The following is a 144,179-nucleotide window of genomic DNA, read 5'->3' as shown; positions in this document are numbered from 1 at the left end:
TTACCAGTTGCAAACTCACTGGAAAATTACAGCGTTATGTGTAGTAAAGCTGCTCTTACTTGATAAAAGCAATTAAAGCTTATACTACATATAATTCATCAAATAAATAAAGGACAATTTATTGCATTGCCGATTATGAAAATTAACGCCAAAAAACATTGCACTTTTCAAAATTAGATAACGTTATGTAGATTTTGAATCATAATGTGTTTACACATATACACCAGTTAAATCGACTGTGTAAGTACAAAATCAATGTTAGTACTTAGAAAAACGGAATACTGGGTCTAGTGCCCGTTTATAAACAAGAACCTTGAAATCAGAGGTTCGCTGTGTTTGTATGACTATTAGTCGTATTAAGAAAACGTTTGGGATTGAGCCCAAGTGGGCATTGGCAACACATTATATAGGTAATACTACATACGCATCATACAAAGCTAATTGTTAATTCACATACTAGCAATGTCAAAACCGTGAGGATTAGAATAATCAGGGATAACCAAATTAATTCAGTGAGCATAACATATACTTCAATTAGGAAAGTGACATGTGAAATATATACATATAATTGTGTTTTAGTCTCTGTTTTCGGAGGATTGGTATGGGGACTTACTTAGATCAATTTATGTTGTACATTACTAACGGATTCATAAGTGTACACTAAGTGCTTCATCTGCATTAAGGCCATGCGGCGTCTTACTGTCCAGGAGAATGATATAACGTGACTCCAACCTCCTAAGGGCTAGCTGTCTGTTTCCCCCTCTGGCGCTATTTGACACATGGTCTACTACAAAGTATTTTATATTGTCTGCATTGCCTGCGTGTGATATGTTTATGTGCCTAGCCACGGGATACGTAGGGTCATTATTTTTTATGGCCCTAAGGTGTTGTAACACTCTTACGTGGACCGGGTGTATTGTACTGCCCACGTACAGTTTTTTGCAGCTACACTGTAATACATAGACTGCAAAGTCTGTTTTACATGAGTAGTTAGCTCGTATCTTTAGTGGGGTTTTTCTGTGTGGAACATCCACCTGAGTAGTATTGGTGCCATATTGACACGCTTTGCACTTCGTGCATTTAAAGAAACCATTTTTAGTTTTTAGCCATGGCGGTTCTTTCTTTTTCAACACTGGGGTGTTGTTGACTAGTTCTTCCCTCATACTTTTCGCTTTCCTAAACGTGAGTTGTGGGTTCCTAGTGCAGCATTTGCCTATTATCGGATCATTCCGAACTATAGGCCAATGTCTGTAAATTATACTTCTCACTTGTTTATGGTAAGCATTGTATCCTGTAATGAGACGTGGTATGTCTGTATTGGTCTCAGATTTAGATTTTGCATTTTTGACATTGAACAATAGTTCTTTTCTGTCTTTTGGGTCACACTTCTGTTCTGCCTTTTCCAGTGTTTTTTCTGGGTATCCTCTAAGTCTTAATCTGTTGAAAAGTGCAGTTTTCGATTGGTTGTATGAACTAACTGTACTGCAGTTTCTTTTCATGCGGAGACATTCTGCATACGGTATACTCTCAATGAGGTTAGGAGGGTGAAAACTGGCAGCGTGCAGGATAGTGTTACCTGCTGTCGGTTTACGGTAGGTGTTGGTTTCAATTGTGTTGTCTGTAGCCAACAGTTCCAGATCTAGGAAATTTATCCCAATGGTACTTGTATTGCAAGTAAATTTAAGGTTAAGGCTGTTTTCATTTAACCTTTCCGCAAACTCACGAGCACTCAATTCACTGCCTTTCCAAATTAGGAAGATATCATCTATATATCGACAGTAAAACATTACATTTTCTGTCATTTCCTCCAAGTATTTCACCCTGAGTACTTGCTCCTCCCACCAGCCCATATGCAAATTAGCATAGCTGGGGGCGAAGCAAGTACCCATGGCCGTCCCCTGTATCTGTTTGTACAGTAATTTATTAAAACTGAATGTATTGTTTTCCAAACACCACTCAACCATTTGCAGTAACATTTGTGTGTGTTTGTACAGATCTAGGCTACGGCCTCTTAGAAAGTGTCTGATAGCCTTAAGTCCATCTTGGTGTCTTATGCTCGTATAAAGACTTTGAACATCAAGTGTGACAAAAACAAAATCTGATTCCCATTTGATATCATAGATTTTTTTCAAAAAATCTCCACTGTCTCTCGTATATGAGGGTAGGTCCTTTACAAAGGGTTGTAGGAAGGAATCCACAAATCTACTTGTGTTTTCGAAAAGGCCTCCGATGGCGGGATTATTGGTCTTCCCGGTGGGCAAGTCGAGTCCTTATGCACTTTCGGGATTAAGTACAGATTCGGCGTGATGGGGTAATTGTTTCGTAGGAACTCAAATTCATTCTTCGAAATTGTCCCCGCAGCTTTCCAGTCATACAGACTTCTGTGATATCTTTCTTTTATGCTGATGATGTTGGTTTCACTAATCCTTTGGTAGCAATCCCTATCGGATAGTTGTGATAGTGCTTCAGCATTGTACATCTCCAGTGGCCAGAGAACTACGTTGCCACCTTTATCCGACCAGCGTACAACTACATCGCTTTTTTCTCTTATTTTAGTCATTACCTTTTCATAAGCCACTCTTTCATTTGCATGTGATTTATTGAAATCATTGCTGCTTGACCATGATAGGGTTTTGAGATCAGTGATGACTTTTTCAGAAAAAATGTCTATGCAGTCTTTTGGCATAATCGGGCAAAATGTAGATTTTGGCTTGAAATTCGTTTTAGATGAACTCCCAATACTTATACCTGCATATTCCGCTACTTCCTGGGTGTCCATGATTTCACTCGTTACATCTTTGTCCAATTCTGCCATTGCCCTGATGAAGGTTATGTCATCGACTTGCCAATTTGTGGTTCCTGATGCAGTTTTTTCCGAACTGTTCATCTCTCGAGTATTAAAGAAATGTTTTTTCAATTTTAGTTTTCTTGTGAATTGGTGCAAATCTATTCGGGTCTGAGTGTAGTTGAAGTTTGTTCGTTTACAATACGTTAGTCCTAATGATAGGGTTTCTTCTTCTTCTTTGGTGAGAGCCATGTTAGTAAGATTAATGACTGTGTTTTTGTTTTGCATATTTTCCTCTGGTTGTGTTTCCATTATCTTCTGTTGTATCGTCTGTAGTTCTGTTTCTTTGTATTGTCTTTTTGCGGGTTTGCATTTGCTCCATCTCCTGTTTTTGCGTTTCCTACTTTTCGTGAGGTTGCAGGTTTTTCTTGTGTAGAATTCCTTCGGCCCCGTGGCCTTAGGGTTCTCAGTCTTTCCTCGCGTAAAAAATCTAACTCATCTACAGGAGTGGGAATTTCTTCTTCTGCCGTTGTCGTCCCCGATGTCCCTGGTTCAGATTCGGCTCCAGAACTTACTTCCGATTCTTCTGGTGTTCTGTAATCTGCTGAGTTTGAGGTGGTTTGCTTTTTCTTTCTGTAGCTATCATACTTTTTTGCAAACGTGTAAATCCGACCTTTGGTGTAGTCTGCGCGGTCTCTTTGAAATTTCTCAGCTTTGCGGTCTTTTATTGTTTGTTCATATTTGCTTACACGCATTTTTATATCAGTCATTTGTTTGGTTATAAAATCTTGATCTTCTTGCTTGTCTAAATCTTGGGCAACATTGGATAATTGCGACAAAAGTTTTTCTCTGTCGGATGTCGCATATTTTATCAAAATTTCCAACATATTTTTTGATGACTGTGCATTGGTATTAGCCCATTCTTCCAACATTTTTGGGTCTGGATTGTCATATGTTGGGGCAAGAAGAATTCTTAGGCCTCTGGGTACCCTGCTGACCTCCAGGTACCTGCGCAAAGAAGTACACTCCCACCACTTAGAGATTTCTTGTTTGCGCAGTCTTTCATATTCTCTAAGTAGTGTTTTTACATCCGATTCTTTAGTTGACTGTTTGTTTTTGTCACTGCTACTTCCCTTACCAGTGCTGGATTTTTTGTCTACATCTTCAAAGATGTCTCGCGCTGCCTCTAAGCGCTCCCTTTCCCAATCCTCCGCCATCCTGCACTCGTTCTGAGACAAAATTTAGTCGTTCCTGACACCCACTGTCCGTTTCGGTCTATCTGAGAGTTCCGTTTCGGACTACCTCTCCCATAAGCCACCTGTGCGGAAATCCACGCGTTCGCTCGCAGCACTTGCAGGCTTACCTGGATTCCCCGATGCCCTCCGGCACACGAAGTAACCCGCTCACCCTGTTCGTGCCGGTCGCTCACGCAGGTTCCTTCCGATCGATTGGCGTGGGGGGCGCTTTCCTTTCTTCTCCTCGAAGAGATGCCAAAAAACGTTCCGCCCGTTGAGGAAAATGCTCCAGATCGAGGTGGGTCAGTATGTATATATATATGTATATATATATATGTATGTATGTATGTATGTATGTATGTATATATGTATGTATGTATGTATGTATGTATTACCTACTGGCTATCGCCAGTAGGTATATATAGTTAGGATTTATTCCCTATGGGATTTTTGAAAATTCTATGTCTAATAACTTTGGCGTTTGTGGACGGAATCGGCTGAAATTTTCAGGAAAATGGCACATTTTGTTTCTGAGCAGCCCTTGAAAATTTGGGGGGGTTTCATCAAGGGGGGGCCGAGAAAAAAGGGGGGTCCCAAAACGCGTTTTTCCCATGTTAATTTCCAAAGGGCGGTTGGACTCACTTTTAGCTCGAACGGCTGAATGGATTTGCACGAAACTTGGCAAAATTGTAGGGACTGTTAGCCCGATGTGCCTTTGCTAGGTCTCAATATATGTGCTCCAGTAGTTTTTGAGAAATTAACGTTCAAAACAAGATATATATCTGTAACAGCGCTCCAGGCTGCGCTCCGGTTCGCTTACTTTTCGCGAAACGGAACTTTGCGTGCAGAAAGCTGATTGGCTCTCCGGTGTCTGTCAACATTCTAAACAGTCCGGAGCGGCCGCCATCTTATCTCTCGGTAGGATCGAGAGAGAAGAAGAGGTGAAAAACAAAGGGGGAATTTAATGAAAGGGGGCAAGGTATACCCCTCTTGACCCCCTAGGAATGTTGTTGGGGTTTATAAAAGGGTCCCGTGGGGAAAATAAAAAAAAAATGATTTTTCACGGTAGAAGCGCTTCACGGGCCGCGAACTGGGCCGCAAACTGGTAGCGAAACGGGAATTCGCCATTTTGTGCTTCGTTAATTAAATTACTAGGTATAAGGGGGTGCGGGAGACGTATCCTAATCCCCTATGTTTCCTGAGGGTGGCTGAGGAGGCTCATATATGTTGATACATCTCTTCCAGCGGCTGCGCCATCTTGCCTTTTTTCCAATGCCACAATTTTGTCGTGCACGGCAGCCATTTTAGATGCCAGGCTGGTCCCAGGCTATCACCTACCCCTGCGGATGTAGTTTATGGCCCCAGCTGTAGAGAATCCAGACATGCCAACCCTCCCGATTCAGGCGTGAGACTACTGATTTTAGTGCTAGTCTCCCGCCTCCCGATTTCTGCAAGCAAAAACCCGGGGGCATATTACGAACAACTAGCGATAATTTTTGTCTCTAACTTGTTTAGAGACAAAAATTATCGCCGCACATCGGCGATTTTTATCGCAGATAAACCTTGCTATTATCGCAGAAAAGTCAGCGATATTCATGTATTATCGAGCAAATGCTCTTAGCCATGTTATCCACCTCCCATTGGATAACATGGCTAAGAACTGCTCAGGGCAGGTGTTAGCTTTTGGAGATATTCGCGCTTAGCGCGAATATCTCCAAAAGTTGGTAATAGGAGATAGCGATGTTAGGGACTGTTTCCAGTCGCTAACATCTTGGCACGCCCACTTTGCATGTCATTAGTGATAAGTATCACTGACATGCAAAGCGGGGTCCAAGATGGTCGCTATCTCCTTTTAGCTGTCACTAACTGGTGTTAGCGACAGCTTGGTAATAGGGAGATAATTTTATCTCCGCTTTCATGGCTTTTAAAGCCAAAAAAGCGGCGCTAAACCCCCTTGATAATATGCCCCACGATTCCTCGGGGGTTTCAGCTGACAGGGCTTGGTATTGTGTTACGTGGTAATTTTTCCAGGAAACGTCAGAGGTTCGATGCAGGGGTTCTAGAAGAGGTGATAAACCATTTAAGCCTCATGAACAAGCGCATGGTCTTTTAAAGATTTGTGAAGTACTCGGGGCGGCGGTGTGTGTGTGCTCTCTTTCAGGAGCGGGCGGGGGGGCACTGCCAGCAACTTGCCAGGTCAGGTAGTGTTCAACACGTGCATCACCCTTTCTCTGCCTGCTATTGCGCTCCATGCTTCGGAAAGGTAAGAAAAAGAACGTGCATTTGAGTTTGAAATGTCCGATCCTGCAGCAGCACACTTCCAAAGCCCACACATGACAATAACCTGATTCAAGGCCCCATTCACCCGTTTTTAAAAAAAATATATAACACTCCAACAAAGTAAGATTATAAAACTTTATTAACTTTTAAATATAATGAACGGAACAAAAACTGTAAAAACATTTAAACATTTTTCACCCAAAAAAGCAACAATGGTCAGAAGCTGTTTTTTGTGCGAATAGTCCCAAGGCAGCACAACGTGCTGAGTTCTGGATGGCACCCAGGTGATGTCGCCTGGGTGCCGCACTGGTTTTGGGATCCTACAATGCTGCTCCGAAAATTGGCGTGGGGCGTCCCGGGTGGTGCGGGGGGAGGCCTCGTCAGTAGCGGTCTGTTGTACGAATAGTCCCAAGGCAGCAGAACGCGCTGAGATGTTGATGGCACCCAGGTGATGTCCAGTAAACTGCCGCACTGGTTTTGGTATCCTACAATGCTGCTCCGAAAATTGGCGTGGGGCGGCCCAGGGGGGGGGGGGCGTGGGGGAGGCGGCGTGAACGGGCCTCCCCAGGTGGCGGCCATCCAGCTGAGTTGCGCCCGCTCTTGCGGCTACAGCGTCTCGCTCACCATGTTGTTGAGTTGCTCCCACTCTTGCAGTGCAGCGATAGGCAGCTGCCACATGACTCTTAAAATGGCGGACGGCTCTTCGGTTTTGGGCCTGGTCCACTGAAATGGCCCTGGGACACCTTGGAACTCGGACGCTTGCCTGCTAGGGCTTGGGCTCCATTCTCGAAAAGCGTCCCCTCAGCCGTGAAGATTCTACAAAAGTCTTGGGGGCCCCCGACTCCCGCAGGCTTCCGGTGGGGAGCGGCTGCCATGATTGCTCGCGGAATGACCACGACGGAGCCACGAGATGGTGGTGCTCTCATGCTGACGCCAGCTTCAGTCTGAATGATCCAGAAACAAGGTGGGGCTTTCATCGTTTGGGAAAAAAAAATGTTCTAAACCAATGAAAAGTGTTATTTTTAGGTCATATGACCAAGCCTTCCATCTTTAGGAAACCAAAAGTAAAATGAACCAATGAAAAGTTTTATAAACAAGTCACATGACCTGTTATGCGGCATAGGGCTACAAAAAGCGAAGAAAATCCGTTGGCACGTGAGGCGGCGTCAGTAGCGGACCGATGTGCGAATAGGCCGAAGGCAGCACAACGCGTCGAGATCCGGATGGCACCGAGGTGGTGTCCAGCAAATTGCCGCACTGGTGTGGCCATCCTACAATGCTGCGCCGAAAGACGGCGTGTCCAGCTGAGTTGCGGTCACTCTTGCGGTACAGTGACTCGAACGCGCCGAGATCCGGATGGCACCGAGGTGGTGTCCAGCAAGTTGCCGCACTGGTGTGGCCATCCTACAATGCTGCGCCGAAAGACGGCGTGTCCAGCTGAGTTCCGGTCACTCTTGCGGTACAGTGAGTCGAACGCGCCGAGATCCGGATGGCACCGAGGTTGTGTCCAGCAAGTTGCCGCACTGGTGTGGCCATCCTACAATGCTGCGCCGAAAGTCGGCGTGGGGTGCCCCGTTGGCTTATGAGGTGATGTCAGTAGTGGACCGATGTGTGAATAGGTCGGAACCAGCACAAGGCGCCAAGATCCGAATGGCAAGTCCTGGATGTTGAGTGCCATAGTTGAGAGTTCTGAGCAGTGCTTGTAAGACTGTCTGAAGCTTATTTGCACCTGCTGCAGCTTCACTATTGCCCTGGTGTGGCCAAAGGTCGCACATGACATAGGCGGCCGGCTCCCGAGGTCCAGCGGAACTTTTTTCCTTTTCCTTTCTGCTTCTTTTCCTACAATCCGTTTCATCTGAAGACACGACCAGGTCCCTGAATGTGTGCAGGGGGACGCTATTGATTGAATGAAAATGGCGGCTTGACACAAAGCTGACTCAAGCGTTGCTGTTGATGCTATACAGACAAAAATTGGTTTTCAGTTTGTACATTCTTCAGGATTTTTTTTCCATCCAAGTCTGATTGAGAGTTTGTAGAAAAATGGCTTCAGATTTTCCACATACTACTCTTCAACATTCTTCCTAAATGTAACAATGTGAAACTCACTAGGAGAACGGCTGTTTCTGTTTCCTTTCAAAATGCTGCCAACAATATTTTCTGAATGGAAGACACCATCTTGTAGCATAAAGGGCCGAAAGGGGTTCTGGTCTGGCCGATGGTTGGTGGAGACATTTTGACTATATCTTGGACCTGCCCGGACTCGCCCAAAATGGCGCCGGTATAAATGGGACTCGTAACTCATTGTTGTGTACTAGTTGAACAACCTTGATATCATGAGATATGAATGCAGTTTTGATGCTCATGGCGGGCAGGGACGAGATTTGATTGAATATTTCGACATCCCTATTGATATTAAGTTCTGATGTGTTATTGATTACTGTACTATTGAAAGTTCGAATTAACGTCCCCCATGGTACTTGCACGCAAATGTATATCTAGATAACTTTTTTGTAAGTGGCCCTGTCGTATTTTAATTACAAAATGTACGTCCACCGATTCCGCAACTGTTAGACACCTTAGTTCTTGCAACCTAATGGCCCGCTCATTACGTTCCTCTACAATGTAAATGTCTCCTCATCATATACGATTCCAGTTTGCTCCGTGGCCGGCCCACGTGGTTATAGGCCCGTATTTGTATACTGACATTTTCACAATAAAGGTTTTTAAAACAAAACATGGTAGTAGTATTTACATTGGTAAAGTTTTTACTTTTAGTCACTGTTTTCGAATCAGTAAAAGGCAAGTGAAATAAAGTAGTCCAATTACATGACGGATAAAAGGTATAATATGTAGGAACGCAGTAAAGATAAATGGTCAAGGGCAGTTGTGTTTTTCACTCCTGCAACATAAAGTGATCGATAAGAATCTGATATTCAGGCGTATCAGCGACTAAGACAGCAGGCCGAGCCTCTTTTGCTCAACGGCTCCGTCATGGGACGAGGAAACGCCCTTTTTCTCGAAAAAGGAATATATTTTACTTGCAGGACAGTTGTAAATTTTCCGGGAAAGTACATTAGCCTGGAATATTATAACCTATATGTTTAAAAAAAATAATGTTCGAAAACAATAAAAAGCGTAATTTTTAGGTCATATGACCAAGCTTTTCATCATTAAAATAACAAAAGTAAAATGAACCAATGAAAAGTTTTATTAACAAGTCACATGACCTGTTATGCTTACGTTGCGCGCTGCGCGCCGCGCCCCGGATCACTTCCGGGTGCGCTAACGCGGCGTGTCATATAACGCATTACGCGACAACGTACGTCAAGAATATAGTCAAAATGTCTCCACCAACCAGCGTTCGGAACACAACCCCTTTCAGCAGTCCAAAAAGTTCTGTTAAATGACAACAGAGGGGACAGGCAACAAGAACCATCAGTCAAAGAGGGGAGGGCAAGTTCTTCTCTTCTGGGTCATGTTGGGGCGCTACCGGAACTGATCGAATTGGTAGTCTACAGTGTTTCTGGATGTTTCAGACTAAAGCTGGCGTCAGCATGAGAGCACTACCATCTCGTAGCTCCGTCGTGGCCATTCCACGAGCAGACATGGCAGCCGCTCCCCACCAGAAGCCTGCGGGAGTCGGGGTCCCCCAAGACTTTTGTAGAATCTTCACGGCTGAGGGGACGCTTTCGAGAATGGGACCCAAGCCCTATCAGGGAAGCGTCCGAGTTCCAAGGTGTCCCAGGGCCATTTTAGTGGACCAGGCCCAAAACCGAAGAGCCGGCCGCCATTTTGAGGGTACTGTGGCAGCCGCCTATCGCTGCAACCGCAAGAGCGGGAGCAACTTAACTACATGGTGAGCGAGACGCTGTAGTAGCAAGAGCGGGCGGTAAACAGCTGAATGGCGGAAGATGCACAGTGTAGCAAAAGCGGGCGGAATGGCAACTAAAACGGTAAAGGGGCGCCCCACTACAGCGTGTCTTCAGGTGAAACGGATTGTGGGACAAAGTCCAGAATAGAAGAGTCATCAAAAGGCAAAAAGTTCCGCCGGACCCCGGGAGCCGGCCGCCTATGTCGGGGGCGATCTCAGGCTACACCAGTGCTATAAGACTTAGGGAGGGGGTCGGAGCCAAGCGTCTTCTCCGAGTCCGTGCCATCACACCGTCCCTCGGGGGCCTCCGTCAAGCGGTTTAGGGAGGTACCATATAACATTGTTTTCAAATGCAGTCAGGTCCACAAACGACCCTCACTTACTTTGAGAATAGTGAAGCTGCAGTAGGTGGAAATAAGCTTCAGACAGTCTTACAAGCACTGCTTTTGTAAACATTTTTTGTTTTTTTTGGTATTTTTGCACAGTTTTATATATTTTTTTTGTTTTTGATGGAGGGGAAACAACAAAGCACAGGCATTGAAAAAGGCTCAAACTCAGAACTCTGAACTATGGCACCCAACATCCAGGACTTGCCATCCGGATCTTGGCGCCTTGTGCTGCTTCCGACCTATTCACACATCGGTCCACTACTGACATCATCTTATAAACCAACGTTATGTAAATAGTTATTTAATAAAATGTTTTACCCTGTTTCTTTGCTGGTGTGTTGTCTATATTTTTAATATTTGCATAGGGTTTGTCGTTATTTTGGGCGGGATGGGTGATGGAGCCGAGCTGTCTTGCAGCCCTCATGGTGTGGAGCTCAGTTCATCTCACTATTTTCGTATTTCTCATGAAGGGTTGTTTATAATATTTCTATTTTAGCGAGGTCAAAAAAAGATCCAATTAGTGGCGTACTGATTTTGCTCGATTACTTTTATTTTTTTACACGATTTTTCCCGATCTGCAAAGACTAAACAGAGTATTGCGACTTTGTGCTTGTTTGTAAATAGAGAATGAACCAAAGAGAATCAATTGTAAAACAGTAAATGCTTGGATAATAATCAATCAAATGGAGAGACAAGCAGGCAGGACGGATTACAACGGGGGTAAAGGCCTGCGTTAACTACTCTTCAGTATCTGCAAAGAGAGAGTACTACTAAGAGAAAAGAGGGGAGGGGGCAGCGTTCAAAGCACATCAGCGTGCATAAACACGAAAAAGTTTTTATCTATCACGTACTTGACATTTTAAAGCTTTTCATATTTGCTATTAAAAAACCATTCAAATTCACTGAAAAAACCATAGGTTATAGTCGATATATAGTTAGGAATTTGCATTTACAAAACCTTGAAAATTCAATGAAAAAACCATTGGTTTTAGGCCATATATAGTTAGGGATTTGCATTTACAAAACCTTATTTTAGTCGCATAAAACCATGGAAATTCCATATATAGTTAGATGCGCTAAATATATATCGCGCACCCGCAATCCACTGCTGATGATGTCACATATTACATCATTCATGACATGGTCAGTGACATCACTGATGACATCACTGATGACAACTCAAATGACATCACTGATGACATCTCATTTGACATCACTGATCACATCACTGATGACATCAGTCATGTGATAATAAAATGAACCTCTTCAGACTCTAATATAATCTTACATACACTCAGTATAAACAGACACTCACAGACTATCACTCATCCATGGAGTTACTCACACACCTAGTCAGTCATGGAAAGAATCAATCACACCTCCATTTCCTCAACTATACAGTTATACACACCTTACTTATTCAAACATATTCTAACACATATTTACTCTCTTATACAATCCCTGATACAAGCTCACAGTGATCCATACAGCCACTCACACATTCACTGGCTCTTATCCACAGTTATTTATATATGTCAACTCTCAGATGTATTGTGTTTTACATACGTATTTACTTGCACATGTAGCACTGAGATATCCATTCACTCACCAAGACACCCATGCACAGTCAACCGCCCATATAGCTGTTTCCACATGCACTCTTGAACTCATACACCTAGTGAATCAACTGCTTACACATCTATGCACAGACTGACACACCTCCCAGCCACCCACACACATACTCAGTCTCCCATACAAATACTTGAGCAACCAATCAATAACCCATATAGTTATTCATATAGCTACTGATCAACACATGCTGTAGCTTACACAACAACAGACATACTGATGCACAAATTAAGACAGTTTAGTCACTAACCCATGCACTCAGTGAGACACATTTAATCACTCTTTCATACAGTCAGTCATGCACCTACTAAATTCTTCATCCAGACACTTATACATGCACTCATTCTTCAATATGTAAAACATATTTAAACTTTACAGAAACATAGTCACTGGATGTTGTCATCAGTGATGTCATCAGTGATGTCACTGACCATGTCATGAATGATGCAATATGTGACATCATCAGCAGTGGATTGCGGGGTGCGCGATATATAGTTAGCGCATCTAACTATATATGGAATTTCAATGGTTTTATGCGAGTAAAATAAGGTTTTGTAAATGCAAATCCCTAACTATATATGGGCTAAAACCAATGGTTTTTTCATTGAATATATATATATATATATATATATATATATATATATATATATATATATATATATATATATATATATATATATATATTGCTATTGCACAGGTAACCAATGTTCTTGTTTCTTTAACAATTGCTTGCAATTGTGAATTAATAGCATGGGGTGGTGGCTGTTTGATGCAACTTTTGTTAATCTTTTCTTAGATATTAAACCCATCGGACCGTGCGCATCAGATACCTCACTGCCCCTAAGTAAAAATCATATATCTTACCCCTTCCTTAATAGCTAGATTCTCCATCTGCTCTTCTCCTAAATGTTGGTCCTGGACCATCAAATTGGTGACATTATGCATATGCTTTTACACTGCCTTCCTACAGCTTCTTTCTGGGAAAAAGTTTGATTTCAGTTATATTTACTGTTTTATTTTAGCCCACTAACTCCCCTGATGCTCTTTTTGGGTAGTCTTTCTGAGGATATGCACTCGCCACAAAGCACCCGCCCACTTGTTGGGTAAATCATGGAGCGGGAGCATCCCATATCTAAATTGCAAAAACAACTTCTTTGCTAATGGTGGTTGTATAGAATCCAACACCAGCTCCATTTTAAATTGGGTGCTTAATATCCAAAAACCCATAAGTTAAATTAGAGGGATTAACTGTTTGTAAAATATGTTTCATTTTATGCTCTTTCAAAGTACTAGCTAACGATTTTTTTGAAGTAGCTAGACATGACTCCTCAGGTGCGGTCCATAGCTTCTCTCTTCCTATTGCACAAAATAAATCCCTAATAAAGGACAGCCATGGGATACTACCAACCCCCAAAGTAGACAATACCACCTTTAATTCCTCCCTATAATAACCTAGCTCTGGCATGCTCCACAGCCGTCATCAATAAAGCAATGGGCGTGAAGAAATTAGGTCTGCAATTGGGAGGATATCCAGGTCCACCCTTAGCGGTACTAGGGGTGTACTTTTGGGCAGGCTCATAATTTGTCTTGTAAAGTTATTTTCTGTTACAGTAAGCATTAGCTAAGCTATGTCCCCATAGTTCTGCCCCATACATGGTTGCTCCCCTTGCTTGAACCTTATAGATTTCTACCGGCGGGCTTATAACCTTTAAGGCACATCTCCTATGGACTTTTAAAATCCCCCCCAATGGCCTGAGTTAACTTTAAATTAACTTTATTGATTTGCGATCCCCAACCCATTTTATCATTTAATGTAAGGCCTAAATAGTCAAAGATAGGGACCCTTTCCAATGGTCTATCATCAATTCTTGGGTGCGCGCAATTTATAGAATTAGCATTGAAGACCATATATTTTGTCTTCTCAATATTTACCACCAAATTCCTCTTTTTGCAAAACTGGCTAAATTCCTCTAACACACGCTGCATCCCCATTGATGATTTTGAGAGGAGCATGGTGTCATCCGCAAACATTAATGCAGGAAATTTGCGGTTAGCTAGTTTTGGGGAGTCAATATCCTTAACGGCAAGAAGGTCTCAAATTAGCCCGTTAAGAAAGAGTGAGAAAAGGGTCGGCGCAAGCACACAACCCTGCCTCACCCCCTTTCCAATGGGGAAAGGAGCCATTAGTTTCCCATTCTTGCCGAACCTTACTCTAGCAAATGTTCCCTCGTGGAGGCATTTGAGCATGTGGCAAAGATATGTGGGTACTCCCATATCCAGCATAATACCCCACAACTGGTCACGGTCCACCATATCGAACGCCGATTTAAGGTCCACAAATGTAAGGTACAGGCTCCCACCCTCCAGAACTATATGCTTCCAATAGATCAATTGAAGCCTAAGTAACTGATCTATGGTAGATGTTTTACATCTGAAGACTGCTTGCAAGGGAGTTAAAATATTAAGGTCTTCCATCTATTCCTGGAGTCTTCCCAGTAACACTCGAGCAAAAAAAATGTGTTACATCAATAAGGCTATTTGGCCTGTAATTTGCAGGTTCAATGGGGGACCCTTTTTTGTAGATAGGGAAAATCTCTGCCCCAGCTGACGTGGGGAGGGGGGGGGGGGGGGGGGGGTGGGGGTGACATGCCATAAAGAACTGCATTAAATAATGTTTGAAGATATGGAGCCCAAACTACCTGTTCGTTTCTGTACAGGTCCCCGGGAATTCTATCTAGCCCAGGAGCTTTAATTGGTAGTACCTTGGCTAGGGCAGCTAATACCTCAGCCAAGGTACAGGGGGTATATCCCCAGGAGAATCAAAATTTTGGCAACAAACTGAGATCCCACTCTCACTAGATATATTATGTGGGCGTGAATATCAATCCTTAAAATAAAGACGCCAGGCTTCCTCGCCAATATTAGGCTCAATGGTAGACCTGCCCTCAATGTTTCCAGTATGGACATTCCCCCACATGCATCAATGTTAGTTTTTGCGAATTGGTATTTGCGAAAAATAGGGAATCGCAAATACCGATTCGCAAAAAGCTATGCATCAATAAATTCTCATTTTTTTTGCGATTCGGTAAAAATCTCAATTTTTACCGAATCGCAGGTAAAATGTGAATTCTTAATTGCGAATTCGCAGATTGCGATTTCGCAATTTGCGATTTTACGCACATGATGCATCTCATTCAAATCACAGCCTGCAAGCTCTGAAACCAATTAGACCCCCCTGAGGCCCAGTTTGAACTGATGGAGAGGCATTTGTCAGTTGGAACTCAGCCTGCTGGTGCAGTAAGAGGCTCTCTGTGTGTATTGTGGATTTTGAAATGGCAGAAAATCTTTCTGAGGAGCCACATGGCAGGAAAAGAAAAGTTAAATTTAGCGATCAGGAGCTGGAGATTCTGATTGAAGAGGTGACTGCATACAATGATCATCTTTTCGGAAAGCTTTCCCTGAAGGTGCCTGAAGGGGTAAAAAGGAAAATTTGGCTTGGAATACAATCCAAAGTGAATGCAGTTGGTGTAGCGCACAGGGACATCAACAACCTTCAAAAGAGATGGTATGACCTGCGTAGTAGGGCCAAGGAGAAAATTGCGACATGCACAAAGTCTGCAAAGCAAACTGGCAGAGGGACTCCCAGGGACAGGCCAAACACCCCTCTGGAGGACCTTGTTAAAGGGACCCTTTCAACTGAAGCGGTCATTGGAGTAATTGATATTGATAATTCAGATCAACTAGGACCATCTCAAGGTAAGAAATTGCCATTCTTTAATCTGTAGTTATTGTTAGTGTGGCACACATGTCCTGGTGTGTTATACTGTGCTGTAGTTGTGCTTCTTTCAGGAAGTCTGTTAATTTAATGAGTTCTGCAGTGGGAAAAGCAGTGCATCATGGGAGTTGTAGTTTCATTCACAGTAAGTTCACCAAAATGCATGTTTAAGAAACTTTAAAATCATTACCCAGACATGATTTATTGTTGGAAAATAATTAGGCTTGACACAATAGTATGTTTCTGAAAGGTTTTTATTTTAAATGACAACACATGTGCTACACTTCAGAAATCTTAAAAAAATTCAACTCTTTTAAATATTAGATGCAGAAGTGGAGACTGACTTCATTGACTACGCTGAGTCATTTACTGAGAATCTACTGAACTCTGCAGGAATGAATTCAGGATCAAGTTCACCCACAGTGCAGCCTACAACTTCACAGCGCAGAGTGCGTCATATACAACAGTCAGATAGTGATGAGGATACTAATGTCACAGTTGAAGTTCAGAACTTGTCAGAAACCCCAGTTCCGGGACAAAGTCAACTAGGCAGGCGACAGAGGATCCAGCCATTTGTGAGGCGAAGGGCACGCCCTTCAATGCGCAGTACTGCCACAGATGGAGACACAAGTGCCAGTGCAGTTGAACTGAAGTTGCTCAAAGTTCAGCGTCTGCAGGGCAAAGACCTAAGGGTGATAAAGGGTAAATTTAATCAGGTCACTAAGGACATCAGTGCCATTAGCAGTACTCTCACTAACATGACTAAAGTATTTGAAAAAGCCCAATCTGTGTCATCAGACAAACTGGACAGGATGGCACATGCCATGGAAGCTATGTGCAGCACAATGCAGAGTCAGCAAATTGCAAATACCCAAAAGTGTATTAGGTCAATATTAAGTAATCAGGCTTCTTGTAGGTCAATCAATATGATGTGCCGCACCAATGTTCAGCTCATTAAATCAATCCTGGACATGCAGAAGGATGTCTCACAGTGCTGTGGGGACATCTCCTGAGGGATGAATGCACTTGAAACCATTGCAAATGAGATGCAAAATAGTACTACAAAAACATTGTGCAAGGAAGGGTCTCTAATTGACGTAACTGCAAGTAATATTGCTGAAGGAAGTAGCAGTAAAGTTGGGGAATGCCGTAGCAAAAGAAAATGTGAATCAGCAGTTGGTGAAGACATTGGCACAGCTACTACATCAGCTAAGGCTTTAGGGGTGTGTGGTAGAAAAAAATTAAATGTCTGACCTCTCCAGTTCATTCAATTAGTTATTGAGAAGTAAATATTTTTTGACAATTTGAAAAGTAATGCTTTATAATTTAGTTTGTGGAGAAACAAATTATGTCTTAATTTTTCTAAGTACACTTGTGTTTATGAACTTAATAAACAAAACATGCTAGCACACTATAAACATTTGCTGCGTCATACCTCTGGTAAAAGTAATGTTGAGTGATCTCCGCTCTCTTCCTCCTCCTCCCATCTGCTGCGTCTGGTCCATGTGCTCTTGCTAGAGGTTGCTGAGGTTGATTGTCATTGTTTGGAAAATTCTCCTCTATATCAAGTCCCAGGCCTCTCTTGGTGGCTACATTGTGAAGCATGGAACAAGTTGCAACAATTTTACAACATACATCTGGCCTATATTTCAATGCTCCCCCTGTTTTATGCAAAATTCGAAATCTGGATTTCATGACACCAAAAGCCCTCTCTATGACATTGCAAGTGGCAATATGGGCATGGTTATACTGTTGCTCTTTGCGGGTAGCTGGATTTAGAAATGGTGTAAGTATGAATGATCTCACTCCATATGCACTGTCACCTTTGGGGTTAAGGAAAAGGAAAGAAAATGCATGAGTATGACCCTATAGTCGCATGTTTTGTTTTTGATTTACAAAAAGTTTATGTTACTTACCAAGCAAATAACCATCATGAAACTCTCCAGCTAGCAGTCGCCTATGGATGGCACTATGTCTGAAAATATAAGAGTCATGGGCACTACCAGGGTAGCTAGCGACTATATCTGTGAATATTGTTTTGGCATTACACACTGCTTGTATGTTCATGGAATGGTAGCGTTTCCTGTTGCAAAATATATACTAATTTTCTGAGATTGGGCATATGGGGATATGTGTGCCATCTAAACAGCCAATTACATGAGGGGAGTTAGCAATATTGTAGAAGTCTAACTTAGTTTGCAGTATTTCATGTTGTGTATTGGGAAAAGAGATGTAATGTCTATGTAGCATGGCATTTAAAAAGTTACTGAAAAATCTAGATAGGGCACTCTGCAACACTCCACCAGCAATAGCAATGACACCCTGAAAAGACCCTGAGACAAGAAGGTGAAGGGAACACAGCACTTGGACATGAGTGGGAATGGCTTGGGTTCTAAGGGTTTGTCTTTGGAGAAAAGGGTCCAAACCTGCAATTAGCTCTAAAATTGAATCCCCATTGAGCCTGTATTTATCATAAATTTCTGCCTCAGTCTGCCCAAACAAAGTAATGCGCTTTCTAAAAATCCTCTCATTTATCATCCTTCTTCCCCTTGCAGCAGCTCTCAACCTCCTCCGATGTGCAAATGCAATGACAGCAGCCATTGTGGAAAAGTCTAAACTGCATTATCACACACCTTTTATACACTAGAAATGAGTTTCACCTGATTTTCAAAATGTGCAAAAAATTACCACCTGGTCAGAGGGCTTCTAAATATAAGAAATGCAATTTGCGATTTCTTAAGGATTCGCAAATTGCGATTTTTGATGCATGCAGTTTTGCACCTTCAAAATGCGATTCCTTGAAAATTGCGAATATTTAAGGAATTCACAAAACATATTTGCGATTCGCAAAATTGCGAAATTACTAAAAAATGATGTATCCCAAAACATGATTTTGCATTCGCAAACGGCCGATTTTAGCGATTCGCACCGTTTGCGAATGCAAATATCGTTGATGCATGTGGCAGTTTGTTCCAGAAGCCTCTTATGTCTTTATGATCCAAGGCATTCTTAATGGCCTGCCATCTTTCCATTTCCCATTCAGATATTGCTTGTAAAAGATTTTTTTTTAAAACACCCTTGCTTCCCTTATACGCGTACTATCACCCCCCTTGAGACTTAGCAACAGGGCTCCCTTTACATCCCTGCACGACCTGTTGTACCAGGATTTTTTTTCTCTATGAGGATTGCCCTTATTGGGCTTACTACTATAAGAAAAATCCCCCAGGCTTGCAACCAAGTCCTGGTGGATTTTTCCTAGGTCTTTATCAGGTTCTAAATTGGCACTGTTTCCAGGGACGAAACTTGCCTTTTCTAACAGAGGAATAATGCAAGTATACTTATCCAACATTACTTCTGGAGATTGGATTATTGTGCTCCAGTGAATTCTTTTCCCTCCTTCAACTACTACTAAATTAGCTAATGGGGGTTATCAAGCTCTGCCCTATTTCTACTAGATGGCAATCTAGCGTTACGACCAATGGGTTATGGTTGCTTTCTTCACGAGGGTAGACAAGAAACTTTGTGACTTTGTGCCAGATTTCAACATTTAATAAGATATAATCAATTATTGTTGCCTGACCAGATCTATCAAAGGTGGGATGCCCAGGGTTGTCATCAGGGAACCGACCATTACATGCCCTCAAAGAATGAGTGAGGGTAAGAGAGGTAAATTGCAAAACTAGTGGGATGCACCCCCTTATCAGATAGGCGTTAGACGCGGGGATTGACCATATTGAATCCTCATCGCTAGTAATGGATGTTGACAAACCGTTAAGGGGTTCAAAATGGCAGTTGAAATCCCCACCAATTAAAAAATACGCTTTCCCCGAGAGTGAAGTGAGGAGGATAGCCAAACAATCTAACGTTGAAGATGTGTGCTCGTACTTTACTGGCCGAGAGTAGACATTGATAATGGCCAGCTTTGGAAGATTTCTATGGGTGAGGAGAATGCATAAAATATCTGGTGAAAAGGTTTCTATTCTCTTCACCATGCATCCTAGATGGATTCCCACCCATATACATAGACCCCCCGAAGGTCTACCCCTAGGGCCCTTCACTGCTGCTTCACAGTACGCCACGAAGCCTACTCTATATAATGATCTTAATGCCCAAGCTTCTTGGAATAAGCAGATCTCATGGGAGTTTATGAAATCCCCCCAATCGGGCAACTCTAATCTAGCCAATAGGCCCGCAATATTCCATGACAAAATCCTAGGGCCATTTGGTCTCGCTTCCAGGTCACTCTCAATGGTCACCTCCAATTCTCGACTGTCTATGGCTTCAAGGGCCTTGTAATTGTTATTAGGGGTCCCTAGTATTTGGGAATTTAATACCACCTCATAGGTTGTAAAGGTATTAGTTTTAGGAACATCTAAAGATTTCCCCACCTCCTCACAAACACTAACTATAGTAACTTTACTAATCTCCTTGGTCCCAACACATTACTTGGTGTGGGCTGTCGATTTACTACCTCAACCCCCACACCCAAAGTACTATCACACAACTGTTTAACCGAGGTAGGTAGACAGAAATCAGTTGGAGTCAGTCAGTCCACCAGGTCTAACACACTGAATCTATTACTGAGGCGGATACTAGGTGCAAAACAAATACCATCATTCCCTCCTCTGTTGCTGGCATTGCCAGGCTGGGCTCGTCCTTCCCAGTTCTTTCCTAGATATCCAAATTCCTCCATATGGGTTGGGGGGATAGAAGTAACTTAAATCAAAGGTCTGAATGCTAGTTCTCGACTTTTGGTAAGACCACTCACAAATGTGTTGAACCACCCATCTGTCTCTAAAATTAATACCTATACAATTGCCCTCTAAATCTTTCGCTCTACGGCCTACCCAACTTACTCTGCGGGCAAACAAGATTTGACTTTGCACGTTCGGTGGGAGGGGTCTATTATTGTTCAGCCAGTGAATCGATTTGTTTTTTTATTCAATATAAGATTCTGCGCTGCCTTTGTCTAATTCAGGGACCCCGGTCAAAACAACAACATAAGGTGAGGAATCAGAGGGTAAATCAATATGTGGCAGGATGTTCTTAGGTTCATTGATGTTAAGTCTTTCCTTCGAACCTCCAGGTAATTTTTGTGCCAAACCCCCTCCCAACAATTGTGCTGCTCTCTCACCCTGGGAACAGTTCATTTTTGTCTGTCTGTGCCTCTGCACTGCCATCAGTGGTAGATCCGGCTACATCATTCCCACGCGATGTACCGTCCATTAGATTAGAAACAATTGGAGTGAGCAATAGGAAGTTGGAGGCTAGAGGGGCCAGAGTTCCATTTGTCGTCAATTCCTTAGCCTGGGCACTCTTCGCCAAATTATTCTTAATACATTCAAGATTGGTTGTAGTCAGCTGTTCAAATTTTACCAATCTGACCTCTCTAGAAGGGGCTCCATAGAAGATGTAATGAGGCCTCCTACTTTTAACCAGAATCCCTCTTCCAACTGGGGCAGGGAACAGACAGAAGGGACCATGGTTGAAGTGTTTGGTGCAGAAGTAATCGCCTGGGGTACTTCAATAATTGCAGATGCCGTAGTCGCCAAATCACCAATCTTGTTTAACTTAGGCTTCTTAGAATTGTTTCCCCTCTACACGCCCCCTCCTCGCTTCCTCTTAGAAGCCACTCCTGATGCGTGCTCTGATGGATGGGGCAGGACTTTGGGTGCAGACCCTGTGGATGCACGAGGTGCTGTACCACTGTCAGTATCAGCCAGGGGTATATCTGTAGGTGGGGCAGAAGAACAAAGCTCCAGAATCAAAGATGTATTCACTGTTTCCCGGAGCGTTTGGCTGCTACTTTGTCCCAAATCCCCCAAATCAGTATCTATATGTATGTGCTGCTCCGGTGAACGTGCCAACATCAGTCCCCGCAAGGATGAGCGTTTAGTAAGTACCGGGTCCAATGTGTAGGCTGTTGACATAGTCAGGCTTGTAGATTACAAGTATGAGCATGGTTGTTGGTCTCCAAGGTATAGGAAGATGTGACACTGAGTTTTCATTAAGTAGAAGACAATTGTTGTGACATTGTTAAAACATGTATCTGGGTTAGGTATGAATCCATGGTTACCCCTAGATTTCTGACTTGTCTTTATGTTTTATGGAAGGGTCTCTAGTCCCTTGGGCCATATGGTGGTTGGCTGGTAATTTTGCCATTGTCCTCAGGTCATGATCTCTGTCTTTACATTATTGAGATTTAGATTGTTGTTCCTCATCCATGTGTTTGTGATGCAAAGGCAGTCATCAGGTTTTGAGTTGTAGAGGTCTTCCAGATCATCCATTTATACAATGATTTAGGTGTCATCTGCAAGTTGTGAAGGGCTCCGAACATGGTTTAAATAATAAAAATCTATATTTTGTACATCTATATTTTTTACATCAATATTTTTGTATTTACAATTGTATATATAGGATGTTGATATTTTTGACCGATATTTTTGCATCGATATTTGTGTATGGGGGTATTTTGGGAATCGATATTCAATAAGTGAACCAGCATTTTATTTCTAGGCCCTGGGTACATGTAGTACCACTATACTAGGGATGTGTAAATTAATTCATTGTGGCAATTGGGTTTAAGTCAATGTTGCCTTGTTTAAGGTAGTGAGTACACACACTTTAGCACTGGCCAGCAGTGGTAAAGTGCACAGAGTCCCAAGGCCAACAAACACAAGATCAGCAAAAATGGAGGAGTAAGGCAAAAGGTTTGGGGGAAGATCAATCTAAGGCTGACAGGTTCAACAGGTAAGATAAAAATGGTGAAACCCTGAAGCGTAGTTTCCTGGTTTTTTTGTATTGCTTGAAGTTAACAATTAGGTATAGTGGTTCTTTTCCTTTGGAGCTCTCTGGACAGTGCATATTGCCTTGAACATGACCCTTCTAGGTATAAGTAGCCAGTGCAATGATTGTAAGACTTAAATAACTTGCTCCCTTGGGTGAATGTAGGAAGTCTTGCAGCAGCATTTTGAATGGGTTGCAATTTACATCTGATGAATGTTTGTGTTCCAAGGTGTAGGCTGTTGACATAGTCAGGCTTGTAGATTACAAGTATGAGCATGGTTGTTTGCCTCCAAGGTATAGGAAAATGTGACACTGAGTTTTCATTGAGTAGAAGACAATTTTTGTGACATTGTTAACACATGTATCTGGGGTAGGCGTGAATCCATGGCTACCCCAAGATTTCTGACATGTCTTGATGTTTTATGGAAGGGTCTCTAGTTCCTTGGGCCATATGGTGGTTGGCTGGTGATTTTGCCATTGTCCCCAGGTCATGATCTCTGTTTTTACATTATTGGGATTTAGATGTGTTTGTGATGCAAAGGCAGTCATCAGGTTTTGAGTTGTAGAGGTCTTCCGGTCATCCATTTTTACAATGATTTAGGTGTCATCTGCAAGTTGTGAATGGCTCTGAACATGGTTCGGAACCCTTCCGACCCGAATCGGAATCGGCCCCTGAGAAGTATTAATCACATCAAGCCTGCCCTCAGTTAAATACATTGGATCTTGGTTAAACAAATATTTGAATACAAGACCATTTATTTTGTCCACAGGTCACCCCAGTCACTCCTCATGTAACAAAACAGACACTTTTGGTCTTTCAAACCTTCAATGCAAAATCTGATTCCCTGAACCTGCTGGCTAACTACTCACATAGGCTCAGTGTATGACAGATCACTCCATGTGCATTGATGGAATGTCCCTCACTTCTTTTGTTAGGGTTTCTGTTTTTGTTATATTTATGATGGGGATTCACTGGATGACACTTTGGGGCTCATTATGATTGCGGATTTTCCGCATCCTCCGGGCCGGCGGAAGCCACCGCCGGCCCGGAGAATGCGGAAAATCCGCAGCGGACGCACCAAAGACCCACCGCCACATTAGGATGGCTGGTGGGTCCTGGTTTCCGTCCGCAGCTTTTCCTCCGCGGTTGGCTTACAACCGCGGAGGAAAAGCACTAATCTGGTGACGGTGTCTCTCAGACACCGTCCGCCAGATTAGTATGTGCCTGCAAACATGCTTTTCCACGGCGGCTTTTCCGCCGTGGAAAAGCATGTGTAACTTCACTGCGGGGGCCCGTTGCGGGCCCCCTAGGTGAAGGGGGGGTGGGGGTGCACATGGGGGGTACCTATGGTACCCCCCTGCATTTGTATGCAGAAAGCGGCAGGCACCGCGCGGTGCCTGCCTCTTTCTGCATGCAAATGCAATGCGTGCATTTTTAACATTGCCGCGGGTGCAGCTTCAAGCCGCACCCGCTGCAATGTTAAAAATAAAGGATGTGACCGCCACCTTGGCGGTCACATCCTAATCGCACAGGAGGGGACTCCGCAGCCCATGCGGACGTCCCCTCCTCCTCAATGATCGCGGACGGACGCAAGTCTGTCCGCGATCATAATCGGCCCCTTAGTCTGGTGTGGGTGGGAAATGTTTGCTTGCTCAAGTTATGTCTCCTTGTTTACGGATGCCCATCTGGTATGTATTGTCCTTTTGTCTGAGACTGCTCACACACTCCTACCCTCCTACAGATACCCTCTTCTTACCTGTAAAGCGTAGGGCTGGCAGGTGTCAGCGATTACCCTCTTACCATGGAACATCCATTACTTCAACAATCCACAAAAGGGAAAGCAGGTACTCTCCTACTTGGCACACCATGGGGTAAAAATAGCCTTTTTAAAGGAGACACACCTTCTGCCATTTAAGACACACTCATTTGCATCCTCTGGGGAACACACTGCTTCTTTTCAAGGTATAGCTCTCACTCATGTGGGTTGTGCACACTAATCCATAAAGATGTACTGTTTACTCATACAACTAGCTTTCTCAACCTGAACTGCAGATATGTCCTGGAAGCTGGCACAGTGGCCCCGTGTAAAGTTCTGATGGTTAATATCCACGCCCCAAATGTAGATGACCCTGATTTTTATCAGGAGGTTTATGCATTGATAGGAGTGGTTGGTTCCAAGCTGATCCTTTTGAGAGGTGACCTGAATATTGTACTTAACACCCTGGCAGAATCCACCACTTCGCAATCCCACAGCAAACCCCAGGCTCTGCATGTACTGCACTACATTATAGACACTGTACACGATATTTGGCACCTGCGACACCCCACCTCTTCTGAATACAGTTTCTATTCTGCTACCCATGGGGTGGGGCCTTGGCTTGACTATTGTTTCACCTTCGCAAATGTGACTCAGTTGCCAAACATCCACGCACACTATCGGACAATGTACAGATCCAGTTCATCCTGGATATCCCTAAAGGGAATGGGATGGAGCGCAGTTGGCGCTTCCCTTATAACACTCTGCGTGATGAGGTCTTTTGCTCTGAATTCCGTGACTCCATTGTAGACTACTTTACCCTTAATACTGGTTTGGTTATCACATAGGCTACACTATATGAAGTATTCATGACATATATACATGGAGTCTGTATTTCGAAGCATGCCAGAGTTCTGCAAGACATTTGCAACCGCCTCACCCGGTTGAACTGTAGGCCTTAAACTTTGTAGATTCTTAATCACACTGTAGACCCCAACTTCACCACTGCACTGTCTTATTAAAAGAGTTCCAAGACTTGGACGTTAGGCAAACAGCCTATCTGAGTAAATATGTGACTGCCCGCCGCTATGGTGAGGGGGTACACCCCGGTCGCACAGTGGCATGTCTCCTTCATCCTAACAGACTAATGCCCACATGCATCAAGCATTTTTGGAATCGCAAACGGTGCGATTCCTTAAAATCGGCCGTTTGCGATTCCAAAAATGCTTTTTGGGATGCATCATTGCTTTTCCATGAAAATCGCTAATTTTGCGATTTTCAAAAATGCGATTGCATTTAAGGAATCACAATTTTGCGATTCCTTAAATGCAATGCATCATTCTTTGAATAAATTGCGATCTTGAAGATTGCAAGTGCAAATTACCACGAGGGTGAACCTCGTGGTAATTTGCGAAAAATGTTTAAAATGCTCAAATTAGCATTTTAAACACTTTCATGTTACAGACACACATGTCCTTAGGACATGTGTGTGTGAAACATCCTTTTTAAAAAACATTTCAGGGGTGCAAGGGGGGGTCCTTTGGACCCCCCCTGCACCCATGAAATGCATCAACATTTTGCGAATTCCAATTTGCGAATTTGCAATTCCCATTGATTCCTATGGGCCTTTTGGCCCATAGGAATCAATGGGAATTGCGAAATCGCACATTTGAATTCGCATAATATTTGCGATTCGGTAAAAATTGCGATTTTTACCGAATCGCAAATATTATCCACTTTCAATGATGCATCCCGTTTTGCGATTCCATATTTGCGATTCGGTAAAAATCGCAAATTTGGCATCGCAAAACGGGAGTTTGATGCATGTGGGCATAAGTGCATATTTTCCTACTCTACAGACAACTAAGAGCGGACAGATATTTGATAAGGAAAGTATGATGTGTGAGCTACTGCGCTATTATGAACATCTCTACTCATCTTGCATAACAGGTGATACTGCAGTGATAGCGGATTACCTTGCCGAAATCATGATGGTGTGGCTTAGTGATGTCCACACACAGTTCTTAAGTAAACCTATATCCTGTGTGAAAATAGTACAGGCCATAGATGCTCTCAATGGCTCAAAGGCCCCCGGCCTTGATGGACTCTGGTGCATTTCATAAAGTGTATAAACACCTGCTTACACTGCATCTGCATGAGATACATGCTGTAGCCCTTGAGAGGGGTGTTCTCCCCCCACGTTATCGTAACGAGAAACGGTCAACACATTATTATTAAAACCAGGTAAGGATCACCATCTATGCACCTCTTTTTTTTAAGTAAACTTTTTTTCTGGATAACAAAGAGACATGATATCTCATAATATAATGACAGATAATATAAAAAAGCAAATAAGAGGATACAGGAAATATTTTGCACAGCAGTGTCCCTCGCAGTTCGCCCCATCCATCAGCTCTTAGCTATGTCTAGTATCGTTTGTTTGTAGAAGGCTTTATTTCGATAAAATTTTAGCTTAAAAAGCATCACAGTAAAAGCAATCACACATTACAAATTTCCACAAGATAAAACAAGAAGGGAGTGGTCATACACAGTATACCATCCAATAGTAAAAAGTTAGATATTACAATGAAGTTTAAGAACAGATTAAGCATTATAATCATTTGTCTTTAAGCCTTCTTGCTCTAATAGTCCATGCCCAGCTAAGGAACTTAGAGACAGCACAAACATTTACTAGCCGAGTATCTGACGTGAGGATTCGCAAGGCCATCAGATGAGACCTAGTACCCATATTCCTGCACACTGGTTTTAGCCACCTAGATCTCGGGAGTTTGTAAGCAGTGCACTCAAATAAGATGTGGGGCACTGTTTCCAAGATCAGCGGACAGAATGGACATGAGTTAAGGGTGCTTGGGGGCACGCTCCAGCGTGCTGTAAACTCACCAAGAGGAAGGGTGCCAATCCTAAATTCAAAATACAGGATGCGATCACGCGGTTTTGTAATAAAATCAAAATAGGGCTCTAACGAGGGTACATCCTTTAGAAGAAGATAGTTAGAAACAATCCTACCATTTTTAGGGTTTGAATATTTTTTATTAAACACCCAGCTCCAGTAAATCTGCTTCAATTGGGATTTTGGTACAGCAGATCTGGTTGACCATGCCTCCCCCAACCCAAGCTCAACAAGTAAAGGTTTTACATTCCGCAACCAACTAATTTTTGTCCAATCAGATATAGACAGAATTTCTGTTAGCCCTTCCGCATAATGAGCAAGTTTCGGGACTCACCATAAGCGTGACCACGATAACAAAGGGTGGAACTGGGCCTGGTCCTTTATTGGGCGATTCCCCAAATCATACAGTATTGGAATCATAGGTGTGCTTTGGGGAAGAGACAGCAATGACCTAAAAAATTTATTCTCTGAGTCGGTAAGCTGGTCAGTGTTGCAGGCACCCCATAGTTCAGCCCCATACAGAGACCCACTAACTGCTCTTGCGTTATAGATCTCTACAATGGGGGAAATAGGTTTTGTTGTAGAACTACAGTGTTCTTTAATAAGTGTGCCTGTTACCCTTTTGAGGGAGAGGACCATTTTGTTAATGTGAGGGCCCCAATGCATTCGATCGGCGAGTCTGATGCCCAAATAATCGAATTCTGCCACCGTATCCAACTGCACCCCATTCAAATTTGGCGGAACTCCCATTTTTTTAGCCGGATTTAATACTAAATATTTAGTTTTACGGGTAATAATTACCAGACCCCTGAGTGTGCAGAACACATAGAAGCTATCAAGTAGCTTCTGCAAGCCCACTGAGGACTTCGAGATGAGGAGGGTGTCATCCGCAAATAGCAGGGTCGGGATGCGTTTGCCCGCCAGGGAGGGAGCGTCTGCAGGTGTTTTTAGCAGATGCTCCACCACTCCATTTACATAAAGAGAAAATCGAGTGGGGGCTAGCACACAACCCTGGCGGACGCCCCCACTCACAGCTATTCTAGATGTTTTTTGGCCCTGACTGCCCCACCTCACCTGAGCGAAGTTTCCCTCATGAAGCTTGATTAGAATATTCAAAATGTATGGAGGCATACCCAGGTCCTGCAAGACCCCCCACAGACTCTGCCTCAGCACTAGATAGAAGGCAGTCTTCAGGTCTATAAAGGCCAGGTAAAGATTGCCTCCGCCCAGAACAACTGTCTTCCAGTACAACAGATGTAATTGGAAGGCTTGCTCAATTGTTCCCGTTCCAGAGCAGAACCCTGCCTGTAGGTCAGACAAGATTTTGTTGTCTTCGACCCACTGGAGGATTCTGCCTAATACTGCCTTCCCTATAACCTTTTGCGTGGAATCTATTAAGCTAATAGGGCGGTAGTTGGCGGGGTCGTCCCTAGAGCCCATCTTAAAAATAGGGACCACCTCCGCCCCTCTCCAAGACTCCGGGATTGGCGCACCCTTCATGATGGCATCCAAGGAGACCTGCCAAAATCCTCCCCCACTCTGAATAATTTGAACGCAACAGGTCTCCTGGAACCCCATCGGGGCCTGCTGCTTTGCGCGGGACCAAGGAGCGAATAATCGCTTCAACCTCTTTAGCCGTGAATTCAATGGCCTCCTCCTTGGGCAGCTCAAGGCTATCCAAAGACTGGGCTTGTTCACCGAGGGATTCAACTGTATACAGGGAAGAAAAGTGGGTAAACCAACTGTCACCAGTGATATTACAGGTGATCAGGAGGCTATCCGGTCTATTCCTTGATCTTATAAGATCCCAGAAACCTTGTGCGTCCTTCCCCGCACTGGCCATCTTGAGGTCGTGCCAAAACTTATCGTCCCAGTCCCTCTTAGCTTTCTTTTTTTTTTTTTTCTTTTTTTTTTGAAAACCTTTATTGAGCCTTCACAGTTATTACACAGCTTGTCGCCTACAACCCAACCGGGCCGGCTGCTATGGAGGCGTTAGGCAAATTAAATATTCACTATCACAATACAATTGCACCTGCGGTCGTGAGGACGTGAAGGTAATGATCCAGAAAGAAATTGTGAAGAAAAAATTGCGCATGGTCCATGCTGAATTAAGAGGTTTTCGTTTTCTGTTTTTCACCTAAAAAAGACCAGTCAAAACTTCGGGAAATCACATTGCCATCGATACAGGAAACTTAATGCCAGTTAGGTGGAAGCGTACTTCTGAGTCCGAGCCATCAGCACTTTGCACGTCTTGTTAGGTACAGTGTGAGCCTTCCCCTCCGGTATCCCGCCCCCTCCCGGTGTTGCCCCCCTCCATCACTAAGCCCTTCCCGCACATTCATTCTTCTTCGTCTGACTCTAGTGTGTCACCTTCAGGAAGTGGCTCGCAAATCTCACCTCGGTAAACGTTCCATGGGGACCAAACTTTGTTCCACTTGGCCGGACACCCCCTGTTCAAATACACTGCCCCTTCTGTGACCATGGCCCTGTCCATATTGACACACCATTGTAAGGCCTTCGGTAGGTCCGCCACCCCCCAGCGCTGCGCGATATCCCTCTTGGCCATCATCATTCCTAGCGTCACCCAGAGGCGGCCATGCCGGGACAAGTCAGTTGGCTCCCACACATTAAGAAGGCAGCGACGAGGGTCTGGGAGCACTGAGACCTCCAGCACCTGTGATATGGTGCGCATGACCTGTCGCCAATAGGTTTGTATAAGGGAGCAGTCCCAGAGTGTGTGGAAGAGTGTGCCCTCCTCCCCGCAGCCCCGTAAGCAGAAGGGGTCAGGGGCTCGCTGTATGCGGTGAAGCAATGTCCTGGTGTAATATGTTCTGTGCAGAACCTTGAGTTGGATGAGTCTCATTCTAGAGGATATGCCCGCTTCCTTAGGGGATGCCAGTGCCTCATTCCATTCATGTTCATCCAACTCCCCCACGTCTTTCTCCCATTTACCCTTAAGAGGCACTAGCGGGTCTGGGGAATTGTTAAGGAGTTTTCGGTAGGTGAGGGAGGTGGCCTTTTCCACCATGTAGTCGGTCAAAAGGCGATCCTCTAGCGGGGACGACTCGGGGAGAGTTGACCCCACCGGAATAACCGCCAGCAGAGCATGGCGAACTTGGACATATCGGTAGGTTTCACGTGGCCCCATGTCGTAGAGTTCCTTCAGGCGGTCAAACGTAATGACAGCCCCACGGTCCCACATGTCCCCCACCGTTGAAATGCCAATGTCGTCCCAGCGGGAGAACCCCTTGCTGGTCCGAAGGTTGCCCAGGGCACGCGAGTCCCAGAGTGGGGTGAGCTTGGTGATAGTATCTTTCCATCCCAGCGCAGCGGTGGCTGCATGCCAGGTGGCCACCGTGATCTTAGTGGGCCCCTTCAGTGACCTGAGTTTTCGTTTATCGTAAAGCGGGGCCAGCAGGGTACCAGCCCCCAACTGGGCCCGATCCGCCTGGAATGCTGGGTCCGATTGCGATGCGTGCAACCATTGATTGATCGGCCTAAGCTGGGCCGCCCAATAGTAAAGGTGGAGGTTAGGAAGTGCGATGCCACCCTCGTACCAGCCCTTACAAAGCTTGGCGTGAGCAATCCGCACCGGGCGGTTACTCCATAGCAGACCGGAGACCACCGCCGCTACCCTCTTGAAGTACCTAGGGGGCACAGCAAAGGGGGTATTGTCCAGAATATATAGAAAGCGGGGCAGGGATTTCATCTTGAAGAGGGCTGCCTTCCCCAGCATCGTCAGCGGTAATCCTGCCCAGAAGCTCGCATCTCGCCTGAGGCGGTCCAGTGGTGGCGCTAGGTTCAGTCTTTCGTATTCCGCTGGGTCACCCGTGACGTGAATACCGAGATATTTAAATGATGAACCGGCCAGTCGCAGAGGGCAGCTGGAACCAACCGTTGGTGGGCTGCCCGTCAGGGCATATAATTCGGATTTATTCCAATTGATGGTGTAGCCAGACACCTCTCCGTGGGCATTGCAAATGTGCAAGAGAGCCGGAATGCCGTGTTCAGGATCCGTCAGGTAGACCAGCATATCATCCGCATAGAGCGATATGCGGTCCTCCCAGCCCTCTCTCCATTGAATCCCTTGAAGCAAGGGGGTGGTCCTAATGCGGATCGCCAAGGGCTCTAGCGACAGCGCAAACAGCAGGGGGGAAAGAGGGCAACCTTGTCGGGTGCCGCGCCTGAGCGGAAAGGAGTGCGAAATGTGGCCATTCGCCACCACATGTGCTACCGGCATGGTGTATAGCAGTTTGATCCATGAGATGAAGACAGGCCCAAAACCCATGTATTGGAGAACCTCAAAGAGATACGCCCACTCCACCATGTCAAAGGCCATCTTTGCATCAAGGGCCAAGATGGCCGCGGGTTCGCCGATTTCATCCGTTTTAGCCAATACCCCATGCACCCGTCGTAGATTGAGTGAGGTGTTCCTGTGGGGCATGAACCCCGACTGGTCCGGGTGTATAAGGTCAGATAGGTGGGGCATGAGACGATTTGCCAGAAGGTTCGCTAGTATTTTGCTTTCCGCGTTAAGTAAGGATATAGGGCGGTATGAGGAGCATTCCTCCGGGGGCTTACCAGGCTTAGGAATAGCCACGATCGTGGCCGTTCGTTGGTCCAGCGGGAGCACCCCCGTAGCACGACATTCCTCGTACATTCGGAGCAAGTATGGGCTAAGAACAGCAGTGCGGTCTTGAAACCATTCAATTGGGATACCGTTCGGTCCAAGCGCTTTGCCCGTATGGAGGGCCCCAATGGCGATCCGTAGTTCGTCAGCAGTAAAGGGCGCCTCAAGCTCAGCTGCCGCCTCCGGCAACAGTGCCGGGATGGTCAAATCATACAGTGCGCTTTGGGCCGCAATCGCAGTGACGTCCCGTTCCGGGGTGTAGACTTTCTCAAAGTGGGCAGCCAATGCCTCCACTATCCGAGCTGGGTCAGTTTGGATAATTCCCTTTTCGTCCTTAACCTGTTGGATCCCCTTGACGCTACCCCCTCTCTTGTCGAGCCAAGCCAACATTCTTCCTGTCTTGTCCCCCATATCATATATTCGGTTTTGTGTGTCAGTGATGTGACCTTGTGTAATGTGCCGAGCGTGGTCTGTATATAGGCGCTGGGCCAGCATGAGCGCATGCAATGTGTCATCAGTGGGGTCTGCTTCGTGAGCGGCAGTTGCTTCGCGCAGTCGGAGCTCGAGCGCCGAGTGTTCAGCCGCCTGTTCTCGTCTATGTGATGTTATGGAGCTTATGGCTTGCCCCCTCAGGACGGTCTTATAGGCCTCCCATAGCACCTCAGTCGAGGCTGCGGTAGGCTCATTCTCCATGAAGTAATGTGTCGTGGCAGTCTGTAGTGCCTTCCTGACCTTAGGGACCTTAAGATAAGAGGCGTGCATCGAAAAGACGCGGTGGCGTGTGCGTGTTTGTGAAGTAATGGTGAGAGTTAGTGGGGAGTGATCCGAGATGCCCCTAGGGTGTATGAGCACCTCTTCGACGCGTTGTAACCCATCCCCCAACGCCAGGAAGTGGTCAATGCGGGACAGGCTATTATGGACGGTGGAGTGGAAGGTGTACTGTCGCAATGTTGGGTGGACGTGTCGCCATATGTCTATCAGCCCCAGTGCCTCAAGGAAGCGCTGAAATCTGGAGGGACCCCTAGGGAGAGTGGTCGCTGGGAACCTGTCGAGTTGTGGGTCAGCAGGGGCATTAAAGTCCCCGCCTAGCAGGGTGTCTCCCTCAGGGAGGGATAGCAAGAATTCGCCCAGGGCAGGCAGCATCACTGAGTGCAATGACGGCGGGATGTATACTGATACTATAGTCAGGGGGCGCCCTTCCCATTGACCAATCACTGCCGCAAAACAGCCCTGCGTATCAGTTTTTGTGCCAAGGGTGATAAAAGTGGAGGATTTTCTGAGCAGGATACCCGTGCCCCGGGACCCAGCTGAGAATTCTGAGTGGGTCAACATTGTATACCCTCGTCTGTCCAGGGCCTTAGTGGCATTACCCATTAGATGGGTCTCTTGAAGGAGTATGAGGTCAGGTTTATGACGCTTAACCTCTGACAGAACAAGGCCGCGCTTCACTCTATCACCCAGACCGCGCACATTCCATGCCAGAAGCCTGAGGGAGGAGCCGCCCAATCGCGTCTCTCCCGCCTGCATCACGTTAGGTTGTGCATCCACCACCATCGAAACTTAGAGACAGAAACCATCAGTACAGGCCCCACCCCCCCAGCATTGTTCCAGTGAACAGCACAGTACATTCTACGTTTTGTGATCGATATCATGAATCTCCCGTAAAACCAAACAATTCCCCCCCCCCAACTCCCCCCACCCTGCCTCCCTGCCAAACGGACTCAAAACTGCCCGCCACCCCAACTTAGCAGAGCGCTTATCCCACGTCAGAAACAGAGTACTTGCGCGTCAGGGGAGAGTGTCCCCCAAAGCAGGCGGTCCCTTTGCAGTCCTCGGGTCATCCGGGTCAGCGTCCATGAACGACTCGGTGAAGAATCAGAAGGGGAGTAAAGTTCAGGCATAACTCGTTAGTCCCCCGTGGTCATATCATTTGCCTCCAGCAGCTCCCAAGTGGTCCTGTGACGGTGATCCATTCTCGCTGTTCCTGGTCGGAGAACGTGAGCCCCGCCGGCTCTCCCCTCCCGACCTGTTGCGTCGACGGTTGCAGGTGCGGTCCACAGTGCGCCAGCCATCCAGCCATTCCCTGGCATTCTCCGCCGAGTCAAAAAAACAGACCTTCTTGTCCGCCACCACTCTCAGCCGGGCCGGAAATAACATGGAGTACGGCAGGTCTTGGTCGCGAAGTGACTTCTTAACTTCGAGGAATGTTCTCCTCTTACGGGTGACTTCCGCCGTGTAGTCGGGAAAGAACGAAATCCGTGAATTCTGGATTTGGATGGGCGGTGCCACCCTGGCTGCTTGGAGGACTGCATCACGGTCTCTGAAGTTGAAGAGTCTCGCCAGGATGGGGCGCGGGGCGGCCCCCGGAGTAGGCGTCCCTCCCGGGACCCGGTGGGCCTGCTCCACTGTAAAAAAGTTGGACAGTCCCTTCGGGGCCAGCTTAGACTTTATAAGGTCTTCAACGTATAGGTCCATGGCCCCCTTTGTTTCAGACTCCGGAACCCCCAAGATACGGACGTTGTTGCGTCTGGAACGCCCCTCCTGGTCATCCAGCTTACTTTTCAGAAGTTTATTGTCCGCCTGCAGCCTCTCCATTGCCACTTGTAGGTCGGAGACGTCTTCTATTAAAGATTTAGTCACCACCTCCACCTGCTTCACTCTTTCGCTCATTTTCTGGAGGTCAGCTCTGATAAGGGTAACCTCCGCCGCGGTCGAGCCCACCGTGGCCTGTACCTGCTCCAGCGCTCGTAGTACATCGTCCAGCGTGGCTTTTTTAGCTCCGTCGTTGTCAGCGCCCTTCCCCAGTGATCTGCGCTGCTCAGGCTGGGTGGACGACTGGTTGTCGTAGGCATATTTCCCTAGCTTCGCCTGAGCAGCGGTCTGCCGCTGTCCCTTCCCCGCCATTTCTGTCCAGTGAGACAAGGTTTATAATGGAGCGGGCCGGAGGTCCGTAGCTTTCCGCGGGGGGAGGGGTATGCAGGGGGGCCCAGAATGGGTGCGGGCCAGAGGTCGCTGACGCTGGTAGAGTGCCGCCGATTGCCGCGGGGCTGTGGCGGCTTCGGCTAGGTCAAGCAAAATGGCGACTGGTGCTGCACAGGTCCTCCGGCTTGTGTCGAGCGCAGCCAAGGGGCACAGCTGCCTAGCGACACTGGGTACACAGCGTGAAGGATGGAGCGTGCGGCGGGGAGGATCGCCAGCCAGGAATGTCGGGCAGTGGCGTCGTCGGCTACTTCCGGATAGCTGCGCCGGGGAGGGTGAACTTCCGCCCGGCCTCAGGATTCACTCGACACCGATGCTCACCTCGTGTCACCAGGCCTGTCTTCCACGAGGGACGTAGATGAAGTTTCGCCCCGATACCGGGGTCCAAGCGCTCCCAAATTTTCTGTGCCGGCGCCGTTCGGTCACCGCACCCAGGACACCCTCTTCGGACTGAGCAGTGAGCGGATAGGCATGCGGATTGATGCGGGAAGCCGCCTCGCTACGGGAGCCTCTCTAGGTTGCTGCCGCCATCATCGGCTGCTAGCCACGCCCCCCCTCTTAGCTTTCTTAATGGCCAGATTATAGTTGTATCTTGCTACTTTAATCAGAGACGTCTGCTTACCCTTTATTGCCTGGATAAGTAACGATTTATTTACTCTGCAATTCTTGGAATACCAGCCTGGTTTGTCACTGCGTTTCTGGCGCCCCTTAGAATTATTACCTTTAGTCAAAAATAAGTCTCCTAAGGCTTTGATTGTACCACAAAATATAGATGAAATGATGGTCGGGGTTGAGCCACCAAGTTCTATTTTGTTTTGGTAGGAAGCCAAAATGGAGCCAATAAGCTGGAACTTACCCTCATTGAGCAGAACTCTGGGCCAATTGAGGCGTCTGCCACAATTTGAAGGGCACACCTCTGCCAAGGAGAGACATTCGAGGGGGGCCATAGACAATAGGGAGCTCATCCATAAGGGATGCAGGGTCAGGGAAAGCGGGTTATGGTCACTTAGGATCGTGGATTCAACCACCATATCCTCCCCACACCTTTCCATAACTGGAAGTCTAGCAGAATATAGTCTATACGCGACGAGTGGCCAACTCTGTTGTAAGTATCCGCCCCCAAGATGTCCGAAGCTGTCCTTCCATTAACTGCTCTTAAATCAAATTCCAGTGTCAGAGCATTGAGTTGGACTACTCTTGGAGACCACCTTTTGACAGAGGGAATTGACAGCTGCGGAATACCCCTCCTACCATCCTCTTCCATAATATTAAGAAAATCTTCAGACGCAAGGGGTTCAAAAGTACAGTTGAAATCACCCGCCACCATGACTAGTGAACCTTGCGTCTGATTTCTAAGCTCCTCCTCGAGCTTGGTGACAGTGGGCGATGGGGAACTGCCCTTTGACCCCCTGGCATAGATATTAAAAATAGTTAATGAGTCCCCTCTCCTAGGTCCATACAGAATCACTTTTTGTAGGTCAGGGGAATTAGTTTCAATTTGGGCAACACGGAGCCCTAGGGCAATATCCACCCAGATGAGTAATTCTCCGGCTGAGCGGCCCCGCCCTGAGCAAGAAGGAACTGCTGGGACATGATAAGTCAAGTAACCTACTTTATGGCAGGGGACAAGACTCCATGTTTCTTGAAAAATACATATGTTATATGACCCAATAGTTGAGTTCCAATCTGGGAGATCGAGCTTCCTACCAATCCCGGCCAAATTCCAGCTTATGATTTTAAGGTTCGGCCTGACAGGTGGGGAAACCGGAGGAGCCAACTCGGGGAGGTCACATCCAATAACAGGACTCGGGGTGTAGGAGGGAGAGCAGGTGGCACATTCGCAGAGTCAGTACTTGATGGATGCGAAGACAGTTCTCCTAAGACAGGGATGCGTGGTGTTCTATCGCAATTTGGTGTAGCTGACGCATGTTTTCCCAGGGATAGCCCCAGAACCGCATATATCAATAGCCACTAGGCCAACCTGGAACACGCCTACCTCTAGATGGAAAAAAGCAAGTGCTATTAGGAAAAATAGCTGGACGGTAAGGCGCTCCAAGCTCAATTCCCCTACAATCATAGCCCACAAAGCAGGGTGGCAAGGTTTGCTGATGGAAGTAGCTTAGGTCAAAAGTGCCAATCCCCGTGCTTCCATGTTTGGGTTGCTGGTTGCATATGTGGCTAACTGCCCTAGGGTCGCCAAAATTCACAAAAATACAATCGCCACTTATATCCTTCCTACGGTCGCCCACCCAACTTGCTCTTCGTACATTTAAGATTTTCCCATCATGATGTTTTAAAATAGGCCTATTTGTATTTAGCCAGAACGTGGTTTTGTTTTTCAATTCCTGGTAAGATTCATATTTACCCTCCTTAAGTTTAGGGACCCCTGTTAGGACCACAACATAGGGGAGACATGCTGGGGGCAAGCTAAGATGGGCTGTATCCGGGGTTGCCTCAGCAATGGGATCTTCAGGGGCAACTAGAGGAGGACAATTAGAGGCCAAGGGCCTACTGCTTATGTCATTAAAGTTGGAACCCACATTCGATATAGGTGTTGTGTCTGTACCCAGGGCCTGGGGGTTACTCCCTCCTACTTGGGATGTTGAATTTTTAGGGCATCTGCTTTTAGCCAGAACATTAGGAGTTTTAGATAAGGCTTTCCCTACCGAGGGCCCCTCGCCTACACTCCCCCAATCTTGGGTTGCTGGCTCAAGTGCTCCCCTCGAGTTGTTGTCGGATAAATTTACCAACTCCCTGCTTTTTGCCTGGATTTTTATTAGGGTTTTTAAGGAGTGGAAATTATCTAGGGAGGTTTGTTCGAGCCTGTCAACCCTTACGTTTAAGTATTCCAAGCTCTCAATAATGGGTGTTAACAGAGATTTCATGAGTTTCTCTAAATAAATCAAGTTGGGCTCAAGAGTAGGGGGGCCAAGGGAGATAGCGTCACTTGGAATTTCAGTGGCCAGAGAGGCAGGCATATGATGTGTTTGGATATTATCTACACTGACTGCCACATCCTTCACCCCACCCCTCACTCTATAACTTTCCCTCAATTTTTTGGGCTTCTTAGTGGATTTTATACTCCCACCCCCTACACCACTAACAACTCTTTTCCTTTTAATGGACAGCCCTCGTACTCTTAGTTTTGCTACTGCCGCTGGTTGCACTTGTAAGTTCTCTGTATTTACAGCCAGGGTTATGGGGGCACAAGCTCGAACAGAAGCGGAACTCCCAGCAGATGCAGTTGCTGGGCCAGAGATCTTATCTACCACAACAGATGCACTGCCATCTTGGGCCCCTACTAAAATAGCTGTAGGTTTACAAGTAGCAGATGGTGTCACCACAGAGGATACCAGCGGTGGGGCGATAGAGGTAGTAGAGAGAGAGGGAGAGATAGGAAAATCTATTACCACAGGACTATCTCTTCCTAGTGAGACTCTCCGCTCGTTATTTATTTTGTTAACTATTTTTACCAGGTAATTGTCCATAGTCAGCCCCCTAGATGAAATTTTGTCAGCCTTCAATTTCGACAGGGACAAGATGTTTATCCAGGATTGAATGACAAACAATACGTTGCCTATCCTCAAGCAAGATCTTTAGCAATGGCGAAACGCACAACAGACTTAACTTGCATGGAGGGGAAACAATAACCTGATTAATTGGCCAGGGTTCGTGGCCCAGCCCAGACTCCTCAGGCCTCTGAGGGCCGCAGAGGGCCCGCCCTTTGCCCGGGCTTAGCCCCGGGCACTCCCGCGCGTTCCCGCGCAGCGCGGTCTGTTCTATTAAGTAGCCACGCAGGTGCGTGAGGGCGGGGCCGGGCGATAGAGTCAGCCCAGGTGTGTCTGTGTGCGGGGGCTCCTGGGACACTGAGTCCTTTGCAGTTCACTCCGCCTACGCACGCTCTCCCTCGATGAACACAGTAGCTCCTCAAGCCCACACAAACGATGCAGCACCCGCGCAGCGGGTGCGGCAAGGAGTCTGCCCTGGTCAAGTCGAAAATCAGGAAACAACAACGGTGGCACCGCAAGTAGCAGACTCCTCAAGGGTAGGTTCCCACAAGACAAATGTTCGGCAGAACCTTTCAATGGTGCAGGTGCGGGAGGGTGGGGCCGGGCGATAGACTCCAGTATCAACAAACACCTCCTGTTACAGTGATATTTTGATGGTGGCAATTTCCCTGCATGAAGTGTCATCATCCCAATACAGAATGTCACGAAAGCCCTCATTGTTCGCGGACTGAGCCCTTACCAGTATTTTAAATTCCTGACCCCCCTCTATGTGTCCAGTGACTGAGTAAGATCTCCTCCCCTCACTACTCCCCATATGACTTCTACAGTAGCATCAGGACCTGTGGTCGCACTGTCTTTAGTAATTTGGTATGTCTAGTATAGTCCCCAAAAGTTTTTAGGATGACAGCGCGGCAGGAGTAGTTCTCTATAGTTCTCAGTTTGCATACTACAGTAGATCATTTCCCTGGCCCGCTCCGAAACAGTAGGTGTCGGGCCTCTCATCCAGCACATTGCCACTCTGCGCACAGCAATCAGCATACTCATGTCTACTCTTCTGTGAGCCGCATTTGGCAATTGCTTGGAATAGCCCAATAGTGCAAATAGAGGATCTAGCGTAAGCGGCATATCAATATTTTCACCTACCTCTAGAAACACAAGCACCCAGAGGCCTGCAATTCCAAGAAAATTCCAGGCTAAGTGCAAGAAGTCCGCCAGGGGTTCTCCACAGCAGTCACATACCGATGTAGCGCGCAGCCCATATCTACATAATCTTTTGGGGTGTAATATACCCTGTTCAAGAATTTAAAATGGATTTGCCTGTGTTTCCCATTTAGTGAAATCGGCTTTGTATTTGCACAGCAATATCGCCAGGTTTCAACATCTAATTATCTATCTAAATCAGTTTGCCATGCTAGTCGCGCCTTGGTATAAAGGTTTTCCCAGTATCCCTGAGTTAATTTGTACATTTTTGACACAATGTGGTCAGTTTTTATCATGTATGCGAGTGCAGCAATGTCCGGCGGTTCCTCCGTATCACCACCCAGAATATCTGCAGCGACATGTCTAGTTCTGTGGAATTGGAGCCTGTGCAGGAATGTATTGCGTACACCTGGAGCCTCAGGTTCTTCCCATGTCTTAACCTTACCATCCCTGAACATATCCCCAACCTTCACTATCTCTAGAGCTTCAAGTGCACTCATCACTCTCCTATCTCTGCACAGAGGAAGCCAACGACACCACTCCAGAGGAGCAAGAGGGGAATAAAGTATCGCCCCAGCTTGTAGCTTGAGCAGATGCTGAAATGCATGTCTAGGTGCATTTTTTGAGTCAAAAATTCCCATCTGACAATCCGTGGGGGTAAACAGAACAGCAGGTAATGGTAATGTCGCCACCCTATCTGGATATGGTGTGTACCCGGTGGACTATGCATCCAACCATGCTCATGTAAATGTAAATGTATATGTATTTATATAGCGCAAATCACTGACCGAGGTCGGTATCTAAGCGCTTGCTTAGGGAACCCGTCCTGGTATTCCCCTGTGAGATAACCCCAGCAGGGTATCCACAAGGTGAAAGCCAGGCATCCCGCCAGGAGGGGCCGTTGTGGAGATTGAGCAAGCTATTGCGCAGAGTGTGAACCCGTGAGTCGAGAAGGCACCGGAGCGAGAATTATCGAGTCCGTGGAATTTTCGAGCCCAAGACCCGCCGAGGCAGGGAATTGAACCCTGGTGCATGGCCGATCTCAGCTTCCGGGTCTGCCGCCTCTAACCCCTGAGCCACACTTCTCCAACCATGTGCAGCCTGTGTCACTCTATAATATGATATGATATGAAGAGTATTTCTATAGCGCCTAACTACCCAGAGCCCTCGTAGCGCTTAAGACAAGGAGGCAGAATAACATCAGTCTACACCGCTAAGGGAGCATTCTAAACAGGTGTGTTTTTAAGAGCTTGTGAAAGGTCAGCAAGTTGTTGTTCCCCCGCATAGCTTGGGGAAGGGAGTTTCACAATTTAGGAGCAGTGAATGAGAAAGAGCGTCCTCCCCATCTCACCTTCCTTATTTTCTTAGTGGTGGCCAGATATAGAGAGCTAGATCGTACAGTCCTAGGCGGCAAGTAGGGAGTTAATAGAGGGTGTAAGATGGATGGGCCGGTTTTCCACATGGCTTTATGTGCCAGGCACATAGCCTTGAATTGTATCCTGGCAGCAATAGGTAGTCAGTGTAACTGTTGCAATGCTGGCCTTGCTGAAGGAACCTGCAGGAGCATCCGTGCTGCACAGTTCTGGACTACCTGTAATTTATTTATTTATTGTGGCTTGAGGGGCTCCTAGGTACAGAATGTTTCCATAGTCCAACCATAGTCCAACCGGGACAGTATGAGGACTTGGACCATTATCCTTCTAGCCTCAAATGGAAGGAGGGGAATAATTTTACGGAGCATCCTCAACAATCCATGGCAGGTAGATGAAAGCATGGTGGCCTGGTGTCCAAAGTTAAGGGAGTTGTCAAGCCAAATGCCTAAGCTCTTTATTCGTGGCTTTGAAGATGTACGGGACCTAGACATGCCGGACACATGGGAACAGAGATAGTGGGTGATGGATTCCCCAACAACATGATCTCTGTCTTGTCCCCATTAAGGCGGAGGTAGGAGCGCTCCTTCCATCTGGTCACTGCCTCAAGGCAAGGAGCCAGGGTGCTAGACGAACCCTTGTTGTGGTGAAGTGATACCACTAACTGGGTATCGTCTGCATAGCTGATGATCTTAATGCCAAATGGATGGATAATCCCTGCTAGCCGCCTCATGTAAATATTAAAGAGCGTCGGAATTAGGGCCGATCCCTGTGGGACCCCACATCCCAGAGGTAGACTGGAAGAGGCCACATCTCCCTCAAAGACCTGGAAGTTGCGGTCACGGAGGAAGGATGAGAACCATGCCAGTGCAGCGCCTGCTACCCCGACACTCTTGAGTCGGTCCCCCAAGATGGTATGGTAGAATAGAGACCTAAATTTGGGGCCCCTAGACCTCCAAAACGGTAGAGGAGAGTCAAGACGTCCCATTTGACCCTTGCCTGTTTTCCGGCTCAAGCTATTTTGATTAGGAGTGACGTGAGGGTGCGGAAAAAAGATCCAGGGAGGACCATAGGCATGTTAGAGAATAGAAACAGAAAACGGGGGAGTATCACCGTTTTCATGATCGAGATACGGCCTAGCAGTGAGAGGGGGAGGCAAATCCAACTTTCAATCTCATCTTCCAGTTTATTGACAGCAACCCCAATGTTCTCGCAGAACATCGCCTCCGAGTCCGTTTGTAATTTGATTCCTAAGTATCTCACTGGCTCCGAAGACCACTGCAGAGGGTAATCAGGCTCAATCTGCACAGTAGCAGAAGTGAGGGGAAACATTATTGACTTTGTCCAGTTAACCCTAAGACCTGAATGCGTACCAAACTGCATGACTTCCCTGAGTATGGGAGACAGGTTAATATCCGGGTCCCTGACATATAGCAGCGTATCATCTGCATATGCTGAAACAATCAGGTCGTACTCTGGGAATCGTATACCTCTGTGGCAATGGTATTCTCGTGGTGCGCAAGCCAGCTGTTCTGCCGCTAACTTATATAATATCAGGGATAGGGGGAATCCTTGTTGCGTGCCTCTAGAAATACATGTGGGGTCAGTGACAAAATCTCAGATTTTGACTCTTGCAGTAGGAGTGTTGTATAAAACCGCAAGCATTTGTAGGAATACACAACCCAGCCCCATCCGTGTCAACACTTGTTTCATAAAAGGCCATTCAACAGAGTCAAAAGCCTTTTCCATATCTAAAAACACCGCTATGGCTTGCACAGCTGGGCGGGTATGCTGCATTGCACGGAATACTGTTCTCAGATTATATGCCAAATTCCTACCAGGAACGAATCCAGCTTGCTCCGGAGCTACGAGTAGAGGGACCAAGGGCGCAAGCCGAGTCGCTGGAATCTTGGCGTAGATTTTCATATCCACATTTAGTAGCGACAATGGCCGGTAAGAGGAGCAATCAGAAGGTGGTTTATCCAGTTTCAAAATAGCGACAATGATCGCCTCTCTCATGGAAGGGGGCATAATGCCATCTGCATACATCTCCTTGAACAGAGTTGCAAGGTGAGGGACTAACAGCTCTTTGAATTCTTTATAAAAACTAACCGTTACACAGTCTACGCCCAGGGCGCTGCCAGATTTCATCCCTGCTAGCGCTGAGGAGATTTACTCAAGCTCCAGTGGTCGCATTAAGTATTCACGGTGTTCGTTGGTTAGCCAGGGCAACTTTATATGTGACAAATAGTCTAAAATCTCAGCCTCCCCGCATACATGTTGTGTCGAAAAGTATTGCCGGAACCAAGCAGCTATCTCAGTCTCATCGGGTATAGCCTCCCCCTCCGCACCCTTGATCTCAGACATTAGAGTGGCTTCCCTACGTTTCTTCAGTAACAAGGCCAGGACCGCTCCCGGGCGCTCTCCCTCCTCATACATACGCGCTGTTGCATATTTGCCCAAATGTTTGATTTCCGCATCCGCAGCTTCATGGAGCTCCTCTAATAATGACTTAATCGTTGCTGTGTCTGTTTCTGTTGAACCATCCACTACTAGGCGTTTGAGTGTTTTAAGCAACCCCTCCAAGTCAGATAACCTCTTGCGGATTGCCCGGAGCACACCTGAATGTTTAGAAATTGCTATCCCACGAATATAGACTTTAAATGTTTCCCAGACAGTCCCTAAAGAATCTACTGATCCAACAGTACAAGTGAAGAAGGCATCTATTGCCTCAGCCATTTCTGATTTAAAAACTGTCTGCAATAATGGGTATGGAGGAAGCGCCATGTGTAGGGTGGGATATGTTTCTGTGGAGTATCTACAACAAGAAGTATAGGGATTGATCCGAATAGGTATTTGGAAGTACACAGCAGTCTTGAACCTTGGGATAGATACTCCGAGAGGCCAGCCAATAGTAAATCCTGGTATGCAAATTATGTAACGCATAGTAGCGTGTATACCCGCTGCCGTTTGGGTTTCGCTGCCGCCAAACATCAGTAAGTTCTAACTGTGTCAATGTATCTGTAATGGCGCAGGCCACAGCGGTGACTCGCCGCTCTGGTCAGCCGGACCAATCCAGCCGCGGGTTCAACACAATTGAAATCGGCACCCCACAGTTGGGTACGTCCCTCATATCTCCGCATCTTTTCTGTTAATGAAGAGTAGAATTTTGATTGTCATAGTTAGGGCCATAGATATTGACCACTATAGGATTAAAACCATTCCCCAAGCATCTAGAAATGGCATATCTACCCTTTGGGTCAGAGTCTAGTGGCTCGAGCTTGGGAGCTGATTTAGGATTCACCCTGATGATCACTCCGCAAGCGTGTGTAGTGAAACCTGAGACATGAGTGTGCCCATGTAAGCATCTAGTACGAAGCATATCCCTATTCAAGGGTTGGTGTGTCTCCTGTAGGAGCACAATGTCTATCTTATGTCTCAGCAAGTAGGCCATAACTTTCAGCAGTTTGCGATGGTCATTGAGGCCCCGGATATTCCAGGTAAGGGCCCTAATCCTGCCATGGGCTTCCGCGTCTGTTGTATTAGTGGTCAGTGACGCTGAGTGTGCGGGTTAATGTGGGAGCCAAGCTGCGAGGGTAAGTCAATTTTAGATCTGTTCTTGTCCTGTCTAAGCATAATATCAAGAAAAACTGCACATCGCGTCAGTCTCAACCCCCCTCCTCCCCCCTCCCACGCCAAGCATCCCCCTACTGTGCAATGGCAAAATTTCCCCGCACACCCCCAAAATAACATTAGAAAGTCACATCTAACTGTGATGCTCTCGCACTAACTGAATAGGTAGTGGTGCACACACATGGGCGGATGTTGCCAACCTATACTATAGCTTCTCTTACTAGGCTACATACACATTACCGTCTGCCATCAAGCCTATCAGTGCATTAGGAAACTATTCAGAATCTTGTCACCCATCCCAGATATGCCTCTGACCAGGTCCACCCATCCCTGTGCAAATGAGATAGGCTGTCAATATTCTTAACACTTTGATATTTAATTAAGTCTACTTTTACATTATCACAATAGTAACTGTGGAGATCACAACCGTGCACCTGAAATATTCTACAGTCCCAACATTCCCCCCCAAGACTTCTCCTTATCTGACAGTACGTAGGCAAGTGCACTAATCCTGTTCATCCAGTCTGCCCCCAACTGCGCCCTCCGAACAGTTCTGCTCCGGGCTTTTCTGCCGCTCCCTTGCCCATTCCTTAAGAGCTTTCTGCAGCAGTTTGGGGTCCGTAAAGATCTTGGATTCTCCCTGTCTGTTTACTCGCAGCCTTGCTGGGTACAGCATTTCATAGTCAATGTTCTGATCCTGGAGTTGACGCTTGAGTGGTGCAAACTGCCTACGTGCTTCATGTACACGAAGTGTAAAATCCGGATACAGGGAAATAGCTCACCCCTCAAAACTGCAGCGTCTGCTTCTCTTGTGCTACTCTCAGTGCTGAGTCTCGGTCCCTATAGTTTAGAAGCTTACAGCTAGATTAATGAAGCATTTTTGCGGGCGCAAACGGTGCGAATCGCAGAATTCGGCCGTTGGCGCCCCAAAAATGGCATTTGAAATTCATCACTGGGTCTTGTACTCGCAATTTGAGAAATCGCAAAAAAATGCGATTTTTCAAATTGCGATCGCATTTATGGAATCTCAATTTGAGATTCCTTAAATGCCATTCATGACTCAATTTAAAATTGCGAATTCTCTATTTTTTGCCGCTATTTACCGCGAAGTCAGACTTCGTGGTAAATAGCAAAAACTGAGAAAAATGCACTTTTGTGCATTTTTCTCAGTTGTATGTTACACACACACATGTCCTTTGGACATGTGTGTGCGCAACATGACTCTACATTTTCATTTCAGGGGTACTACAGGGTGTCCTTTGGACACCCCTAGCACCCTTGAAATCGCATCCTAATTTGCGGTTAGCAAATGGCTAATCGCAAATAAGGAATAACTCCCCATTCATTCCTATGGGCCTTTAGCCTATGGGAATGAATGGGGAGTTATTCCTTATTTGCGATTAGCAATTTGCTAATCCCAAATAAGGAATGTGTAGGAATCGCAATTTATTTTGCGATTCCTACATGAATCCCGTTTTGCGAGTCTGTAATAGCGATTCCTTATTATTCGCTATTACAGACTCGCAAAACATGCAGATGATGAATCGGGCTGTTAGTGATTATGGGCCTTAGAGGAGCTCCCTGTGTAGGCCTCTGAACCAGTGATCGATGGGCCCTCTCCACCACAAACATGTTTGAAAAGGTGTCTTCCCCAGGAAGGTGACCAGCATCTTTTCCACAAACAACTTCATATTACTGACCTGGTTGGACTCTGGTAAGCCCGTAATTCGTATGTTGCATCTTCTAGAATGGGCCTCAAGGTCCTCTACCTTGTCCTGCAGGGTCTGCAATGCTTTGATCATCTGCTTCTGTGTAGCGTCCAATTCTGTCTGAGCCTCCTCCAACTTCAGTCACCTGGCATTCAGTCATGTCCTGCCTTTTTGCTTGCTTGTCCATACGTTGCAACACTCTATCCATTCTGTATGCCAGGGAATCTAGCTTTGTATCTATGGCTGTTAGGCTATCTTGAAGACTCTTCTGCATAGCTGCTAACTTACTTTGAATATCCCCCTCCACCTGCTTTGGCTTTTCATCGTGTTGGCTGCGACCCCACTCCAGGGTATTGTCCCTTGTCCTCGTCTTCCGCTGCTCGAAAGATTATCTTCGGCTGAGCCTTGTCCGCTTTGCCCATTTTGGGTGAGTGGGATGAATAGCAGCACTGTCCCCTGCTTCCGCTCCCAGACTGGCAGACAGGCCACCACCTCCCCCGCAGTATACTCTGGACTTCTCAGGCAACCAGCATCCACTGAGAAGCAGCACAGCTCAATAACCACCCGAGGCAAAGCAACACAAAACTCGGGAAATTTAGCTGTGGAGTGGGAGCATACGTAGCAGAGAGACCGACATGGGTGTACTCAAAGAGGCCACCCCTGAACTTACCATGCTTTGCCCTCCAGCTTCAATAGGGGAGTATACTGACCACAGGCTCTAACATAGAAACAAGTTCTCAGCCACAAAGAATGTAATCTGCCACCCAGATGCAGTCCCTGGCCACCAAAGACCCAGTCCACAGAGCAGGGGAAGGGAATCTGCTCAGCTGCTCTCTCGTGACTCCTCAGCCAACCCAGCTCTTACAGCAGCGTGCAACATATCCTAGTGGGCTCCTTCAGACAAATAAAGGATCACAGGGTAACACACAGCACAATGCAGCTAGGTACAATACCGCTCACCGGAGGCGCAGATGATCTCCGTCGCCGCTCCCGATGTTATCAGCCTGCTAGCCAGGGAGGCCATCCAACCACACAAGCCTCCGTGGGGCGACGGAGGTGAGTCACGTCAACCCGTAGTGTACGGATTCCTCCAACGCCGCAGGTTAGATGAATCTCAAGGCCAGCAGGTGCGGTCAGCGATGCATTACACAGCTGAGGCAGCTCGCCTCACCGGGCCGAATCAACGTGGACCGCTGGAGTGCTTCTCAGTCCATGTTGCCGGCTGCACCCGGCGAGGAGGGTCGGATCGAGGCGGGGCTTTCAGTCGCTCCTCTAACCAGCCGATCCCACAGTGGGATAATCAGAGCAAGTGCTCCACAAGCACGCCACTGCTCTGTGGGCCTGGCCCTCAACGATCTCACTTCAGCACAAGATTAGGTTCTCCACAGGTCCAGAGCAGCGCTCTCATCCGGAGCTTCACGCCTCACGCTTCGCTCAGGCCTGTGGCGCACCACCCAGCCTCTAAGCAAACGCTGCTGTTCTCGGGCCCCAGCTCATCCTGGTCATTCAAAATACCACCAGCGGTGCGGGCTAAACTTCTGATACGTATTGTGTCGCGGTTATCTCTCCAACGATTGTCATGATGCAAGATAACTGGTGAATTTATGTATGGCTCAACGGAGCTCTCGTTTCAGGCGGCCATTTTAGGCAAGCTCCGCCCCTCCATCTCTGCACCTCTTACCACCCGCTCTCTTTACTAAACTTGGATAATAAGATCCTATCCAAAGTAATTGCAACTAGACTATCCCTCTGTAGTAAACTACTTCTCTATGGTGCTCTGCTTATTGGAATGTTGATGACATCATAGAATGCCTGGGGTGACTCTCTGGCTCTTAGCGTCAGTTGATCTACTCAGGCTGAGCTGATGAGAGCTAGCTCCTGGTGGGGTCCTTCTCCTGTTCTACTTATCTACATCTGTACTTTGTATCTTAGAAGGAACTTACAATAAAGGAACCTATATCTACAGTGGACTCTTGTACTTCCTTTACCACAGTTTGGCGACGTTTTAAAAGAGGATGAACCTGCGTGTGCATTAAGGATAAAGGTCAACTAAGGATCTAAGAGACTACAAGTTGAGGAACCTAAGAAACTAAGTACTTAAAGAGACTTCAAATTCAGACTACTAAAGGTAATGCCCAGCTGACCCCACCATTGTCCTCTTCCACCTGGACAGCCTGCACTCTGGGCATGTGTTTATTTTCGTTATCTTTATTTGATGTCTCCTGGCAATCTTTCGTTATCTTTATTTGATGTCTCCTGGCAATCTGCGTGGATTTGTGCTGCTGCTTCAGCAACTTGTTTGGATTCACTGTCTGCAAGTTTGATCGGAAGAAACAGTTTGCCAGCGTCAAGTGAGAGCTGTGTTCGAGTGGTTGGAGGCAGAAACAAGCGTTTTCAAAGTTGTCACTTTGGCATGTTAATGCGCATTCAAACGGGCGCTTATCGTGAGAGGACTCGCCACAACATTGGTCAATATAGCGCATTCAAATCCGCGCTTATCGTGAGGGGACGTGGCTCTACACTGAACATTAATCTTGGAGGAGTAGGCGTCATTTAAGGTGAGCCGTTGTGCGTGTTTGAGGAGGCTGGGCGCACACGCTGTTTTGCCGGTGAATGGGGAGGCACTTTGTAAACTGAAGGTATTTGTGCTTAATGACAGTTCAACCGCTGCTCTTCTCACGCGCACAGTCTTACCTGTCTCGTGCTGTCTCCATCGTCGACCGTTGGTCACAGGCGATCTTCTCTGCTTCCTGCCTGCTGCCCATCTGATGACGTCTCTAGAATGCTTTGGGGTATTGGCGAAGCTGCATTCTCTGCTCCTGTGACGCCTTCCTTGGAGTGACGTTCCTCACGCTCCTTACGTCTCTATGACTGACGTGGCGGCCATTTTGTGTATGTTTGGTTGCCAGGACAACAGCTTGCTCCGTTTCCCGTGTCTGAGGTCCGCTGTTTGTTCCCTTCTTGACGCGTTGAACTCCCTCCAATCCCCGCGCTCCTGTGATGTTTTTGTTTTTTTTTCTTGCATACCGCTCCACAGAGTGACCCACGTCAGCACGTCCTTTGACCATAAGCGGAGCTTACTTACAAGCAACAGTGTCAGTCAAGCGGAGCATATTTACAAGCAACAGTGTCAGTCAAGCGGGGCATGCTTACGAGCAACAGTGTTTTTGGATCGTCTCAAGCCTACAGTCGTGCTTTTGGATTGTCTCAAGCCTTCACCAGTCCCGTGATGGTTCCAGTGAAAAGCCGCACTTGCAGAACTTATTTCTTCTGTGCATGGTCAGGAATTTTTCACTTGTGTGACTTTGTTCAGCGTTTGCCTCGCATCTTCTGCGCTTTCGAGGTCTGCCAGTTTCAGTTGGAGCTGCTTGCAGGAACTCGGGTGAGAGATCGCTCACCGGAGCAATGTGTTATTTATTTATTTATTTGTTTCTTGCAGCTATTTTACCATTGCAAATTTTTCAATGTAGCTTTATTTTGTGGTGGTCTGGTATGGTGTGTCGCAGACTGCTCTTGCTCTAATTTAAATTCTGTATGGTGTGTTTGGTCATGTCCTGGTTGGATGTTGTTGCGCAGTCAATTCTCATCCACATTTTTAAGGTTTGTTTTCTCAAATGTGTGCTTAGTGGTGTGTGTGTGGGTAGTCATGCCCCTTTTGGGTTTCTTGAGTTTGCGTCATATGTTTGATGGTAGTCCATGCCCCATTTGTTCCCAGGAATTTACTCCTGCGGTGTACCCTACTTAGGGGAGGTTGTGTGTTTGAGTGGGTAGTCAATGCCATTTCTATGTGTTTTCTGTGGTAGTGGTCTGTGTGGGTAGTCCATGCCCCATTTTGGTTCCAGGTTTTGTCCTGTGGTGTACCCTACATAGGGGAAGTGGTCTGTGTGGGTAGTCCATGCCCCATTTTGTTCCCAGGTGTTGTCCTGCGGTGTACCCTACATAGGGGAGGTTGTGTCTGTGGGTAGTCAAAGCCCATTTCTTTTAGTTTTTTTTGTGGTAGTGGTGTGTGCGTTTAGCTCATGCCCCATGTCCCAGGTTCGCTACCTGCGGTGTACCCTTTTGAGGGGAGGTTGTTGATTTGTGGGTAGTCAATGCCCTATTTCCAGGTTGTCTTTCCTGTGGTGTACCCTACTTTGGGGAGGTTGTGATTTTTAAGTATTAGTACCCTGTCTTCCCTATTTTTGGTGGAGATTGTTTAACATCCTTTCTTTTTGACACTCTGCTTCTGTCAAAGTCTACCTGCCTGAGATTCGTGGCCAAGGGTTTCATGTTGGTGGGACTTTGGGTGAGGAGTTTTTATTTTTCTCTGCCAGATTGTTTCGTTAGGGGAGCTTGTAAAGGGTCTGTGTCTACGCTTGCCTTTGTTTTTTTTTCAGGGGGTGTTTTCTCTGGTGTACCCAGTTGGCAGCGTGACCATTTGTCGTTGCTACTCTGCTTTTTATTCATCCATGCCATGTTTTTACTCTAAGGGAAGGGGATGTGGCATATAGTAGCTTTTAGTAGTTTCTTTCTATATAGAATTTAGCATGTTGTTCTACTTCTGCTCATACTTATGATTATAGTATTTCTGTTCATGCTAATCATACCTCATGCAGTACTTGTTGTACTTTATTTATTTGCATACTTCACTTTTGTACTTTTATGCAAATGTCACACTTGAGGTATCTTTGTCTGTGTTTTCTTCTTTCTTTCCTCATTCACTAAGGAGAGAGGATGTGTAGTAAACTACTTCTCTATGGTGCTCTGCTTATTGGAATGTTGATGACATCATAGAATGCCTGGGGTGACTCTCTGGCTCTTAGCGTCAGTTGATCTACTCAGGCTGAGCTGATGAGAGCTAGCTCCTGGTGGGGTCCTTCTCCTGTTCTACTTATCTACATCTGTACTTTGTATCTTAGAAGAAACTTACAATAAAGGAACCTATATCTACAGTGGACTCTTGTACTTCCTTTACCACACCCTCCTCATGGAACAGACCATCTCGCCTTTACAAACTGACGTTACTCCCCATAGATCCTCCTTCTTAAACCTACGGAGAACAGAAAGATCTCCGGAGGTCCCCGCAGTCATTCACCTTTTGGACACTGAAATGGCCTTTCGTTCTCTAGAATGACCATTCCCTAAGGTGACACTTGATAAATTAGGCCTCCCCGTGGCCTTTCTACCTTAATTAAGCTCCTTTATTAGTACCCAGTTACTCGCATTTGGCTCAATGGCTCGATTACTGGCCCTTACCTTGAGTCCAGGGAGACCAGCCAAGGATGCCTTCTTTCACTTTTTCTTTTTATTATGGCAATTAACCCATTAGTGCACCACCTGTTGGAGCATCACCTTCATCAGAGTCTGCAGTTCCATCCTGGCTCATTTTTACTGTTGCTGTATGTGGACGATAGCTTGCTTTTTGTTTGGTACCCAACAGTTAATCTCCTACCACTTATATGAGAGGTCATCAACTTCGACAGCTTCTCTGGCCTTAATATAAGCTGGGCCAGATCAGAACTTTTTATCTTCACAGCTGTCATGAAGCCGGAGCTTCCTTAATACCCCCATGTCCTGGTTTGTGGACTCCACCAGATAATTGGGCATTATCCTCCACAGGGACAAAGAGACGATAATCCACCTCAATTATGGCCTGCTATCGATCAGCTGTCCACACTGATCGATTGGTGGATAAAGCTCCTGCTATCGCTGGTGAGTCGCGTGGTGATTAGAAACATGGTAGTTCTTCCCTGTTCCAATATCTCTTCCTTAATCTTTCTATTCTGTTGGCTAATCAATTCTTTCACACCCTCTGCAGCCTTTTATTTGGCCTAATATGGGCGGGGTGCAAACCATGCATTAAATGGGATACCCTTGTGCTCCCTTATGAGCAAGAAGGGTTTGGTTTGCCAGATCTGCAACTCTACCACCTAGCGGCTCAATGCCAGTTTGTTTATCACTGGTGCCACCCAGATGCACGTATACCCTGAGAAAGACGAGGCCGGACAGGTACGACCCTCATCCCTGTTGCCCGAGGATGTTCCAATGGACCCAAATAACATCCAAGCACTCTCCACCATGAGCTGGGAATAGAGGAAGCTTTGTCACCTCCCGGGGGAAGGACTTCTCCTGCTATAAACCTGGCTAACATTCCCTGGCTTCCTCTTACACAGAAAAAACTGGTCCAACGTACCTTAGCTAGATGCAGTCTACATACTATTGGTGACCTTTTGCCAGATGGCCATGCGTTTACCCACGCTGATGATGCCCGGTTACACAATTTTATCCTTATAGACCACTTAGCGCCGAGATGCCTACATAATGCGCTATGCTACCACATACCCTCTTATCCCCTTGCTCTGGAAGATTTTCTCCCTCAACACTCATCATTGCTGAACGTGACAGAGAGCGACTGGTCTCCAAACTGTAACAAACCTGTGTAGCATTGAAACCTGACCTGGACAGATGGACATGTGACACCTGGATGCATGACCTTGGACAACCTCTCCCTGACTAAATCTGGTATTAGTGATGCACATAAACTATGTTTATCTCCATAGACCACCAACACAAGATTTTGCATTATAATTTTTTACCATGGGCATATGTCACTCAATGAGAAGTGGCACGCTTTGACCCTACTCGCTCTGTCTAATGCCTCAAATGCGGAGTCCCCAATGCAGACTTTGTCTAACTGACCTGGACGTGCATTGTGGTGGGCGTCTACCGGTGCAAAATATTCCATCTGCTATCTATGATGATTGGCATCAAACTGACCCTTCTCCACTCATTGCACTCCTGAGGTATGTTGATGATGTCCCTAAGGAGGTGCACTGCTTTACTGCCATTGCCCTGTTGCTTGCTAAATGTGGGATTGCCCTACACTGGAGTAGCAAAACATGTCCCTCTGAATCTGCATGGCTGAAGAGTATGATTTATTGTGATAAAACCAGTGAAGACTATGCCACTTTACAGACAATTACCTTGAGACCGAAATATATATTGCAACCATTCTAAGGCGACTCGTTAATGTTGGACACTGTCGACCTGGACTGAATTGACATCATCATGCCCCCCTCAAACTTACTTGTGGCTTTGGTATGCATGCTATGTGACCATGTACTGCCCCTTCCCATTGCTTGCTATTCTTGACATCTTTCTTCTTTAGTGTATGTCTTTGTACACAGACGATATACCTGAGAGCAATCGTATCCGTCACTGTTTATTTTACATCTCATGTTTATGGGCATCATGATGACTGTTGTGTTCATATGAAAATGATAAATATTTTTTTTAAAAGAAGGCAGTATGGAATGAAATACTCAAAATAGCTAATGACTCACTGACTGGGGGGGCGTGGTCACGGAGCGGATGAGGGAAGACGTGTGAGCTCGGAGCTCCGCGCCGAGCCTGCTAATTATCCTTGATTGAGGCCCCTGAGAAGAGCCCCTAAGAGCCTGAAACGCTGCCAGCTGGGTGCTGGGGACAAACGCAGGATCAGTGGCGAGACTAGACAGCTGCTGGCTGATAAACAGATGAGGAGGCTCGATCGATGGTGGAGAGCCCAAGATGGTGGCACTAGCAAGAAAAGGGATCTGAGGAGGAGCTGAGAGTCACGGCGGGGAGCATCTGAGCCTGGCGGTTCGATGCATTGGAACCGCTGGTGGTGCCACAGCTGTAACCAAGGTGGAAGGGGGCTGGAGATTCGAAGCCCCTCACAGCAGGCTCTGGCAGAGGGAGCTTATCAGGGCAATCGCCGGAGACCGTAGCGGCGGAGCAGGTGTGAGCGAGGCAAGGTACTAGGGCTGCAGGAGAATGTGCACAGAAGAGACCGGAGCAATGTCCTACAGCACTGGGAGAGGTACGGGAGATCCCGGAGCGGCAGACATGCTGGGGACCTGGGAGGGGCGCAATCTTGGGTGCCTGGAGAGGGTGGGAGCACGGATTGCAAGACGGCGCTCCACATCGCAGTGTACGCCCATGAAGCGGGGCCTATGGACCTATTAACATCAGACGGACCACGCAGTGGAGCGGGTCCCGGGAGCAACTGAGGGCGCTGATGAGCAGGAGCCAGGATTGTGATTGGGGGCCGACGTGTAGCAGAATTAGCAGGACATGAGAAGATGGGGATGGAACTTCACTGATTGCAGGCAGACTTAAGAAGGGCGCAGATGTGACTGGGGCGCAAGGCGACCGAGTGGTTCTTTGAGCAGGGGCCTGCACTGGTGAACTGCCAGTGGGGGTGCGAGGCAGAGGAAAAGAGCGCTGTGTGATGGTGTGGGGCAGCCGAGTGGAATGACTAGACACAACCACACAAAGAGTGATGGACCACCAAAGGGCTCCAGAAAGGCGGACTGGGGAAACAGCCACTAAGGCTGGAGGAAATACCTTTGGCAGGGGAATATCACGTAAGAGCAGACACTGGACAGGGGAAGACTTATTCGCTGGCTGTGCTGATGAGGAGAGGCTGCAGGAAAGTGGTTGGGAACATTGCACACCTGAAGAAGTGAGTGGAAATCTGGGGAACGGGAACCCGACTCATGGGGGGATTGCTGCACAGCTAAACAAAACAAAAAGAACCAGGATGGAGGTGCGGGAACAGTAGGAGAGGATGCATCTTCCGTGCCCCTAAGGGCGGCTGCACGGTGAAAAGGAGAGGCCTGGTATCTTAATGGTACGTTGCTTTGTATTGGACCGGTGACAGAGGGAGACCATCGGGTGGAGAGTTGCTGAACTAGGAGGACTGCAATTGGGGGTGGTTGCGGGATGAGCAGGCAGAGCAGAAGGTTGCAAGGCCAGAAGGGAGCGCTGAGTTGGAGACTGCAGTTTTGATTGCTGGAGGCACAAGTTCCCGACAGGTGAGGCTCGAGAGTCCGGTGGGGAGCTGGTAGGGAGAACGTCTGAGCACCAGAACATACACCAGATTTATGGATGGGGAAGCCAAGAGGAAAGCAGGCAAGAGCTCCCCCCTGATCAGGAAGATGAGGCGGGCACACAAGATAAACCAGAAGGGCCCACACAGCATGCAGAGGGGATGCTGCAACAACAGGTGGATCAAATACTTAATCCATAACAGATACCAAGGAAGCTATTCAGCTGGACATTGCACATGTAGTGCAAGGATTGGGACTACTCCATGCTGATCATGCTAAACTTGCCGACAGAGTGGAGCAGACGGAAGGCTCCTTGGAGACTTTTGAACCGGGTTAAAAAGCAGTGGAGGCCCAACTGGTGGATGTTCAGAAACGGTTACAAACCCTGGAGAAGAGAGCGGAAGATGCTGAAGGGAGGAACCGAAGGAATAATATTCGAGTGGTAGGGCTGCTGGAAGGAGTGGAAGGGGCCAACATGGTGGACTACCTGGAAGACTGGCTAAGGAAGGAGGTGGCACCTGAAGGCTTGTCGACATTTTATACTCTAGAAAGAGCACATAGGGTATCGGCTCATTCACTGGTGCCCGGGTGACCGCCAAGACCAATGGTGGCTAGACTGCTTCACTATAAGGACAGAGACTTTCTGCTAAATAAGGCCCGAACCGCCAGCCTGTACCAGGTGGGCAATGGTAAGGTGACTCTGTTCCCGGACTACGCACTCGAAGTACAGCGCCAGCGAGCCTCGTTTCTGGAGGTCAAGAGGGCACTTCGGGATGAAGGCCTCCAATACTCCCTGATGTTCTCGACATGCCTCAGGATAGTCATGGACGGGAAGACGTGCTTCTATGACAGCCCTGAAGATGCCTGGGATTGGCTGGAATCGTATAGAGCGGGCACTGGTGTAGCTGGGCGAGGAGCGAGCGGATTGGTGGAGGAGACACACCTGCGCCGCTTGCGGCGCTTACGCAGTCACCGCCCACGGCCCAAAAGCCCACGGAGACGCAGACCGAAAAAGAATGCACCGCTGCTCTGCAGGCGGTTACAGCCATCTCACTCGAACACAGACCAGATTTGCGGGTGGCATCAGAATCGGAGAAGGGCTCAATGGGATTTGATACTGAAGAATCAGAAGCAGGAAGTCAGCATCTGCCACACGTGAAGCCTGGGACAGCAGATGAGATCGTGGATGCGTAAGGATGTGGATTGTCCTGAAAGGCTGAGAGACAGAGGTGGAGTCGGGACTGGCCTTAAAACATGCCCCCCAGGCCCAGCTGGAGGCAGAGCGAGGGTGGTTGGAGGGGGTAATGCAGACAGATGAGTATACACCATCGGGGTCCCAATATAAAGTGCCCCAGATGGGGCCGTTTAACTTTCTTGGGGGGTATGGTGCAGGCTGCTGGAGGACTAGGTGGTCGACCCTCTGAGTCTTTGGGCCCACTCCCCTAAATTTGTGTGGGTGTTATTCCTTACAGAGAGATTCAAGAAAGGTAATTGCGCTCGCAAAGGGCCAGATTCTGAGAATCTGGCCCTTTGCGAGTGCAATTTTTGCATTGGGGATTCATCATCCCAAATGCAAAATTCGCTATTTAAGAACTCGCAAATTTGCGAGGAATAGCAATTAAGGAATCTCTATTAGAGATTCCTTAAATGCTATTCTTGAAACATTTAAAAATTGTGAATTCGCAATTTTGGACTGCTATTTACCGCGAGGTCAAACCTTGTGGTAAATAGCGAAAACTTAGAAAAATGCTTTTAAATGCATTTTTCTAAGTTGCATGTTACACACACATGTCTTTTGGACATGTGTGTGTGTAACATCTGTGTAATTTTACATTTCAGGGGTGTTACAGGGTGTCCTTTGGACACCCATGCACCCTTGAAATCGCAATCTCATTTGCGATTAGCTAATTGCTAATCGCAAATAAGGAAAGAATCCCCATGCAAGTTCTTCCTTATTTGCGATAAGCAATTAGCTAATCGCAAATAAGGAATCTGTAGGAATCGCAAAAAATATTGCGAACCCTACATGAATCCCGTTTTGTGAGTCTGGAATAGCGATTCCTTATTAATCGCTATTTCAGACTCGCAAAACTTCACAATGATGAATCTGGCCGTTAGTTTTTACTAGGGGAACAAATTGATTAGAAGTTTGGATGGGTACTAGCGTTGTAGCACCTGTTCTGGGGTGGGGGAGTTGGGGTCATTATTGGGGTAAAGTTGGGGTTAGATCCACCGGTGTGTCTCAATGCAAGGCGAAGATGTTTAGGGGCAATTGGCCACAAGATGGGAGCGTTACTTGACTTGAAATGTGTTACCTGGAATGTGCAGGGGCTCCACACAATGATGAGACATCACAAGGTGCATGCTTACATGGTACGGCGAGGAACTCACATAGCCTTTCTCCAGTAGACGCACATCAGTCGGACTGAGGGGCTGGCGCTACAGCGTAGATGGAGGGGGCAACTGTTTTACACAACATATTCGGCTTATGCTAGGGGTGCGCTGATATGGGTTAGAGCAGGAGTCCCATTCCAACCATTGCAACAATTAGTGGACCCAGAGGTGAGGTTTGTAGTGGTGGCAGGTCTCTTGAACGGCATGGATGTGGTGCTAAGTAGCATTAATGCCCCTAATGTGGACTAGGTCTCCTTTTTTAGCCACCTATCAGAGAAATTGGTGCCATATATGACTGGCTCAATATTGATGGGAGGGGACTTCAATTCAATTGCAGATATAGAGCCGGATAGGTCTCATCTTCCGCTCCCTGAGGCCCCAATACATAGACTCTCTAAAGCTAGATGTGCATGCAGAATAACTGGGGATTAGTGGACACTTGGCGTAGCAACATCCAGAGGAGAGGGATTATTCTTACTATTCCGGCCTTCATGAACTGCATGTGCGACTTGATACAATACTATGCACCCCGACATTCAAACCAAGGTTTTCCATAGCAAGTACCTCACTAGGCCAATATCAGACCATAACCCGTTACTGATAAAGATAAGATGGGTCCAAGAGAGAGCTCTGATACCGACTTGGCGGCTACAACCAGAAGCGCTGGAAGACCTGGCCTTCTGTGCAGAACTTAGGATGGGTATAGATCAGTATTTTGATGAGTATGAGGACACGGCAAGGACAGTGGTAGTGGAGTGGGAGGCCTTTAAAGTAGTGGTGCGAGGCTTATGTATCACCAAAATGGTAGGAGTGAGAAAAACGCTATTACAGGATATTGATACAGCAGAACATCGGCTGCATGGGGCAGAAAAGGCCCGCCCTGAGGATAGGGGATTGCAGAGGGAGATGTTAGAGGCAGTGGCGGTCCAGGTGGAGAGGATGCGTGCCTTTGATCAGAGGGCATACCGGGCGAGGTTGCATGCAGAAGGGGATAAGAAGGGGCGCTGGTGACGTGGTTAGCTAATCCGATTCCCCGAGGGACACCCATACTCGGACTCGGGGACCCAATGGGAAAACTGGTATACACACAGCAAGGGATAACTGGCCTATTTCCAGATTATTACACTGAACTCTACTGCAGCAAGCTGGGACAGGAGGAGGATGCTATAGGGGAGTTTGTAGCTGGATTGCCCTTGCACCATTTGGAAAAGAAGTAAGCAGATATGTTGGGGTGGGAAGTCATGCTCGGAGAAATTTGGTGCAGATGGCGCGTAACAAAGACCCCGGGGTGGATGGCCTGCCAATAGAATTCTATTCTGCATATGTTGACCGCTGGGCTCCACGTCTATTGGCGATGTATCAGGCAGCATGGAAGGAGGGAAAACTGCCGGTGATCACTCGAGAGGCTATTATCATACTATTGCTGAATCCCGGGAGAGAGCCACTTGACATGACGGCATATCGCCCGCTGTCAATGCTGACCACTGATTATAAAATTTTGAGCGAATTTTAGCCACACAGCTCCTTCATACATGATGCAGCTGGTCCACCGAGACCAGGCGGGCTTCATTCCCACGCGTAATACATCTGGAAGCATGAGGAGGCTGCTTCGAGTCTTGGAAGGGGACCACAGTTTGACTCCCTCGGCAAAGGTCCTATCGATTGACATCGAAAAGGCCTTTGATAGCCCGGAATGGGCGTTCCTGTTTCAGGTTTTGCGGGCGATGGGCCTGGGAGAGGACTTCGTAGGGTGGACTCGGATTCTGTACAGCTCAGCGACGGCCTGAGTGCAAACAGGGGCGATGGTTTCCCTGGCTTGTGCAGTGGGGAGGGTAACGAGACAGGGGTGCTCACTATCCCCACTGTTGTTTGCTCTTGCAATTGAGATGCTCACCGCACATGCCAGGTCAGGAAAGTACTATACTGGTCTGACACTGGGTGGAGACATGCAGTACATCTCGCTATATGCTGATGATGTGCTCATGTTTCTGGCCACGACGGGGAAGGCTTTGACAGGGGCGAAAACATTACAGTGCCCGTTCTGCCCTGTAGCGGGGCTCCGGGTGAATTGGGCAAAGACTTGCCTGTTTCCCGTGGATCGAACAATGGTGAGACCTCGCTGGATGGAAGACATACGATGGGAGCCTCATTGCCTGCCCTACCTTGGGACTAATGTATATCACACACAGGAGGACCTGCTAGAGGGTAACGTGGGCAGAGCATTACGAGGGATCAAAGGGAATGTGCATTCTGGAGCACATTGCCGCTGTTGGTGGCGGGCCAGGTGGCACTGTTGAAGATGGTGGCACTACCCAGGCTGCTGTAATACTTCAGGACACTGCCAATTTGGATCCCGGGCTCATTTTTCAGAACGCTTAGGTGATTGGTGGGGGGGTTACTATGGGGAATAGCAGACGTCGGGGGGCTTTGGCCATGATGATGTGACCTCGAACAGACAGTGGATGGGTGATTCTGGATTTTGAACTCTATTATCCAGTGGCCCAGCTGCAGTGGCTTACTCAGGTGGTGGCGAGGGAGTTTTGAGGTCCGGACGGCCCTCCAGGCTGGTGGATACCATGACACGTGCTGTCATTTGTTGTACTCTGTCAGCAACTGAGGCTTGGGTCACTGATTCATGAGGAGAGGACGCTGCGGTTGTGCTGGTTCCGGAGTCAATGCAGGGGAGGGGTTGCTAGGCCTTACGCACCGGAGATCCCTCTGGGCACATGCACATCCCTACCACATGGGGGGGACTGGTCAGCGCTAGCGTTGTGGGAGGATCAGGGGTTACAGGTGTTGGGTGACTTATATGAAGAGGGGGTCCTTTTGCCCTATCAGACATTGCAAGACAGATACGCCTTTCCAGGGGCAATTTCTTGTTGCATTCAGTGCTTGTAACCGTGATCCAACGCCACTGGGGTGGAGGGCTGTCGGAACCGCAGACAACATTAGCTTGTCAGTATGTAGTGATGGCAGCGAGGACCTACAAAGCCATAACGTGCTTATGCAGGTGAATGGTGACCGAAGAGTTGCAACCATTGAGCTAATTGCAGAGAAAATGGGAGGCAGACCTGGGCAGCGAGATCCCTGATACAACATGGACCAGGATAGTAGAGAGAGCATGGAAGAGCATGCGCAATGCCAGGTTCCAGCTTATCCACTTTTACGTTCTGCATAGGGCGTATCTGACTCCGGCGAGGATCAATAAGTATTTTAAAGTAAATACATCCAGGTGTCCTCATTGTCATTCGGAAGTGGTGGACTTTATGCATATGGTATGGAGTTGCCCGCAGCTGAGAACGTAATGGGAGGAAGTAGTAGAGATCCTGTGTGAGGTGACGGACAGGCAGATAAAACGAGATATGCTGTAATAGACGATAATTTTGCTAAATTTTGAAGAAGAAGCTAGATCACATACAGGGTAGGATATGTATGAACCCTGAAATGCCTCTTAGCCCGGGTCACTGGAATTATGCAATGTGGTGGTGTTCCTGCATAATAATGAATTTGCTGCACATGCAATTGGCTGCATAATCTGCAGCGTAACAAAAAAATAATTTTTATAATAGCTCAAAAACGTACAAAAAATGCAGCAACATGTTATTCACTGGAAAGCCCTTTGCAAAAGGTTGACTGTTGCTTATTGTTGTACAAGGGCGTTAGACAGGTACTAATGAGATTTAACCTTTGCGTAGATAGCATTTCCTCATTATTTTGTCCTTTTTACCATATTATTACTATCACAAAAATGTGCAACATTATGTCACATAGTTTGCTTTTTCTTACTGCATAAGTTAGTAAAACCTGCTTCCTAATTTGGTCCTTTCCTGCGACATTTATTGGCTCTGCTCCTAGTTCACTAATACGATTATCATCAGGGCGGGGAAGGAATGTTTCTCAGTTCATGTTTACAACTCACACTTTTACTAAATATATCTCAATGAAGTTATATAATTTGATGTAAAAAAGTAAAATGCTTTTGTATGTTAAAGAAATATGTGTTTCTTTAGGTCTCGCCTCTCAATGCGCAAGCGCATTGAAGAGACGAGACTATAGCGTCTTAAACAGACTTTATCTAACTGGGCGATTTGGTGCTGTGCCCGTGGCTTTTAGGTCAATGCGCAAGCGCATTGACCTAAAATGCGCGTGCACATCACCAAATCGCCGTCTGTTCCCTCAGCCGCACTCCTCCCACACCTTTGAAGTGAAGCTTAGCTTCACTTCAAAGGCCCCTGCTGCTTTCACACCCTCTCCCCGCTCCGCCCCCTCCCCTGCCCGCCGTGTCGCATTTCTCCTCCCCCCTCCCCACAGCAATGCCCTCAAGTATCCGGGAGCCCCGAGTCTTCAAATAGTATGCGCTTCCAGCAGGCTGTTGTTAATTTGCCCACCATACAGCCTTCTTGAGCTGTTCTTTTGATGGATGAATGTGCTTGCTTTGATTTCAATTTGCACTCACTGAACGTGCGCTGCAATGGATTTATTTAGCTTAAAAGAATTGTTAAGTAGGTGATTGGTCTTTGTCAGTAATGCTCCGTTTCTTTTTGCACAATATATGCAGTTTGCAGAAGCACTATATTTTGGGCAATGTGTTTTCTTTTTCACCAGCTTTCTTATTTGTCTTTTCATGCTCTTTATTTAGTTGGCCATGTTTTCAGTTTCACGGCCGGCCGGCCATGTAAAGTGCACTTTTTATTTACGATGCCCACCATACAGCCTTCTTGAGCTGTCCTTTTGATGGATGAATGTGGTTGCTTTGATTTCAATTTTTAGTCACTGAACGTGCGCTGCAATGGATTTCTTTAGCTTAAAAGAATTGTTAAGTAAGTTATTGGTCTTTGTCAGTAATGCTCCGTTTCTTTTTGCACAATATATGCAGTTTGCAGAAGCACTATTTTTTGGGCAATGTGTTTTCTTTTTCACCAGCTTTCTTATTTGTCTTTTCATGCTCTTTATTTAGTTGGCCATGTTTTCAGTTTCATGGCCGGCCGGCCGTGTAAAGTGCACTTTTTATTTACGATGCCCACCATACAGCCTTCTTGAGCTGTCCTTTTGATGGATGAATGTGGTTGCTTTGATTTCAATTTTTAGTCACTGAACGTGCGCTGCAATGGATTTCTTTAGCTTAAAAGAATTGTTAAGTAAGTTATTGGTCTTTGTCAGTAATGCTCCGTTTCTTTTTGCACAATATATGCAGTTTGCAGAAGCACTATTTTTTGGGCAATGTGTTTTCTTTTTCACCAGCTTTCTTATTTGTCTTTTCATGCTCTTTATTTAGTTGTGTTGGTGACTTTTTATTAATCGGCTGTAGAATGTGCTGTATTCACACAGCTAAGTGGTTAGTCTTATTTATTTCTAAATGATCATGGCTGGTTAAGGTTGCGAGTCAGCGCAAAATAAATCATTATTTTATATTGTATTATCCGCACTCGATGCATGCGGGTTCAATGTAATCCAACACCACATCCACCACCACATCCACCACCACATCCACCATCACATCCACCACCACATCCACATCCACCGCCACATCCACCAACACACCCACCACCACCACCACATCCACCACACCCACCACCACCACATCCACCGCCTCCACCACCACCACATCCACCGCCTCCACCACCACCACCACCACATCCACCACCACATCCACCACCACATCCACCACTTCCACCGCATCCACCACCAGCACATCCACCACCACCACCACCACCACATCCACCACCGCATCCACCACCACCACATCCACCACCACATCCACCACCACATCCACCACCTCATCCACCACCTCATCCACCACCTCATCCACCACCACCACATCCACCACACCCACCACCACTTTCCCCACATCCACAACCACAACATCCACCACCACCACATCCACCACATCACCACCACATCCACCACATCCACCATCACCACCACATCCACCATCACCATCACATCCACCACCCCCACCACCACCACATCCACCATCACATCCACCATCACCTCCACATCCACCATGACATCCACTGCCACATCCACCACCACATCCACCACCACCACATCCACCACCACATCCACCACCACCGCATCCACCACCACCGCATGCACCACCACCACCACACCCACCACCACTACATCCACCACCACATCCACTACAACCACCACCACCACCGCATCCACCGCATCCACCACCACATCCACCACCACATCCACCATCACCACCACATCCACCATCACATCCACCACCACATCCACCACCACATCCACCACCACATCCACCACCACCACCACATCCACCACATCACCACCACATCCACCATCACCACCACATCCACCATCACATCCACCACCCCCACCACCACCACATCCACCATCACATCCACCATCACCTCCACATCCACCATGACATCCACCGCCACATCCACCACCACATTCACCACATTCACCACCACCACATCCACCACCACCACATGCACCACCACCACCACACCCACCACCACTACATCCACCACCACATCCACTACAACCACCACCGCATCCACCACCACCACCACATCCACCACCACATCCACAACCACATCCACCATCACCACCACATCCACCATCACATCCACCACCACATCCACCACCACATCCACCACCACATCCACCACCACATCCACCACCACATCCACCACCACATCCACCACCACCACATCCACCACCACTTCACCACCACATCCACCACCACCACATCCACCATCACATCCACATCCACCATGACATCCACCACCACATCCACCACCGCATCCACCACCACATCCACCTCCACCACATCCACCACTGCCACATCCACCACCACCACATACACCACCACATCCACCACCACCACATCCACCACCACCACCACATCCACTGCATCCACCACCACCACCACATCCACCACCACATCCACCACCACATCCACTGCATCCACCACCACCACATCCACCACCACCACCACCACATCCACCACCACATCCACCACCACCACATCCACCACCACATCCACCACCACCACATCCACCACCACATCCACCACCACATCCACCACCTCATCCACCACCACATCCACCACCACTGCATCCACCACCACACCCACCACCACATCCACTACAACCACCACCGCATCCACCACCACCACCGCATCCACCACCACCACCGCATCCACCACATCCACTGCATCCATCACATCCACCGCATCCTCCACCACCACATCCACCGCATCCACCACCACATCCACCACCACATCCACCATCACCACCACATCCACCACCACATCCACCATCACCACCACATCCACCACCACATCCACCACCACATCCACCACCACCACATCCACCACCACTTCACCACCGCATCCACCACCACCACATCCACCATCACATCCACATCCACCATGACGTCCACCGCCACATCCACCACCGCATCCACCACCACATCCACCACCACCACATCCACCACCGCCACATCCACCACCACATCCACCACCACCACACCCACCACCACCACCACATCCACCACCACCACACCCACCACCACCACCACCACATCCACCGCATCCACCACCACCACCACATCCACCACCACATCCACCACCACATCCACCACTTCCACCACATCCACCACCACATCCACCACCTCATCCACCACCTCATCCACCACCTCATCCACCACCGCATCCACCACCACCACATCCAGCACACCCACCACCATCACTTCCACCACCACATCCACCACCACTTTCACCACATCCACAACCACCACATCCACCACCACCACATCACCACATCACCACCACATCCACCACCACCACCACATCCACCACCACATCCACCACATCCACCACCACCGCATTCACCACCACCGCATGCACCACCACCAACACACCCACCACCACTACATCCACTACAACCACCACCACCGCATCCACCACCACCACCACATCCACCGCATTCACCACCACATCAACCACCACATCCACCACCACATCCACCATCACCACCACATCCACCATCACATCCACCATCACATCCACCACCACCACCACATCCACCGCATCCACCACCACATCCACCACCACATCCACCACCACATCCACCACTTCCACTGCATCCACCACTACCACATCCACCACCACCACCACATCCACCACTGCATCCTCCACCACCACATCCACCACCACATGCACCACCACCTCAATCACCACCTCATCCACCACCGCATCCACTACCACTACATCCACCACACCCACCACCATCACTTCCACCACCAACACCGCATCCACCATCACCACCACATATACCACCACATCCACCACCACATCCACCACCACATCCACCACCACATCCACCATCACCTCCACATCCACCATAAAATCCATCGCCACATCCACCACCACATCCACCACCACCACCACATCCACCACCACATCCACCACCACTTCCACCGCATCCACCAGCACCACATCCACCACCACATCCACCACCACATCCACCACCACCACCACATCCACCACCGCATCCACCATCACCACATCCACCAGCACATCCACCACCTCATCCGCCACCACCACATCCACCACACCCACCACCATCACTTCCACCACCACATCCACCACCACATCCACCACCACTTTCACCACATCCACAACCACCATATCCACCACCACCACATCCACCACATCACCACCACATCCACCACCACATCCACCACCACTTTCACCACATCCACAACCACCATATCCACCACCACCACATCCACCACATCACCACCACATCCACCTCCACATCCACCACCACATCCACATCCTCCATGAAATCCACCGCCACATCCACCACCACATCCACCACCACCACCATATCCACCATCCACCACCACATCCACATCCACCACCACTTCCACTGCATCCACCGTCACCACATCCACCACCACATCCACCACCACATCCACCACCGCATCCACCACCACCACATCCACCAGCATATCCACCACCTTATCCGCCACCTCATCCACCACCGCATCCACCACCACCACATCCACCACACCCACCCCCATCACTTCCACCACCACATCCACCACCACATAACCACCACTTTCACCACATCCACAACCACCACATTCACCACCACCACATCCACCACATCACCACCACATCCACCACCTCCACCACATCCACCACCACACCCACCACCACATCCACCCCCACATCCACCACTATCACCACCACATCCACCATCACCACCACCACCACATCCACCACCACCATATCCCCCAGATCCAACACCACCACATCTATATGTGTGTGGCTCTGTGTGTGTGTAGGTGCAAATGCAATGTTCTTGGATTTTCGTCACAATAAAATACACTGAACATAATCTTCACAAAAGTTATTTACAAACGTTTAAGCTATTGCCATTATACATTACAATAACTTTTATTTAAGTATTAATTATTTACAAAATTAAAAGCCATTATTTGTAATATCAAGACATCTAAGTCACGTAAATACAACACACATTGCATTACAAATGCTATAGGTGTCACATTTGCAAAAGTTAAAACCATTGACATTGTAACTGACAAAGCTATTAATTTTGCTACTTTCAAACCCAACACATAAATAAAAAAAGTGTCATTTACAATACCAATAGCTCAAACTTTCCTAATGCGAGAACTATTGCATTTCCAATGCTTGTTTTTTATGACACCTCTCTCTTTTTCAGACCTTCCAGGATGTTGCAGCATAGATTAGCAAACTACTGCACACAAATTTACATTTTGCAGCACACAGTTTCTTTCTGTGGTTTATTGGGCACTTTATTTTACTTGCAATCATTCCTTTGTAGCATGAAATTAATGAAAACGACTCCATCAGAGTATTGAACCTTGGTATAGGCATTCTTTACTTATCTGAGGGTTTTTCTTTGCTATTGCCATTTTGTTTGTCGACATCAGAAGGGTGAAAGCCTGAACTGATTCTGCCAGGTTTCAAACCTGCTATTTATCCTAAATTGAAAGCTGCAAGGGCTTCACTGGTCAAGTTACTTGGAGCTGAAATATGGACTCAGATCTACAAAGGTTTTGCATCAGGTTTGTTTGACCTTTTTAGTGCAAACCTGACGCACAATCCAAGAATCAGTTCCTGCAGGAGCTCACAGCACCCTTCACTCTCCACTCAACAGCGGTTCACTGCACCCTTCATTCTTTTCTCTGCACAAACTCAGTGAACCCTCACAACACTCCATCACTGCATGATCTCCATGCAGCCCTTAAGACTCTCACTACTGGAGGAACTTGCACCACTCACTCACCTACTAGAAGGAGCACTCTGACCCTCTCCCCCATCTTGCAGGTGCTGCCTGTACCCTTCAGCCCTCACTGCTATTCACCACTCTTTTTCTTCCCTGCAGGAACTGTCTGTACCACTCACAGAACTCACTACAGGAGTTCCCAATAGCCCATCATACTCTCCCCCGTGCATTAATTCAATGCAACCTCACAACGCTCCCTGCCAGAGCACCTCATAACCATCATTTCACTTCCCCTGCATTCTTGGCACGCCTCACATCCCTCCATGCATGAGCAGAAGTACAGGGTCACTCACACACTCCCAGCATCCCTCGCTCTCCTCCCAACACCTCTCATAGCTCTCGCTGCAGGAGGAGAGGGCGTGGGTGCAGTACCCCATGTCTTGGTCACTCATTCCCTGTGTTTGCAACATATTCTCTCCCGCAACAGACTGATACCTATGTGCAGAGGTGGGTGAGCCACTGAAAAGCTCAAGCCAGGCTGCAGCCTGGAGCCTGGCTCTGGCTCAGTTCACAGTCCCATTGAAACATTGAACCCATAGCAAGCTGTGGTTGCATATGACTTCTGCCTACCATCCTCTCGCTACTCCCATAAACTAAGGGTTAAAAATAGAACATTAACAAACTGAAACGAAAAACCCTGGATTAATCACTGCTTCCCGGCTTAATCAAATTGTGTCACCTTAGGCAAATATTTTCTTTTATTAATCCTCCTTTTCTTCACTATTGCAAGTGAAAGCACCTTCAAATGCATGAGTTAAAAATACCAGTTGTATAAATACCTATTATGTTTGATTTAATCGACTATAATGTAGCTCTATCTACAAGAACCTGCAACATCCAGGGTTCACATGACAACTGTCTTGCCTCTTAGTTCACTAATGGCACTGTCATCATAGTGGGTGGCGGGGACAGGAATAGTTCTAAGTTCATTTTTAAAAAACTTTCACTTTTAATAAATAATTCTCAGTGCAATGCTATAATATGAAGTATTAATGTCAAAGTATCCATGTGTTAAAGTTATGTGCACTTTCCACCGCAGCACTTTGGTGACCCCAGTGCAGACTCACTCAACCTCAAGACCTTCATGTTTTTGTATGTCCTAAGGACAACCTCTCAAATCCTCTGCCCGCCGTTAACAGGCGTCTTGTTCATGCTCCTGAATTTGTTGAGTCAACTGCAAAAGGAAGTAGCTAAAATTCAGGACTGTACTGAATCAGGTAATTCTGTAAGAGCCATTTAGCAATTTAAGTAAACAAATCCATCTGAGAACGTGAAACATTTTGCTTTCATTGCTGAGAGACAAAATGTTCTATTTTCGACCAGCATATTAAATATTGCATCCTTTGTGTTCCTTAACTGATTTTGTTATTATTTTGAGGATTGCAAAACCGTGACATGCTGGAGGCGCTGCATTCTTCCATCCTAGGTAAGTAATGTCCATTGGTGATGGGACATGATTCCTTATTTGGTATTGAGGGCCCCAGGAAGTGGCAAAGCTTCCTCCACATCCAACTTGTTGTGGAGAGTGTTTGTATGTCAGATGGGTCCATGGGAATAACCTTGGTCAACAGGGAAGTGAGCGGTACCTGGTCTTTCGCAGGCCTCTTGTACGGTATACATGCATCTGGGTGACACTAGTGACAGGCAAACTGGCATAGATCCGCTAGGTAGTACAGTTGCAGATCTGGCCCACCAAAGGCTCTTTGCTCGTCAGGGAGCATAAGGGTGTCCCCTTTAGTGCAGTGTTTGCGCCCCGCCCATTTGAGGCACAATTGAAGGCTTTGGAGGGTGTGGAAGAAATAATTAGTCAACAGAATTGGTATATTAAGGAAGAGATATAGTAAGCAGGGAAGAACTACCATTGTTATGATTGCCACTCGACCTGCTAGCGGCAGCGGAAGCTTTATCCACCATTCAATCTGTGTGGTCAGCCGATGGATAGCAGGGCCACAATTGAGGCGAATTATCTGCTCTTTGTCCATGTAGAAGGTGATATTCAAATATCTGGTGCAGTGTGTACACCAGGACAGGGGGTATTGAGAAAGCTCCGACTTTGTGGCAGCTGAGAGGGGGAAGAGTTTTGATTTGACCCAGTTTATATTAAGGCCAGAGAAGCCGTCTAGGCAGATGACCTCCCGTATAAGCGGTGGGAGATTAACTGTGTGTATCAAACAAAAAGCAGGTTATCATCCACATAGAGCGACAGTAATAATGGGCCCAGACAGAACTGAATAACCTGATGAAGGTGATGCCCCTGCAGGTGGCACACTAATGGGTCCATATCCATATAAAAAAGATGAGGTGAACAGGGCATTCCTGGTGTGTCCCCATGGACATGGGGAAGGGCCAGTGATGGAGCCATTGACCTGGATCTGAGCCTCTGGGTTCGAACATAGGAGCATAATTAAGGCAGTAAAGTCGCAAGGGAGGTCTAATTTATCAAGTGTCACCTTAAACAATTGCCATTCCAGAGAATTCAGCTTCCAAAAGAGCAATGGCTGTTGGGACCTCAGGAGAGAATCTGTTCAAGACTGCAAAGATGGTACGCAGGCTTAAGCAGGTAGATCTGTGGGGAATGAAGCAGTTTTGTTTGGGTGATATGGTCTGTTCCATGAGGAGAGATAGACCAGTTGCAATTACTTTGACAGGGATTGTATTATCCAAGTTGAGCAAAGAGAGCAGGTGGTAAGAGGTGCGTAGGTGAGGATCTTTACCTAGTTATAATAATAATGTTATGATCGCTTTTCACAACGTGGGGGGAGAACACTCCTCTCAAGGGCTCCTGCATACAGCTTGAGCAGAAGCGGTGTGAGGAGGTCTTTATACTCTTTGTAAAATGTGCCAAAGGGTCCATTAAGGCCAGGGCCCTTGTAGACATCGAGAGCCTCTATGGCTAACATTATTTCCTCACAGGATATATGTTCGCTTAAGAACTGTCTGTGGAGCTCACTAAGCCACACCATTGCAATTTTGGTGAGGTAAACTGCTTTTGCTGCAGTGTCACCTATTATGCGAGAAGAGTAGAGGTGTTGATAATAGAGCAGTAGCTCACAAATGATACCTTCATTGCCAGAGATCTGTTCACCCCCAGCTGTCTGTAGAGAAGGAAAATACCAGCATAGGCTGTTAGGATGAAGGAGACATGCCATCCCTATAAGCCAAGTCTTGGAACACAGTCCAAGGCTTGCAATTCATACTCAATGCAGTGGGTGCAAATGTCTTGCAGAACTCCGGCATGCTTAGAAATACAGGCTAAATATATGTATGCCTTGAAGGCTTCCCATGGCATTGCTTGTGTGGTAACCAAATGAATATTAAGAGTAAAGTAGTCCACAATGGAGTTACTGAGTTCAGAGCGGAAAACCTCATCATGCAAAGTGTTACAAGGAAGCGCTAACTACGCTCCGACCGATCTCTTATGGGATATCTAGGACGAGCTGGACTGGTGCATAGTCAGATAGTGTGTGTGGAAGGGGGCAACATCGGTTGCCCACTGGGTCACATTCACTGAGGCAAACCAATAGTCAAGCTGGGTCCACTCCCCATGGGGAGCAAAATAGAAAGTGTATTCAGAAGAGGTGGGGTAAACTGTACACTTTTATGGATTGGAGTAGGAAGCAGTAGGTAGCAGTAGAGTAGTGTGTCTCAGGAGAATGCAAATGTGTGCGTTTCATGGAGCAGAAGGTGTTTCTCCTGTAAAGAGGCTATTTTTACCCCATGAAGTGCCAAGTAGGAGAGTACCTGCTTTCCCTTGCATAGATTGTTGAGGCCATGGAGGTTCCATGTTAAGAGGGCAATCCCTGCCCCTGCCAACATTACCCTCTAGAGGCTTTGAGAGGGTAACCCTGTAGGAGTGTGTGTGCAGCATCAGACATAAAGACAATACATACCTGATGGGCATCTGTTAACAAACATTTCCCAGGTCCCCACACCAGACAAAGTGTCACCCAGACAAAGTCTCTGGGGGAAGTGTCCAGTGAATTCCTGTCATAAATGTAACACGAACAGAAACCTTAACAAACTGTGCTGTGGTATACACCTTGAGAGAGATGCAACTCTACGACTGGCGAGGCGTCTCTGAATCAGTGTACCTGAGAAAGTTATAATAGGTTACAAGAGATAATTAGGAGGGGGCAGCATGGGGGTTCTTGAAACTTCAATGAGTCAGTGAGCATCAACGGTGGCAGATACAAATGGAGACTATAGTTAGTCAATGTGGCAGGGTGGACAACTCTGCTTTCAGGGATGAAAAACAACTCAGTCCAGTGGTAGTTGGTCCCTGGTGACATGTGCCAATACAGCAGGAAGTGAACGGTCAGGGGTAGTACAGCAAGAGTTAGTCTTATCTGTTCCATGCTGTTTGGAGAATTCTGCAGCTTTCGCCAGGGTGTCAAAAATCCATTATTTGCGGTACACCTAGACCCTTGAGGGGAAGATGGGAGAGTGCAAGAGATAGGGACTGCTTGGCAGCTAAGAAGCAAGGGACATTCCATAGAGTACATTCATTAACATGTAGTGATCTGCCAAACACAGAGCATATGTGAGTAGGTAGCCAACAGGTTCAGGGAAGCACATCTTGCATTGGAGGTTTAGAAGACCAAACGTTAGATACCTGGGGAGTGATTGGAGTGTACAATGGAAAAGGTCTTGCATTCAAATATCTCTTTAACCAAGATCCATTGGATTTACCTGATGGCAGGCTCGATGTTGTTGTTACATATTAATATAAATATGAGTTGAGTAACATGTTTCTTGTCCTTTTACAATGTGGCAAGTGCTTCTCTGATATTAGGGACATGTGACTTACATTTGTTTAAACTATAAGTCTCTGGTATTACTTTAGTGTTATTTTGCAAGTCACTCACGACCTCCCCCAAATGACCTATTACTCGTTACTACATATTCTTACCATATAGCTATAAACTGCACAGAGTCTACTATAGTAAGTCTTTTGAACTTTTGTTGCTTTAATGGATCTTTTTAGTGACTGGTCCCAAGTAGAGAATTGTCAGTCTTTTATGTTTTCCTTGGTCAAAAACGGTTTTCCCTTTTTTGTCATCTCTTCTGTATATCTTTAAAGTAGTTCTCCTCTTTGTATTGCTAAAAAATGGAGTTTGAGAGTAATTCGTTTGTTTAGGTACTCAGTGCGCAGGTGAACGTCAGCCTTTGTTGCTTCTGCCTTCCAATATATGAGCCATGCCGCCTGTGCATGACTCATATATTCTCCTCTTCTTATTATTTAGAATATGTGCTTCTGTTTGGTGCAGCTCATACAGGTCACTCATCCGGTCTAGCATGTATCTGTTCTGCTGATCCCCCATGCCTACTGAAAGCCAAGTTACTTATCTTCAACATCACTAGCCTAAAAGGAGGGCTGGAGAGTCACTTGAAGTCCTATTTTAGAGTTTTGGAACAATCTAAATAGGAATTTCAATGATGCCCTAATCTTAAACACTATTCTGCAATATCACAGTAATCATATCAGTTTTGTAGAGTCCTATGCCTAACTTTTTCAGCCACACAATAAAGCTTTGAAATATATCTACTTATTTTGTTAAGATTCTTGTTTATATTTTTAGCCATTTTAATGATATCCACCCTGACAGGTAGGTTATTGCAAAGCTGCTTCAACAATGCCAGAAAATTATTGTTCAATTGATGTCACATCCTGTGATGGTGCCATGCATGGTTGTATTCTCCCCAGGGGACCCCAACCCTATAATTGGCCCTCATCACAGAATTACTGGGGCACTTACAAGCAGGGAGATGACTATGCTAAAATAACAACATATTCCTTTTCATCCTGCTTTTCCACGTTCTAATGATTACCAAGAGTTCCTGAAAAAGCAAAAGGAAAGAAAAGGTCAATAGCTAAATGTCTCAAAATAAACAGGTCGGCCTTGTTTGCAATAACAGTGAAAGAAGTAAACAAAACAATGTGTAAGAAAAACAGTACAGTAAGCCAAAATGTTGCTAACTTACATTTGTGTTTCTTGGTACCAGAAGCATGTCATTAATATGCTACTGAAAAACAAGAAAATATGCTCAGTCAGTCAAGACATCTTTATTTCTGGAGTGTGCCATAAAAATCATATACAATATCATATTTTTAAGCAGAAATATACTTGAGCGTAAAAACACAGTTTTGATCGTTAAAACAGTGAAAATCTAGCATTAAATGACATTCTAAATGGTTTTAAAATAAGAACCAAGTTTGACAAAAAAGCCAAATCATCCATTTAAAAGAGTTATTTAGTCATAGCGGTTTCAAATCACAATCACATTTCTAATTAAATTTAAAACTGCATGTCACATATCTGTTGTGGTTAGTTTTTGTAAAAATGTCATGGCTAACCTTTATTGCTCATTCCTTCCCTGACACAACAAGGAAATCAAGAAAGTACTTCTTGGGTCTGAATATAGTGGACAAACTAGAATAAAGGGACAAGTGCTTTATTTTGTGGCATTAGTGCAGTTATATGGTGGTATCATGCTGCCATGCACACTGTGTAGGAAAAGCAACTTTAAAATGGATTAAGTTTAATCTGAAATATGCTAAATAAACAGATGATTTATGTTTTCAGTCCATCCCAAATACAGTTTGATTGATTTAGCTGTTATAACACTCAACTGTCGTCATATTCAATGCGCACTGTAACTTCTTTTTCAAACAATACTCTGTGTGGCAGGATTTCACGATAGACTTTACTAAACACGTATAATCAGGATTCCTAACTTATCACAAACACTTATACTAGAACCAGATTTATTTCGTCTCCAACAATTTTTTTTTTCTTTTACAGGGTTTTATATAGCACAAATTTGGTCCGAAGGTATTGGGTATCAGAGCGCTCTACATAGCACCAGTTGCGTTACATGAGGACTCATTAATTTTTGTAAGGCACAGGGAGATTAAGTGATTTGCCCCGAATCACAGGCTGTCCAGCGTCATTGCCGAGACTCAAACCCGGTTCTACCCGTTAGGTCAACTCCTCCCCCAAGTGGGATGTCACATGCTCCCCTACTACCCAGTTGTTTATGAAATTGATACTGGTCAGTGAGCCATAATTGCTGTTTTTGTCATGAACAAATTTTCATCTTTTGATGCACCTATTAATAGGTCAACATTTTTTAATAGAGAATAATGTTATTGGATGACCCTGCACTAGTGCGCATCTCTATGGTAGTTTTGCATTTCAGGCAAGTATGGGGTTGAAATTTGTCCCTTGACCTGGAACATTTTTTTCTTATAGGACATATAATTTGAGCCTCTTAAACTGTTATGAAAATGTACCTCCATGTCCATATCACCTTATTTGTTTTCCATTTTAATATTTTATCAGTTATTAATTTCTCCGATATTATATGAGTTCCCAGTAACAAGATCATTATATATAAACCAAGACAAACCTACCCGCTGTTGTTTCTTATTTTGAGGACCTTTTAACTAGAACACATATATATCTCAATCTTATGTCATTAAGAGATGACTGGTATTGAGACATCCTTAAAAAATGTACCCTTCACCTCTGCCGGCCCATGCTTGCTATCTTCAGTGTTATGTAGAGTATGATGTAAGGCAGTGTTACTAAAAACATTGTTGCTAGTAGATCCCTCACTATTGCCACTAATGGCGCATCAGATGAACAAATCAAGAGCAGCCTCACAGGTTTAGTTTTCACCACCAGCCCTCATGTGTGGGATGACCATTAAATCATACCTGTTGTGGACTGAAAAATCTGTCACATGTCACTTATAGGGAAAACTCCCAGTATATGGTGGAAACTTATTATGCCAGCCATGGAAATTGAATCTCACTTTGGTAGTCAATCTTCAGGACTCACATAAGCGAAAATAGACCATACCAGTGATAAGATTCCATGGCATTGCAACATAATAGAGTACATTTGTAAAGCAAGAAAAGCCAAATGCCACCTGGTTCGGCATTATCCCTTATGGAGAAGAAGGTATCCCTGCAGCAAGCTGTGGATGAGCACATTACTTGAAAATGTGCACAGAATGCAGTGCGAGAATTCCAAGATGGCTGCCAAGATGATTGGAGAGAGTTCAGAGCGGTCTTGTTGCTCAAACCAATTGAGGTTGAGGTGCGCATGTGTACAGAGCACGGCGCACTTCAACTGATATCCTGAGGAGAGCAGTAGTGTTTCTTCAGCACACCTGTTGTGAGGGAAATTAGTGTCTCTGCAGTGAGCCTGTTTTGAAGGGAACTCACGTCAGAGCAGGGGTTAGTTACCGCACAAGGCATCCTGAAGTTCAAATTGAGAGTGTTTTCAGAGTTGCGGGTGAGACTGCGAGTCATAAGTGTCTCATGACACAAACTGGACTGTAATCTGTGTAATGTTCTGTCAACACTCTAACTAAGCAGATAAAATCTTTACATGTTCCTGTGAATTAAAAATTTGCTAACATTCGTGTCAAGAATTTTCAATTCTATTAAGGACAGGAGTCGAGGATTATGCTTTCTCAATTTCTTTACTGAAAAACACAGCAGCCAATCAGCACACAGTAAAGAAAAAACGAACTACGTTACCCATGAACCCTGGGTAACCATAGAGTACATAACAGTATACATAGAGTCATAGAGGTCACAACTTCCTCTTTCTTTGTCCATGACCATAAAGGAAAAGTTAAACATGGCAAACTCCAACAATCCACTAAGGACATCCCGCGGAGAGGTCATCATCCGGGTGAAGAGATGAGGGAACCTCCCAGATCCACAGGAACAACAAAAGGCCAACCGACAGGAGAAATTCGAAACATATTTCATTTAAGGTCGGAGCCTGGAAAAAGTATAACAGAGCCGTAAAAACTATCCCAAAAGGAATAAACACATAATCCATGACAGGGCGGGAAACATTTCAGAAAACAATCAACATTATAGCACAGCAGAAATGCGTAAAAACAATACAATCCATCATAAAGAATGAAATAAGGGTGGGATAATCCTCGCCTCCTGTCCTTAATAGAATTGAAAATTCTTGGCACGAATGTTAGCAAATTTTTTATTCTATGTCAGGACGGAGGCTCCGATTATGCTTGTTCAAAGCTCATCCACCACTGCTGAAGCAACAATTACAATAGGTTTAAAATAGAACTTTTTAAATACAGAGTCAGAAGACCAATCCGCGGCCTTCATGATGTCATGAAGACTGACACCCATGGAAAAGGCCTTGGAAGCCATAGCTCCCCGTGCCGAATGGGCACCAAAGAGGGAAACATCAATGCCTGCTTCCAGCATGAGCCATCTTAACCAACGTGCTAAAGTAGCAGGAGTAACAGGCCTAAAAGGTTTCTGCAAAGCAATCAGTATTTGACCTTGTAAATCAGAACGAAAAGATGCAGTGCTTACCTCGTTATCTTTGATACATTGGACCACACACAGCTGAGGATTGTGAAGAAAAGAAGGATATGTAATCGAAGACGTATTACATTTAGTCCGTCTCGATAGAGTAAAATTAACACCCTCCGGGGTGAGATCACGACCTGCCAGGTCCAAAGCCCGAATATCAGAAACCCGTTTGCAGGAGAGCAAACACAACAACATAGTCAACTTAGCTGAGAGTTGCTTACGGTTTAATAAAGAATTAGAAGGCCAAAACTCTAAGAAACGCAGAACAACAGATACATCCCATAAGGCAAACATATTTAGGGCAAGGAGGTTTTACCATCCGGATGCCTCTAAGTAGTTTAGATATCAAGGGATGTTCCCCAGCTGGTTTGCCATCAATAGAAACATGACCCGCAGAAATCGCAGAACGAAAGTTGTTAACCGTTCTGTAAGCCAACCCAGAAGAAGCCATGGAGGCCAGAAAATTGATAATCAAAGCAAGATCTGCTGTAACGGGATCCACCGACCGTTGTGCGCACCAATCACACCAGCGTTTCCAAATTGACGCATAACGCTTGCGTGTGTTGGGGGCCCAAGCTTCACTAATAAATCGGGTATGGCCCCCCGATAAACCTGGGATTTTCCAGCATCCCCCGATATCCTCCATGCCACCAGATTGAGTTGACCCGACATAACCAGAGAATGCGGTTCGTGAAGAGGGTCAAGCAACAGGTTCCATTTGGGAGGAAGAAGGAGCGGCGTCGAGCAGCTCATCTCCAGAAGAACTGGAAACCAAGCCTGAGCCCGCCAAAGAGGAGTGATGAGAATGAGCTCCGAGTTGAACTGTCTCGCACGAGCCAGAACCCGTGGAATCATCACGAACGGTGGAAAAGCATAGCACAGGAGAGGAGGCCAAGCCTGGAGAAACGCATCCGTGGCCTCAGACTCCGGATCCGGACGCCAACTGTAGAACCGGGGAACCTGAGCGTTGAGGCGAGAGGCAAACAGGTGGAGGTGACAAAGTCCCCAGATCCTGGACAACATGCGAAAGATGCGAGGATGAAGCCTCCAATCGCTGTTATCTCTCAGATGACGAGAGTTCCAGTCCGCAATCCGATTGTCGCGGCCCGGTAAGTACTCTGCAATAACAATGATCTGTCGTTGCAGACAAAGATGCCAGAAGTCTTTCGCAATCTCCGCCAGAAGTCTGGACTTGGTACCCCCCAGTTTGTTGACATAACGCACCGTCGAAATATTGTCCATTCTGAGAAGAATGCAACAATTCGTCTTGTGAGGGGGCAGACGCTGAAGCCAAAGCGTGTAACGATGACAACGAACGCCGAAAGCGGCGGAAGGCAAATACAATAGGCGCACAAAGCGGCAGAAACAGCACTATGAGCAGCGCACAAAGCGGCAGAATAACAATTGAATTAGCGCACAAAAGCGTCAATAAATTCAAAACATAGCATAAACATTAATGTAAAGAAGGAAAAATGCACTTAACTGGCTGCGAAGCAGCAAAGAAAGAGGAAATGTGACCTCTATGACTCTAATTATACTGTTATGTACTCTATGGTTACCCAGGGTTCATGGGTAACGTAGTTCGTTTTTTCTTTACTGTGTGCTGATTGGCTGCTGTGTTTTTCAGTAAAGAAATTGAGAAAGCATAATAGGAGCCTCCGCCCTGACATAGAATTCAGTCTTTGAAAGCATTCAGAGAATAAAAAGAGAAAAATACGCACAATAGACAAAAGTGGTGTAAATAAGAGCTAATTGTAATTAAACAAGAAAACAATAGAATAAATAAAATAAAAAAAACTGAGCATAGAACGAGACATTACAAAAAGGAAAACTCCTGACTGGTAAAGATTAGAACAACTATGAGATGGACAAGAAATTATATATATAGCAAGAAATAAAGGAGAGTGATTTCAAATTGAAACCGGAGTCTTTGTGTCGGTATCCAACGACTGGAGGGAAACTGGAGCTGGTTTTCATATATATATGTATTTTAGCAGTAACTATGCTGACTCTTACCTTTATTGATTTTACCATTTATTTGTGTAAATAGGTTGTTGCACTTTTAAAAAGCATTATTTATTGATGTTTTTAAAGCAAATGACGAGCTGCTTGACATTTTATTTTGTCTATGTCTATGATGACGTTGTCGATTGCAACCTGCACTGTCACTTTAAAGTTATGAATAACACTCCATAGCGTGCCATGTGATCAAGGGCCAAGGGGGCCCGAAACGCGTCATGGCTAAGGTGCGGGGTTACTTGCACGAATAAAATATTTGCACCTTCTAATTTTGGGTCCGCTGTCGTCCTTCTAATTCCTCAAGGTGTCGACTTTCCTGTTCTTACATTACCGAGTGGCTCTCTCGGTTTAAGCAGAACCCCTCCTTTGTTTCTGGGCGGAACAAACAACAAGCCAAGCAGCCAGTTCTTGACCTTGGAAGCAAAAAACTGTTTTCCTACACAGGATTTCTACCTTGTTCCAGCCCCCGATCAGACTGCACTGCATCGATCTTGGAGTGGGAGCTTACACCCGAGTCGGATGACCCTTGTGGAGCAGACCAGCCAGGCTTTGTCGGTGTGTTTAAACAGCTCGGTGAAGGAGTGTGCGGGTAAGACAACGAGGACAGCTGACCATTTGTAGTTGCTCTGTGCTCCATTGTAATACCCCTACATTCACAATGGCCGGCCCGCTGCGGAGTTGGGAAGAAACCGCAACTGATATGTTCAGTGACAAACCATCAGCGGTGGTACCTGTAAACCAACCTGGAGCCACGATTGTTGTGGCCAACTCAATTTTTCGCGATAAAGTTAAAAAACTAGAAAAATAAAAAAAAGGAGAGCAGGCAAAGTGGTGGGAACATCGATCCCTGTCACGGTACCTGGAAGTAGGAAGAGTGCCCCGTGGCTTGCGTATCATGTTGGCCCCCACCTATGAGTCTCCTAATCATGAACTGCTAAGTGAGTGGGCCCACTGTAACCTGCAGTCATCTATGAATCTCATGGACTTACTTGTGAAATATGCCGAGATCGATCGAGTCAAATATGAAGAGCAGACTGTGGCACTCGAAATGGAATTAAGCAGCTATGAACAGAGTGCTGCTAATGTTAAAATAAGAGACGACATGCTTGCATGGATTAGCAAAGAGGAGGAGGCTATACGTAAAAGAAAAGCGTTCAAGTTTCAAAGGGATAAACAAGATTATGAGAGAGGACAAGTGTTTACCTTTGCCAAGCGCTTTCAATCTATGAAAAAGAACATTTCTAAAAAGCCTCCGTTAGTTTCAGTACCTCTACAGCAACAGGGATATCTAACCAGTAGGGCGGAATCGACAACTTCACTCTCGGATTACAGCTCTGTGGGAGAAAGCGGGTCTGAAAATGAACAAGCAAGCCCAAATGGAGAATTGGGGTTTCGTCAGCTCACCTGGCCCAGGAAATATTCTGTATGAGGCAGGATCGCCTCGATACTTTAAGGCCCAGGATAACAAAGCCCGAAAATGCCAAAACTTCAAACGCCACCAACACAGGAAACTCAAATGCGGTGGTAAGAAACAAAAAAAACAACAACTATTGGAAGCGCAAGCAAACACCAACATAATGACTGCAGCTGAAGCGATGTCTGTAGTAAATTTGTCTGATATTGAATTGAGCAAGACGGAGTTACAAATTTTATCTTTAGGTCTGTCATACAGCCCTGCATGTAACTTTAGGTACGCACAAACCAGGGTTGATGTGTTTTGGTTTGTGCGCAAAATGAAACTTAAGAAGTTCTTTGCATCTAAAGAGTAAGTTCACAGTGAACTTTCTAGATGTTGAAGTTTTTATTGACCAACAAACAATACAAACTAAATTGCATCGTAAGGCCACGGCAGGCAATACACTACTGCATGCGAACAGCCACCATCCTCGCCATTTGATCCACAGCATCCCCTACGGGGAGATGCTGCGTATCAAACGCATTTGCAGCCGAGTACAAGATATGGAGGAGGCACAATCAGCGTGCCGACTGCGCTTCCTAGCGAGGGGCTATAATGATAAAACTATCATGGCAGCTATCAAGCGCACACGGGCCTTACCTAGAAATGAAGCTCTAATTACAAAGACCATGAGACAAAGTAATCAGCCAGTGACTCAAGACAGCACTATTCACCTAATAGTCACCTACAGTAAGCAACATCAGGTGATAAGAAAAATCATGGGTAAACACTGGTCACTAATTCAGAATGATCCAGTGCTAAAAATGGGGTCCTTTAAGTCACCAACCATCACTTATAGAAAGGCAGGATCAATGCAGAATAGCCTGGTCAGCAGCAGCCCAGAGGTCTTGGCTAAGACGACTGGCTGAGTAGCCGTACAGGCTTCTACAAATGCATGACGTGAAAAGCCTGTAAACATAGGGTTAACAAAAAATCTTATACTTCCCCGTTTTCAGATAGACAGATTTCCATTTCAAAATATTTAACTTGTAAGACAGAATTTGCGATTTACGTCTTGGAGTGCCCATGTGGACTTAAGTACATAGGAAGCACTAAACTTCCTGTCCACAAGAGAGTACTACAGCATATGAGGGCCATCACTCACTTAGAAACCCATTACATTCCTAACCTTGATAGCAAACATCCCAATGGGTTGAATGCATGGGAGGATCTATATACTTGTTTACAGATCACTGTTAAATCTGTCTTCCAGTCTTTGTTCTGTCTTAAATGAATTGCAATTAACGTATTTGATATTTGTCTATTTTATTAGCAAATACGTAATGAACGTTCTAGTTTTTCAACTTTTTGATAAATTGATTTTATAGTTATAATCAATTTTACTCAACACTGAATTATTTTATATAAGCATTTTACTATTTATTGGCTTTTAAATAGTGACTTGTATATATTTCTTAGCACATTTGCGGTTTGCACAGGTTTTTCTTGTATTATTGTTTTGCACCGCTTTGCACGTTGCCTTTGATATCAATTTTTAGTAATTAGCAGTGTCTTTGCTTTTGATTACATTTACTGAGGAATATCTATCAAAATATACATCTGTAGCAATTGTATTTTACAATTATTCCTAGCAACAACCACAGAAGGGATGTTATTTACACATGAGATAGTGTCAAATAAGGTTTTAAATTGCTATTTTAGCAGTAACTATGCTGACTCTTACCTTTATTGATTTTACCATTTATTTGTGTAAATAGGTTGTTGCACTTTTAAAAAGCATTGTTTATTGATGTTTTTAAAGCAAATGACGAGCTGCTTGACATTTTATTTTGTCTATATCTATGATGACGTTGTCGATTGCAGCCTGCACTGTCACTTTAAAGTTATGAACAACACTCCATAGCGTGTCATGTGATCAAGGGCCAAGGGCCAAGAGTCTTATTAAAAGTATCCCGTACGGGGAATTTCTAAGACTAAAACGTAACTGCACATTGGACAGTGATTTTAGAAAGGCAGTTAGTGATAGCAAAATGAGGTTACTAGCGAGGGGATATAAGGTTGAACCTTTGGACAATGCCCTGCAGAGAGTGGATCAGTTGACCAGGGAAAAACTGTTTGAGAAGAAAATCAAAGCCCCTACTGATCAGGGCAAGTTTAGATTGATAACTGCATTCCCACAGGATGCTGGCTGGCTCAGATCTGTTATGACAAACATTGGCATGTCCTTAAAACAGATCACATCATCGGTTCGGACATACCCCCCAGACCCCAGATAACATTCAAGAAAGCCCGATCCATACGGGATCAACTAGTACACAGTCATATGGACCCTATAATTATAGTAGTAATAGTAGTAATATAGTAGGAGAGTTCTCACTTACCAGGTAAATGGAGTGAAGGGAGGCAAAAGATTAACTACATTTCTGTCCTGTCACACTAATTATGAACTATACTGCCTGAGGTGTTCGCGTAAATTAAATTATGTTGGGAGTACCATCAACCCCGTAAAACTGAGGATACTGGAGCACATGCGGGCGATAGCCAAAAAAGACTTTGCATACCCTGTCGCAAGACATTTTGCAATTAAACACCAGAGTGACAGAAATCTCCTTCAGTACTTTTGTTTGGATCAGGTACCTGACACCCCTAGAGGGGGGGATAGGTTATTGAAGCTTAGGAGACTGGAGTCGAGATAAATAGTGGACATGCAAACGAAGACACCGGGTAGGCTCAATAGTGGTGAGGATTTGTCCGTACATCTGTGAACTATGAAACTGGCAATTAATTCTGATGCAGTGATGTAATAACTTTTTGATATAAGATGTCAGATGTTCCTCACTGCACGCCCTATCACACAACCTGCTCCGCAGTCTTCTGGCATCGTAGCACACCGAGGAGGCACTCGGCCTCCGAGGTGGGGCCCTATGATGAAGCATGACACTGACTTGGTCGGTGTGTGAGGGCTTTCCTATCCACCCAAATTGGGTTGGTAAACTTGTTCTTTACATGGCTCCGTCTCTTTGGCTTTTGAGACACATGTAACCTCTCTTTTGTTGTTATATATCCAAAACCGGGGACTAAGAGAGTGTTCTTTAAATCTCCCTGCCTCTCCCTTTGTTTCCTTGTAATGTGAATTTCTGCATATATCGGCAGGGATCTGTCGTGTATGATACTTATCTAATGGTATGTAAAGTTATATTGATGTATATATGGGAAACTTTGATTCCACAGGTTATGTGTTTAAGAGAGCAATGTCTGAATGTATTTTTATAGATTACGAAACAGAAGGGACGTGGCATGGCAACCCATATGGGTTGCTTTGCCGATCCACGGCAAGATAACACAGACTAAAACTATATGTTTTACAATGTTTAAGACGCAATATCGATACGCGACTTAGACTAAACAATGTGGCATAAACTGTATGCTATGTAATGCATTTTAGCACTTACAAGATGGCGCCCACGAACATTTCAAGTGCGTATAGTCCCTTATTTGTGTCATTGGACCGTGAGTTACTGTTTAAAAATGTTGGCGCGCAATGCGCGATTGTTTGACACGGAAGAAGGGAGTTCCTCCCGAAACGCGTCTGTCTAAGGCGTAATTAAACCCACTTTTTGCTACTGTTCCCGTGAGTTCTGTCTGTTTTTCTCAGAAAGAAGAGAAAACTCTGGAGCCTGTATATATATATATATATATTCACTGAAAAAAACATAGGTTAGAGACCATATATAGTTAGCTGGACATTTTATTGATATAAAACCAATGAAATTCCATATATAGTTAGTTGCACTAACTATATATTTTGCGCATCCGCAATCCAATGCTGATGATGTCACATATTACATCATTCATGACATGGTCAGTGACATCACTGATGACATCACTGATGACATCTCAAATGACATCACTGATGACATCACTGATGACATCATCCAGTATCTGTGTGTTTTTCTTTAGTTTAAATATGTTTTACATATTGAAGAATGAGTGGATGTATAAGAGTATGGATGAAGGATTTGATTGTATAAGTGAGTAAGTATGTGTTAGTATATCTGTGAAAATGTAAGCTGTTCTGTGTTTAACTGTATAGATGAAGAAATCAAAGTGTAATTGATTCTGACTGACTAGGTGTGTAAGTAACTCCATGGATGAGTGGCAATGTGTGAGTGTCTGCATAGGTGTATGAATGCATATGATAGTGTTGTAATGATGAGTGACTGTATGTACAAGTGATTGTATGGGTGAATGAGTGAATGGGTGTGTAGACATAGGAATCAGTGAGTGCGTATGTAGTAAATGTTATTCGTGTGTCAATGGTTTAAAAAATGATACTCTGTATTTTACACTAGGTGTAACAGAGGTTATATTAGAGTGTAAGGAGGTGCATTGTATTCTCACATGAAGTATATCATCAGTGGTGTGATCATTGGTGTTAAATGAGATGTCATCAGTGATGTCATCAGTGATGTCATTTGAGATGTCATCAGTGATGTCATCAGAGATGTCACTGACCATGTCATGAATGATGTAATATGTGACATCATCAGCATTGGATTGCGGATGAGCGAAATATATAGTTAGTGCAACTAACTATATATGGAATTTCATTGGTTTTATATCAATAAAATGTTTAGAATGTTGACAGACACCGGAGAGCCAATCAGCTTCGCTTCGCGAAGTTCCGTTACGCTTCCGGTACGCGAACAAGGACGCTAACCGGAGCGCTGTCACAGATATATATATTTTTTTTAAAACGTTAATTTCTCAAAATCCACTGGAGCACATATATTGAGACATAGCAAAGGCACGTCGGGCAAACCATATCTACAATTTTGCCAAGTTTCGTGTAAATCCATTCAGCCGTTCGAGCTAAAAGTGAGTCCAACCACCCTATGGAAAAATGAATGGGAAAAACGTGTTTTGGGACCCCCCTTTTTTCTCGGCCCCCCGTTGACGAAACCCCCCCACATTTTCAGGGGTTGCTCAGAAACAAATCATGCCATTTTCCTGAAAATTCCAGCCAATTCCGTCCACAAACGCCAACGTTATTCGACATAGAATTTTCAGAAATCCCATAGGAAAAAAATCCTAACTATATATACCTACTGGCTATCGTCACATGCAATGCCGGTTTTTGAATGAAAGGACTGCTGGCAAGTTGTTCGAAATAAAGAAACCCATTATTTGAGCTTCCTGTGGTTTCCTCCGATTGGTGTTTCCTGGAGAGGTTTATATTTACGGCTTGCACAGCCGTGGAGGTCACCCACTGCAACCATGCAGGCTCGGTCTGGCTCGAACCCGAGTTGGAATTTCTGGGAGAAGTAGGTGCTGTTTCCATTTCAGGGTTGGAGACAGCATGTTTGGATCGAACAACTACAAAGCAGGGCAGCCTTAATATCAAGAACACAGCATTAACCCACTTGGATTTTACATTTGTGCATTATTATGAACTGAAACAGCGCACCATTTGGTTCTATCGTGCACATGAACTACAGGCACCAGAAGGCTGCTGAAGCGCCCCGCCCACGGAGGCAGGTGTTTGGAATTAAATCATGTCATGTGCAGCGCGAACTTTCATTTCTGCTGCCACTGAGGAAAGGAATACTCTTCCTGAAACGCGTCTGGCTCACATGCAATGCCGGTTTTTGAATGAAAGGACTTCTGGCAAGTTGTTCGAAATAAAGAAACCCATTTTTTGAGCTTCCTGTGGTTTCCTCCGATTGGTGTTTCCTGGAGAGGTTTATATTTACGGCTTGCACAGCCGTGGAGGTCACCCACTGCAACCATGCAGGCTCGGTCTGGCTCGAACCCGAGTTGGAATTTCTGGGAGAAGCAGGTGCTGTTTCCATTTCAGGGTTGGAGACAGCATGTTGGGGATCGAACAACTACAAAGCAGGGCAGCCTTAATATCAAGAACACAGCATTAACCCACTTGGATTTTACATTTGTGCATTATTATGAACTGAAACAGCGCACCACTTGGTTCTAACGTGCACATGAACTACAGGCACCAGAAGGCTGCTGAAGCGCCCCGCCCACGGAGGCAGGTGTTTGGAATTAAATCATGTCATGTGCAGCGCGAACTTTCATTTCTGCTGCCACTGAGGAAAGGAATACTCTTCCTGAAACGCGTCTGGCTCACATGCAATGCCGGTTTTTGAATGAAAGGACTGCTGGCAACTTGTTCGAAATAAAGAAACCCATTATTTGAGCTTCCTGTGGTTTCCTCCGATTGGTGTTTCCTGGAGAGGTTTATATATATATATATATATAAAAGCCCTTGATAAAGCAGTATAGCGAAAAGTGTCAGCTCGCGACTTGTCGACATGATAGAGATGTGCCTCAGAAATAATGTTTTTCTTTTTAATAAGGTACATTATTCTCAAACCTGTGGCACAGCAATGGGAGTTTCCTTCTCACCAAGCTATGCCAACCTAGTGATGGGTTGTTGGGAGAAAATGGTAGCTTGGAGAGAAGGAAATGACCAGCACGTAGCCAGAGTGGTTCTCTGGCTACGATATATAGACGACCTGTTCATAATATAGAATTTATCAAATAATGAGTTCCTGGAGTATATGGAAATCCTCAATAACAACGAGGTGGGATTGAAATTTACACACTGTATAAGTACTAGTGAAATAGTATTCCTGGACACGCAAGTCTATGTGAACAATGGTCAGCTGGAAACAGCAGTCCACAGAAAAGCAACTGCCACGAACAGCATCCTACATGGACAGATTTTTCACCCTGAGGCGCTGAAAAAGAATATACCTTATGGTGAATTCATCAGGATGAAAAGGAATTGTTTGAATCAAGGAGAAATGAATATCAAATTTAAAGAAACTGCAGCCAGATTCAGCAAAAGAGGGTATAAACAATGTGACATTCAACGAGGTGAAAAGAGAGCAAGAGAAAAAAGTCAAAATGAAACATTGATCCCTCAAAGAGAATTACAAAAAGAATTAACGACAAGGGAACCAATCAGAATGATACTTACACATACCAAAGAGAGCCACAAGATACTTAAGACACTAGAAAAGTTTTGGCACATTCTGCAAAAAGATCCAGATATAGGTAAAGAACTTGGTCAACATCCACAAATGACATTTAGAAAAGCGTCATCCCTGTCGGACAAATTGGTCAAAAGCCACTTTGAAAAAAAGAAAAAATCAAATAACTGTCTAGAAGGAAGAAAAAATGGCTTCACCAAATGTAGCCATTGTAAGGCCTGTCAAGTGGGATGAAATCTATCTAAGCTAAAGGATCCCAAAGGAAAAATCTTTATTGTGGAAAGTACAATCACCTGTAAAACAACGCATGTGGTATACCTATTACAATGTTTCTGTGGCAAAAGATACATCGGAAGTACCATTGGCTCTCTAAACAAACGAATATTGGAACATATTCGAGCAATAGAAAATCGTGACCCAAGTTACGCAATGGCCAAACACATGTTGACCCATGAAAAAAAAAAAAGACATGGAAGAACATCACTTTCAGTGGATTGGCAACAGTGCCGATAAAAGAGAGAGGTGGTAACAGACTGATGATATTACGCCGTCTTGAATCTAGACTAATCATTCGATTTAAAATAAAAAAGCCCTTATGGATTAAACGGGGACGAAGAACTTTATGTGCACCTTTGAGTACACCCACTCTCCATATTAAAAATCTGGCCAATATTGACCAACATACAACAGAAAATCTATTGTACACCGTATAATTGTCAGAGACTTTGGGCACTAAGTCCCTATACAACCATACATGCACGCATAAACTGATTTCGTTCTAAAAAAGATAACGTAACAGTTAAACAAGCGGGTGCATACATGCAATGACATAATTGATGTTGGAATGCATGTAAAACAAATAAACATCCACTTGACTCACTGAGAGATCTACTGCGAATGAGCTGTTTTTAGAACAAAAATAGCTGTTGTAAAATGAAACAGGCTAAGACAAATATACTTCTGTGTACATCATGCCAGAGACCATAATGTGATAAATGCACACAAATATACCACTAAAAGTAAACAAATGGAACAATGTAATGAAGTTAAAGGTGAACAGTAACTACCAGACCCATAATGCATCATAATAGTGCTGCTATGATAAAGCAGCATAGCGAAAAGTGTCAAGGTCGCGACTTGTGAGCTGCTGTGCCTACGAGGCATTGTTGGTCCTGGAGTGCCTCTGAACATGTTGGGTGACCTGAGCTTCAATCTATACCGCGGAAAGCCCTGCCATGTGGGAGGCGCCACTGCTGAAATATGAGTGGGCTGACGAGCTGGGAATCTGCCCAGTTCACTTCAGAAGGAGCAACGCCGGAATAATGACTCGCCAGCACATAAGGCCCATACAGGGCAGGCATCAGTGACTGTAAGAACTTGGCACCCATCCTGGCTAATTAGCACTTCACTACGGATACCATAATGCTGTGGGAACCTGTGGCCTATCAGAAGGCAGCATCTTCGATTTCTAGTGAAGCGTGCATTGCGGAGTGACAGACAGAAAATACCTTTGATAAAGCAGCATAGCGAAATGCGTCAGGCCGCGACTTGTGAACTGCTGAGCCTATGATGCATTGTTGGTACTGGAGTGCCCCCAAACACGTTGAGTGACCTGAGCTTTAATATATATATATATATAGCAAACAGCTAGAGTCATCCAGAACATTAATTTAAGAGTAGAGACTGTGAATATATAAGATCCCTATAAGAAATAAAAAACTTTTCTCTGCTAAATTCAATGAGAGAAGCAATTCTTCAGTAGAATTCAAGTAATAGAGTTACGAACAGCATAATTAGAAGTTATAGAGTTTAGATACATAATACACAGGAGAGGTATTAAACTGTATTTCCCAAGTAATTGTTCTTATCTGTCTTTTAGGCACAACTCCAGAGGTCTGCATAGATAGTGGAAGTCCAATTGAGAAGTAGATGAAATCTATTGAGGAGTCTCTCTGTTTGAGAGACCCTTGACCCTCCAGGTAGGTCGCTCCCCCTCCGCTGAAGCGCCACCACTGCTGTGCTTTCGTCCTGCCATCTCGTGCCTGCTGTTCGCGCCCCGGTGCCCTAGCACCTGACTGCATACCGGCGCGGCCGTGGCCGATTTGCTTCTGTTGCTGTTTGCCTGTGCCCTGGCCGCCTTCTTCTCTCTGTTCCCTGTGTGCCTGTGCCCTGCCCGCCTTCTTCTCCCTGCTCCCTGTGTGCCTGTTGCCCCTCGGCCGTTTTCCCTCCTGTTCCCGGTGCCTACTCCATTCTCTTTTTTCCTCTTAGGGTCTGCCCCGGCCAAGTTTCCCGCCTCTGCCCCCCCTGCGGCCCGCACCCCGGTGCCCATTCACTGCTCTGCCCACCCGCCTTCCAGCTGATCCTCCCTCCCCACCTCTGCTTAAATGGAGGCCGCTGCTCGGCTGCGCAGCGGACACACGCAGCGGACGTGCCGCTGGTGCGCCGAAGGCAAGCCCGTCTACTCCCCTCCGCGCCTTGGCCGCGCCCAGCGCCAGGACCCCTGGCCCCCACGCCATTGACAGAGCAAGACTCCACTACGATGCCAACACCCTATTCGCTCTCAAGCACAGACAGACCCCCTACTGCTACAAAGCCACCCCCAAGCGCACCCATGGCCCCTTCACCTGCCGAAACTGCACCTTCACCTGTACCAGCAAAGCCAAAACACCGGCAGCAACGGGATCCGGCCAACAACGATGCATCCTGCTCATCACCTGCTCCGCACGCAAGCACGCCGTCGAGCTCTGGGACCATATCACCACCGCATCCCCAGATATCGCCTTCCTGACCGAGACCTGGCTGAACGAAACCTCCGCCCCAGACATCGAAATGGCCATCCCCCACCGATACAAGATCGCCCGCAGAATTCGCACCAACAGAGTTGGAGGAGGGATCGCCATCGTCCACAAGAACATCATCAGGGTCTCCACGAACAGCGATGACACCCTCACCACTGCCAAACACCTGCACTTCAAGATCCACACTGACCCCAAAACTGCCCTCAGAGGCACCCTCATCATCAGACCACCCGGCCCACGCCCCCAATTCTGCACCTCCATCTCCAACTCCATAAGCACGCACGCACTGACCTCCACCAACTACATCCTGCTCGGCGACCTGAACTTCCATCTGGAAAACAACAACGACAGCAACTCCTCATCACAATGCCGACCCACATCGCCGGCCACACGCTCAATGCCATCTTCTCCTCCAGCCCACACGTCACCTACAGCCACACCTCTGGGCTCACCTGGACCGACCACCACTGCGTCCACTTCACCTTCCAGAAACCCATCATCCACCACTGCACCCCACAGTTTCCACGCCGACGCTGGGGCAAAATCAACAAAGAACTACTAGAAGCACACCTCGCACTTGACCCACCGACCAGCCCCACCGACCCAGAGATAGGGGCCCACTCCCTCAGATTCTGGATGAAAAACTGCACCAATACCATAGCACCAGTGCGACAACCCGCCGACAGAGACACCAACCAGAGAGCCAGCTGGTTCACCCCGGAGCTCATAGCCTCCAAACGCACCTGCCCGAAACTCGAAAACATCTGGCTTAGTGATAGAACGCACGCCAACCGCGCAGCCCACAAAGACGCCATCCGCAACCACCACCACCTCATCAGGACCACCAAAAGAGCCTCGTTCACAGATCGCCTCGACAACAACACACACAACAGCAAAGAGCTCTTCAACATCGCAAAGGAACTCTCCAGTCCCAGCTCCTGCACCAACTACATCCCACCGTCGCAAGCCCTGTGCGATGCCCTCGCCTCCTTCTTCTACCACAAAATCACCAAAATCCACAACAGCTTCAACTCCCGGATGAACCCAACAGACCCCACTACTACGAACTCACCCAACCCCACCGACCACGACCTTCTGACCACATGGACCAACGTGAGCACCGAAGACATAATCAAGACCATGAGCACCATCCACTCAGGCTCCCCATCGGACCCTCTCCCCATCACATCGCCAACAAAGCTAACAACCTCATCGTACCCCACCTGTGCAACATCATTAACCTCTCCTTCGAAATCGCCACCTTTCCTGAGAGCTGGAAGCACGCCGAGATCAACGCCCTACTAAAAAACCCCAAGGCAGAACCGAGCGACCTCAAGAACTTCCGGCCCATCTCCCTGATTCCGTTCCCAGCAAAAGTCATCGAAAACACCGTCAACACCCAGCTCACCCGCTACCTAGAAGACAACAGCATCCTGGACCCCTCCCAGTCTGGCTTCCACAGCAACCACAGCACCGAGACTGCCCTCATAGCCATCACAGACGACATCAGAATCCTACTCGACAACGGCGAGACAGCAGCACTCATCCTCTTGGACCTCTTCGCCGCCTTCGAGACCGTCTGCCACCACACACTTCGCAAACGCCTCTATGACGCAGGGATCCAAAAAAAAGCCCTGGACTGGACCATCTCCTTCCTCACCGACAGAACCCAGAGAGTCCTCCTCCCCCCGTTCCAATCCGGAACCACCAAAACCATCTGCCCGACGATGTTCAACGTCTACATGGCTCCCCTCGCGCGCATCGCCAGACTACACGACCTCAACATAATTTCCTACGCCAACGACACCCAGCTGATCCTCTCCCTCACCAAGGACCCCTCACCGCCAAATCCAACCTGCACCTGGGTATGAAGGCCGTCCCCGACTGGATAGAGGCAAGCCGGCTCAAGCTGAACGCGGATAAGACGGAGATCCTTATCCTTGCGCCCAACCCCTCGGCGTGGGACGACTCCTGGTGGCCTCAATCCCTGGGAACCCCCCCGGCACCAACCAACCATGCACGCAACCTGGGGGTCATCCTCGACTCCAAGCTCAGCATGACCAACCAAGTCAACGCAGACTCCTCGTTATGCTTCCACACCCTCCGTATGCTCCGCAAGATCTACAGATGGATCCCAACTAACACGCAGAAAACAGTCACCCACGCCCTCATCAGCAGCTGACTCGACTACGGAAACACCCTCTATGCCTGAGCCCCGTCCAAACTCATCAACAGACTCCAAAGAATCCAGAACGCCTCCGCACGCCTGGTCCTAGAACGCCCACGCAGAGACCACATCACCCTGCCCCTGAGAGACCTGCACTGGCTCCCCGTCGACAAAAGAATCACTTTCAAAACCATGATCCACACACAGAAAGCACTCCACAAGACCGGCCCAGCCTACCTCAACAGCAGACTCTCCCTATACGTACCCAGCAGGAGACTCCATGCCCAGCAACCTATCACTGCCCGCCGTCCAGCGTATCCACAAAACCACCTCCGGGTACAGATCCTTCTCCCGCCGCGCCTCTGTCACCTGGAACGCTCTCCCCCTACACCTATGACATCCACAGACCTCCCGGCCTTCAGGAGACTACTCAAGACCTGGCTCTTCGACCACTAGCTGCAGCGCCCCCCCCCCCAGCGCCTTGAGACTCTAACGGGTAAGTTGGGCGCTTTACAAATTAACTGATTGATTGATTGATTGATTGATTGATTGATTTGTCCCATTCCCCTTTTTCCTCGCTGGTCCTGGAGATAGATATAAATAATTCATATGTCTCTGGTAGTTGTGGTGGGGACTGAGGACATCTCTTCTACTCCTGTGGAAAGAAAACCAGCAGATCTTAATAGCCAGCGGGGCAAATTTGTTGCCATGTTTGTTCCCTGAAGGTGATTTCAACATTCACGTGGAAGAATTTTTGGTGGGTAAATCTCCACAACAGCGTAGAATCATGGTGAGAATCATGATGCCACCATTGCTATAGAGGCACTCTTTCTGCCACAAAGGCTGGAACCACCATGCCATCAAATAGTATTGAGCCTTATAGATGCGAAAAAAACATGGGATTCAAAATGAATCACCAAGCATGAAGACACATGTAACTGATTTTGTTTTTAAATAAGTGCATAAAAATGCTCACTCCAACAAACCCCTCATAATGCATAGGCCTGAGTGGATGGACAATACTGTTGTGGTTTGTATTGCTAATACTGTTGTATTAAAGGCAAGGCATGAAGATTAGGGTGGGGCAAGTGAAGGATTATTGATGGCAAATGTCCCTCTCTGAAGGGTCACCCCCCAAACGTTTTGCCTTCCTCCTTTTCTTTTTGCTGAATTCTTTTTCTTTGCCTTAGGACTCTGAGCACTTTACCACTGCTAACCAGTGCTAAAGTGCATTTGCTTCTCCCCTAAACCTGGTAACATTGGTCTATACCTGATTGGCAAATTAAGTATACCTATAAGTTCCTTGTAAAGTGGTATACCATATATCCTGGGCCTGTAATCCAAATACTACTAGTGGGCCTGCAGCACTGATTGTGCCAGCCACGGAAGTAGTCTTTCAAACCTGCCTCAACCCTGAGTGCTGTGTAAATAAAATGTATGACAAGTACTTTTAAGTTTTTCATCTCCTGGTAGTGACAAACAGCTAAATTAGTTTTCCACTGCTTTGAGGCAGACTTGTCTCATGGGCTAGCATTAGGAATTCATTAAAACATGTTTAAGCTGTAACTCCTAATTAGAAAGGAGTGGCTAAAGCATGTTTCATATCTTTGGAATAGTAATGATGAATCTTCTTTAGAGGTATAATTGAATTTGACATTTTTTCAGAAATGACACTTTTAGAATGTGGACATTTCTCTCCTCTTAACTTTGCTCCATGTGTCTGCAGCCTGTCTCCAATACATGTCTGGGCTGGGTGACAGGTACACTTTGTGCATTCCCTCTAGATAGCCACAAACACAGGAAAGGTGGGTATGACAGAGGACTCATCTGCATTTATGTGCATCCTGAGCAGGAAGGAGGGTGAGGGATCTGACACATCTAAATAGGCTGTCTCCTGTACCCACGCAAAGGGCTGATTACCCCCTACAAATATCCTGGAAGACAGGGCTGGGACGAAAGGGGACCTCTGCACTTCAAGGAGATACTTTGAAGTAACTCCCCACTTCAAAGGCATAGTTGGGCATAAGTACTGGAGCTATGACCCTACCAAATTAGTACACTAATGGACCTGGGAAGAACTGGATTAAAGACTATCGTGCTTTAAGGATTGACATTTTGCCTTGACTGACTATTCTGAGGAAGTGCTTCTCTGCTTTGCTGACCTACCCTGCTGCCTGCTGATCTTTGCCCTGCTGAGGACAAGGACTTGACCCATCTCACTTAAACCCAGATTGACTCCAAGGGTTTGCTGACTTGCCTCCTGTGTTCTGAAGTCTCAGGACTACAAAAGACTTCCAACAACTCTGCTGGTGCTGCTGGACTCAGCAATGTATGAGTCCTTCCATTGCTTGAAGTGTTGCTCCAGTCCTGGGCCTCAGAGGTTGGTTTCTGCAGCATTTACCCATATAGAAGTGGACACAGACGGGGCTTTGCACCTATCAGAACCGATGCATCGCCTTCAATGCCGAAGCAGTGGCTGTTCAACAACAGCGATTCTACAGCTGGCACAGCTTCATGATGCTGGACAGCATGGCTTGACGACAACACTATGCCTGCATCGTACAGGGGTTCATCAACAAGCTTCCATTGACGGTGTGGATCAGCGCTAATGCTTGCCTCCATACACGGATTGATGAGTCTTCAGTGCCTCCTCGACTCCTCGACTCCTCGCCTTGAGACATCGACTCTTTGCTCCATCCAAGGCACTTTGCTTGTAGGACCTGTCTGAGTCTTGTAGCCGGCTTACCCTCAATCAAGGTTGGCCTGAGCTTTGGATTTATCCCGGATCCTCGTGACTTCACAGAATCTTTTAGTGATATTGACATCTGAACATTATTTTTGAATGTATTCTTTAAAAATGTATATCTTGACTTCTACTGATTGGATTTGGGTTGTTTTGGCCTGATTTCCTCATTAAAATATTCTCTATTTTTGTAAACCTCTGTAGAGTCTTTATGTAGTGTTTAATGTTGTGTTACTGTATATGTGTGTTGCACAAATACTTTTCACATTGACTCTTAAGCTAAGACATAATTAGGTCTTATATTTCTCCTTGAAGGTTCCCCCGACTGAAAGCTTTATTGGAGTTGTGATCTTTTGGCAACCAGGACCGAGAGTGCTGTTACGCATGGATTTTAGTAGCCTAATAGAGCCTTATCTGGAAAGATCTAATACAACACTCCTGGGTGATGTTAATTTTCATCTGGAGAAGACCCTATGCAAAGAAACACAAATATTTTTAGAAACAATGAATTGTTGTGGCCTTTCCCAACTGGTTGTGAGCACCACCCATATAGCAGAACATATATTGGATGGCATTTTCTCCAATGATTCCCGGATTAGGGTTGAGGAACCTTCTCAACTCTCTTGGTCTGACCACTACGCTATTCCCTTCATGCAGCAAATGGCAGCATCCCATATAGCTTCCAACAATAAGAAGAGGGGGGAGAAGAAGAGAAACCTCAGCCTTATTAGTAAGGAGGCCCTTCTTAACACGCTCAATAGCCATTTATGGCTTTCTCATCTGGATGCCAATTCAGCTTACTCCAAGTTTTCCAACTGGCTGTTAGCAACCTTGGACCTCCTTGCTGCTCTTAAGGAGCATTATATGGCCAGAAAACGGCCCTCTACCCCTTGATTCTCAGAGAGACTGAGGAAACTTAGGCAAGTATGCTGACTTCAAGAAAGGATATGGCGCCTGGATATCAATCCAGCCAAAAGAGATCTGCACAAACTTAGATTAATGATAATTACGTATTTGTATAGCGCGCGTCTACCTGGAGGCATCTCAGCGCTTGTTCCTGGCCTTTCCCTGTGAAGTGCCCACTCCTGGGCACCCCCAAGGTGAGGCCAGGCATCCTAGCGTTTTTGGGGCCATTGTGGAGATTAAGCAAGCTATTGCCCAGAGTTGCAGAGTGGGACTCATGATTACAATAGGCATTGAGGCGAGAATTATCAGGTCCGAGGAAATTAAGCCCAAGACCCGCTAAGGCAGGAATTGAACCCTGGTCCCGGGCCAGACTTCTGCATCAGGGTCTGCCGCTCTAACCATTGAGCCACACTTCTCCACGAGGGAATACAAAAGTGCCATCACAGAGGAAAAAGTATTACTTTGTTCTAAAGTGACAAAATCCTGGAGGTCTTCAAGGGAACTTTTTACTGTAATTAAGTCTCTATTGGCCCCCTCAGCTACTGCTTACACTGACCTCTCCCAGGACCTCTGTGATAGAATGGCAAGTTTTTTCTGGTCTAAAATCACGGAAGTATATTCCTTCCTGGAACTCCTCGATGCTGAGGGTATCAAAGTAGGTCCTTCATCGCACTCCTCTGCTGCGGATCTTCTGGTAACTCCTGTGAAGGAAGGTCATTTATTTACCTTCCCTCCTCTACGGCAAGAGGACATGGATCGCTGTTAAATGGAATCAAGTCTGGTTCCACGTTGGATTCCTGCCCTTTGAACATTTTGAAACTAGGAAGGGAGGTTACTGTTCCTCACCTGACCTCGATACTCAATGCTGTTATTACATCCGGGCAGTACCCCATCTCTTGGAAAATCACATTGGTTAAACCTCTTTTTTGAAAGCCCTCTCTGGATTCCGCTGAGATAGAAAACTATTGCCCAATCTCCCTATTACCTGTCCCAGCAAATATTTTGGAGAAGCACCTGAATTGTTATCTCAGTTCCTATATGGAGAAACATCAGCTGCTCGATGGATCGCAGTATGGGTTCAGAAGTGAGCACAGTACTGAGACAGCATTAACCTCTGTACTTAATATACGTTGTCAGGTTGACGCAGGTCAAAGGACACTAATGATCCTTCTGGACCTTACGGGAGCTTTCAATACTATTTCTTCTCTACGATTGGTGGGCAGGCTTAAGGAAATAGTGATCAGGGGCTCTTCCCTGAACTTGCTCACCTCATTTCTTACGGACCCGGCACAAAGAGTTAAGATGGGCCAATTGTGCTCAGGTCCCAATCAGCTGTTCTGTGGAGACCCTCAGGAATCCTCATTGAGTCTGACCCTTTTCAACATTTATGTTTCCCCTCTTGCCAGGGTCGTACGATCTTTTGGGCTAGAGGTGCTATCTTACGCTGATGATACTCAAATGATGGTATCCATTACTAACAGCGTAGAAGCTTCGGCAATGAATTTAAAAACTGCATGCAGGCAGTGGCCTCCTGGATGGTAGAAAACGATCTCAGAGTCAATGGGGACAAAACGGAGGGTTTAATGTTTTGAAACCAACAGGACATTTGGTCATAGGCCTGGTGGCCGGATACGCTTGGCCCTTGCTCCCGCCCTGGGTCCAGCGCAAAAAACCCTGGTTGACAATTCCCTCTCCCTGTGTCCCCAGATTAGTAGAAAGGTTTCCACCTGCTTTGGGGTTAATAGGTACCTTAGGAATATCTCTCAATGTCTCTCCTTTTCCTCCCGAAAACAGGCAGTTGTGGCCCTTGTGCTGTCCAGATTGCACTATTGTAATGCCCTTTACTTGGGTAGCAATGAGGTACTCGTGCATCGACTGCAGCTGGTACAGAACGCTGCTGCCAGGCTGGTGATGGATCTTCCCAAATACCACTCAGTTTTGGCTACTATCAGTAAGCTGCACTGGCTCCCTCTTGGCCGGAGAATCCTATTTAACCCCTTTGATGCTCATGACGAGCTCAGCTCGTCAAGAGGCACGGTGCTCGTGTGCTCATGACGAGCTGAGCTCGTCATGACCACACCCAGTTCTATTATGTCCCAGCACCGGAGAAAAATATCTGCAGCATCGATGAGGTTAAGCCCTTTGCCTCTCTCGCAAGGCTTTCTATAATATTGGGTCCTAAGGCATCAAAAGGCTCTTTCGAAGATATGTCCCTACCTAGCAGTTAAGACACGCCAGCAAGAATCTGTTGGTAGTTCTGAGTTTTAGGAAAGAAAATTGGGGGTTGAGCCTTTTCTCTTGCTGCGGCCAAACTGTGGAATTCCCTTCCTCAATCTCTGGATGGAACCTCATTCTTTATTCTGTAAAGCCCTGAAGACTTGCCTTTTCACCCTTTCAACATCGTGAGCTATACACTATCATCTGTTGGTCCCTTTCCATAGCGCCTTGACACCTCTAGGCAAAGTATGCACTTTACAAAGCTAATATTCATTCATTCATTCATTCATATACAAGCCTGCCTGCTCAGTGCCAAGCTCCCAGAGGGTGAGCATAGGTTAATTTAAAGTGTGTAGCTAGCTTACCCTGACTAGGAGTGTGGTCCCTACCTGGACAGGGTTCAAACCTCTGCCAACGAGAGACCACATTTCTAACAAATATGCTCATTGTGTGATACATTGTTTTTGACTGATTTATTGCGAGAATAAGGAAGGAGGAGAAGATGAATAATAAGAGTTTTACAGCATTCCTGGGAACTTTTAGCAACCTTACATCTCTGCTGGTGCTGTCCTGCAATCACATGAGAGTTCAAACAGGCTACCTTAGTTTCTCATGAACATTTAGGCTGTCAACAAGATCAAAAAATGGCAAACAAATCAGGTCAGCCATCAGGTTATAGCTGGTAATTTAATCAAATGGTTCTGTTTTTCCCACAGGGTTATGGTGGAAGAAAATGTTACACAGCTTAGATTTATAGACAACGGATATCCCACTAATCAGCAAGAATACTTTATTTATAAGGTATGATTTATCGTTACATTTGGGGAGTGAGAATGAAAGAGTTTTTAATCAACAAGAACCCCTTATACTCTTTCTACATTATTGGAAGATACACTATAATACTGAGTATTATATAAAGGAATAATACCGGTATTCTCTGTATATCATACTAGAGGTAGATTCTCTAAAATCATGCAAATGAAGGGTAGGAGCATGAGTAACCCCCTCTCAGTCTGGTTGTGGTATTCTTTTTTTTATATGAGCAGGATACTGAGGTGTGAATTGACATAATAATTGAAAATTGGTTTGAATGGACAAGAGGTGTTGTTATTCCTCACTTCGAGAACGGACCCTTTAAACAATTGAAAATTAATTTGAATATTTTTTTTATGTATAAGAAATAGGGACGTATATCATGCCAACAATCTAAAAGAAGAGACGTCACTTCTTTGAGATTGTTGGCACGATGTACTTCGTCAGGATAGGCCTACTGAGATATGATTGGCTACTGATACGGACTGTTGGAAAAAGATAAACACTCAAGTCCCGTTCTTGGAATAAGATAAAAATTATTGGGAACGTGGAAAACTTGTCTTATGTGGAATCAGTAGTTATATGAAATAGCCCTGAGGAAGTCCATGGTTTACTACACACTGGACGAAACATTTGTTGGCGGCTAGACCTTTTGCTCTGAAGAAAAATATTTTGAAATGAAGAAGAAGTTTGTGCAACAACAATTTGTCTTGAAGAACTTTTACTGGAATGCTGAGCTCAGGATATAGCTTGTGTTCTATTCCATGTATTGCTTTGTGAGTGATACAAAGCAGCTTGAACGAGGATCTTCTGGCAACCGGTAACCAATGCAGGGCTTTCAAGGCAGGGGAGATGTGGTCTCGCCGTTTGATATGCAAGAGTAGTCTGGCAGCCGAGTTCTGAATCCGTTGTAGTCTTTTCATGGTCGTTAAAGGTGAACCATAGTAAAGGCTATTGGTGTAATCAAGTTTGGACAGAACAAGGGAGATGGTAGCTTAGACCTTGTGTGGAAATCCCAAATGAGATAAAATTTGTTGCAGCATTTTTATAGTAGCAAAGCTTGATCTTGCTAGTTTATCCACTTGGGCATTCATCGACAGCTTGGAGTCCATGGTCATTCCGAGGTTTCTTACTTCCTTCGATACTTTAGGCAGTGATCCCAGTTCATCAGGCCATGCGGCAAGCGGATTGTATTGTTTCCAATCGCCACACGTAAGTATTTCAGTTTTTGAAGCATTCAATTTGAGATTGCTCCAAGTCATCCACTGATCCACAGCTCGGAGACAGATGAAAATTGGTGATTTTCCAATGTCTTTGGGGCATTCCAGTTCAAGGAGTATTTGCGTGTCATCTGCACAGTTATAGCACGTAAGGTGAAATTTATTGATCAGTACTGGTAATGACTTCATGTGGATGTTGAAAAGCATGGGCGAGATTAAAGAACCTTGAGGGACCCCTGCTTTTGTGGAGTACGGTTTGGACGAGAAAGTTGGGGTATGGATGACATTAGTTCTGTTTCGAGGGTAGGACGCGATCCAGTCTAGAGCAGTTCTCTCTATGCCGGCTTCATAAAGTCTTTGTTTCAGAGGGTATGCTCAGACGAGCATAGATCTGGTTATGTCTCCACTAGGAGTGGTTCCTAAAAAAGAACAGGGCTAATTCCAATTGATCCACCACTTATCATTCCCGGATGGTACGTCAGAAAACGATGGGATTAACACAGAGATTTGCTCAGTGAGCTACGCCACGATAGACGATGCAATAAACTTGGTGACGGCAACAGGCTGAGGGACCCTCATGACAAAAGCGGACATCGAGTCCGCTTTTCGCCTACTCCCAGTCCATCCCTTGAGCTTTCACCTGTTAGGTTTCCAGTGGGAAGGGAAACGATATTTCGATAAGGAAATGCCTATGGGGTGCTCGGGATCATGTGCATACTTTGAAATATTTAGCACTTTTATTGAATGGGCACTGCACGACAGGCACCCGGCGGGTGGGAAGCCCTATTATTTGGACAACTTCCTTTTCACAGGCCCAACGGCATCAGCGGAGTGCAGCAACACTTTAAAGGCATTCATAGGTTTAGCTGGGGAGCTAGGGATCCCCTTTCGACTGAGAAAACAGAGGGTCCAGCAACAAAAATCGCATTCCTAGGTATCGAGCTAGACTCCATCGCCGGGACATCCAGGCTTTCCCCAGAAAAGGTAGATGATTTGAGGCATGCCTCTGCGGGCGCGAGAAGGCAATGCTGAGGGACCTCCAGCGGCTCATAGGTAAACTTAACTTTGCAACCAGGGTCATCCCATCAGGCAGGGTTTTCGCCAGGCGCATGACACAACACAATTGACACGCGGGCTCACCCAGAGGCACCACTATGTCAGGCTCTGGGCAGAGGTCAAGAAAGACCTGATGATGTGGGACACTTTTCTGATGGACTTTAATGGTCTGCTGATCTGGAGAGAAGGTTGGGTGACTAGCAAGCAAATTGAACTGTACACAGACGCATCAGGCAGCACGTGGTTTGGGGAGATCCTAGGGGGCACATAGTGCGCAGGACAGTGGCCTAGCAGTTGGCATAGGCGAGACATAACATCACCTTCTTAGAGTTATTCCCAATCATAGTGGCTCGGACAATCTGGAAGAAAGAATTGCAGAACATGAAATTGACGCTATGGTCAGACAACAAAGGCGTAGTGCAGGCCATTAACAAGGGATATGCCAGGTGCCGAGACACACTGTGACTAATGCGCCAACTGGTTACTTTACAGCTGGAGGGTAACATAGCCCTACGAGCACGCCACGTTCCAGGGGTGGAAAATGAAGTAGCAGACGGCCTATTCAGAGCCAAGACGGACAAGTTCAGGGAGCTGGCTCCCGGGGCAGAACAGAACATGACCTGTCTCCTGAAATAGCTGTATGACCTGGCGGGGTAGACTTATCAGAGTTGGGCCACCACGCGCTCTCGCCGACAGCGGCCAAGAGATATAGGAAGTACATTGCAACTGTAATGAGGATAGGGGGCATCCAGTCTTTAAGCGACGGGGAACACACGCAGGGCAACCGAAAATTTAATTAGCTGGGCACTAAATTGAAAGACGTCCAGGTCTTGGGCACAGGCCCACCTGGCAAAATTGGAGACCGGGAAGGACCAGATTGCATCCCACTACATCAAAGCAGCAATGAAGGGGCGGAGACAAAAAGAGGGCCCAAGAGTCCACACCAGGCGCCCAATAGACTTCAAGAGACTTTGCTTATTGTTTGAAACATTGGAGGGCATAACAGCAGACGGCTTTGAGCAACTAGGGGCATATTATCAAGGGGGTTTATCCCCGCTTTTTTGGCTTTAAAAGCCAAGAAAGCGGAGATAAAATTATCTCCCTATTACCTAGCTGTCGCTAACACCAGTAAGCGACAGCTAGTAGGAGATAGCGACCATCTTGGGCCCCGCTTTGCATGTCAGTGATATTTATCACTAATGACATGCAAAGTGGGCGTGCCAAGATGTTAGCGACTGGAAACAGTCACTAACATCGCTATCTCCTATTACCAACTTTTGGAGACATTCGCGCTAAGCGTGAATATCTCCAATAGCTAACACCTGCCCCATAGCAGTTCTTAGCCATGTTATCCACTGGTAGGTGGATAACATGGCTAAGAGCATTAGCTCGGTAATGCATAAATATCGCTGACTTTTCAGCGATATTCATGCATTTCGGCCGATTTTTATCGCTTAGGGGATAAACCTTGATAATAGCAAGGTTCCTAAGCGATAAAAATCGCCGCAGCTCGGCGATAACAATATATCCCCGCTAAACCAACATAGCGATAATTATCGCTACTTGTTGGTAATATGCCCCCTACTGTTCAGGGCCGCATTCGCCACCACTTTCTTTGGGGCATTCCGCCTCAGCGAGTTAGTAGCTCCAGCAAGGGAGGTCCCGACAGAGCACTGTTTACAGCCTAGGGACATAACCCCCGGAGCAAAGGGTGTGTTATTCCAAAATTAAAGCATCAAGGAACAGAATACATAACTTTTCAAAAGAATTAACAAAATCTCATTAAAAGCAGAATAAAACTCAAAACATTTGTTTCTGTGTTGAGATTCTCTTAACATTGATTGTAGGCTGTTTTATCTAAGTAAATAATGAGTAAAAGGGAGGAGAAGGCAGACTAAAGTATGTTCTCCCATAAAGAATAATATTTAATAGAACACTCCTGACTCTGAGAACCTGCATCTTGAGGAGGTATCAAAGGATTAATGGGAAGTAATGAAGAGAAACTATTACTTGCATATATATTCACTTAGAAAATCTACTTATAAAAAGGATGCATACCCTCACTCACCAACCTAGGTGGCATGCTTTATCATTGGGTTGCTCTTCATCAGAATGCAATTGCTGGGGATCCAGATTGGCTTTATCCCCTCAGAGCTCTTAAAGGAGGTTTTATGTGGATGGAAATTGAAACAGACAATGAGAATTAGAACACATACACCTAAAGGTAATTATAGATAAGTTCCCAATGGTTTATTCCAGCTACCTATGGTAAGGTTAAAAAGAAAGGAGTGAAATCTCTAGGGGATAGGCAATGATCCTCAATCCTGATGTAAACATGTTTCATTCATATTTTCTATAGGCTCATACGAGGCCTGTGACTTTCATCAGTGTCTTAATCCTTGTTCTGTAGTACTCTCTACCCTAATTATGAATTATATACCTGTATGAACACAACAGAAACAAACACAATACTTGCTGTTCATCTCATACTCATGGTTTAGGAACAATTCTAAAAATATCAACTGTGACAAATATATGAAACTCGTTCTTCTGTCAAAGTAAAGGCCCATCCAAAATACACATTATGTCCAGTACTGAGTCATTCAAAATACCCGGACAAACTCATACATGTCAATTTCCCCCCAAAACAATTATCACATACATATCATTCGGTTTTGGTAAGTTATAACTGGGGCCTGATATAAGGCTAGCATAGCAACTGAGCCCCATGGTGAGAGGACCTGGGATCACTCTGCAGTCGCCCTATGTGAAGCGAAAAGTATCATCTTCAATAGCTAAAGGAAAGGAGCTGAACCAAATCCTTTTAGAAAAAGGATTATTTTATCTTGTAAAGAGAAGTTCCATTTTCTGATCCTACTATTGTCAGTTCACCCTCCAAAATGAAGAAGGTTCTGTGCTCAGTCTGTATTTAGTCAGTTCCATGAAACCCATGGGTGAGCATGTACACTTACAGAAACCAAAACATAAAATGGGATCCTGCATGCAAATATTGTAATCCTGGAGTTGTACTTCCAATCTGATGGGAGTAATCTAAAAGTAAGTGCTTATAGAGATTAGCAAAAATTTGCTGTGGCATTAGCTGAGGAGAGCTAACAGCAGCCATCAATGTACCATTACCCAGAAAGTACTAGGGATTTATGAAGGGACCTGAAGAGATATCACATTGTTATTCAATTTTCCCACTGTGGCCTGAGTATGCACCAAGCTTCTGTATACATGAAGTCAGAGGTAAGTTCATACTTTGCTGGGGATTCTGGATTTGTGCTACTTCTAAGTAGATTTCATACCCAAGTACAGGTCTTGACAACAAATTCATCACTGCACACAGAGTATCTTTGTAAAGCTGGGAATGCAGTTTGAATTATAGTATGGCCAAAAGTAATACTCCAGAATGTGTGCATTCCTGCATTTACATTGGGGAATTCTCCCCTGCAGAAGCACGTGCCAGGGTAAAATGGGCACCTGGGGATTGTCCTTAATACTGGCTAGCCAAGGGGCAGAAGGCATTTACCGTGGGCCTTGGACACCCCTTCAGTTTTGATTCACAGGGTTTATTCATCCATGGACCAACCAGGGCCCCCTTAGAGGGACTCAGTGATCAACTTGCACATTTTTATATGGGGTAACAATGAGGTCCCTGGCTATTTCCCAAGTATGGCTGGGATTTTCTAGGCAAAATATGTATGTATAGTTAGGGCCGCACTAGTAGGATATGTACATTTGCACATGAAGATTCAGTGAGGTTCAGTTATAGGAATCCCATGACTGTTATGTAGGTCTGGAATTGCGCTCACAATCTATGTGCTTTCAGCTCTCACTCAATGAATGGAGAATTCTGCACCACTCATTCTGTTGTTCAATGTTGTGCATTGTCACTTGCACAGATGCTCATTAGAGCAATGTCTATCTGCACTGGATACCACATTGTTTCAAGAGTGGGATTCATGTATCCATTTGTGAACAGGGCTAGCAATTGAACATGTTCATTGACAAACTTATGCCTGGAACCTTATGGAAAATCCACTTGGGGAACCTTAGGTTCTTCACAGGTCCCTTCGAAGCACTTAGTGGGTACCTATCAATTTCTTGTGAACAGTGCTAATAGTAGACAATGTTCAAAGCATAAGTTGCTATTTTCTATATGTTTTATTGATTGTTCACCTAGGAATTCCACAGACGCACGCAACATGCTGGTGTTCCTCTCATTATGAAGTCTCAGCCTCGTGCTGTTTATTTGTAAGTTGGGATTGCCTCACACTCAACCTGTATAGCATTTTGTAGTGGTGCCTTCCCTAGACTTCGAAGAACTGCTGAACCAGCCTGTGCTGCATTCTCCACCAGACAAACAGCCAGCTGACAGGGACTTTCCAATCAACTGCAGCAGACCTGCCAAGGAAGAAATACGTCAAGCCATTAAACATCTGAGTAATGGGAAGGCAGCAGGACCTGACAATATTTTAGTTGATGCCCTGAAGGCAGACATTGAAACATCAGTAGACATGCTCTATCCCATGCTTGGAAGGACCTGGGTAGAGGAAAGGTGCCATCAGACTGGAAGGAGGGACATCTAATCGAGATCCCCAAGAAAGGTGACCTGAGTAACTTCGCAAACTGCAGAGAGATAACTCTTCTATCAACTCCAGGCAAACTGTTCAACAGAGTCATCCTGAACAGAATCAGGGAACATGTTGATACTTGGTTGTGAGACTAGCAAGGTGGCTTCCGCAGAGATAAGTCCCACACAGACCAGATAGGAACACTGCGCATCATCATTGACCAGTTGATGGAATGGAACTACCCCCTCTATATCAACTTCATCGACTGTGAGAAGGCATTCAACTGCGTGGACAGAAGAAAGACCATTTGGAAACTTCTCCGCCACTATGGTGTACCAGATAAACACATAAGAATCATCAGGATTTTTTACTAGGGAATGACTTGCATAATTGTCCATGGAAGACAACTCACAGATGTGTTCCAAGTGAGGATCAGAGTCCACCAGGGTTGTTTGCTCCCCCTTTTCCCTTCCTACCGTCCATAGGCTGCATCATGAAGACATTCACAAAACAAGAAGAAATGGGATCCAATGGACACCTTGATCACAGCTCGACAACCAGGATTTTGCAGACAGTTTGGTTCTGCTCTCCCATACCCATCTGCAGATGCAAGAGAAGACCAACAATGTGGCAGCCACATCACCCCAACTTGGCTTCAATATCCACAGGGGAAAAAACAAGATCCGAAAGACTAACATGGCCAGCACAATTGCAGTCATTTTTGCAAGCGATGCACTGAGATAGGTTAAAATGCAGTTAAATCCAATAGGTATAAAATTAAATTGCTGTTATTTCATTAGTAATGGTAATGAATTAATCTTAAGAATAGAGAAAGCCAACAGACAATAGTTTTACTGTTGTGCCCACTTCAGCCAAAGATGGGCATACATTTTATTTGCAAAACAATGCTTGGAGAGAAAAATTACACTATGTATTTACATTATATATACAGTAAAACAAAGTAAAGAAACGTGACTAATGTGCCCCAGTTTAGTGATCATAACCAACCTTGTAATAATATACAGTGAAAAATGAAGAGGGGGGGCGTGGCCAAGATGGCGACGGAGTAAGACGTGCCTGCGAGCTCCTCCGGCACCCCGAGCCCTTCATAGCTTTGTGTAGCAGTACCGGGGCGATTAAAACCCCGGCTTTGATTCTCCTGGGTCTCCTGAGGCGCCCTGCATTGGTTTGTTTCTTCTCCCGTCGAGCTACGACACGGGACGGCGGACTTGGCCGAGGTGTTAACTTGGTGACGCACTTGCTCCGGAGCGGCCTACGGGGCTTTGTCTGGGCGGCTTTGACCCTTTGCGAGAGGGGACTTGAGACTTTGGCTGGCGACCGAGTGAAGCTTTTCTGTGCGTGTCCCCTACATTGGCGCTGTGACGAGCCCGCCTGTGGTTCCAGTGGCCCAGCTGGCGACCATCGCCGTACGGAGGTGACAAGGAGGCGCCGTCCTGTCTGGGGCCTTGCTGGACGACGTCATTGGCGACCGATCGGAGAAGTGGTGCCATCTTGCCTCCTATCTTCGGCATTGGGACGTCGCACCATGTCAACGAGGAATCGCCTGAACAAACCGGGGAAGGAAGGTCCTGGGAAGGGGGCGTCTGGTTCGCCCCCAGGCCCTAGCAAGTCGCCGACCAAAGACGACGCTGACGGCACGGTCACAAAGGCCTTCCTGATCGAGATTTTTTCCTCCATCAAGGAGGATATCACGGAACTGAAAGCGCAACTGGCCTCCGACCTCCGTGAAGTCCGTCGTGATGTAGACGGCATTGGCGAGCATGTGGCTACCCTGGAGGACCATGACTTGGGCCTTAGTGGGGATGTCCATCAGCTACAGCAGGACCTGCTCCAGCTTCGTGAGCAGAATCTGGATCTCCAGACCCACTGCGAGGATCTGGAAAACAGGTCCCGTCGCAATAACATTCGAATTAGAGCGGTGCCCTCAGATGGAGATGGTGGTAATCTGCGGGAATATGTGGAGGCTCTCTTTCTACACATCTTGGCGGAGGACGAACGCGATGAGATCAAGCTGGACAGGGTACATCGAGTGGGCCTGCCGTGTGGCGCGCGCTCGCCGCCCCCCGACATCTTGGCTTGTGTCCACGACTTTCAGCTGAAGGAGACGATCCTGCGGAAGGCGAGGGACACTAACAATTTGCTTTTTCGCGGACACAGCCCCCAACTTTTTCAGGACCTGGCGGCCACCACCCTGCAGAAGCGACGGGACTTTCGCCCAGTCACGGCTTTCCTGAGGGAACACGGGGTGTCCTACTCCTGGGGTCACCCCTTTCAGCTAATCTTCCGATGGCAAAATAGATTGGTGCAAGTGAGAACTGTGGCGGCTGCCAGGGACTTGCTGGGAATGGAGGAAACATCTGCTTCGGCGGATGCTACTGCCTCACCGAGAAGACGTCGCCGCTCCCGATCCCCGCCTTGGCAGAGAGCGGGCCGACAGCGCACAACGGAGGGGCCCTCCCCGTCAGCGAGCCAGACTGAGAGGGGAGATGCTTTGGCCTCGGTGGCCCAGGTGACTGAATTGAGCCGAGTGGACAGCTCCTCTGCGGCCTAGGCCCCATCGTCAGCGGCTGGTGGGAGCCGGAGGGCTCTACCACCTCAGGTACTCTGTGGGACTTTTCTCCAATGGAGGGTTACCCCGGCCCTGAAATCGGGGGGGGGGGGGCATTACCTGGGTCTTCTACCCCCGACCCTTGCGGTCATGTCTGACTTTCATTGTTCTTTCTCTACTTTTCATTTTCCTCTTTTTATGGTTTGTTTTTGAGACTCCTGAGTGCTCCTGTGGGCTTGTTGGGGAGGGACCCCAGTGGTGGTGGATTGGAACCTGGTGTGGCTGTGGTGTGTCTGGTGTGTCTTTAGATTTGGGCTGCATTGATGGAAGCGCTGGGTGTGGAGGTTGGTCTCGATGTTGCCTGTTACGATAGGTTCGTGGAACGTTAAAGGCCTTAACTCGCCTCAGAAGCGTCAAAAGATTTGGAAATATATTCTGGATCATCAACTGGATGTGGTGGGCCTGCAGGAGACTCATTTGGCCCGCAAAGATGAGTCCAGGCTCAAGCACAGGCAGTATCCTCTGATTTATAAATCATCTGCCACTACTAAGCACCGTGGGGTGGCACTTTTGTTCCGATCTGCCCCTCAGTTTCAACCTGTGGGGGTGCGGGGGGACAAAGAAGGGAGGTGGTTGATGGTGAAAGGGATGCTCATGGGTAAACTCTGCACATGGGTGGTGGTCTATGCTCCAAATACGGGGCAGCATGGGTTCCTTGAGTCTCTCTTGAATGTGATTGGGGACTTTGGGGAGGGAGCGTTGATTGTGCTGGGGGATTTCAACTTGGTTTGGGATAAAGATTTTGATTGTTCGCATCAACAGAGAACTGAGACGGGTCTCTTTTCCCCGGAGCTGCGAGATACTTTGTTAAGTTTGGGCCTTATTGATAGCTGGCGCTCCCTCCACCCCCGCACTAGGGACTACACGTTCTATTCACATGCTCACCACACATACTCCCGTCTCGACCATATCTTTGTGCATCAATCTTTACAGGGTGGCCTGCGTGATAGCAAAATTTTTCCACTTTCAGTTTTGGATCATAGCCTTTTGGCGACATGCTTGAACTGGGCCCTGATTCGTCCCCTCATAGCAAATGGTATTTCCCGGCATCCCTCACGCGAGATGAGGAATCCTGCAAGAAGCTTCGGGTGGCCATTGGGGAGTTGTTTGAGCTGAATAAGATTAGCGACACCTCGATCTTTACCCAATGGGACGCCTTCAAGGCGTCGACACGTGGTACATGTATTGCTCTGAACTCCGCCCTGAATAGGCTTCGCGGGAAGAGAGGGAGGCGTTGGAGGCGGAACTGACCACGTTGGAAACTGCACATGAGCAGAATCCTTCTAGAAGAACGCTTCGCCCTCTAGCGGCGGTGCGTGGGAAGCTCAGGGCGCATTATAATAACCGAGCAGAATATACTCTACTACGCTTACGGCGCCTCTCCTACGCTCAGGGCAACAAAGTGGGGAAGCACTTAGCACGGCAGCTCCGTGATAAACGTGAGAGAGAATATGTGGGTGGTATTCGGAACCCCTTCGGGGTAGTGGAACACAAGGACGCGGATAAGGCTGCGCTCTTTGGTGACTTCTATGCTGCTCTGTACTCGGCGGACCGCTTGGTGCCGTCCGCTCAACGAGCGTATCTGGAGAACCTGGCGCTACCGCAGGTCTCCAAAGAGTGGAATGACCTTCTGGAGGCCCCGATTACTAGGGAGGAGGTACTCTCTGCCATTCGGTCTCTCAAGCCGCATAAAGCACCGGGCCCGGACGGCTATACAGCCTCCTTTTATCAGACGTTCGCGTCCGAGCTGGGGGACCGTTTGGTGCTCCTTTTCAACGCCATGAGGGATGAGGGCCACACCTCGGGTTCTATGGCGGAGGCTATGATTTCAATAATTCCCAAGACGGGGAAGGACCCCTCCAGGTGTGAATCCTATCGTCCCATTGCCCTCCTGAATATTGATGCTACGTTGTATTCTTCTATCTTGGCCGCTCGCCTTAAGGACCTTATGCCAGCTCTCATTCATCCGGACCAATCAGGCTTTATAAAGGGTCGACAGACCCACGATAACACTAGACGCCTAGTTCACCTGATTGAGAAGGCCGAACGCTTTTGGATCCCGGCTGTCCTGCTCGGCCTTGACGCCGAAAAGGCATTCGACCAGGTGGACTGGAACTTTCTCTTTAGCACTCTGCAGGCGTTTGGCTTTTCCCCCACGTTTATAACTATGCTTCGGGCCAACTATCACAACCCGCGCTCGAGGGTCATGGTGAACGGCCATGTCTCTCCATTTTTTGCTCATTCTCGAGGCACGAGGCAGGGCTGCCCCCTATCCCCCTTACTTTTTGCACTTAGCATAGAGCCTCTTGCTATTAGGATTCGTGAGGATCCGGATATTGTGGGCCTCCCCTTTTCCGGGGAACAGCATAAAATCTCTTTGTTTGCTGACAATGTCCTTCTGTCACTAACTGACCCCGGGACCTCCCTCCCGCGGGTGCAGGACGTGCTGTCCCAATTCGAAGCGGTGGCAGGGTTCCGTGTGAACCCCGGCAAATCATACATACTTAATCTCACGCTTCCGCCCTCTGAAGTAGAGCGCATCCGACCGCTCACTCCCCTAGCCTGGGCGGGCTCCTCCATTCAATATCTTGGGGTCCAGCTGACCTCTTCCATCGCCATCCTATATGCGGCTAACTTCCCCCCTCTGCTGTCTCAGATACAGGTTGAGCTGACTCGCTGGAAGCCTATGTTTATTTCTTGGCTTGGGCGTGTAAATGCCGTCAAGATGACGCTGCTCCCCAAGCTTCTGTACTTGTTCCAAGCCCTCCCCATTCCCTTGGACGGGGGTTTCTTTCGGCGACTGAAAACCATGATTCTGCGCTACATCTGGCAGGGGGGCCGAGCCAGACTTTCCTTTCTTACGCTTCGCCGACCTCTGAGGAAGGGTGGGGCTGGCCTGCCGGACATGCTCCTTTACTATAAAGCAGCACAACTCCGGGTGTTGGCTGAATGGACTCAAATGGAGTCGGAGAAGCATTGGTTGCACATGGACAGGAGTGTGGCGGGTCGCTCTATTTGGGACCTGGTTTGGAAGGCGAAAGGGGATCGGCCTCGCAACGCATACATTAGCACCCCTACTAGCACCACTCTGAAGGTTTGGGACTCGGTCTCTCATGATGAGCGATGGACTTCCTTTCCTTCCCCCTTCACACCTATTCACTTTATTCCTGCATTCGCGCCGGCGCTAGTTGAGGGGCCTTTTGATAGATGGAAGGCGGGAGGTTGCCATGCACTTACACACTTGTTTCATGGCTATGAGCCGCTCACCTTCCACAACTGCATGCGCGATTATGGTGTGCCACCTACTGAACGCTACCGACATGCCCAGCTGCTGCATTGGGCACTGTCTCCTGAGGTGAGGGACGCTGCGACGAGGCCTCCCACTGCTTTTGAGTCCTACATTACTCGTACATCCTCCATGAAGGGGGTGATCTCCTTTCTCTACGATTTGCTGTTAACCACGGCTATTTCACCTCGCCCTAGATACATGGAGTTGTGGGAAGGGCACCTGGGAAGAGACATCTCCGACGCAGAATGGTCACATCTTTGGCGCGACCTACATACATTTAATCATTCAATCGATCTTAGGGAAGCGCATATGAAAACCATGTTAGATTGGTATCTATATCCGACCCGATTGAAAAGGATTTTTCCTTCAGCTTCTGATAAATGTTGGCGGGGCTGTGGACTTCTGGGGGACTTCCGCCATATCTGGTGGGATTGCCCCATCATACGCCCCTACTGGGAGGAGATACTGTCTCATATTAGGGAGATCCTGGGCTACCCGGTCCCGGATTCCATTGGCTTTGTACTCCTTGGCCTTCGGGACCCGCTTCTGGAGCACCAGACCAGGGCCGACAAGCACATCCTTTGGGTCTGCCTGGGAGCGGCTAAACTCACTCTGGCTGCCTCATGGAAAAAGAAGGAGGCCCCGGCTCTTTCCCTTTGGTTTGCTAGACTCTGGAGGCTGCTGAGTGTGGAACGGATGGCAGATATCTTTAGGAACAACTTTAAGAATTTTGCTTTCAGATGGGGCCCACTGGTCCGCTTTCTTTCTCGTGGGTTGCCGTCTGCGGTATGCCCACCCACTATACGTACTTTACATCTGTTTCAAGTGTGATCCTTGCCTGTGTGAACGGTTGTTGTCTGGCTGCCACCATCGGGGGATGGGCGCACAGGGGAGGTTGGAGTCTCTGGGGAGGGGGTTTCTTCTTTTTTCGGGGTTCGCTTTTCTTTTCTGCCAGGGGATGTGGACGATTTGCTTTTATGGTTTTGCACAGTATGCTGATTTCCTTGAGGCCGCACTGCAAGGAGGCGTGCACAGACCTGGTCGACCTAGCCTCTGGATTGCAGTGACTTGCCCGATGCCATGCAGGCTTTCTCCCCCGGACTTCTCAGGGGGCTTGACGCTCTCCCGAGCTGCATTTTTTGGAACTCTTTCTTTTTTGCACCATTGCATCCTGCCCTGTGTGTTGACACTGCTCAGCCCTTCATGAACGTTTCCTGCTGCCTGGCCTCTTTGTATTGACCCCTGCGTGGGTACATCTCTGATTTGCAATTCTTGTGTCTTCATCCCCCCTTTCCTTTCTATTGTTTCTGTTTTTCTGTTCCCTTAATAAAATATCTTTTACAAAAAAAAATATGAAGAGGAACAAAAGGTTATTTGATTGGTAAGGGAGGTCCTATGAGAGAATGTTGACCCTCTCTGAATGTGTGGTCTCTTCAGGACGAGAGTGCTGGGGACCTGGGCTTCGTGTTAGGCCAAAGGTATATTGGAATCAATCGTCTGGTTGGTCTGGAGACCCCACATCCAGAGAGGGTCGAAACGTCGTTGACTCCAAAGGGAGGGAGAGTCCTTGAACAATGATACAATTGAATCAATTCTCTCATAGAACCTCCTTTACCAATCTAATAACCTTTTGTTTCTCTTCATTTTTCACTGTATATTATTCCACAGTTGGTTATGCTGACTAAACTGAGGTGCGTTAGTCATGTTTCTTTACTTTGTTTCACTGTGTATATAATGTAAATACACTGGGGCCCATTAGGATGGCGGGCTGATAGCCCCCGCCAGGCTGGCAATATATGGTTTATATGGTGGCGGTGTCTATCAGACACCGCCAGCCATATTAGCATGGGCTTCTTTAGATGCCTTTCCGCGGCAGCAATGCCACCACGGAAAGGCATGCGGAGTCTGCTTTGGTGGCATGATGAAGGCCCCCATGGACTCCAGGGGTGTGGGGGGTGCACATGGGGGGTACCTATGGTACCCCCAGCACTTCCATGCACAGCATGGCAGGCACCGCGCGGTGCCTTCAATGCTGTGCATGGAAGTGCACAGCATGCCTTCCTGCCATTGTGTGCGAGGTGCTGAGTGCACCGCCCGCCACAATGGTAGGAATGCAGGATTCGCCCGCCACTGTGGTGGGCGCATCCTAATGCTGGCCACTAGACCCCCGCCCTTATGGCGGATGATCCCATTCACCGGTAGGATGACGGGCGGACTTTGTCCGCCCGTCACCCTAATGGCCCCCATTGTGTCATTTTTCTCCCCAAGCCTTGTTTTGCAAATAAACTATACGCCCATCTTCGGCTGAAGTGGGCACAACAGTAAAACCGTTGTCTGTGGGCTTTCCCTATTCTTTAGAATAATTCATTATCATTACTAATGAAATAACAGTGATTTAATGTTATACCTATTGGATTGAACAGCATTTCTTACCTAGTTGTAGGAACTAATGGCCCTAGTCTTTTAACATTTTTTGTACTACAATTAGTTCCTTGTGAACAATTGTTTTTTGGCCGAATAGCTACACCCAGTTCACAAGGACATATGGGTTGCTCTTGTTTTTTTTCAGAAGAGCTGGGATAGCTTATGGCCTTCACCTACCTGGGAAGTGTTATAGGCGGCACTAATGTCAACGTCAAGGCAAGAACCAGCTACCTTCATTGAGCTAAAGGACGTAACGCTGCAAACCAAGATCAGGCTTTTTAACACCACCATAAAATCGGTCCTTCTGTATGGAGCAAAAAGTTGAAGGACAACAGTGACAACCACCAACAAAGTCCAGACCTTCAGCGACACCTGTCTGAGGAAAATACTCCAAATCCGCTGGCCAAACACCATCATCAACAGCGAACTATGGCAGCAGACTTTCCAACTCCCTGCTCATGAAGAAATCATGAAAGTATGCTGGGGATGGATAGGTTACACCCTCTGCAAGCCTGCAACAAACACCACCAGACAAGCCCTAACCTGGAACCCTCAAGGGATAAGGAAAAAAGGAAGGCAGCGAAACACCTGACACCAAGGCCTCAAAGCTGACTGCAAGGAGTTGGGTTACACTTGGAGTCAGATTGAAAGAAAAGGCCAGGACAGAGATGCCAGTAAGTCCATGTGCACTTCCAGAGGTGTGTGCCATTAAAATATAGCTTGCAATATATACCACTTTTGCAAAACTTCATCTTTCGAAGACATTTTTCTCAAAACAAGTCTGTGGCAGAATTTTGCAGCAAAACTATCTTTAAAAAAAACCTGCTAAACCTGGATTTATGTTGACAGCAGTATCACAAAACATACCTGGTTTTATTTTTTAACTGCAAATGATGTTTTTTAATCAAACCGCTACAAACTCTGGGGAAAATCTTTGCAGTTGTCCATGCCCTAGCAATTCACCAGAAGTGGTAAGAATGTGATTGACACTGGTCACACAGACATGGATAATTTTCATTGACCAAACAAAATGCAAGTGAACACGTGGCTGTAGGACACACCTGTGTGGTAAACTCTGCAGCTGTTCAGGAGTAATGCAAATCTGCACTGCTACTCTACCAACCCCTGGGCATGTGAGCCTTGCAGTGTCAGTATGTATTCTTAATACTTTAAAGACTTGAAACAGCGTTAAACTGTTCAGTTCTTCCGATGCCTTTCACAGAGTTATTTTCAGCCATATCGAAAGCAATCAAAAAGGAAAATCACAGTCTGTGAGCTTGCACCTGTTAAGAGTAACAATACAACATCCCATTGCGAATCTATGAAATGCTCAGAGTGTGAAAGCACATTTCCACTCTTGTTGTCAAGCTGAGATTGCTCATCCGAGCAGCCATTCAAGTTGATGTGAGTCAATTGGTTCAGCACAGTTCATAGGTTCCTTAGTTTTCAGCATATTTCAGTACAGAAGAAAAAACACCAAGAACAGCAACCACAGGAATAAAACACTCTTGTTGGCTCACAGGGTTATGTTGTTCCTATGCAAATGTGCACAGCCCAGAAATTAGCAATGACTGCTAAATTAACACAGTGGAGGAGCCTGGCTGGCTCTAATAGGCAGTCAAATGGCCTTGTTACATTGTAAGGGTGCCAAGCTAATTGAAGTGATTACTGTTGCTCATGAGCGGCCCTTTTGAAGTCAAAGCCTTTTAAATTATCCATAGACGTTAAATGTCAGACACTATTGTGTAATTATACTTTGTAAACGCTGAATGTCATAAGGCATCACAGGTAATTGAGGTTTGCGGAGAGGAGCTTTTTTCTAAACTTAATTGGGCATCAAGTCTCTGTCCATTGGTGTGACAGCAGTTTGTGGCACTCAGGAAAGTTTGCATGTGTGTTTGCGCGCCTGTGTTTGCATATTTGGGAACATTTTTTATGCAAAAACACTCGTTACAGGGACAGTTTTTTATTCGCTTATTCTTTGAAACAAATTGCTTACAATTTCTGCAAATGAAAGCTCACACTTGCATGGATTGGATGTCGCTCTGTTTTTATTCTGTATAGACAGCAGCCTGTGCGAATGGATGGAACAATATTTCTCCTCATTGTCCATGTATGTATGTCCATCATTATAATATGTAGGGTTTGCCTTGTCTCACAACACGTAAGACAGAAAGAATTGCTAGATTCACTCTTTGTCTTGTGGTGTGATGCAAATAAGTGCTTTTTTCTACACTTCTCGTAACAAAAAGAGCAGAGATACTTTTAGGGCCAGATTTGAATTTGCTGCACTGCAAATTCACACAAAGTGATGCAAGGCGGCACAAATTATTTATATAGTATTTACTTTTCAGCACAGACCTCTTTGCAAATATTGCCCTTTTTGTAGCACACATAGTGCCTTGTGCTGCTTTCTTCTGCTTAATATCGCTTTGCGCTACATTCCTTCAAGAGGGCGTTGGGATGTACTTGATCGTCCCAATGCTGCACCCATCCCTTTTGATACAAAGCCAGATCGACAAAGATTGTCAGATGTGGCTTTGCTTACAAAAATAGATAGGTGCAAAGTCGGAGAAATGTTCGAATTTCTCCTAATAGCACTGTGCAGCACACACCCAATGCGTGAAATGTTACAAATAATGATCTAACTATAGAATTGTGTACTGGAAGGTATGGGCCTCATTTAGGGGGCCCCTTGCGCCATCGGAACGTCACTTTTTGTGACATTCCGTGGCGCAGAAGCCTGCGTGTTATTTATCAGGCAGCACTAAACCACTTTTTTTGGTTGAATGCTGCCTGATAATTATCAGTGTTCTGCGTTAAAGGGGCGTGCAATGGGTCTTGCTGGGGGTGTTCCCAGTAACATCCATGGCCTTTTGATACTGCCCCAGAAATCGTAAATCTGAGGCAGTGCCAAACGCTGACGCCTCCCCAGGGGAGACTTAAGGGAGGCGCAACGGGGAGAAATAGCTTTATTTCTCCTCGTTTTTCCTTTTTCAATGTGTGCTGCATTCTGGAAAAGCCTCTTGTGCTTATTTTTGTACAGAAAAGTTTCACTTCCTTACAACAATAAACATCCCCCCAAAGCAGGCACCCTTGCACTATGGTGCAAAGGTGCCTGCCTTGGCGCAGGCAGCCCATTGTGCGCAGGCGCAGGGAAAAAGGACAGGAATGCGCCATATCTTATAGATATGGTGCATTCCTGCCCTTTTCTTTTGCCGTAGGGAAACGCAGCAGGAAGGACTGCTGAGCTTCCCTACGGCAAAACCTCGTAAAGGAGGCCCTTAGTGTCCAGTACCAAACCTATGCTAGCTGACAAGCATACACTTTGTACCATAGTGGAAAGGTGTATGTGTGACGCTAAGCAGCCTGTTTGTGCGCTAGTGCAGGGCAAGACAACAGCAGCCGGCCATTTTTTTATGAATATGGCGCTGCACAGCATTCCCCCTGCGTTGCGCAATTATTTTGGTAAATCTGCCCCTTAATTTATGAACAAATAATAGCAATGGCTTCCCTAAAACTGTAGCTGCCATGAAACTGAAAATATCCAGGGCTGAGAAGAAGGCAGCTTGCTAACCCCAATTAGGTTGACATCCATCACAGAGTTGTCTTGCATTGAAGAGGAAGCGGTAAACCCCGTCACGTGTACACTCAACTTCACATCCATCCGCTGTCTCTCCTTCAGAAAGAAAATTGTGTTTGTGTTCTCTACTGGTGCAGGCGGCATTCGTGTTGTGGATGAGGCAATTGCATCCTCACATGCCTACAAATGTTCAGGCTTGAGTATAGAAATGGCATGCATCAGGGAATACGTTTCTGACAGATGGCTCGGATCCCCCAGGGGAAAAATATACATTTGGCTCAAGTCAAGATGGAGTGCTCTGCTGATCCAATGCGTTATTTCCGTGCAGAAGCTCTGTGGCAATCTCTTTGTCATAATATATGAGCACCTGATTCAAAAGAAGACTTATACACTAGATCAGCTCTTCTTGGGATGTATGTTTCAAAGCTAACTCCCGCCTTCTACACGCACCGTAGATGAGAGCAAACTTTCAATTGTTTAACACCACCTTCATATCTGTTACCAGCCAAGCAGCACGAGCAGAATATGATCTTCAATTTACTAAGGACTTGTACTTTTTTTTGAAGTACTACATACCACAAATGGTCGGATCAGAGCGGCTGCTGGACTGGGTAAAGAACAATTAGAGACAGGAGTCAGCCAGTCTCTTCGTCAATCATGCAGATAGAAGGGAGGAATGTAGAAAGGAGTTTGATGTTTCCCTGAAGTGGTGGCATGGAAATGTCTCAAAAAATGGGAAGGCCTCCAGGGGCGGGTCCTCCGTAATGGCGGAGGAGCGTTGCCCCCTTGGTCAGTCAGTCAGCAGTCTAGCGGAAAATAAAATGAGCGCTGATTGATTGAGCCATGCCAGCAGTATAGAGAGGGGCCGGGCGTTTTCTCAGATCTTACTTGGCATAGAAATCTGGCAATCCCCCTTCCAAGCAAAAATTCAACCAGTGATTGCTCAATCTAGATTTTGGTCTATTCAACAAATCCCATGGACTCCCTCTAGGTTCCATAAACTAGTGGTACCTCAATCTAACATATGCTGGCAATGCGAGTAAGCTACCGGATCAACTGATCATTTGTATTTAACTTAAAAAATGGCCAACCTCTATGGCCTAAGATAAAACAAACCATCCAGAGAATCTTCAACATTCATTTCTCCCCAACCCTACTAACAGCAACGCTTGGTCTTGCTGCACATCAACCTATCATCACCCTATTCCATCAAGGCTCGCTCTTACTCGACCTCATGCTAGCCCTTGGCACTAAAACAATCCTGACAGACTGGAAAGGGAAGACCACTTGGTCCCCCCGAACGTATGGATGGGTGCCCCGATCCCCCCGGGAAACCAGTTTGGGCGGGGGGCGTGGTTCGGCTGGTATGCCCAAAGCGGCGTAGCCGGAGCACGCCCTTCCCGCCCAGAAGGGGTTGTCCTAGACACCCACCCGGAAGACCGCGCCCCGTGGGGGTACCTGAGGAGGGTCCCCGCCCTCCCGCAGACGGATAAAAGAGCGGGAATCTGAAGAAGCGTCCTCTTGTTCCAGTGCTCTGAAGGCTGCACCACTCGTTGCTCGTGAGCCTTCGACGGAACAAGCGGCAATTTTGAGAACGTGTAATCTTATTTTTTCTCTTTCAGTTATCGAGAGATCGAAGGATCTGGGACCTCGTTGATCGACTTGAGCGGAGTAAATGAAGCTATGGCCGGCAAAAAATACGGGAAAGAGCTCCAAGCTGGAGAAGGTACTGCGCACCTTGTCGAACCGAATGGCAATCATGGACCGAAAACTCGGTAAAGTTGATTCGATCGGTCGAGGTTTGGCCGAAGTTAAAAAGCAGTTAGCGGCCCAGAACAACCCCTCAGGCCGCCCTAAGAAGGTAATAGGCCCGGCCTTGCCGGGAGTCATCCCTGTGGGTAGGGGGAAGCATATTAAGAGGAGGGCGGTTTCCGGGGAGGATCCGGTTCCTGAGGTGCCCCCATCACACCGGCGGACAGCCCGGTACCAAGTCCAGATATAGGTCTACCGATCCCGGTTGTAATTACCCCTGTTAATGATGATCAGATGCCCCCAGAACTGGCTCTTCAGTTAGCGGCAGTGCTGCCCTGGCTTAAAAAGAAAGCAGGGGGGCAGTGGCTGCAGGGGATCCGGCCGAGGAGGCAAGATTAATAATCGAGCAGTTAGGGCAGTCGAGGGAAGCCCGGACGGCGAATGTTCCTTCTATTTCCCCACAGGTGGTGCCAGGAGCAACCACGGATGGCCGGGAAAAGACAACAGACACGGCGGTTGAACCTGGTAAGAACCCATTGCCAATGGTGGGGGAAAGTTCAGTGCCTTCGCGGCGTGAGAGGGTGGCCCAGCACATCCCAGCGGCCACCAAGGAAATGATATGGGGGGACAAGTATGTGAATTTTTTTCTTTATTGACCGACCATCGTGAGATGGAATACGCAAAGACCCAGAAAGATCTATGGCACCCCAGCGTATGGCGGGCCAAGATGGCGGAATTTAGGGTCGACGAGACCGTAACGAACTGGGTGAAGGCCTTCTCGATATTTACGGCAGTAATGGGGGAGCGTAAGACTGAAGTGTTGCCCGAGCTATCCTGTTACCAGAATAGGATCATGGATTTTCATAACATGTACGGGGGGAATGAGTGGAAAGGATATGACATGCAATTCCGAAAGTCTAAAGAGTTTGATGTAACTTTGACATGGGACTGCCTCGACACGATATCGTGGCACAGGCAGCTCTTGCCTGGTTCGGCAGGTACGTCCTTGCCGGGCGGGAGCGGGCCTGGGACAGTTCAGCAAAGGCCAGCACAGCCCTTTCGAGCAAGCGCCGGTGGGGAATCACAGCCCAAGACCGGCGGAAATGGGGGCAAGCGCGGGGTCTGTTAGGGCTTCAAAAGAGGAAACTGTAACAGACCCCAGGGAACGTGTAGGTTCCGGCATGCTTGTGCGGGCTGTGGGAACTCCTCACACCCGGAGAGTAGCTGTAGATCCAAGAACGGTGGTGCGGGAGGAAAGGGGGGGTCCAAGCAAGAGTGAGGTGATGCTAGGTAAACAATCCCCTTCACCCGTTGACATCATGGCTTTGACTCCCTGGTTGAACAAATACCCTGATCATATATCCGCCGGGATGTTGAGGAATGGTTTCTTATATGGCTTCAACATCCCGGCGGGAAATTTTCAGGGGACCCCCTTTTGTAAAAATCAGCTATCCGTCCAACACAACCCTGCAGTGGCAGCCAGAAAAATTACCAAAGAAGTCAGCCTGGAGCGGGTAGCAGGACCCTTCCCATGCCCGCCGGTGGCGGATTTCGTGTGTTCACCTCTGGGAGTAGTCCCGAAGAAAGACCCAGGGGAGTATAGACTCATTCACAACCTGTCGGCCCCGAAGGGCACTTCGGTGAATGAAGCCATTGATCCGGATATCTGTTCGGTCTGGTACGCATCGTTTGACAATGCTGTGACCCTGCTGAATCGCCTGGGCCCTGGGGCTCTGATGGCGAAATCGGACATCGAATCAGCATTCAGGTTGCTCCCGGTACACCCACGGGACCAGCGCTTGCTAGGATTTACGTTCCAAGGGAAATATTACATGGATAAATGCATGCCCATGGGTTGCTCAATTTCTTGTGCTTATTTTGAGATGTTCAGCTGTTTTTTAGAATGGGCATTCACTAAGGCCACAGGACATGGAGGAGTGATGCACTATTTAGATGACTTCCTGTTCTTGGGGCTGGCAGGCAATGCGAACTGTGCACAGGCACTGCAGGATTTCTGCATTCTCATGCAGGAGTTTGGCGTCCCATTGGCACCAGGTAAGACGGTGGGGCCATCTACTTCACTCGAGTTTCTGGGAATTGAGCTCGACTCAGTGGAGGGATGCTTCCGTTTGCCAATGGAGAAGGTGGCCAGGTTCAGGGCATCCTTAACGCAATGCCTGGGCAAAGAGAAAGTGACCCTGCACCAGTTACAACAAACAGTGGGTCAGCTTAACTTTGCCTTGAGAGTAATACCGATGGCTCGCCCATTCTCCCGCTCCATTGCACAAGCTATGGTCGGCCCCAAGGAGGGACACCACCGCACGAGACTGTCGGCAGAGGTTCGCCAGGATATGCTCATTTGGTTGGCATTTCTGGCGGACTTCAACGGTCAAGTAGTGTGGAACAAACCCCCAGCTTCATTGGATGAACTGGGTTTGTGGACCGATTCAGCCGGGAGCGTGGGATTTGGCGCCATCTTTGGTAACCGATGGTCGGCACAAGTATGGCCGACGTGGTGGCACTCCAGTTGCCTAACAGGTAACATTGGGTTCTTGGAGCTGTTCCCCATTTGGGTGGCTCTGTTGGCATGGCCAGACGATTTCAGGGACCAATCAGTAGTGTTTTGGTCGGACAATATGACTGTGGTAGAGTGCATCAATCAGCAAGCGGCCCGCTGCAAGTGGATTTTGAGAATGTTGAAAGAGATTGTGTTACATTGCTTGAGATTGAATGTACAGTTCAGGGCAAAACATGTGCCGGGTGTACTGAATAATGCAGCTGATGCACTCTCTCGTTCACACATGCAGGCTTTCAGGGGCAATCTACGCACAGCGGACCTAGTGGCAGCACCGTTCCCCGAAGCACTGTGGCTGATCGGTGCCCCGGATTACAAGACCTTGTGGCAGCCAGCTTAGCGCCCAGGACGAGGAAGGCTTATGAGGGAGCGTTTCGTTCTTACTGCGCCTTTTTGGGCTCGGCAGGGAGACATAGCTGGGGGCAGGAGGAATCCTTCCTGGGGTTCCTAGTAGCACTGCACAGAGAAGGCCGATCAGCCGCGACTGCCAACAGACATAGGGCGGCCATATCATTCATGGCACAGCTCCACAGTAAAGGGATCCAACGGGTTCCTTTTTAGTCAGAAAGGCGCTTCGCGGCTGGCAACGCCTGGAGGGTCGCAAACAAGATACGAGGCACCCAATTGGTTTAGAGAGATTGTCTCGGCTTTTAGCAAAGCTGGATGAGACATGCTCCTCCCCTTCTGAAGCAGTTCTGTTCCGGGCAGCTTTCGCCTTGGCATTTCATGGGGCCATGCGGGTAAGCGAACTCGTGGCGAGGAACAAGAAATATATGGAGGGAGGCCTTTGCAGGGATCACGTGCAAATACGGGGTGATTCGATGCTAATCTCGATAGCTAGGTCCAAGACAGACCTGGATGCTGTGGGGGATAGCGTGGTTGTGCAGCGCTCTCGAGGGTGCCCCACTTGTCCGATAAAGTGTTTAGAGGAATACTTGGCACAGAGGCCGGCGACATGGGGAGGGAGCCTGCTTAGGCACAAAGATGGCACCCCTCTGACGAGATTTCAGTTTCAGAGGGTGCTAGCACTGACAATCGCCGAGGCGGGCATGGACCCGTGCGATTTTGGGACCCACTCCTTCAGAATAGGGGCCGCTACTGAGGCTACGGCTCGGGGTCTGGGTGCAGAAGAGGTAAAACAGCTAGGCCGTTGGTCCTCGAACTGTTTCAAAAGGTATGTGCGGCTGCACATGTTGTAAGAGACTGATGAAATGCACTCACGCTTATTGTCTTTTGGTTGAATTACAGTTTCGCGAGCCTGTGACGCGGGGCGGAATCTGGGATCAACCCATCACCGGAGGACCAGCGGTCGAGGATCACAAACTGGAGAGCAAGTCGTATGGGTTGTGGGCCACTCATACGTGAGGCGCGCCGGGGACATATTCATGGCAGGTGACGCGACTCACGCATCTGGGGAATACGGGTTTAGAGTGTCCTTCCATGGGAAGGGAGGCCTCTGTTTTGACCAATTTCAATCATTTGTGGAGGGTCTTCTAGGGCGGCAAAGGTCACCGCCATCTACAATCATAGTACACTTGGGGGGCAATGACTTGGTAAGACTGGGAAGACTAGTGTTAGTGGAACACATTTTGTCGGCAGTCAGCTGGTTGGCTGAGAGGCTCCCGGGGTGTACAATTGCCTGGTCTCACATGATTCCCAGGAAAGTTTGGCGGGGGGGTTTCTCTGTCTCAGCATTGAACCACTCGGTTAAGAGGGTCAACAATAAAATTGGGAAACTGTTTCGCTCCGTGCATCTGCATAGCATTCCACATGGGTGTATTCGGGGTGATCACTTTTATTTGAATGATGGGGTTCACCTGTCCAGGGAGGGGAATGATTTACTCATAGGAGACTTCATAGCATGGCTAAGGGGTTTGAGGAGGCATGACCTTTAGGAGGTGTGGGGGGGCCGGATAGTCGGTCAACTATCCGGCCTGTGGCGGTAAGGTCATGATCGGTGAGCAGTAATTTCAAGGTCCCTAGGGGGGGCGCCACCCAGAATGGATGGGAGCGCCCGGGGGGAGGTGGCCATTGGCCACTCCCACGGGTAGGCGGCACCCACTACGGATGGGTCGCCTAGGGGGAGACGGCCATAGGCCCCTCCCAGGGGGGAGACGGCTAGATGCCCCTCCTACGAATTTCCCGGGGGCCGGATATCCACGACGGCGGAAGAGAGTGTGGGGAAGGGGGGGAGTCCACGCTGTCCTTCTTACAGATACCTCACACGGGGACTCGAACGACCTTTAAGATGGCGTAGAGTGAGAGGGGGGCCCCCACGACAAGGGAAGTTACAGTTGGCAACGAGGGTAAAGTCCTCTGCGCATGCGCCACTCACACCGTGAGGGCGGGAGTTTGGTAGTAGGGATCTGACACCGGTTAAGACCTTGCCGTTGGCCCTTAATGCTAGGATGTACAATTTTAATTTAGAATGTATACATTTTCAGGATGCTAGACTCGGCTAGGAAACCTTTGTATTAGAGAGCTGTTAAGGTTAATCAAAGAACATGTCTTCATCAAAATGTAACGAAAGTAAAATTGTACATAATTCATGAAACGTTTTAATTTAATGTTTTAAATTTTGTTTCATATTTTAATAAATACGGCCGGGGGGGTAACTCCCCCCCCCCCGCCTCCCAAAAAGCTCAAACCAGTGTCTGTCTCCTCCCCTTGGGGAATTGGTGTTGGGAGGGGGTGGGGGGCATCCCGGCCATATGGAAAGGGAAGACCACTCGGTCCCCCCGAACATATGGATGGGTGCCCCGATCCCCCCGGGAAACCAGTTTGGGCGGGGGGCGTGGTTCGGCTGGTATGCCCAAAGCGGCGTAGCTGGAGCACGCCCTTCCCGCCCAGAAGGGGTTGTCCTAGACACCCACCCGGAAGACCGCGCCCCGTGGGCGTACCTGAGGAGGGTCCCCGCCCTCCCGCAGACAGATAAAAGAGCGGGAATCCGAAGAAGCGTCCTCTTGTTCCAGTGCTCTGAAGGCTGCACCACTCGTTGCTCGTGAGACTTCGACGGAACAAGCGGCAATTTTGACCCAACCACCAGCCCCTATTGCAATGTTTTTTAATAAAGTGATTTGTTGATGATATCAGATTGTATTAAAGAGATGCAGTTAAGTTGTTTCAGCATTGAATAAATGTGTATAGGCCTTTCTTCCTTTGTAGAAAAGTAAAGGAATGTATCAAGTAAGGTAATTGTCTTGTGCTTTAGGACCTTTTTTCCCTTTGTAGAAATGAAAAGTTGATGATTCATCAAGCTGTTTCACGTTAGGTGAATTTTCTTCCCTTAGTAGGTAAAACAACTGTCGTATTTATTTTTTGGTCGGGCGGTAAGGTCATGATCGGTGAGCAGTAATTTCAAGGTCCCTAGGGGGGGCGCCACCCAGAATGGATGGGAGCGCCCGGGGGGAGGCGGCCATTGGCCCCTCCCACGGGTAGGCGGCACCCACTACGGATGGGTCGCCTAGGGGGAGACGGCCATAGGCCCCTCCCAGGGGGGAGACGGCTAGATGCCCCTCCTACGAATTTCCCGGGGGCCGGATATCCACGACGGCGGAGGAGAGTGTGGGGAAAGGGGGGAGTCCACGCTGTCCTTCTTACAGATACCTCACACGGGGACTCGGACGACCTTTAATATGGCGTCGAGTGAGAGGGGGCCCCCACAACAAGGGAAGTTACAGTTGGCAACGAGGGTAAAGTCCTCTGCGCATGCGCCACTCACACCGTGAGGGCGGGAGTTTGGTAGTAGGGATCTGACACCGGTTAAGACCTTGCCGTTGGCCCTTAATGCTAGGATGTACAATTTTAATTTAGAATGTATACATTTTCAGGATGCTAGACTCGGCTAGGAAACCTTTGTATTAGAGAGCTGTTAAGGTTAGCCAAAGAACATGTCTTCATCAAAATGTAACGAAAGTAAAATTGTACATAATTCATGAAACGTTTTAATTTAATGTTTTAAATTTTGTTTCATATTTTAATAAATACGGCCGGGGGGGTAACTCCCCCCCGCCTTCCAAAAAGCTCAAACCAGTGTCTGTCTCCTCCCCTTGGGGAATTGGTGTTGGGAGGGGGTGGCGGGCATCCCGGCCATATGGAAATCATCTACAGAAACTTCCTACGAGAGATGGTGGAACATCTTATGTGCCACTAGAGGTGCTGAAAAATATCATGTACAAAAAAAGCACATAACACTTCTGGCTCACTAGGCTAATGGGACTCATTTGACCATTATGTTCAGAAGGTCGACCCTCCGTAAAGGTAAATCCCACAAGTACATACCTTAGGCCTTGCAGACCTGCTGTCACCAAAACCCTTATAGTTTTGACTACAGATCAGGGGATCAAACCCTCTCCTCCTCTCCCTCTCCCTTTTCTGTCCTCCTCCCCTTCTCTTGACCCCTTTATTTCTCTCTCGCTCATCTAGCTTTCGTCTCATGCACACTCTGACAATTCACTCTACATCCATCTATTGTATTCTAATATCTTGCATATGGGCATATCATCTTTCTTGACGCCCCATGGACTACCTATAGTAGGCCCATAACTGCCCCCTTTGTTATTATTAAAGCGACCTGCAAATGCAGATCTCATGAAATGCAATGTCACTCTACAACTAACTAATTAATGCAAGGTACTGTAATGTATTGTCGAACTTAAATGAAACTGTTCTCTGCCATTTATCATATCCTATAGTGTGCAAGCACCTCTCATTTTATATCTGTTTACTGCTTATCTGCTCCTCTTTTCCTCTATAAAAAAAAAATAGTTTGAACACAAAAAGTGTAGCACCACAGGTTTCTAAGAGATTGACTGCTGATTATTTTCTCCTTGATTCGCAGTCAGCCTAAAAATCTGACAATGAACAGAAATATGCATGTAAATAATGAGGTTCCGTGACAATTGTGAGTGGTGTTTTCGACTCGTTCGAATATGGACGAGTTTGGTATCTATGAACCGCAAATGACGAGTTTAGTGGGTGTACGCGTTTCCGCTATGCTGACCTAAACCGTTCGCCTGTTTCGTGGGTTTCTTCATCTGAACCCACGGGTTCCATTTTAGATACGGCATCCATTTTGTTTCTTGCCCTCAAGTAGCCAGCGAACGGACACTGTCCGCTTCGTGACCCTGGGATTCCCAAACTCTTGCGGAAGACACGTGTTCCTTTGAGGGTGTCTTTATGATGAGGGGGATGACACTGCGAAGGCAGATGGCCCCGCTCGAGGCTCATCTTGCCGTGCTGGTCTATTGTTTCAGCCGTGCATTCATAAGGCATGTCTCCTTTGATCCTGCAATCGTGTTTCCGATATCACCCCCTTAAACTCTTTTCAATCTGTTGACTATCTTTGTCTTCCTCTGCACCTGTTTCTGACTCTTTCTTAATTCGTTTACAGCTGGAATGGAATGTACTAATGGTGGGAAGACGTACTTTTACAGTTGGGAACCGGCGATGCTGCTGTAATTATGTTCCGGGACTCTGAATACATGAAAGCGACCCCCTATGAAATTTACTGTGGGAACTGGGTTGTAACCTTTTGTTTGCCATGTTGTTCTATGACGAAAAACTGCATAAAAGGAGCGATCCACAGATACAATTTGAAGCAGTCTCCTAGAACCTACACACGTTGTACTTCTTGTGACTTCTGTGTTCCCTGCAGTAAATAAACTTCGATCTTTGACGCCGAAGGAAGTGTCCCATGTCTCTGTCATTTGTACGCTGGAACAGGTAACCCACGAAGGTTTCAGGTGTTGTCCCCTGGCACCGCTGGGTCTTAGAAAAACCCGGTCCTTCAGTTGGTGCCCCCCAGATGATCGTGAGGAACTTCGTGTGAAATCTCTGAGGGAAGGTGCACCCCGCTTCATCGATCCTGTTGTCGAAATAAGTGGCCCGAAGACTTTTCCCGCGAAGATCCCCGCCTCCTGACGGCTGCGACGGACTGATGCCCTGACTGTCGACCTGTTTTGGCGCCTGGCGTAGTCCTTGGTACAGCGAGACGATAGACGGGCCTTCCTGGTGACGCCATTGTTCTTTCAGTTAAGTATTTGTGGGTCGCTCCCAGAGTCCTTAGTTGTTGTTGGTGCTTGGTTGTTTTGCATGGTTCCATTGCATTTGTGGTTCTTAGTATTTGGTTCTCAGTTGTTCTATTTGAAGATTGCAATCGCCAAAAACCGAGGGTTTTGCATTTTTGCGAGGACATCGTAATCCGATAACCCTTGATGTTTGTGAAACTCGGTTAGTGTGCACGATGCCTGGCCGTAGTACTTTGTTTAGCTGCTTTAAAGGTTGCGGTGCGGATTCCCGATTGGAGTACTCATGTCCGATACCTCCAGTTGGAACTCCTGTGTATGAGTTATATAGTCGACATGGAGTGGGTCCTATTGCATATAGTGGTCCGCTACACTAAAAATGACGGTGTCCTTAGTTGGCCACCTCATGGTAGTTTCGAAACCCCAATTTTGGATAATCTTGAAGCTAAATTGTTTAAAAGGAAAGCTAGGCCGGCCATGTTTGATTCCTTTCGGTTATGGCGTAAAGAAGCCAAACAAAAAGAAATCAAACAGCTTAAACGTAATAAGAGAGAAGGTATCGTTAGGACGATGAGAAATGCAGAACAGTTTCAGCGAGACAAAGAAGAGAAGGAAAAGGAAGTTTTTGATCGATTACAACGTATGGCGGTGGATAAGTGTTATCCCGTTTTACCGTTGAGTGTTGATACAAAGGGAGAGGAAGCAGTAGAGGACCCTTTGAAGTCCTATCTACTGAAGTCACCACCTCCATATGCAAAGGATACTACAGCTCCTGCGGTCCCCCCTGTTCTTCAACCTCTTGTTCCGGCAGCTGCTGGTCAGCCTGTTGCCGGTCCTGTCCTTGCGAATCCTCTTGTCCCTATTCCACTACCTGCTACTGTTCCTACTGCTCCACTGCCTATACCTTCTCAGTCTACTGTCCCCGCTACTTCTGCTCTTTTGACTACTCCTACTGCCCTTGCTGCTCCTGTATTTGGTCCTCCTGTTGTTGCCCCTTTACTTCTTTCCTCTTCTCCGTCTGTTCGAAGACGCATTCCTAATATTGTTGCTAATTTCTACTCTCCTTTTGGACCGATTCTTGGGTCCAATGTTTCTGATGTCCCTCAGCGACGAAGTCAACTTCCTGGTGGTAGGGAGAGCGATACACTGATAAAAATGGCACGAAATTGGATTAGATATCCTGTTAAAAATTACCCGCGCATAATTTTTGACACTTTCTCTCAATTCAATGAGCCCACACAGAGATTTGTGTTTGAGGAAATGTGTAAATGTTTACGTGAGGTGATAGAAAATGATGAGGTAAACACTGTACCGACCGACTTAACTGAACTTCAGCATCAGTTTTCGAGTGGTATGATCGTGGGTAGTAATGTTCGACGTGCTGTAGAACATCTTCTATCTTTTCATCCCACTGTAATACCTCGAGCATTGTTTAAAGATGAAACTGAGGAGTGGATGGCAACGCCTGGTCAGTATCCCATGCGAGAAGCTCCCCCAGTGTGGATGCCGGGTGATGCTGCTGCTAATCCTGCTATTCCGCCACACTTCCAGAGAGTTTGGATACACCTCCCATGGAAGCGATCGGAAGTTTTGCAGGTAAAGCAATCTTTGCCTGACCCCCGCAAAAATCCTGCAGGATACTATAAAGAGTTGTCGCAATTAGTGGATGCTACGATTATGAATCTCGCCGACATCGACATGTTGTTCGGCAACATAGTACCTCAACCGGTTTGGGCGAAAATTCGTCAAGAAAATCACGCGGCTGAATTAGGTGGTGACTGGCCTGCGCTTGTAGCGGCTGACGCATTGCAGGTTGGTGGGGCTAAGCCTGAGCAGTTAATTACGGCTTTGCCTCAAAGAATCATTACCCTAATGAAGACACTTATGCCAGCAATGAAAGTCAATTGGGATAAACTGTCTGCGTGTAAGCAAAAGAAAGACGAGAGTGTCTCCGATTTCTTTACGAGATTTGAGGAGGCATTCATCGATCACAGTGGTCAAGATATGAGCACTGAGGGAGGTCAGAGGTTGTTCGTAGATAAATTTGTGTCGAATTTGTTGCCTGATCTTAGCAACAAATTAAAGAATTCAGAGAGTTTGTAGGCTGTTTCTACCTCTGCTCAGATATTGGCCACGGCTCAATATTATGAAAATAGGGAGAAGGAGGAAAATGATCGTGCGGATAAAAAGACGAAAGATCTTAAAACAAAAGTTCTGTTACAGCAAGCGTATCCTCCGCGCTCAAATCAAAATGATTCCCAACAGCGGAATAGATCGCAATCACAATTTGCTAGGTCACAGTCACGGAATGACTCTTCCACGCCGAGATCTATGCTCGGATATAATCAATGCGCATATTGTAGAGGTGAGGGCCATTTGAAGTTTGATTGTCCGGTTCTGCGTGACCGCAATAGTGGTGGTTCAGCTAGAGGAGGTCGTAGTGGTCCTCAACAAGCTTCGCGAGGTAGAGGTCGTGGTGTTACCCAAAATCAGAATGAGCGTACTAATAATTCGTCTGATTCCAATAATTGCTTTGATCAGCGTGGTTCATCATCGGGTAGATCTGCGCAGTATCATGTGGACGATTATTATATTGAGAATGATATTGATGACGGTAACTACTAGGACAGCCACAGACAAAGAGAGGGAGTAGTATCAGTTCCGGATGATCAGAGAGGGCCTTACGTCGCAGTTGCCACATCGGGCGTAGTTGAGCCTTTTCTGTTGGACACTGGTGCAGCGAAAAGTTCCATCATGCATTCGAAACTCCCTGGCGCACCTTTGTCTGGCTTAACAAATGTTTCCGTTGGATTCTCTGGCGCCCCTGTTAGCAATCCGGTTTCTAAACCTTTGCCCATTACAATCGGGCCTCGTGAGCTGAAAGCTCCTTTGATTTTGACTACTGGCTGTGGTGAAAATCTTTTGGGCCTGGATTTGCTGAAACGGCTATATGCGACTTTGTACTGTTCTCCTGCGGGGGTGGAGCTTACTTTGGGTCAGAGAGTGATCTCTCCTATGTACTTGTCATCTGATAAGCTCCCACCGGAATTGAGTTCTCTTCCTGCATCTTTGTGGGCAACAGGTCCCAATGACGTGGGCCTGCTTGATATCTCCCCTTATGTTGTTCAACTGAAGTCGAATATGCGATTGCCACGTATTCCCCAGTATCGTATCTCCCTTGATGGAGAACGAGCGTTGTTAGCGATCATCTATGATTTGATCGATAAAGATGTTATCGAGGAGACTCGGGGAAACGTGTGTAATAGTCCTGTGTTACCTATCTTGAAACGTACTGATCCATCCAAGCCTCCTGTTTACCGTTTTGTTATTGATTTACGGGAGGTGAACAAAATTGTGATTCCACAATTTCCTGTGGTGCCTGACATTACGGCTTTACTGACTCTGATTCCAGCTTCTGCTTCTTGGTTCTCAGTGATTGATCTGAAGAATGCTTTCTTTAGCATTCCGATTGCTGAGGAAAGCAGAGATCTATTTGGTTTTTCATTAGGAGGTTGCAGCTTTAGGTTTAAACGCGCTCCTCAGGGCTACTGTGAGAGTCCATCGATATACAGCCAAGCCCTGAAGAGTCAACTTGATGCGTTTGTGTTACCGGCTGGTGCGGCCTTGATCCAATATGTTGATGACTTGTTGGTGGCTGCTGATACAGAAGAGATCTGCAAGACTGCTATGGTGTCGCTGTTACAGCATCTCTGTGACTTACATCACAAGGTGTCACCTTTTAAACTGCAATATTGTTGTCAAGAAGTAACCTATCTAGGTCACTTATTGTCAAAGGAGGGAAGAAGGTTGACCCCAGAGAGAATTGCAGCGATCGCTCGAATGACTGTGCCAACAACTCAGAGAGATGTGCGTGCCTTTCTAGGTATCACGTCATACTGTAGGCAATGGATTCCAAATTTTTCATTGCTAGCGAAACCATAGGTAGCCCTTACGTGCAAGGATGTTCCAACTCCTTTGCCATGGACGGAAGAGTGCCAGAAAAGTTTTTCTGAATTGCGTGATGCGTTGTGTTCGGCTCCTGTGTTAGGTACTCCTGACTACAGCAAGCCGTTTACACTATACGTTCACGAGAGAGAGGGTTGTGCGTTGAGTGTTTTGACGCAGCAATTTGGTGGTAAGCAGCGTCCATGTGCATATCTTTTCTCGACCTTGGACCCCGTAGCTAGAGCTTTGCCAAGTTGTCTAAGAGCGACAGCGGCGGCTGCGGTGTCCATCCGACAATCTGCAGGACTGGTCATGGATAATATGCTTACGGTGATGGTTCCGCATGCAGTTGACACTCTCTTAAATCGTACGAAAACTCAACACTTGACGAGCGCAAAGTTGTCTGGTTACGAGTTGACGCATTTGGCAAGTCATATTCAAATAAAACGCTGTAATGTCCTAAACCCGGCGACGTTGTTGCCACCTAATAAGGAATCAGATGAGGTACCACCACATGATTGTTATTTGCGAACTGAGGAAGAAACAAAGGGTCGCGTCGACCTAAAAAACACCCCATTGGCAGATCCTGATGGTACTTTGTATGTTGATGGTTCGTGTTTTAAGTTGCCGAATGGTGATGTGACGACTGCATATGCTGTGGTAACGTTGAGTACGGTTGTGGAAACTACGAGATTGAATCAGAATTCTGCGCAGGCGGCAGAGTTGATTGCATTGACGAGAGCGTGTGTTTTGTCAAAGGGAAAGCGAGTGAATGTTTTTACCGATAGCCAATATGCTTTTGGCGTTGCACATAGTTTTGGTCGATTGTGGCGAGAGAGAGGCTTTATGACATCGCATGGCACGAAGATCCAACATGGACAGCTCGTGAACGATCTTTTAGACGCACTTACATTGCCTAAGCAGGTGGCGATTATTAAATGCAGCGCGCACCGAAAGGTGACGGACGATGTTGGTCGTGGTAATGCGTTTGCGGATGAGATTGCTAAGGAGACAGCTAGAAACCTTACGACTCGAATGTATGTGATGAGTTCGGTAAGGTGGCCTGCAGAAACTGGTATGTGTGAGGATACTGTTGAGAGCGTGAAAGCGATTCAGAATGAGGCCACCGAAACTGAAAAGACTAAGTGGAAGGAGAGTACAGGAAAGTTAGATGCGCACGGATGTTGGATTGATTTGTCGGAAAGTCATAGATATATGTTGCCGGATGCATATGTGCTAGCCGTTGTGACTATGGCTCATGGCTTGTCACATATTAACGCGAAAGGTATCTGCAAGTTGATGTCCTCTGTATGGAAGAATGATGGTATTACTAACTGTGCTGAGAGAGTGGTGAAGAATTGTATGATATGTATGATGTACAATCCTGGCAAGGGCACTCCTACCCCGCCTGGCCACTTTGCTCCTCCTACATGTCCCTTTGAGGTTATCCAATTGGATTTCATCCACATGGAGCGATGTAATAACCTGAAGTACGTTTTAGTTGTGGTTTGCGCATTTTCCAGATGGATCGAAGCCTATCCTTTCAAAGACAATACTGCCCTGTCCACAGCGAAAGTCCTACTGAAGGAATACTTTCCTCGGTATGGAATACCACGAATTGTATGGTCTGATAACGGAAGTGAGTTTGTGGGGAGTGTGATGAAGAGTGTGTGTAAGGGCCTTGGAATCACACAAAAATTCCACAGCGCCAATCATCCCCAGTCAGCAGGTTTGGTTGAAGGGTACAATGGTACCCTAAAATTGAAACTCGCAAAGATTCAGGCTACGACTGGTTTGTCGTGGCCTGATGCCTTGCCTCTGGCTCTTTTGTCAACCAGGGCGACTGTACACTCTCGAGTAGGGCTTAGCCCATATAAGATTGTGTTCGGCCGTCCTGAAAACGTTTGGGGGGTCCCTAGACCCAGGTCTTTCGACAGTCTTGAGTATCCAATGTTAATTGATTATCTTCATGATCTGACTGCTAAACTGAGATTAATTCATCAACAGGTTTTTGAAGCACTGCCGGCACAGACGGAGGGTCCTGGACATCGGCTTCAACCGGGTGACTGGGTGGTTACCAGAAATTTTGGCCGGAATCGGAACCTGGAGCCGAGATTTGTGGGACTTTACCAGGTTCTACTCGCCACGAGAACTGCAGTTCGTCTGGAGGGCCGCAAACATTGGGTGCTTGCAACTCATACAAAGAAGGTGCCTATACCCTTACCAGCGGATTTGTGGGTGAGAGCCGGTATCGCCGCATCGGAAACAAAAGCTCCGGTGAAATTCGTGCCGTTCAGTGACGCTCAGCCTGTAGGAGACACTTCAGTGCAATCAGATAATTTTGTTGAACCTTTGTCATTGGAAAACTCAAGACTTGAACAATCATCTGACCAACAGGACTCTGTTCCGGAACCTGAACAATTATTTGAAGAACAGACTCGTCCTGGAAGAAGCAGATATTTTCTTCGTTCTCATACCAAAGACTAATAACATTTTTTTTTTTGCTTTTTCCCCTTTTTGAAAAATTCACGTTACCCCCCATTGTCATTTTGGATAATATGAACAATTGCAACATTCATTAATTTTGAGTTCTTTTCCACGTGTTTTTTTCCACACCTAGGAGATTTTTGTATTATAACTGACTGTTTGATTAAAGAACCTTACATCCGGGTTGACCGTAGGGCCATGCGGGTACTTCCTTCTGTTTAGCAGGTTCCTGACACTAGGTCGGTACTTTTGTCGATTCCTAGGAACTCCTGGGAATTGATAATCGCTACTCAGAACGAAGTGCGTCAAGAACGTTGCGGACGGTTTTTAGAGGATGGAATTCTCAAAGTTGTCGGAAATGGAGAAGACTCTATCGCAAAGATCAGTACTGCACAGGGTCATACGAACTAAATGCTTTCTGTTTCAGGTGTTCCTGCTGTTCCTAACTGTTTCCATGTTATTGGTGGGTGGAATATACTATGGAATACAATCGCTATTGCCTTCTGTTATACCTACTCCTTCTTCTGAACCAAAATATGCTCCCACTGTTTCTCCACATTCCTTTCACCTTTTACCTCAACATGAACAGATTAGACGTGCGGAATTCATGAATAACTCCTTTGTTCAGCTTCTTCATCAACATCAGTTGGTGATGAACACTACCAACTGTTGGGTGTGTGGGTTAATGCCACATACCATGCATAGGGGAATTCCGTACTTGGTCCTTCCTTATAGTTCCCAGGGGTCAGCTCGAGCATTCCAAACTATGTTTCGTAGCGCACTAGATTCCTACCCCCATCTAGAGCCACCCACTGCAGATCATGGTCCTGGCCCGTACCACAAGCCTTTGGCAAGAGCGATTGCCGGTTTAGATAGGGATATCTTTGACGCATCACTTATTCCAGAGGAAGAGGTGCGAGCATACAGAGATCTGAGTGAGGCTGAGTATAGCATGTCAGTGGGTGATCGGCAGCTTAAAAGCTCGTCTCCGATCTGGATCGTACCCCATCTCGGTAATTTCTGTTTGAAAAGTCTTGGCCGAAGCCCGCGAGCTCAGCTCGGGAGGAGTGCCTGTACTGAAACGTATGTTTTACCGACGGCCTCTTCCCCTGTTCTTTTGACTGCCAAGGGTACATACTTTGTATGTTATGACCGCGCATATACATGGTTGCCTCGTGACTTCTCAGGCACCTGTTATATTGCGGATCTTTTGCCACCGACCTTCACTGTTGGGTCGGATTATCACAAGACCAGAGTTGTGAGAGGCGTGATTAGCGAAGAAGTCACTGCCGGTCAAGAAGCAGGAGTCTTCTTTAAGGGTTTCTTGTCGTTTTGGGGACCTATGATCAATAGTAGGAACCTGAGACAGTTGACTTGAGTGGTGGAATCGACTGCTAATATCACCGCCAGTGCCCTTGGTAATCTGACAGCAGAGCTTCAGGCGGACAGGCTTATGACGTTACAAAATCGTATGGTTTTAGACGTTGTTCTTGCAGATAGAGGTGGAGTATGTAAGGTGATTCATTCGAGTTGCTGCATTTTCATTCCTGATAACGCTCCAACTGTCTATCAAGCCATCTCGAAGTTGCATAAGATCTCCGAGTCCATACACGTGGACGTAGGTGATTGGACGCTACTAGGATGGTTTTGGGGCCTGATGTCGACGTGGGGTTGGAAGATTCTGATGATCATTGGGGTTGTTGTAGCATTTCTGTTCACGTGTTGTCTTTGTGTACAGTGTGGTCCTGCCTTATGTGGCCTCTGTGCTACGACGTGTATAAGACCGCCACCAGTTATCAAGGAAGCATTGATGGATAGAATGATGTTGCAGCAACATCTGGATGGTCTGATGAATATCGAGATCGATTCTGATATCGACTAGTGCTTGCCTACATGAGGGCAAAAGGAGCGTCTGAGGTTCCGTGACAATTGTGAGTGGTGTTTTCAACTCGTTCGAATATGGACGAGTTTGGTATCTATGAACCGCAAATGACGAGTTTAGTGGGTGTACGCGTTTCCGCTATGCTGACCTAAACCGTTCGCCTGTTTCATGGGTTTCTTCATCTGAACCCACGGGTTCCATTTTAGATACGGCATCCATTTTGTTTCTTGCCCTCAAGTAGCCAGCGAACGGACACTGTCCGCTTCGTGACCCTGGGATTCCCAAACTCTTGCGGAAGACACGTGTTCCTTTGAGGGTGTCTTTATGACGAGGGGGATGACACTGCGAAGGCAGATGGCCCCGCTCGAGGCTCATCTTGCCGTGCCGGTCTATTGTTTCAGCCGTGCATTCATTAGGCATGTCTCCTTTGATCCTGCAATCGTGTTTCCGATATCACTCCCTTACACTCTTTTCAATCTGTTGACTATCTTTGTCTTCCTCTGCACCTGTTTCTGACTCTTCCTTAATTCGTTTACAGCTGGAATGGAATGTACTAATGGTGGGAAGACGTACTTTTACAGTTGGGAACCGGCGATGCTGCTGTAATTATGTTCCGGGACTCTGAATACATGAAAGCGACCCCACATGAAATTTACTGTGGGAACTGGGTTGTAACCTTTTGTTTGCCACGTTGTTCTATGACGAAAAACTGTATAAAAGGAGCGATCCACAGATACAATTTGAAGCAGTCTCCTAGAACCTACACACGTTGTACTTCTTGTGACTTCTGTGTTCCCTGCAGTAAATAAACTTCGACCTTTGACGCCGAAGGAAGTGTCCCGTGTCTCTGTCATTTGTACGCCGGAACAGGTAACCCATGAAGGTTTCAGGTGTTGTCCCCTGGCACCGCTGGGTCTTAGAAAAACCCGGTCCTTCAACATGCTGATTTCCACTGTTCCAAAAAAAGTTATTTTGGCAGGTGTAGCATCGCGCTACTAATAATCACAAACGCTGATTATGATTTGACTGGAGCTTTATTAAGTACATCCAGTGTCAACCCTGTCCCTACTCTTACTGCCCTAGTTCCTGTCCCAGGCTCCTCCCGTTCCTGCCCCTCCCTCTAACTCCACCCCCCAACCACTAGACTACATCACACAATACTACATCTCCCCCTTTCTTAACAAAATGAACTTAATTTCAGCAGTGTTCGTTATTCTTCAATCCACCACATGGGTCGCCGAACAGTCTGTTCTTCAAGCATCAGTAGTGTCGAATCAGTGGTGGGCCTGGCTTTGGTCAATCTCTCCGTTGTCTTAACCAGGGTCTCCTTGACTACGGGGATGCACTTTTGAGATTGCAACCCATTGCATGTGGGCTGCTTGTTCTCCGGTTCCGCGGTTATCATGATTCTTTCTTGTTGTGTGACTGCTACTGGCTCAGCTTGGCAGTGGCAGTTTGTTTTCCTTGGTAACTCTTGTTCTCTGGACGATCGATATGCTTCACGAGTGGACAATGTTCTGGTTCTCTTCTGAGCTCCCACCTTTAAGGTTGCTTCTTTTTGTCTTGTCGGGTTGAGAGCAGCACTGTTCTTTTGTTCACCGTCAGACATGCCAGACGTTAATGTACTATCTGAAATGGGTGTCTTGGTTTGATTCTTGGACTCGTTTGTCACCTCTATTTGTCTCTCCCACTCACACTCATGTTTGAGACTGGTGAAACTCTTGACCATCCGGGCATGTACCTGCTTCTCTCTCATCTGGTGACAATCTATCTCTGTCACCGCATTAGGTCCTCCTCGCAAGGTGGCAGGATAGTCCTTTTCCACCCGGTAGGTGCTGTCCCATCTCTTTGTTTTCCTTCTGTCAGTCCTTTGAGTCAGCCTCGCTGACCCCATCAGGGGTGACGGTATATTGCTCGTGTCTTGATATGGCGAGGACTAACATGACATGTTGTCCTTGGGTTCTAGTGTGCGTTCGGGTGATTGATGCCATGGACGTGGTCGGGACCATGATCTTGTTGACCCGAGTGATCGGAAAGACATGCTTTCCGAATCGGAGGAGTCGTTTGCCGATTCCCTTTGAGAACGTATTTTTGAGTGTGTCTTGACTGGTAAGTTTACTGAGCTGGTAGTCTGTGATGACATGCTCCTGGAGTCGAAACTATCTGTGGGACATTCCTTTGGGTACGTCTCTCTACGTGACTTCTGTGTTGTTGCTGTGGAGAGGTTGTTTGCTAACAACGCGTTTACTTCTTTAGTTTGATCCTGGAACATTTGGTCTCCGCCCCTCTCACGTGATATCAGTGTCTCTTCTCCGTTTTCTCATTGTCGTGAATGTCTTGGGTGCACATGCCTCTCTCTTTTCGGCGTCTGAGTGACTTATCGCTCCTCATGTGGTTAGTTTCTTCTTCTCGCGTGTTGGGTGTACTGACGTTCGTGCCATTGGGGTGATGTGTCTTGCTGTTTGATGCTTCCTCGGACTCATCTACAGACTTTGATGAATAGTGGGAAGATGCCCGAGGGTGTTCGTGTGCCGATTTCCAGTGTTGACGGGATTGGTCCCGTCTTCTGTAGTTTGTCTTTCTTGCCCTTTTGTTGGGCAGGCTGCCATCTGGTCCATGGGTGTGATCTGTCCCACTTGACATTTCATCTGCTTCAGAACCGTGTTCACCATCGGTTGACTGACTCCTTGAGGTGGGGTAACTCCGTGGAGTGGTATCAGTACCATCATCTGTTGACTGACTCCTTGAGGTTGAATAACTCCGTGAAGTTGTATCAGTGCTGCTATCACAATCCTGACTCATCCTGATCTTTTGTGTTGTTAACTTGGAGTATTCTATGACGCTTTGTCTCTTGTTCCGTCTTGGCTCTGATCTGCCTTCACCCTCACCCTCCCTCTTTCCGGTTTTGTTTGTTTCCTGGGCATTGTCCCCAGACATGAGGGGTGCCTCTTTCCAGACATCCTTGTGTCTTGCATTTGAGTGCACGTCTTTTGATAAGTCTCTTGCTTTGACCCGCACTCCAACCTTGGCCCCTCTGATGATTCTCTTTTGCGACCACTGCTCCTGAAGAATCTTGCTCTTTGTGTCTGCGCTTGAACAGCCTTCGATTATCCGGAGCCGAACTGCTTCTTCATTTGTAAATGTATTGAAGTAACAGCCAGGTACCAAACTTTGCAACCGGGTGATGAATTTAGGCAATGGTTCTCCTGGTTCTTGCCGTGCTGTGGTGAATGCGATTCGAGCATGATCTAAGTCTGCCTGTGCATGGAAATGGGCATGTAGCTTCTCTTGGGGTCTTTCATAAATCTCTCTGTGTCATTTTCAGGAAATGTTCTAATCAAACGTCGGCCCTCATGACCTATCAGCTGGAGAAGTAGTATCAGACATTTGCTATCTCTTCGTTCACCGATTGCGTCGAGGAAATCGTCCAATGATTCCAGCCACGGGTTCCATTGGGGGCCTAAACTCTGACGGTCAGTCTGTGTCACTGGGGGCGGTACTTCAATGCAGGGATTGGACCGATAGGTTGCTGTACCCACCGCCATGAGGGAGGAAAGCTTCCGTCTGTTACCGTCACAGGATTGTTCACTTTGCTTCCCGTCTTATTTGCTGACCACCTTCGGCCGAGATTCTGTGTCTAGTCGTCTCCTTTTATTTTGGAGAGGTCTGTACCTTCTGGGTGACTACTGTGTTTTGTCCGCCTTTAGCACGACTGTCCCAATGGGCGTCAATGAGTTACGGTTGGATTTACTGATTTCGAAATGGCCACCACTCAGGCGGCTCCCTACGTGATGCGTGGCTCAGCAACTTCCCACCTTCCTTAGGGTGGCCTGCTAGCTGCAGGTATCTTGGTGCTCTTCCGTGGTGATGTGCGACGCCATTGACATCTCGTTCTTGTGTGTCTTTTCGGCCTAACACAGGTTATCCAGTGATTTCAATGATGAGAGGGTGCTTCCGTGGTATTCGTTTACTCATGCTTCTGGATCATTTGCTTTCTTAGCTCTTGTTACTGTTGATCATTTACCTTTCGCGTGGTGCTGGAAGTTTACTTCGATACTTGCCTTGGCTCGTGTTTGTTACATTCAGGATCCGTATTTGCTTGGTGCATTCAAGACGTGCACTTGCTTGTGCTCACTGACTTCGGGACTTGTATTTGTCCGTGCTTGGTGTGCTGGGGTCTGTATCAGCTCGTGCTTGTAGCGTTCTAGATTTGCATTTGCTTGTGCTTGTTGAGTTTATTGACACTTTTGTTCCTTTCGCTGGATGTTTCTTATACTCGTGCTTGTTTGCATTCAGTGTGATCTTCGGTTTTTTCTGGTACTGCCTTCTTCTGGGTCTTCTGCACTTTTGCACTCTTCGGTTTGTGCTCGCCGTTGTCTTTATCCGTCCCTTGCATGGGCTTGTGTTCGGTCTCTTACGCCTCTTGCATCTGCTTATGTTTGTTTGGCTACGTTTCTTGCATTTATTGGTGCTCGTTTTGTTACTCGTCTTGCGTTCGCTTATGATTGTTCTAATGCACTTCTTGCATTTGCTTGTGCTTGTTCATATTTATTATTGCTCTTGCTTATTTTCTGTTTGCTGCTGCCAGTGCTTGTTCGTTGCTGGTTACTTGCATTTATCAGTGCTTCTTTATTATGTGCGTCAATGCTTGTTGCTTGTCTTTGTCAATGCTTATTTCCAAACACTGCTTGCCTGACTTAAAGATGGCTGCTCCCGATTTTCACAGGGATGTCCAATTGGCTTGCCTGACTCCAATATGGCCGCCGTCCCTGAAATCCCATTTTACACGAGACTTTCACTTTGCTCATTCAGACCCGGGCTGATTCAATCAGGACTCACCGGCCGCCGGTCCCAGGGACATCAGCACTTCTCCAGGTCTCCACACTTATCCACAGGTGAGGTTGGGGTGGGCTCCTGCTTCGCTGCGCTAGGGGCCGCGTCCACGTGGCGACAGCATGCCAAAACTCACGCATCGGGCGTGAGGTTTCTAGCGTCGGAGGCCACCGAAGCTCCGGGTCCACCGCGCTCGACTGCGCTCGCTGCCAGACCTTCTCGGGCACTGCTCTGCACGCAGGCACCTGTCCTCTGCTTCTGGGGCGCTAGGCAGAGTCGGGGTGGGCTCCCGACCTCTGCTCTTTCTGTATAAGCTGGGGTGCACGCATCCAGCGATGTTGCGTTTCAGCGCGAACTGTTCCGACTTTTCGAGCGGTCCAACGCTCGTTGCTGCGGCTCCCTCTTTCCTCCCTTGGGGCCTCTGGAAGGACAGGGTCACCTGCTGCTGGCCTTTTTCCTCAGGCGGCAGCTCCACACAGCAGTGTCTCGTTTTCTTCAGTGCTGCACGGGACAGGGCACTTTCGTGGGGTTCTGTGGGCTGTGTTTATGCCCATCCCACCCTTGTCGCCAGTTGTAGCATCGCGCTACTAATAATCACAAACGCTGATTATGATTTGACTGGAGCTTTATTAAGTACATCCAGTGTCAACCCTGTCCCTACTCTTACTGCCCTAGTTCCTGTGCCCGGCTCCTCCCGTTCCTGCCCCTCCCTCTAACTCCACCCCCCAACCACTAGACTACATCAGATAATACTACAGCAGGGTTGCTCAGATTCTTCTATCGCAGGTTTATGTGCAGAAAATCTAACTATACTTAGCCTTACTGGAGGAGTGCTTTTTGCTCAGCAATGTATGTCCAAAGTAATTATTTTGGGTCAGGAGAGAAACTAGCAGACTTTGATTTTGATTAACGAACAGTCTGAAAACACATTTCTCTTAACAAAAGGTTCGATTAGATTGAAACAAAAAAATTGCACTGTTTATTTAGCAATTTGTATAAAGGGTATTAAGAAAGTCTAAGGAATATTCCCAAGGTGTAAAAAGTCGTATTGGAAACTCACTCATATTTTTGAACCTTTTTCATGTTTTTAAAGGACCAGGAGGTTGTGAACTTTACAAACACACTGATCAGCATTTGCAACAAATCCAAAAACACATTTCAACTGCTTCATATTTCAAAGTTTTCTGAATGTTTAACCACTACAACTGCATTTCAATTTTAGAACTAAATAACATTTTCCGAAATTGAGCAGCCAACTGAGGTTCTGTGGTCTGATGATAACAATGGATCATGTGATTGGGATAGAGGCTGAAAATGGAAATGTAGGAAAGCCAGAGCATGGGCAGGCTGCTCTGCAGGCTACTGTTCCTGCTTTTGCCAATCATTCTGAACTGTCCTGTGTGTGTGTCCATTGCCTAGCAGAGTGCTCGCATCAGTCTGTAAACGTTGATGCTGGGACCTAAACCAAGATCGAAGTCAGAGAGAGTTTGACAGCTGAGCAAAGCAAGCAGAGCCCAGCAGCAATGGTGGCAGTGATACCGCGGTATCCAATGAATATATAAAAGTCCACATTCTTAAACATTTTAAAATTGGCTTACACTCAATTGGCACATTTAATTTACTTGTAAGCCCCTAGTCTTTTTTTTGTAGAGTTTTATATAGCCAAACTAGACCCGAAGATATTGGTTAACAGAGCGCACTACACAGCACCAGTTTCGTTACACAAGGACACATTCATTTTTGTTAGGCACAGGAAGATTAAGTGATTTGCCCAGAATCACAGGATGTTGAGCGTCGTTGCCAAGCCTCGAACCTGGTTCTCCAGCTTCGATGTCGACCGCTTCAGCGGTGAGGCTAGTTAAGTGGTACTTTACCAAGGGCCTGTAAATCAAATGCTACTAGTGGGCCTGGGCTCACTGTGCCACTGGAATCAAGCTATCCTGGCCGAAGAGGGGTGAAACTTCGAAGCTGGTCTTAGGATGCTTGTATCCAGGTCCAGGGAGGACCTGGCTTGGCAGTTCGGGCTGGACTGTTCCCATGAGGCACAGGGCCAAGACTGATTTGCATATGGCCAGGTCCAAACTGGGGTGGCATGGTGAGCAAAAGAATGATGGATTTAACCCAGATCTCTTGAGTGGGGGTGAATGTTTTGATTTGTTCTGCATTCCGTCCATCAATTGTGTGTCTTTTGCTTTCTCACCCTGAGTGTGCCAGGTATGCCCAGACGTGGGTCCTGGGCTCACTGTGCCACTGGAATCAAGCTATCCTGGCTAAAGGGGGGTGAAACCCTGAAACCAGTCCTAGGATGCTTGTTTCCGGTCCAGGGAGGACCTGACTTGGCAGTTCGGACTGGACTGTTCTCATGAGGCACAGGTTCAAGACTGATTCGCATATGGCCAGGTCCAAACTGGGGTGGCATGGTGAG

The sequence above is a fragment of the Lissotriton vulgaris genome, chromosome 3_1 (assembly GCF_964263255.1).
Source record: "Lissotriton vulgaris chromosome 3_1, aLisVul1.2, whole genome shotgun sequence".
Taxonomy (NCBI): Eukaryota; Metazoa; Chordata; class Amphibia; order Caudata; family Salamandridae; genus Lissotriton; species Lissotriton vulgaris.
The sequence above is the reverse complement of the archived record's forward strand: the minus strand, read 5'-3'. Positions refer to the sequence as shown.